The 115,783-nt window shown below is 41.0% G+C and overlaps 5 protein-coding genes across 7 annotated transcripts; 4 read left to right on the top strand and 1 right to left on the bottom strand.

The window, feature by feature from the left end:
- The first annotated feature begins 5,732 nt into the window (after window positions 1-5,732).
- LAPTM4A (lysosomal protein transmembrane 4 alpha) lies at window positions 5,733-19,094 on the top strand. Its single transcript, XM_039569360.1, has 7 exons — window positions 5,733-5,913; window positions 12,564-12,684; window positions 14,802-14,878; window positions 14,979-15,101; window positions 16,245-16,340; window positions 17,705-17,803; window positions 18,320-19,094. Exons 1-7 carry the CDS (start codon window positions 5,815-5,817, stop codon window positions 18,392-18,394), a joined length of 690 nt encoding a protein of 229 aa, XP_039425294.1. The 5' UTR covers window positions 5,733-5,814; the 3' UTR covers window positions 18,395-19,094.
- A 2,099-nt stretch (window positions 19,095-21,193) lies between these two features.
- Window positions 21,194-35,584, top strand: MATN3 (matrilin 3). The gene is made up of 8 exons (XM_039568613.1): window positions 21,194-21,317; window positions 22,950-23,519; window positions 26,329-26,451; window positions 26,882-27,004; window positions 27,536-27,658; window positions 29,547-29,669; window positions 33,166-33,273; window positions 35,070-35,584. The coding sequence occupies exons 1-8, from the start codon at window positions 21,194-21,196 to the stop codon at window positions 35,123-35,125; spliced, it is 1,350 nt and encodes a 449-aa protein (XP_039424547.1). The 3' UTR covers window positions 35,126-35,584.
- Window positions 35,585-40,155: 4,571 nt separating this feature from the next.
- WDR35 (WD repeat domain 35) lies at window positions 40,156-82,760 on the top strand. 2 transcript variants are annotated; one of them, XM_039569280.1, is made up of 28 exons: window positions 40,156-40,258; window positions 40,867-40,984; window positions 41,788-41,859; window positions 43,215-43,307; window positions 44,415-44,543; window positions 44,759-44,892; window positions 46,429-46,594; window positions 46,691-46,836; window positions 48,904-49,029; window positions 51,566-51,751; window positions 52,305-52,337; window positions 55,009-55,069; window positions 63,651-63,795; window positions 65,037-65,106; window positions 65,848-65,901; window positions 67,670-67,779; window positions 69,292-69,502; window positions 70,086-70,166; window positions 70,291-70,427; window positions 72,652-72,855; window positions 74,762-74,908; window positions 76,009-76,141; window positions 76,791-76,901; window positions 78,016-78,180; window positions 79,137-79,277; window positions 80,067-80,223; window positions 80,830-81,070; window positions 82,024-82,760. In XM_039569280.1, exons 1-28 carry the CDS (start codon window positions 40,235-40,237, stop codon window positions 82,172-82,174), a joined length of 3,546 nt encoding a protein of 1,181 aa, XP_039425214.1. In that variant the 5' UTR covers window positions 40,156-40,234; the 3' UTR covers window positions 82,175-82,760. The 2 variants fall into 2 exon arrangements, with proteins under 2 accessions (XP_039425214.1, XP_039425215.1); XM_039569281.1 differs by lacking the exon at window positions 52,305-52,337.
- A 1,109-nt stretch (window positions 82,761-83,869) lies between these two features.
- On the top strand, window positions 83,870-85,493 carry TTC32 (tetratricopeptide repeat domain 32). Its single transcript, XM_039570069.1, has 3 exons — window positions 83,870-83,990; window positions 84,065-84,225; window positions 85,061-85,493. The coding sequence occupies exons 1-3, from the start codon at window positions 83,878-83,880 to the stop codon at window positions 85,186-85,188; spliced, it is 402 nt and encodes a 133-aa protein (XP_039426003.1). The 5' UTR covers window positions 83,870-83,877; the 3' UTR covers window positions 85,189-85,493.
- Window positions 85,494-90,237: 4,744 nt separating this feature from the next.
- Window positions 90,238-108,003, bottom strand: LOC104685499 (zona pellucida sperm-binding protein 2-like). 2 transcript variants are annotated; one of them, XM_039567899.1, is made up of 25 exons: window positions 107,772-108,003; window positions 107,488-107,660; window positions 107,347-107,417; window positions 107,189-107,247; window positions 106,960-107,052; window positions 105,190-105,317; window positions 103,683-103,829; window positions 102,475-102,546; window positions 100,911-101,078; window positions 100,722-100,818; window positions 99,657-99,874; window positions 98,475-98,628; window positions 97,369-97,577; window positions 96,043-96,160; window positions 94,970-95,175; window positions 94,225-94,342; window positions 93,974-94,140; window positions 93,751-93,851; window positions 93,538-93,659; window positions 93,375-93,425; window positions 93,097-93,280; window positions 92,891-93,014; window positions 91,689-91,785; window positions 91,373-91,474; window positions 90,238-90,851 (listed from the first exon to the last, which is right to left on the bottom strand). In XM_039567899.1, the coding sequence occupies exons 3-24, from the start codon at window positions 107,373-107,375 to the stop codon at window positions 91,392-91,394; spliced, it is 2,745 nt and encodes a 914-aa protein (XP_039423833.1). In that variant the 5' UTR covers window positions 107,376-107,417; window positions 107,488-107,660; window positions 107,772-108,003; the 3' UTR covers window positions 90,238-90,851; window positions 91,373-91,391. The 2 variants fall into 2 exon arrangements, with proteins under 2 accessions (XP_039423833.1, XP_039423832.1); XM_039567898.1 differs by having other exon boundaries at window positions 107,347-108,003.
- Between the last annotated feature and the right edge of the window lie 7,780 nt (window positions 108,004-115,783).

Raw genomic sequence — 115,783 nt, 5'->3', positions numbered from 1 at the left:
TATGTGCCATCCCTGACATTCAGCCCTGCAGATGTTCCTGCAAAGGAACGGTCCCCCCGTACTGACTGAACAGACACTGCAATGCACTGATCTCAGAAACAACTCCCTGTGTCTTCTGGGGAAAAGGCCACTGTAGGAGTAATTCACCCTTGTGTCATCCCATCATGAGAATATTACAAATTTGGTAAACTTTATTTTCTATCAAACTTTGATTTCTCTTTGCATGCACAATTTACCTTGGGTGGTGGTTCTGTGCAGTGCACGTTACAGGGACACATGATAAACGGTTTTATCGAGCTCTTCTGGCAGCAACAGCTGCCTGCCAGTGCTCCTCCTGGAAATCTGCTGGCATCCCGAACTGCAGACGCAGTCAAGTAGCCAATGTGTAAAGAAATAACAACCACCAGAACTCCCTGCTTCCCTGAGGAGGTAGTGTTCGTGTCCTCAGGCTCCTCCTCTTCACCCTGCCAAGATTCATGGAGGGGGCAAGTTCGGGCTGAGGGCTGGAAGGGGGAGCCTGCCACTGACTACAGGACATTTTCCATTTCCAGTGCTCACTGTTGTTCATGTGAAAGCACTGAGATATCTGGAATTGCAAGTTCTATTTTAGATCATGTTATTTTTAGACATTTTCATAGCTCCTCAGCTGTGTGGAGGCTGCTATAAACGAACCACAGCTCTTTTAGTTTAGCAGATTTTGACTCTCTAAATGAAGACAAGATTTATTCAGTGTTGAGATTTAGAAAATCTGAGTGTACAGCGAGTAACCCAGAAACACAGTCCTGGGCTTAGAGAAATTTTAAACCATGCTGTCATATTTTAGCTTATTTTCTAACCCTGACTTTCTGATCCATCTGTTAGGAGTTTAAAAGGTTTGGAACTGAGTTAAACTGAGTCATACTGGTAAAAGATAATTCATATTGTTAACAGCAACCAACTAGAACAAATAGTACAGAAGCTTGGAACATTACATTAGGAATCCCAAAGTGAAGTCGATTAATTCAGTAAACGAGTAAAATTCAATAACCACAAAACTCATTGTGATACATTCTTATTACTTTCTTACCCCTTTTACAAGAAACCATTGATCCTCCAAATTAGATTGTTTTCCTGCAAAATTCATCTTGGAAAAAAAGGATGGTAAAATTTGTTAATGCTGACTTCAGTATATTTATGATTTTGCTGTATGAGTCACCAACAGGAAAGTTTCCCCCTGACTAATTTACATGAGGTTTTTTTTCCCTTCATTGATATGTTAATGCTTTGCTTTTACTCCAGCACATTCTTATCTTTTTTAAGGAAGCAAAAAGTCAATCCATGCTTTCAGCCTGGGTATTTTTCACACGTTCTGCACCAGTTCCATGGATTTTTCTAAATTCTGTTAAGGGGACACAGTGTTATATATTGCAGTTTCTATGTAAAGATGTTGAAAAACTGCCGTGTTTTTTAACGTAAAAATGGTTGTTCAGCATGGAAAATAACTGAGTCTGAGAAGCTAACTAACCTTTTCTCTTTTTTTATTTTTTTAAATTTTAGAATGCAGAGTAGCAAGCACATGCATTAAGTTATAGGGAAAAAAATAGTAGTAGCTTGTTCCTGCCCTCATAGTCAAGTGCCTTCTATTTGGGATGGAGGAGCTCCCACATGTCCTGCACTGCAGCTTTTATTGCCTGGCAAAGAAGCCAATGGACAAGAGACTTCCTTGATGTTCCTAGGACTTTGATTGACCTTTAGTGGTGTTGGTCAGATCAGTTCATCTCGCTGTGCCTTAAGTTTCTCAACCCCAATCAGGACAATACTTTCCTTTTAAAGTGATATGAACTCTGCCCAAGGTTACATATGATTATCAGTTCAGGGTCTGTAGGCTTCCCTTCAAATAACAGAGCAAATGCTGAAGCAGAACACCTTATTCTTCAAAATACTGCCATCCTGGCAATAGCTCAGTGTGTGGTTACAGCATTAAACCACCATCTTCTAGTCAAGGACAGACTGAAGAATGGCACAAAAGGAAAAAACTATGGTATTACAAAAATTAGCAGAAAACAGGGCTGCATTGTTTTGACATCTGGCAAGTGTTGGACTTCAAATTTCTGAAGAAGTTGAAGCCTGGTCTCTCATTTACCTGATCCTAGCTGTTTTGCTGTCACCTTATTAAAATATGATTATCCAAAACTAATTTGTGTTTGGTAAAACATTGCCAGGCCCTCTCAAGACAGAACTGCAAATCTCCTGTCTAGACATGGGTTTTGAAAGCCCTGACTAGCTTGGCTAATGAGGAACATCATGATACCAAACCCTCCCTACCTGCTGAGATGGAAGGAGTTAAAATGTCATGCTGGTAAAGGAAGCCCAATCATTCTTTTGCAGCTGCTTCTGACTTGCAAATCCTGTGTAGGGCTTCCTGCTCTTACTGTTGTGGATGCTTTGGTCCTGCATGCCACGGTCTTTTTGCTATTTGTGAGGAAGTTTTTTCACTAGTACTTGCTGTCTCTCTGAGATTTTGCTCTGCCTGTTATGACTGTAAGCTGAGCCCCTCAGAGTTTTTAATACATTTAGCCTCACAAATCCTCTTTGAACTAGCAAAAAGGAGAGAATTAAGGCTCAGCGAGAAGGAAGTGTCTTGCCTGAGGTCATCTGGGCTGCTTATGGCATGGAAGAACTGGAATTTTTCACAGAGAGTAGGACTAAAATCATTAACCTATTATCTCTTCCCTCGAGTACAAGAAACAATCCAGTCATTCTTAAAATACTCTTTAAATCTTTCCTTTTTTTTTTTTTTAAGGGAGGAGAAATCGGAGAGTTTTTTTTATGCAAATTCAATAGTTCCACATCAGCCTATACTGCTGTGGAAAGCTTCTTTGTAATGTTAAATGAGATTCACATTATTCTTCTCCATTATCTTTGTTGTTTGCAGAGTATAACAAGCAGTGAAGCTCAAGGGAATCGCATCAATTTTTATTCTGAGTCTGGCTGACAAAGATATGAACACTTAATTAAGATTTCTTTCATCTCATGAAAATAACCCTGAATATCCGAGCCTGACATGAGAGCTTGATCTTAGTGAAGGCAAAGTGTCCAACTGCAAGATCTTAGTTGGAACACTTGCCCTCACAAATCATTTGAGCTTTGAGCGAGATCTAAGTGTTTCCAAGTAGATGTCCAAACTTTGAGGGAGGGGCTCCTACTTTCATTTCTGACTCATTCTAGTCCTGTAAATTCCTGTTTCACACAGGGACAGACCAACAGGAAGGAGAATCTCTCAGCTCCGCAGAACAATGTAATAAATTCAGGCATGCATGCAGCAGGAATAGTTGGCTTAGACTTCCCAAAGTGCCATCTGTGAAAAAACCGATTTTTTAAATGACTGATTACAACAAAATGCACATTCTTTTTTCTATTTTTTACATAGATGCATGTATATTGATTAAAATTAGTCCTTTCTTGCTACATTGAATCAGTGTTGATAATTAGACAAATGTGCACAGGGCTGAAAACATTAGGAGCACTAAAGAAACAAACAATAGTTTATAATAGGATCATTACAGCCATCTTAGCAGCACTTACAACATGTTTATCCAAAAATGAAATATGCCCTAAGGAAGAAAAACACCAACTATGGAACTCTGGGGATTTAAAATAAAAAGGTCACTTTTAAAGTCCTTAAGTAAATAATTTCAAACAACTCAGCAACAGCTCACATAAAAAATAGACTAAGCAGTTAAAACAATAAAATGTGTTAATTGGGCAATCTGGAACGTATCATACGGACAAGCACAGTCACCCTCATTACCTTCTCATTGTTCAAAGTGAAAAAACTCAGTATTAATACTGACGTACATCTTGGTGTATATATGCACAGCAAATATTTATGGTTCTGTGAGTGTCTCAGATTGTACACTGCTGAGAAGGAAATACTTGCAGCTGCAAGTAGAAGGTTAAAATAAACTGTGTGCATTTCTGCATCAACAGCTCAGGTCTCCAGAAACCATTGGGTCAGGGGAAGTTTACAGGTCCTGCTCCATGTGGGAACAGGAGACTGTGTGTCTAAGTGGTGGTGAAACTTATCACATACACATATGAAGACAGGATTCGGATTTACACATTATTTCTAATTAACGTATTAACCAGTGCAGCACCCGCAGGTTTTGGTGGAACTAACGAAGCATTTGCACTACCCACTCAGCAACAGGTGCTTGAGTGGGGCTTGGAGTCACCAACAAAAGCAATTCTGTGGACTGAATTTCACCTCTTCTGTTTTCCCTCTGATGGCATATCCTCTTAGCATGTAACAAAATCTTAATATTATTCTTTAATCCAAGGAATTAACTCAAAAGAACAGCAAAACAGTTCATGTGAACTAAACCTTCTGCAGCACTGGGTGAATTTCACTGAAAGCTGGGCGATGTTGGCAGCACCTCAAAGCAGGCCTCTTCAGGCTGTATCCCACCTGTCGTGGTCTAGGAATGGTACTCCCCAGTTCAGGAGCCCCACTGAGACTTTCCAAAACCACATGCTGCTGCTCTCTCTCACTCCCCCTTCTCCTCCTCTTTCCCACTTGGAGGCACAACAATATACTGGAAAAATCAATGAGATAGGAAACCTGCTCCCCCTTCCAATACACAATACTAGTTGGCTCCCTCCTCCATGTTTTCTCCATAGGAAGAAACCCCTTTTCCCCCTGCTCCTGGCAATGACCAATGATGTGAGGTGCGATAGAATAACCTCCACATCCTAGCCACGCTCTCTCCTGGTTCCTGCAAAAATTAACCCTGCCCCAGCTGGAATCAGGACATCAGGAGACATTACTTATTCATTACTACTTTAGAATTAAGGGTTGTCCATAATCACAAAATCAATTAAGTCGGAAAAGACCTCTGGGATCATCGAATCCAAACCATAACCTAACACCATGTCAACCAGACCATGGCAGTGAGTGCCATGTCCAGTCTTTCATTAAATACCTCCAGGGATAGTGACTCCTGTTCCCCTGTCTAATCACCCTTTCCAGGAAGAAATTCCTCCTTATGTCCAGACTAAACCTCCCCTAATGCAGCTTGAGGCCACGTCCTCTCATGTTGTCACCAGCTGCCTGGGAGAAGAGGCCGACCCCCACCTGGCTACAACCTCCTTTCAGGGAGTTGTAAAGGGCGGTAAGATTCTCTCTGAGCCTTCTTTTCTCCAGGCAAAACACCTTCAGCCGCTCCTCATCAGACTTCTACTCCACACGCCTCACCAGCTCCGCTGCCCTTCTCTGGACAGTCTCCAGGACCTCAATGTCCCTCCTGAACTGAGAGGCCTAGAACTGGCCGCAGGACTCGAGCCGCCCCTCACCCGCGCCAAGTACAGCGGAACGTCTCTAGACAACGCAGCTTTCCCCATAGGGTTTCGCTGCCTCCCCGGCTGCTAAGTCCCAGCTTTTGAAATCCCCGGCGTGCTGCTCCCCGTACGCCAGGCGAAGAGGGCAGGACGTGTCCCCGCCAGACCCGCCGAACAGCACCGCCTGAGGGCCGGCGGTGGGGGCGGGCGAAGTCCAACATGGCGGCAGGTACACCTCCCCCGCCTCAGCCTCAGGTGCGGCCCTCGCCGCCGCAGGTGAACGCGGGGCGTCAGTCCCAGGGCTGTTGTGATTGGTCTGAAGTGCTGTCAATCATCTGTCACCGCGGCAACACAGGCCCGCCCCGCGACACTCTCTCGGCGGTTGATTGGTCAGCGCGGCGGTGACGCGCGCGCCGGGGGTTTTACGGGCCTCGGTATCGGGAGCTGCTTGGAGAGGGCGGGTGGTGGGTCTGGAGATTGGAGTTGTGTGCTGCCGCCATGACGTTCAAGCGGAGTCGTGACCGCTTCTACAGCACCCGCTGCTGCGGCTGCTGCCATGTGCGCACCGGCACGATCATCCTGGGCACCTGGTACATGGTGAGAGGCGGGGGTGGCCGCGGGCAGCGGCTGGAGGGGCGGCGGTGGGGGCCGTGTTCAGCGCGCGTGCGCGGGGGGCTCGGTGGGGCGGCGGAGCAGCGCCCGCGCGGCCGCTCTGAGGGACCGCAGGCGTCCCGCTCCCCTCGCCCGGGGAGTTGCTCACTTTCCTGGGGGGCCGCGGGGTCCCGCCCCCCTCGCTCGGGAAGTTGTTTCCTTTCCTGAGGCGATCGGGGGAAGCTGCACGAGGGGATTGCCTGGGGTCACCTGGCGGGACTGGGGTCCCTCTTCTTTTCTGGTGTCTCCTTCCGGCTAACCAAGCCCTGTTGTCCCTCGGCTGCCTTCCTTGTGGTTGGAAAAAAAGTGAAGAGAAAGTTTAGAGCGTTTTAATCTGCGTCTCAGAGGGGTTGTGTTACTCTTCCTTTTCTTGGTTTGCAGGGGTTAAGACTTTTATACAGTACTGAGCCTGTCCTTGGTAAGGGAGGAGAGTTGGGGGAGACTGGAATTTGGGGTATTTTATAGGAGAATAAGGTGTGGTACCCGTGAGTGGTATGTAACCTCTGAGAGGAAAATGAGTGTCTCCAAGTGGGCAAGAGCTTTGTGGCAGGGGAAGTTCCTGGTTCTTCCATACTCAGCACAGTGGTTGAAGAGCAATGGAAACAAATTTGGCTCCCAAAACACCTTTTTTTTCCTGACTGGTGAGTGCTTTCTGTCCGAGAAAGAGCTGTGGTAGTGAAGGTAAAATATTAAAGTTCTGAACTAGGGTGAAATGGAAATGTGAGAACAGTACCAACAAGTTAAAGGCCTGGAGCCCTAATTCCCTTGGTTCCCTTAAAGGGGGCTTGAGCTCCCCTTTATCGAAGTCATTTCCTCTTTCCTTCCCCTCACCCTTGTGGGCAGTAAAAATGAGTGGATAGTTTACAAAAGTAGCATCATAGCTGTTTTGTTCTCCTGAAGCTGTAATCAAAGCCTTTATTCTCCTTTACCCTTCTCCAGATTGTAACAAACAAAGAATGCTGAATTTTTGTGTTGATATGAAACAGCCATGCACAGAAACTGCCTTTGGAGGCATGGGGATTTGACTTTGAAGACTTCATGGTTTATTTTCAACAAGTATGGGGAGGTCCTTTATTTTTATGCATCGTGGTCCCTCAATTGGCAAAAAAAAAAAAAAATGTACAGGCAAACAAAGTGGCTGGAGACAGAGGACCTGAGGAAAAGGCAAGCTAGGCAGTTGGAAATGTAACAGAACTTTAGGGAAAGGTTATTTTTTTCAAAAAGAAATTGGGCAAAAGTCTTGGTACTGATAAAGTTTTATTATTAGTTCATTTAAAACGGAAAAGGTCCACTGTAGTATTGAGAATCAAACTTCTTTTGGAAACCTGCAGACCACGCTGTGCTGCTCATGAATGGAGTTCAAGAATATGCTCCTGGTACCTCAAGTAAAAGCACGAATCGTTAACAGTGAACAAGGGAACAAAAGCACCTCGCTGCCTTCTGCACTGTGATTCCTGTTCGCGGGAGTGTCTGTAAACCCAGGAACTTGCTGGGGGCGGAGGACTGGGAGAGATTTCCGTGGCCACAGACCTGGTAGCACTTCCAGCTTCTACCTCCTTTGCTGTGCTTATGTTTCCTCTTGTTGCCTGGATGCAGCACCTCTTTCTTCTTTCTGGATGGGTGCTGGGGACGGTGAAAGCTGCGCCGGGGACCCGTGAGGCTGCTGCTCCAGGGGCAGAGTGCGGCTTTGATCTCGTGTGACCGCAGCGACTCGGTCTGCTAGACGGAAAAGTAGAGTTGAGTTCAAGGTAGCAGGGGGCATGCAAAGGGCTTCATAGGTGCGGTTTTTTATTAAAAACTCCCTGTATATCAAGTGTATCGAAAACTTTGTTAAACTGTGCATTGAATATTTTTATCCAGTTCTCAGCTGTCACCTGGGAAAGGGTGAGAACTTTTAAGTCTGGTAACTGTTGGCTGTTTGAGCTGAAATAAGGTTATAACACAAAGCTTTAGGTGGTCTTGCCTAGTGCTTTAAATCAGAACTCAACTATAAATTGTACTTTTTTGAAGGTAAAATGCAGTTTGGACAGTGAAAGTTAAATTTATTTGTCTGCTGCCAAACTTTAAAAAAAAATGGCCCAGAATATGTCAGGTTGTTTAGATGTGTTAATTAATGCACAATTTAAGTATAGCTCTAACTTAGTCTTTCAGGTTCTTATGAGAAGTATTGCTAAATCAATTAAATAATCTCTCTTGTAAGTTATGATGGGACAAATAGTAATAACTTTCTGTGTAGGATGGTGTTTTCTGCTTTATGGGTTTGGTGGGGTTTTTTTGTTTGTATTTTGTGTGTTTTGGTTTTTTTTTTTTTAAGGATGTAGGGGGGAGAATGTTTAGTTCAAGAATAGCTTTGTGTTACTGAAAATCTTGCTATTTACTGCATAGACGGTGTTCTCGTACAGTGCAGTCCTGAAGGAATTTGATAGCAAACTTAAAATGGAGTCCCATAGCAATCTACTCCAGATGTTTTAGTAAGATAAGACTTCTGTCTACTTAGTACTTGTGTTAATGTAACCATTTCTTTAGGCATTTTCCTATTCCTTGCTTATTTGTATGTTCTTAAATTGTGCATGTAATTAACTTTTCTCCTCACTAAAACAGTTTTATCACTGTCCTTGTTGCATGCTTTTGTGAGTCCAGAGAGAATGAGGACTGTCTTCTAAAATGTCTGCTGCTGATGCTGTGTGATCAAAGTGTGTCTTAAGCATGGTTATGTGTGTGTGCTGCTGATGTTTGTGATCAATGAATAAAAGTGTATTTCCCAAAAGATGAGTTAAGAACACTAATGGCAGAATTGTACTTGTGTTCCAGGACTGACAAAGCTTGGTTAGCTCTGCAACACCCACTGCTGTTCTGTGTAGGAAGGAAAAAGAAACCTCCTGTTCCTCTCTCCATAATTGCAGTCGTGTTGCTTTGAAGTTTGTTTCTTCCTGTAAACTTTCATACTGGGCACTGCGCTTTCCAGAAACCGGAAGCATGAACACTGCACTGGCAAAAATGGGATCAGAGTTCAACAAACAGTCTAAAAGCCAATAGCATTGTTTTGGAGGGAGGGGCTGGTGCGTTCTGGCAGCAAACTCCAGCACTGGAGTCAGTGATGCAATTGCTGCTGGTTAGCAGGAGCATGAGGGAGATCTCTGGACTCATTTGTTCACTGAACAAGATTGACAGAAATGAGCCAGTATAACTGGTCTCAGTCTAATACTGGTAGTGCTAGAGGCTCTGAAGTCCCCTATTTAAAATTACTCTTTTTCAGTTTTTATTAAATCAATATAATGATAAACCAAACCAGAATCTCTGTCTTGTTTGGTTGTTGTTGTTTTGGGGTTTGGTGTTTTTTTTGTTTGGTTGGTTTTTTTTGTTTTTTTCCTTTGGGGAACATGTCTAGGGGAAAAATACTGGAAAAGTGATAGGAAAATGAGTTTAGTAGTGCAAGGCAATTTCCCTCCTTCCCCTCATAAAAGGATATAAGCAAATTATAAGTAGGCATTCTTGAGTTTGCCCAAGCCACTGAGAGTGCTTGGGGAAAACTAGACTTCATGTTCAGGCCTCCAGAGAGATGAAGCACTTACATGATAAGGCGTTAAGTATATGCCGCGCACATAAAACTCACTAATTAAAAAACTAATGCTTGTTCATAGTTCCACAGTCTTTTGCATTCTAATCATGTGGGGAGCTAATATTTCTGTTACCTGTGTGTAATAAATGCTGACTTTCTGCTTGAGAATTTGGAATTTCAGCTATTTGAATTTTGATACAAGCTACACCAAACTGTTAAACTTAGTTATCCCAAATATAAAAATGTAAAATACACTCCTTAAACTACTACAAAACTAAATTAAGGTTCTTTTCATCTTAATGGAATAATTTTTTGAATAAGAATTTGAACATGCATTTTGCAAATTTTTTTTGTTACTAATTTTGATTTCCTAGCAAAAAAGACCAGGATGAGGCCTCTGGGATTTCTGAGGTGTTACCTTAGAGTGCTGCAGTATCCACTGATGGCTGTCTTGTCAGGTTTGGGGGTTTTTTGGGTTTGTTTTTTTTTTAAGGAGGAGGTGGTGATGGGATTACTCCTCATATTACACTGAGGCATACATGAGTTACGGTTTTTCTGACTTGTCCACGTAGATGTTTGTGAACATGCGTTTGATCTGCAGTGAGTATGTACTTAAAAGCTCTAACGATGTTTTGTGATCAGAACTATATTCTTGCTTCCTGTTATGTTGATTATTTTGAAGTGAACCTTGTGATATTGCTGTTATCAAGCTTCTGGGAAAGAATGGAAGTAGTTAAAATAGAGGCTCTGGCTGTGTACCTCTTTATTGAACTCCATATGTTAAATGGGATAAATTGCTCAGTGTTGTGATGGATTTGTAAACAGCAGTAATGGAGTACTGGAAACCCTGAGGTGTTAATTGGCAGGAGTTTGGGTTTATTTGTTATGTTTACATTTGTTTTGGTTTGTCGCTATTTTTATTTGGTCTCATTGATTCTAATAGATTGGATTTTGAATGACTCTTTATTTTCTGTTTTCCTTGCATACCATTTCAGGTTGAGAAAATAAACCTTTAATACTTGGAACTGCAGTCAGTAACTAGTGAAATTACTAAGGACTTTGGTATGCTGAATTAGGACTACAGGATGAAAATTTAAAAAAAGTAACTAATGGGGAATTACAGTCTCAAAATTTGGAGGCATTCAAGTTCATTCATTCAAGTTCATTCTATAGTATTTCAGGTGCTGCTTGTTCTTTATCTTGAGGCAGATAGCCTATCATGGCAGTCAAACTCATGACTGTGTATAAACAATAAATGATTTAGCTGTAATTGAAGTTTGTGCTTTATGAAGTAGAGATCACTGTTTCAACTGCCAGAGACCTGAACCTTGACATGGGCTTTTTGAAACAAGTACAGTGCAGAAAGGTGTTTTCCAGTACTCCCAGTTCACTCACAGAGGGGATGAAATAGAAGGGTTGAAAATGCATTGCGAGCAGAAGGCCAGAGTACAGAAGGATGAATTGGGTGGGAGATGATCATTTTCTATATGAGACCAATGGTGAAGGAAAATAAGATTTAAAGACAAGAGGCAGGTGAGCAACTTGACAGTTTGCCCTGTAGGAAATGTGTCCTGTGAGAGTGAAAATATGTGCATTTTGGGGCTAAAGATATTGGTGGTTGAACAGAGTTCTTTACTGCCAGCTGTTTTGGCTACTATGTTTTATATTCCAAGGCATAAAATGCCTTATAAAAATACAAGTGGCTGAAAGCAGCTGGAAATTTTATCAAGTTTGTGTAATACATGATGAGATTATTGCATTTATACAAAGTGACCACCTTTGATTCCACTAAAGGGCTCTTTTTAGCGGAATGTGCAAACAAATTTATCACCATGTGTCTCTAAACCCCTGGGAAAAAAAGAAAAAGAAGAAAAAACCAATATAAACAGCAGGGGGGGAAAAGTTACGGGAACTGTGCATCTCAAAGTTTTCAAAAGGTTAAAAATGTGGGGGTTTTTTTTTTCACTACTGAAATCTTAAGTAATTGTACATCATTGACTCCTGGAACCAGGCCAGTAGAAGAAGAAATACCTGGCAAATATTCTTAAGTTGTGAGAAACTGCAAACCAGTTATTTTTTTCTTTTGAGGCTAATTGGAAGGGATCCTGCTGGTGGTGGTGGCAGTACTGAATACTGATTGGAAAATGTCTGCAGCTTGAAAATACCATCATGACTTTTTTTTTGTGTTATGCAACCTTTGGCATATGTGTCCGTGTCCAGATATTAGTAACAGAAACTATGTCCCTGTAAATCTTGAATACAATATAAATGCTGTCAAGGCAATTTTACAGAAGCTTAAGCTACTTATGATTCTTTGAGCTCTTACTGAAGACATTTCTGGTGTGTACCAAAATGTGGCCACAGAAGGAGTCTTAAGTAGCAGCGTGAGGGAGGAGAAGGACTGGTGAGCGCACAGCCTTTGCTGAATGCGTACACATTATGGGGGTTGATCTTCGTGTGAAACTTTTTAACTTGCCCTGTGCTTGTGTAGACCTTTCTGATAAGGACTGATGGGGTTTTAATAAATTATCTGGGAAGTAGAGGGAGATGTTCTATCTTCTCAAAGCTGTAACATGGCAGAAACACAGTACTTCATTTGTGTGTTAAATTAACTCAACTTGTTGTAGAAAGCAGAAATTCTTTCCAAATGTTCCTCATTCTATACCTTTACCTTCCTGACCTTTTTAAACTGTTTTCAGTTTTCCAGTTCACAAACCTGTACATTCTACAAGCAGCATCAGCTTAATTATGTAATTTGAATCCCTAGGAACCTTACCATCCCCTCAATTTGCAAAGTTACTTAGTTGTGATTCACTGAACCTAGTAAGTGCTCCATGCTCTTTGGGTTGTTTTGGTAGTGGTTTAACTAAATCAGCTTGAAATTTAACTGTAAGTTGGGCTCTTTTTTTTTTTCCTTCCACATGCAGGCAAAGGGAAGAGTTTATTTTTAACTGAAATAAAGGATTATTAGTGGTCATTAAAAAGATCTTAGCTGTTGCAGTGTAATTAACCTTGAGGTAACTGTGATCTCTCTCAGGTGGTGAACCTGCTGATGGGCATCTTGTTGACAGTAGAAGTGACTCATCCAAATATGGTGCCAACTGTCGATATTCAGTATGAAGTCATTGGAAATTACTATGCTTCCGAGAGAATGGCTGGTAGGTCTAGAACTTCTCTGGCGGATTGGAATATCAAGCATGCAATGTCATGGATTTGCCTTACAATAGGGTGTAATATATGCATACACCTTTTAAAAATGCTTATCTTGTTTTCTGAATTTCCCTTTAATTATACTAGGACCGAATTCCTTTACAATAATAAAAAAAGACTTTATGGACTATTATTTTGACTTCATATTACACTGAAGCATCTTAAGCAATGAGATTTCTTGGCCTTCTAATGCTTCAAGTGTTGAAGTATGTGTGGGACATCTGGTTCACTTTCTCCAAAAAATTAACCATCTTTGCTGTCTCAGTAAAACAAGCAGCAGAAAACAAGTTTAAAGACTTTTTCAGAATTTTTAGTGATCTTCATAGATCAGGAAAGAGCTTAGCACTATTGTGTATGAATTTACTAAGAAGAACACCATGATATCTTTCTAAGAAAAGTGGAAGAATTGGGATGCCAAGTACTTGAGTGAAACCAAAGTGTTTCTCTAAGTTTCACCTGCAGAATAAATGAAATAGAAAGCACCATGAGCAGAATTAAGCCTACTTTTCACTCTGTTATTGAGTGTATGATGTGTGCAAGTGTAATAGGTGTCAAGCTTTTTAGCTATTGTATCTATAAACTTGTGCATATGCTTTGCTTCTCTTGGTTTCAAATGTGCAGAAATGCGTTGTGTGGCAGTTCTAATCTGCCTCAGTCTGTTGTATTACATGAAAATTTGGGGAGGGTCAGATTCAGCAAAGATAAATAGTACAGCCCAAACCTGGGTTTTGAACATTTTGTGTTAATTTTTAATGAATTGAGAATCTGTCAGTTCTGACCTGTGACTGTAACTCAGTTATTAGTAATGAAATAAGAGTGGGAGCAAGGACCAAATTCTTCATAAGGCTAAGATATTAAGTAAAATCACAGCAGATGTCTGTAAAATATCGTATGATCTGTAACAACTGTTGGTGTACTTGGTAGCCTTAAGTTTATATGAGTGAAACATGCTGCTGAAGGTGCTTTCTTCACTCTTTAGTGTGAAACCTCTGTTACATGCTTTTGACTTAAAAATTTATTCCTTGTGTCGGGATCTGGGCTAGAGGGTTTTGTGTGCATGAAAGAATATTACAGATATTATTGTGCTTGTGGATATTGTGATTAATAAATCCTCAGAAGATAACCACAATTATGGGTGATTGCTGAGACTTAGGTCTGATCAACACAGTGCATTTCAGACGCAGGGGGGGCTCTTTCTTGATGCCATCTGTGTATGTAGATATTATTACCTTGTACTGAATGGGATATGTAAGTGCTTCCACAGTGTCTTTTCAAATTAATTGCAGAGTAGAAAGGAGTCTCAGATCATCTCTTTTTCAAGCAGGGGAACCACAAAATTTTGGCTTCAATATTGCTCAAAAACATTAATTTACCACATCTATAGACTCTCAAGCTGGTTTCTTTGTGTTTAAAAAAGAACAAGTGTAATCTTACTTGTGGAAAGCAGCTGTGCTTCTGTCATCAGTAACTGTGATGTACAAGGAGAATGTTTATCATGCAGTTTCCATGAGTGTCCTGGATTTTGCTACAAATTGGTTTCTGTTCAGCTGCCTTTTCTTGTAAATAATGGGATACCTTCCACACAGTGATTTCCTGTTTCCCTTAGTGTTAACTGAAGGAGCAGTACTGCTCCCACTGCCAATGACCAAATTACATAACCAAACCATTTTCAAGTGTAAAGGTTGATACTGTGTTAGCTTCACTTAATATTCTGTCCAGTTGTAGAGTTAATCACTCACATACTTTTAGCACTGACACATATTGCAAATCAGCATCATTATGGTGCATTACTGTCAAACTATGTCAAGCTTCTAATTGGTGTTTCTGGGCTTTAGTCCGGCTTTTGATTAAGGTAGAGGGATTTTTCCAGATAGTTGCAGGTTTTCTTGAACCAGATCTTTTTTTGTTAGGAAGGATCTGAGGTACTCTATTCTGCTGCTGGTAGTTGGCACAGATGAACCAGTTGAGAACAGATCATAGTAATGGACAAAGCTTGGGTACCTGTCAGCTGCAGTGTGACAACTCCAGGAAATGACTGATTCTTACTGTTTTCCTTTTAATGCAGAAAATGCCTGTGTTCTGTTTGCTATCTCCCTCCTCATGTTCACAATCAGTGCAATGATGGTGTATGGTGCCATTGCTGTAAGTATATTTATAATCCATGGCTTTAAAAGTTGCTACTTGATTTTTTTTTTTTAACTAAATAATTTACAAGTGACTCCTTTTTTCTGTTTCTTCTTAGCATCGTGTAGGCTGGCTGATCCCATTTTTCTGTTACCAACTCTTTGACTTTGTGCTCAGTTGTCTGGTTGCCATCAGCTCTCTAACCTACTTGCCCAGAATCAAGGATTACCTGGATCAGTTGGTAAGTATTCAGCTCAAGTTGATATTTTACATTTGAAATTAAAGTTTGTTTTAATTGGATCAGTGACTGAGCTACAGTTCCCTTCCTGTACATAAGAAAAAGGAATTCAGCCTGCAGCAGCCATAGGTGGTTATGGGAATGGTAGCTTGTCAGAGGTGGAAGAGTCAAAAGTGTCATTACTCCCTAAAAAGAAAGCCAGGGAGAATAAGGAAAGAATTGTGATGGGAACTACTGGTTTAGATTGTGTTGGCTACAATTGAACTTGAAACTGTTTGTAACCCTTTAAGCAATGGGGCTCAGTGGCAAATTTGCTGCTGCAGATTAAAGATGTGTTGACCCTTATTTGGTAGGGAAGGGGAAGAGAAGTGTAGGTAAGGATTCCAACAGCATTACACATGGAATCTGAGATTCCAAGGTTTCCCTTTTACATTCTGTGTGTCTCTTCTCAAGTTGCAACAACACTTTCTAACAAAACTGCAGTGGAGTTCTCACTAACACTGCCTATGTTTTAACTGCAAGAAGAGTCAATGGATAGAATACACTGTCAGCAGGGACCACAAGCTCTGTCTGGCTGGTGTTTTGATCTGTTCAAGTAGATGTTTAAAAAAAAGTCCTTTTTTAAAACAGATTAAATGTTAGATTGGTGTTGGAGAGAGGCTTTGTTACTGTTGTCAGGGAAAGAAAAGAGACTGAGCTTTGCAGAAGCTCTATTTTCGCTCTTCCAAGTTTGACGATGACTTCTTATGCTATACATCTGTATGTTATGGGTTGGACTGACAGGATGTAATTAACAGTAAGTCATTAAAGAGTTGTGGAGGACCATAAACACAAATACTGTGCTGCAGCTGTGAAAAGGAATCTTGTGGCCATCTGTATTGGCATGAGACTGATGAAATGACTAGGGACACAGACTGTACTGTAGTGATCTGCTCTTGCAGGACAGAGGCAGGATAAATGCTGTGCTTTGTGGGAAGATAAAGAGGAAACTTGCTAGAAATGGAACTTTTTGTTTCAGGGGAGTAGTTTGTGCAAGGTTTTTTTTATTTGGTGTGGAGTTTGGATGTTTTTCTATCATATTTGACTGTGCAGTGTTCATTCTTATCTCCTCCCTTTCTCTCCCTTCCCCCATTTTTTTTTCACTAGCCGGATTTCCCTTACAAAGAAGATCTCCTTTCTTTGGACTCCAGCTGTCTCTTGTTTATTGTTCTGGTGTTCTTTGTTTTATTTATCATTTTAAAGGTAAGTTAAAACTTAATCATGTATCTGTTGGAAGAACTAATAAATATTAAGATGCTGTCAATCTGAGTTAATTCTCAAGGCTGAGTTGAGAACCCAGCTGCCTTCTTAATGCTGAGGTAAGAAGTTCTTTGAGCACAATTGTTAGGATGTTCAGTTCCAGTATGACTCAAGTCTAATATGTTGTGTACTGGTGACTTCAGCTAATCTGTGTGTTTGCAGTGAGGTGTGCTTATGCAGTTCTGCCCTTCCTGAGTAGGAACGAGGAATGCAAAAAGGCTTCATACCATCTTTTTGTCTATGTGGAGATAATTTTAATATTTGTAATTAAGCTTGTAGTGAAAGAATATTGAGTTAATGCATACAAGTTCCTAAACAAAATGTTTAAAAACTCTCACTGTGCCTAACAAACCAGGATGCAAGCTTTGGAAGGAAGATGATAGAATGAGGAAATGCATAGGTTAATTCAGAGCTGCATCTTCCTCCCTACTGAAGGGTATTACCAGTTATTTTCTTTCTGAAGATCAAAATACAGAAGCATTCATTTGAATTATAAAAACTCTTGTGTAGACAAAGATTATTAGAGAAATGAATTGATAATATACATTGGTTATTATACTATTCCTTTATTGCTAAGAAAAAATGCAATGATGAAAAATAATTTTACTGATCTTCTATACTTTATCACAAGAGGAATGTTTAACTGAGGGGAGTGGAAGCCTAATACAGTAGATAACACTTGTGTGTTGATTGGGAAACTTGGTACCTTTTGTACAACAAAGTGCTAACTTGCCAGTGAGAGATTAATGCTACACTAATTAATAATAAAAAACCCCCTGATCCTCATCATACCATGATAGTGTTTCTTTCTGCAGCAGTCAGTGTTGACTCGAAGTTCAAGGTTCTTGGCTCTACCATCTCCCTGCTGCCTCAGTTGTGTGTTTGAGCCCTCTCCTTCACACTGGCAGTTAGCTGGAGAAATAGTGCTAACTGGGGGATGAGTGGGATTGTACTGCTGGCCTTTCCTCCTCCTCCTGGCAGCTTTGGACTGAGATCCACAGAAGCATAAGCCAGTTGGGGATTAATTTGATTAGCACTGCTGAGGCAGACAGAGATTAATTGAATGGATCTGTGAATTCTTTTGCTAAAACCTGTGCAGTGCATCCTCTCTGAGTCACTGTGACAGCAAAGCTAAATGGAGAGCAACATAGGTATGTGGCCAGGTCTGTGAAATAGCAACTATTCCTCAGATATGTATTGCCTAAGTTGATTTATGCTCCTTTTTATCATAGGAATGTAATCCAGCATCTAATTTCTGAATCTGCCAATGCATATGAGGTGTTTAAAAGAAATATCTCTTCTTTCAGGCATACTTAATTAACTGTGTATGGAACTGCTATAAATACATCAGCAACAGAAATTTGCCAGAGATTGCTGTGTATCCTGCTTTTGAAGCTCCTCCACAGGTAAAACCTCCTTTTGAGATAAAAGGAACCAGTATCATTAATTTTGAAGTAGAAAATCACCACAACCATGTATGTTTCCAAGCCTAGTCCAGCTTTCTAAACAAAGACTGGAAGGATAAAAAAATTTTAAAGCAGCTAATTTTGTGGTGGGTTATTTCTTAGCTAAATTCTGTCAGTACCTAAAAGGAGGGTCTTTAGAGAGAAGTCTTTGACTGTTTTCTTGTAGTAGAGGGAAGCTTTGATTGTACCAGTCCAAACCTTCCCTGCTGTGCAAAGTCAAGAAGCAGTGGGGTATGGAATGAATGACCCAGGGTTAGGCTCAGCAGAGCAGTAAACTGCTCCTGCACCTTCTTTCACTTCCTCATTTGCTTACTAGGAAAGCAGTAAGTTCTTAAAATAACTGCCTGCAACAGAGGATTAAGTTGCTGATGGGGCATGTGTGCTTTTGTTCTGCTTTTTTTTTCTTCTTCATTTGAAGTCTACTGCATTAATCACTTCAAAATGTCTTCTCCTTAGTATGTTCTGCCAACGTATGAAATGGCAGTGAAGATGCCTGAGAAGGAACCTCCACCTCCCTACATACCTGCCTGAAGCAATTTTTATGTTCATTAACATCTGTACCAGCTTCCTGGGGGTTTTGTCTTTTAATCTTGCAAAACTGCTTAAGTAATAGAAATATCCAGGGCTTTAGGAGCAAACTGTTCTGTTTAAAATATATTTGATATAAACTTACTAAGCAAAACACATCTGAGAGTGATTTTGTTTGCTTTAATTTTTGTTCTCCCTAATGCTCTTGAACATTTTATTGCCTTAGGGCCTTACACCTGCAAGAACTTAAGCATGTGACTAACTTGTGGCTTTTAAGAAAACCAATTGAGCCACTCTGATTGAAGTTAGCTACAATTGTGTCTGCAGGATTGTGCCCTTAATTTATATTAATTTTTGTAAGTAGTTCATAAAGACAATCTGATTGTGCAGCAAAATGACAGTTTGCCTTTATCCATTTTTTGGAAGGGGAAGGGTTTGAATGTGGTATATACGTGACTTTTTTACTTTGCACTTTTCTCATATGTTATCTTACCTTTTATTGTGGTTTTTTTGGTTATCCTATGTCTTGAAACATAGTATTTTTGAGGAACAGGTGAGGGTAGCACAGGAGTTCTATTACAACAAGCTGGGAATGCAAGAAAAATAAATAGAAATGTGGAAGATGGTTGCATGCTTCTAATCTTCTATGTATTTTCCTCTTTGTGATAAATGATACTTAAATAAATCTTTTACAAAATGTTTATCAGTAGTGTTGGTTGGTCTGTGTGGTGGTTTAGCAGCACCAAACCGCCACAGTCTGTTTGGTGGCTTTTTTGTTGAAGTGCTTCATTGTGCTGCAGATAGTCCAACATTCTTAGTTTACACATTTAGTGGCTGATCCATTCTTCAGCAGAAGACCTTGAGTGGGTGGAGAACATGGATTCTCTCTAACACACAAGCCTGTGTTTAAAGCCTTCACAGTTCAAGTACTTGATTGTCTTCCACTTGTCTGGTTGGTACTTACACATGAGCTGGGAAAAGGGAATTGTACTGGAGGCTTTGAGCCCTCGGGGAAATCTGATGTCTGGTCAGCTCAGGCATTAAGAGCAGGACAGACACCCAGTAGGACTACAACATTATTTACATTGGAAAGTGTCCACAGTCATTGGAGATATGCCATAACTTCAGTGATGTTCTTCTAAAATCAACAAAAAATCCCAAACCAAAAAACTACCCCCAACTTTCTATTCTTCCTCTTTTGTAGCAAGAGGTGTAAAGAGGTAAAAGATAATTTAGCAATTAGTATGTCTGAAGAAATAAAACATCTTTCTGCTTTGGAAGAGAAAAGGTACCCGGTGTTAAATTCTGGAAAAAGGGATTCAAATTGTTGCAGCTTACAGTTTGTGGGGTTATTACTATATTTTTGGTATGTACCTCTGTACACATTTAGAAATGCTCTGGTAGGGGCCTGCTATCAGCAGTAGTTTCCCTGTTAACTCAGGTGCCACCTGTGAGAGCACTTTGAACTGCAGTGGTCTCAGAGCCTCTCTGCCCCTGTTGTGACAGTGCCCTCCCTCCCTGAGGGGGTACCCAGGCTGTGCCCAGTGCTGGTGGCAGCTGCGCTGTTTCCACATTCTGAGGAACTGCACTGGATCTGGACTCCCAGAGACACTCCAAACCCAGGGCATCTTTAGATGCTGCCACAGCCCGCTTAAGCGTGACTGGAGGAGGGGGGGATATGAAACATCACTCTGGTTTTGTGTGGTCTAAGAACCACAGCTGAAGTTGTTGGGCAGTTGGGTGCTGCTCAAATATGGATTCCAGCCCACTCTGCTCTGGATCCCTCTCCATTGAGGGAGTGTGTGTGTGTCTGACCACGAGTGGGCGAAGAGCTCCTGCCAAGGGCTGGCTATTGAGACTATCTAAGTGGGTGGCGGGCCATGTGGGTGAGCAGTTTTTGGCAGCAACAGGCCCTGCCTGAAATTTGTCTGGGGTGTGTGTGCATGTGCTCCTGCTCAAAAAGCTGTAGTCTCTTCTGGGCGAGAAAAGCCATTGTACTACCCTGGAGCCCTGTCCTGTGGCTTTGTCCTGCTTGGAGGGTGGTGGTCCCTCTTCCCTGCTGTTGTTTGCAGCCTTTGTGAATGTGATGGTGGCCTCTTCTACTCTGCCTTTGCGGTAGAACTTGCTGAAGTGAGTCAGTGCCTGCCTGATACTGTACAGCTGGTGGGTTGGTGGTTCCTCTTCTAAATCAGGGCTTCCTGTTCCCCTGATGGAGGTGATGGGAGAGAAGATGATTCTGCAGTACAACGGGGTACAGATTTGGCAAAGGTGTCTTCTGAAGCCCTGTGCTGGAGATCAGGGTGCCTTTGTGCCCTAAGCTGTGCTTTCCGTTGAAGCTCACTGCAGCTTCCTGCAGGAACTGGCAGGAGTTCCAGTGCCAGGAACCAGACAAAATGCTCTTGGTCAGATTTGGCAACAGAGCAGGCAGTCCCTTGTGCCTCGGTGATCACACTGGGAGCTTTTTCTCCCGTTCTTTTCAAATACTGCCCTGGAGACTGAAATGCAAAATTAGCCTGGACCAAACACTTCTGGTGAAAGAAAAACGGAGTCTCAGTTCCCCCCTGCGCCCAGGTTTGAACCTTGCCCAGGCCCTGCCGCACGTTCCCAACGAGGAGCTCTAATCCTCGCCCCATTCCCTCTCCCGGCGGCTGAGCGCCCGTCGGGGCGGGGGAGCGAGGGCCACCGGCCCGCCCTGGGGAGGAGGCGGCGGGGGCGGCCGATGCCCCGTCGGTGTCCCGTCCCCCTTCCCCGGCCCGGCAGCTTTAAAGGCGGCGCGGCGGGTGCGGGGCCGGCGGTGGCACCATGGGGCGGGCGCTCGGCATCCTCGGCTGCTGCGTGGCGCTGGCGCTGCTGCCGCTGCCCGCGGCCCCGCGGGGCCCCGCGCTCCGCCCGCGCCGGCAGCCGCGCCCGGGCGGCCCCTCCGCAGGTACCGCACCCCGGGGACACCGCGGCCCGCCCGCTCCGCGCTCCGCTCGCTGCTGCCCCGAACCCCGCGTAGCTCTTCCCTGCCTGTGCTCATTGCTCGAAACATTTTTATTTCAGACTCATGGAAGGACCAGGTTGCTGAAAAGCTTTTTGTTCTTCTTACTCTAAAAAAGAGAATTCTTCTACCTACAAACTCTGCATTGGGTCTTTTTACTTTCTCTTCTTTCCTTTTTTTTAGGACAAACATTTTTTTTTTCCCTATGTCTTAAGCTACGGATGCATGCACTAACATTTCTTCATATTTTCTCAGCTTCCCAAAGGCAAAATTGAGTTCCAGGATGCATATAGAATGATATAGAATATACCTGGATGGGATCCTAGATTCATCTGGTCTATTACTCCATCCAAAGGCAAAATCAACTCTGCTGCTGTGCTTCCTGAGGGAATTTGTGCCAGTTCATTTTTTCCCTCTGTTTTCACTTGAATCAGAAAAAAAAGTTTCTAACACCTTGGAAAAAAAAAAAAAACCAAGGTGCTGTTTTCACCTCTACTTTTAAAATACATCTGGAGATTTTTTTTAATTTTCAGCTGGAATGGAATAATAAAAGTGAACTTGATAGTAGCCAGGAGAGGTGTGTCAGGTTCCCAAAACAGCCTTCAAGGTGTGAACTCAAACTGAACACCTCATATTTTGCTATTTAATGCACTGGTGAGCCAGAATGTCTCTTTTATAGAAATACTCTTGTTTTGGGTTGTCCATTTTTCAGCTGCAAATCCAACCTTGATGATAGAAACTAAGTACATGGTACCATCAGTGTCAGGACATGGTATCAGGACTGGGAGGGTGCATTTCGGCTGTCTGCTGTCATTGTCTTAATTGTTTTTTCTCTTCCTAGAAGTGATGCTTGTCTCTGATCTGAGCTATGGCTTTTCTGCTTCTGTCTAGATTTATATGGCAGTGAGGAATTTTGGAAATGTGTGTGTAAATGTTCATTTTTACATGTAAAATTACTTCATAACTAATTTCACTTTTTTCTCTGTTCTACAAGCCTTAAAACAGTAAAAATTTCCAAAGAAGCTTTTTTACAGCATCATTTGTGTCTTTTTCCTGTTGACCTTTATTTTTCTGTTGTGTATTTTGGATTGTTACTTGCAAACAAGAAATAATTCCTAATTAGCAGTTTATATTTTTACTATGCTAAAAAATATTAAGATTTGTTCCCTGTGTGATCTACTCAGATGTTTTGCCATTTTATTTCTTTATCTTATAAAAACTGGAATTCAGGCTTTATGGAAATAAACAGTAAGTACATTTATATATAATTGCTCCATGTCTGTGTTGGCTGTTACATGAAAACTGCAACCCTTTGTTTCAAGGATAATTAGACATTTTGAGGGCTCAAATGTGCACCTATCTATTAATGCTTAGAAAAGTTCAGTTATTTATTAATTATTAAAATTAATATTTAAGAATATCTAATGTGTTGCTCACTATCATTTGAAGCCTCTTCATAAAGAATCAACCAACATTATCTGGTAGGAGCAGTTTGCCATGACAGCACTCACTGCCCTTGGGTGAGAGCTCCTGTCCTGTGTAGGACACGACTGAAGCATTTTCCTTCCTTCTTGGCAGACACTGCCTGTAAGAACCGGCCCCTAGACCTTGTCTTCATCGTAGACAGCTCCCGTAGCGTCCGACCTGAAGAGTTTGAGAAAGTGAAAATCTTCTTGTCAGAAATGATCGATACCCTGGATGTTGGTGAAAGAACAACGCGTGTGGCGGTCATGAACTACGCGAGCACTGTCAAGGTGGAGTTTCCCCTCCGGACCTACTTTGACAAAGCCTCTCTGAAGGAGGCTGTGTCTCGCATTAAGCCCTTGTCTGCTGGCACAATGACTGGCCTTGCCATCCAAACTGCCATGGATGAAGTCTTCACCGAGGAAATGGGCACCCGGCCAGCAACCTTCAACATCCCCAAGGTGGTCATTGTTGTGACAGATGGTCGGCCACAAGACCAGGTTCAAGATGTGGCGGCAAGCGCCCGGACAGCTGGCATCGAGATCTACGCGGTTGGGGTAGACCGGGCGGACATGCAGTCCCTGAGGATAATGGCCAGTGAGCCCTTGGATGAACACGTCTTCTATGTGGAGACCTATGGTGTGATCGAAAAGCTGACATCCAAATTCAGGGAGACTTTCTGTGGTAAGGGGATTGGTCCAAAAGAGTAGTGTAACTTGGCTCCTTTTGACTTCTGCTGTGGTTCCACTCCCTAAGAAAGAAGTTTTTAATGAGTGTTATGTATCGCATCTAAATATTTCCTTTACCATCCATTGGGCAAACAAGCCAACCCTTTTTTTCAGTTGAGGCCACGTAATGGCCTTTCATTTCAAATAGTGACCTTATTGCAGGTAACAGACCTGACTTGAGTGGACCTCCTTGTGCAGTTGGTCAGATTTACTGCAAAAGAAATCACAGCAATTGGATGAGGTTTGACTGCATATATTTACTAAATGACTGAAGAGCTGTGCAGGCTGCTCATTTCTTTTTCCATCTCGCTGGGAAGCAAGGAGGGTGGGAGTGTGGAGCTGAAGGGATTCCTTATGGATCAGAGTAGGAAAATCAGTGTGGCAGGTAAACCACTACACTGGCTTGAGCAATGTGGTGCAGGATTAAGTGCCCAAACACAGTTTTAGGCCATCTCAGGACGGGCTTTCACTCATAGGCTCTGCTGGGTTTTTCCAGTGTGCCAGGCTCACATATCCCTCTGTTTCTCTTCAACTTGATTTAGACAAGGAACTCTGGGACGAGATGAATTAACTTTACTTTTTCAGGGCTGGTCTTGTAAAAATGCTGTATGTATTTGGTTTAGGCTAGAACTTCACTAACAACTCTAGGCCAGAGTGAGCTGATATTGTCATTTACAGGGAAAAAAGGTCATCTGGAGTATTTAGAACTGCCTATAGATAGCTGTGACACAGCCCTAGTCACAAAAATCAAATGACAACTTTTCAACAGTTAAAAAACTTGTGCAAAGCAGTTTTTTCTAGTAAATTTCTAAGAAATTTACTTTAAAATAAGTCTCCAGCAAGTAATAGGTAAAATCAGGCGTAAATAACATTGTAAGAAAATTAAAATAACAGCCACTGTCTTGGGAACTTGGTTGGCAGTGTATTACTTTTTTATTTCAGAGCCTTACTAAAAATTACCACCACACCTTTTGAGTAGGTTTAGAGTGAATAGACCTCTTTCTCTAGGTATGAAATACATGTGTAAGACCATCTGCAGACAGGACACTTTGCCCAATAATTAGCATAGGAAATGCCTTGAGGTTTGGCTTGACACCATGTTGTGCTGCTGATGTGACCAGATCCTCACAAGTGCCCACCTGGCTGGACAGGTATGTGTGCTGTGAACATGGCACTCATTTCCACCTATGTTCTTGCCAAAGCAAGTCCTTTCATAGCAGCAAAGAAAAAAACTCTTCTTCTTAAGAATAAACTTAAGAATTTTTAAAGTAATAATTTATTTTTGTACTTAAGAATAAACTTAAGAGTTTATTGTGCTGAAGCACAGAAATTATGCACCTGCAAGACTGGAGGATAAATCAGAGAGCTCACACATGTACACTTCCAGTGTAACTCTGAGTTGCCTGCATGCCGTTTGCCAGAATCTGTGGGATTAATGAAAAAACCAGGGTGAAGGAAATAGTCTTTAAAAAGACTACTATAAGCCAAATGAATCTAAGAGGGTCTTGTAAGACAGTGTGGTAAACTGGGTCCCTTTCCAGCTCTAGAGTGCTTTTTGGTAAGAAATCTGGACTCACCAGTGACAATTAGGATTTTCTTTGGTTTGACCAAGGCAAATAAATTTGTTTGTAGGGTGAACAGGAAAACTAATGTTCAGGAGAAAAATAGCTGGCCAAGATCTTGATGCATTGAAAGCATTATTCAGCATGAGACCATCTCAGAGATGGAAAATCTTAGCCTTGAATTGCTGTCCAACTCAGGGACATTTGACTTTCCTACCACAAAAATCTGACCACTTGAGTCTGAGCTTCTCACTTATGCTTGAAAATATCACCTAGAGATTTTGTTCATAAATCATGGTGATTAATTCTCTTATTCCCAAGGGTGTAGCACAATGAAAAGGTGCTGTCTTTGTTTCAAATTTGTTTTTACCAAGACAAGACAACTCTATCAGCCTTTTTAGCGGACTTCTAAATCTTACTTGTTTTAGAAAATGGGAAATGTTGCCATTTTGTTGCCACAAAATTGCCTTCTTTTCAGAAATACATGAGAAGGTTCAAGCACTCTTGCTTCTGATTTCTTATCTCACCAGTATTGCTTTGGAGATTGATTTTACCAGTAGTCCATATCCACACTGTAACTACTAATAATCTAAGTAAAATCTCAGGTAAAACCAGATTTGTCTTCCCCTTTCTCTCTCTAATCTTTCTTTCCGTTTTTATTTTTTTGTTTTATTTTATTTTATTTTTAAATTTAATTTAATTTAATTTTGCTTTCTGTTGCATTTCAGTTTATCTGGGAGTTTTTTACAGAGCAGCAGGAATTCATAGATTGGGTTCTGTGCAGGTGAGCTGAAGTTCTTAAGCCAACAGACAGTGATGTATTTTAGCATTATTTTAACTGGCTGTCTGTAATAGAAAGGGACTGGATACAAAGAGCCAGACGGTCCTTTTCATTGCTGAGCTCTCACTTCCAGTGTAATGCTACTAAATGCTTAGAACTCTCCTTGTTGAACCCTTTTCAGGGCATCTCTTCTCCTGCCACCTCAGGTGGTGAGTTATTTCCGTGCGGTTTATGACCTCTCTCTCCTGGCTACAGAGGTGCAAAGGAGGCCTGTAACTTCTTGTGACAGCAACACAGCACTGACATTTACTACCACTAATCCAGCAAACAGTGCAAGATATACTTCTGTAAGCATGAATGATTAATGCCTTTTCCTTTCCTCTGGGATGACTGAAGCACCTCTCTGTCAATGCCCTTTGTAGCTGTGAACGTGTGTGCCCTGGGGACCCACGGCTGCCAGCACGTCTGTGTGAGTAACGGGGCATCCTACCTCTGTGATTGCTATGAAGGATACACCCTGAATCCAGATAAGAGAACCTGCTCAGGTATTATTCCTTTGGAAGATGAGTTCAAATAGAAAAAAAAATAAAAATTTTACACTATAATTGAATTTGAGATGCTACTTGTGTGCTTCTGTTGAAACAGCAAACATCTGTATCTTTTTCAATAATAAAAAATCTAGTAATGAATAATAAATAAAACTCAACTGCAAGTAATGGTGAGATGTCGTTTGATTCTATCACCATCCTTTTTATTGTGCTTACAGATCCATTCATGGGCCAGATGCAAAAACAAAGTCTTCAGATGTAGATACTGTATAGATATTTTCTCCTACCACTTGTTCTAGTTCCTTCAACTACTATTGCCATTTCTGAGCTGATTCCAAACTGAAATATATTAAAAAAAGTGAATGTTCACTCCATTCCAAACTACTTGCTATTAACAATGAATTGTTTCTCTAACATGCCTTACAAGCTGTGGACATGTGTGCACCTGGGAGGCACGAGTGTGACCAGATCTGTGTGAGTAAAAATGGATCCTATGTCTGTGACTGCTATGAAGGCTACACCTTGAATCCAGACAAGAAGACTTGCTCAGGTAAGAAAGGCTACTTGAATATATGAAACCCATGGAGATATGGACATGTTTTCTGTGAGTTACCCTAAAATGAGAACTCAGCTGTAGTCTTTCCCCTTGGTTTCAATAACAATAACATTGCATTTTTCTTTAAATTTGTTGATTAAAAAATGCAGTTTGGCACTTACCTACCATTTTATGGTCTTCACAGAATTCCATAAACATCGCTTAGCTGCTCAGTCTGACATGGGGCAAATTACTGCTTATCTCGTGGGTTTTTAGGTTCATCCTTACTGGGGATGTACAGGACTGCTGGAATTGCTGATGAAAGACAGAACTGCATGAGATGTGATGTAGTCATGTCTTGCAGTATCTACCTCCTCCATTAAATAATTAATAACTGAATTCAGCTGTCTGCAGCATAATATAATAATGTAGTAGGACATTGGTTAAATTGTAATTAAAGTGTAATTACAAATGTTGAGCATTTAAAACAGTGAAGTGTCTGGGAGGGATTAATAGGTTTCTTTTCTAAACCATGGCTCACCACAGCCATGGACATGTGTGCACCTGGAAGGCATGACTGTGCCCATGTCTGCCTGAGTAATGATGGATCCTACAGCTGTGGCTGCTATGAAGGATACACTCTGAATCCAGACAAGAAGACTTGCTCAAGTAAGATCTGATTAAGGAAAAATTGTGTTCCACTGAAAGGAAGTAGCTTTTAAAAAGCCAGCTAATTTATGTTATTTTTCTGATAAATTATCTCAGAGTTTCTGTACAACCCCTGAAAACTCAGGGCAACTTTGTTTTTTCATATGAACAGTAGTAATTTGAGACCCTTGGCTAGGCTACAGTTCTGTGAGGCTTGTATTTGGTAAGATTAATATGCCATTTGGCATTTCCTTGAGGACTTCACAGTATTTTCACACCTATGGAGCATGAACTGCCATATCCAATACATGATGTGTACCATCTCTGTCAGAAAACTCTTCAGTAAAGCAGCATAATGAATGAGGGAGAGCATGGACTGTGCTGGAAGAGAGATTGGAGTCTGTATCATCACGACTGTTACTGCTCTTTCTGGTGGATGTGTTTGGACCTTAAAAAATATTGCAGCCTTAGAGCTCTAGAGGATGGAGGGTAATGTTCCTTCTCAGTGCTGGTCTCTTGTGAAGAGAACAAGAGCATAGATGTAGCTGGTACTCAGGGATGTACACATAAGTATATATTATCTACAGATTAATATCTATTCTATACTGTCTTCACTTGATTATGGTTTGATCTTCACTCTGAATTTCTTTGGATGTCTCACTGGTTATTTATATAGGGAAAATCCTTTTTTTTCTACTTCCACTACAATCCTTTTCCTTACTATATTTTGTGTGACCAAGTGTTGAACTTAGGCTTCCAGTTCCAGGAGGTTCCTAGGCAAATCTCTTCAGTTAAGTCACAGTTCTCACATTGCAAAAAGGTGAAGTCACAGGGCCTGAGTATTCTTCCTGCCTAGGTTAGGAGCTGATTTTGTAAATATGGTGCCTAGGATTAGCTCTTAGCTGGCATTATAGAGAGGCAATAAATATGTGAGGGAATGTAAATTCAATTAGGTCTTCCCTTTGGGACTCCAATCCCAAACCTCATTTCATTGCACCGATTCTCCTCCTGCATACTCAAACTTTAAATTATTTTCTTCACATGCTTGCTTTTTTTTTTTCTTTTGAATCTCATTTTGCAGTATCCTGCTAATGATTTCCCAACCATTCATGTGTTTGTGACAATTACATCACAAAGATGTGCAAAAATGATGCAAAAATAGTCTAGGTCTGGGAGAGGGTATTTTTTCCTTTTCCTTTTTCCTTTTACTTTTCCTTTTTTTTCTTCTCTTCCTTTGCTTCCCTTTCCTTCTTCTTTCTTTCTCTCTTTCTCACTTTCTTTTCTCTCTCTCTTCCTTTCTTTCTCCATCCTTTATTTTTTCTTGTGCCTTACTGGGCCTCCTTACTGCAAAGATATCCAAATACAGGAATTCCTTCTCAGCTTGTCCTTCCAGAATTGACATGTTAAATTTGGCAGAAAACAGCAGCCTCACACATAAAGTGCCCACTTTGTAACTGGCAGTGGGTGTCACATCTTTTTAGCAGCCACATACACCTTTTTGTTTATGGTCTTCTCACTCCATAGAACAGTGTCTTCTCCAACTCAATAAAAGCTGAAGTAGTGCCAAATAGTCTCTTAGAATCAAGGTATTTGATTTCTGAAGTTGTTGGATAATTGTTTTGTAAATGCATCACTTCTAGTTCCATTCCTTTTGCCATCTGTTTGTTACAGCTGCAAAAAAGTGTTGCCAGTATTTCAAAACTTGTACTAATTTTGTGATGTTGATAGCCGGATAAAAACACACTCTCTGCACCCTGCTCTGGTTAATAGCATGCTGACATGCAGTAAAAGCATCCTGGTTTGCATCCAAATGAAGATACATTCACAAATGGGAATCACTACGAGCAGCTCTCAAGGCTGAAGTTTGGACATTGATTAATATTCTTCTCCTCTGAAATGCCTCCCTCAGCTGCTGACATGTGTGCGCCTGGCAGGCACGACTGCGAGCAGGTCTGCGTGAGGGATGACCTGTTCTACACCTGTGACTGCCACCAAGGCTACACCCTCAACCCAGACAGGAAGACATGCTCAAGTAAGAGCAGATTGCTGATCCCTTTCCCCCCATGCCCTCCTCAGCTAAGTGCATGTATTGAAATAACTCTCATTAGCACAGTAATATATTTGTATCTGTTGGAGGAACTTTCATGTGCATCCAGGTGTTAAAAGACAGCTCTGTGTCACTCTGCCTTGCCCATTTTGAGCAAAATTCAGAGACACAAAGGATTTTATATGTAACAATGTTAGTAAGTACTCACCATGCAGTCTTTCTCAACTTATAACTTAAGGCCTTCCCTAATTTATGCAATATTGAGAAAACCCAGAACTGAGGAATTGTTGAAGAGAGAAGGGGTTAGTCACATGCCTTGCAGTATTGTGGAATGTGTGTACCACCATGCAAGACAGTTTGAGGTGATGTCCTCCCCTCCAGGCTGAATTTCATCTTGCTGTTCCTTTCTTTAGCTTCTCAGTGGCTTTGTGCTACAGTAAAAATGTAATAATTTCAGAAGTGTTTCTTTCCTTCCCGGTCTCCTTACTGTAAAGTTTTTGTGTACTGGAAACCTTTCCTAGTGTGCCTTTGGAGCTCATGTGGCATTTCACATCTGGTGGGGTAAGGCACCAGCTGGGTCAGAGTGAGCAAGGTCTCAGGTATCCCTTGTATTAATTAATGTATTAACCCCCAGTAAGACAATTGCTGCTCCAAGGCAAAATCAGTTACACAGCTCAGTAGTTCCTGGTAAGATTCACAGAAGAAGAAGGCTCCCAGCATGGAAAAGCATTGCCACTGGGAAGCATTTAAAAATGTTATCTTGTTTTTGGATAACTGCCTCTCCAAAGCACATCCTGTGTGAACTGATGTATGTGCACCAGAAACCCATGACTGGAAGCAGGTCTGTGTGAGTGGATCATACACCTGTGACTGCTATGAAGGCTTTATCTTAAATTCAGATGACAAAACATGCTCAAGTAATAATTTCATGTTGTGTTTTTTTCTGAATATGCTTATTTATTGAAGCACCTCTTTTTAATGTGTTAAACATTTTTAATGTCTTTGAGAAATGGTCTATCAACTCACAAGCTCCCAGGAAGCACAATCCCTTTTCATTCTTTTATGCCTCTTTCCATGAATATTTTGAGCTAGTTTGGTCCTTCTTGTTTAGTTATAACAATTACTGTATTTAAAATTAGTTTAAGTTTAATGTTGCCTCTTACCTATTGTTACACATTTAAGGACTCACTGTATTTAGAAATATAATCTGTCATAATCTGCATTCCTTATGAAACGGGAATAATTGGCGGTGTTGGCAAGGCAGGATTCTGGGGCACCTGTCTCTGGGAAGTGAGTCTCCATTGCATACCACCATTTGGAGAGTGGCTGTGGGGGTCCAGAGGGGAACAATACTCAGGTTAGAACTACTGCAATGCTAAACCTTTTATTCTTGCCCACTCCTCCAAGATGAGTGGGGCAAGCATGAACTCACCAACTGTTTTCTCTTCAGATGGGCAATACTGGGATCAAATGTTGGCAGAACCGCTCCACAGTTTGATGTAGAATCCTAAGTTAGGCTGGGTTGGAAGGGCCATCAAGAGCTACCTAGCCCAGCCTTTGGTTCAGAGCAGGAATAACCTGGCATCATATCAAGTGGCTGAAGACCCTGTGTAAGAGCACAGTTATAGGTGGATATAGACAAACACCATCTGCAAAAATAGTTTCTGGTTGGTCCGGACTTGAACACAAAGGCAGTGTAAAAACACAGCTTTAGCATGTTTTTTGTGACTTGTTGGGCACCCCAGTGGCAACAGGAATGCCCCAGATTTTGAATATCAAATACTGGAAGACTCTCAAATTCACAGGACTGTGGAAGAATTCAGAGTACTCTTGGACAATTGCCAGAGTTGGTTGGAAAAGTAATTTTGTTACATCAGACAAAATCCAAGGAGGATCTGTATCTGTCACTGGAGAATTTAAATGCAGACATAAAAAGTTAACTGGCAGTTGGTTGGAAACCAACCGTGCTGGTGTGATGTTTTGAACTGGCCTTCCTCCAGCTGACTCTTGAACAGCTCTTCTTTGTACATTGACCATAAAGCCGGTGGAATGTTCCAAAGAGGGGAACTGGACAAATACAACTTCAGTGGAATCAAGGAGACACCAGTTTCAACACTGGCTTTAAGACAAATGAATTTCTTCACTGCCAGAACTGCAGACTCATAGATTTTAGGTTTTGCAGTTTCCCTGCAAGAAAAAAAAGAAGCCAAAACAATCCAGGAAAAAAGGGAAATGTACTTGAATATAATATTTTTATTGTTTTACTGTGACAATGCTCACACACTTTGTTTGGCATTGGTGAGCTACGCATTTATATATCTAGAGAAAAAAAAGATTAATATGCTGTTGCTACCTTTGCAAGCAATGAAAAAACACTTAGGAGGGGGTGGGTATTATATACAGGTAAGAAGGGGTGGGTATTATATACAGGTAATACCTCTTGATAACTTGTTGAAAAAGTATTCATAGGGTGGGTCTCTTTTAGGAAGGCTTTGCCTTTGGAAACTTATTATTCCTGTCTCAGATGTATATGGTAATCTCACTAGCTACCTGTGCTGCAGTAGCTGTTGATACATTTGTTCTCAACCTTCAGCAAGTGGTGCAGCCTTAACTTACTTATTTTATGGAGTAGGTGAGGTTAAATTGCCTTTCATGCAGCTAAGAACTCACAGTCTTCTGCTGATGCTTGACATTAGTATACTACAGTGAAATTGTTGTCTCTCTGAACTCGTTGTCATCATTGCTGGTTTTTTTGTGAATTATGGAGAAAAAGGAATTCTTGAGGACAGCTGAGGCTGGTCCCCTGTAAGTTTGGAAGACTGAGGTCAAGACCTAGGAACAGATTCAATGGAAGCACTGTGGAGTATAGCAGTGCTTGCTTTCTCTTTCTGAAGAGACTGGTGACTTCTCTGTCATACTAACTGGCTCTTCCAGTGATACTGCTGTGACTTTCTGCTAGATTTTAAATTCACTTGGGCCTATTTGAATGATGTCATTCCCCCCATCTATATTCATGTGACATTGGAATGGATTTGTGTCCACCCTCTTGAATCAAGATAGATATTCCCTATGCATGCATATTGCCAATGTTAGAAACCAAGAATACTTGTGGGGTGACACAATTAAAGTTGATGGGGAGGCTGGTTGGTCTCTGCAGCCAGCCCCTTTTTTTTTTTTGCTCAGTAATGGTCTAATTTAAAGAGTGTAGAACATCCAGGTAGGCAGACGATGAAATCACTGCTCTGCCTTCTTCTTGGTTAGTTGAGCTCTCTCTTGCCTGTCCTGGACTATGACACTCAGGTCTCTGGCTACACACAAGCCCCTGTTCATTGCTGTCCCTCCTTCCCAACTGCCCTGGCTTGCAGTGCTTGCTGTAGTCTCACAGCATGGATTCGACTCCTTCCACAGAGTCAAGCATTTTCTTGGGATTTAAATGTTCAATAATTGTAATAAAAATACTAAATGCTGTTTTCTCTCTTAGGAGCCATAACGAGCAGTCTTGTAACAACTGAAGAGTCCTGTAAGTGTGAAGCCATAGTTGCCCTCCAGGACTCAGTGACCTCACGCCTTGAAGCTCTGTCCTCAAAATATATCCTTTTTTTTACATGATCACCTGCATTTAGCACTTTACTGGTATTTTAGAGGTAACTGTTTTGACATAAACCAGGGAAGAAATATCCCTCAAAAGAGAAAGTATTTTCAGGGTGATTTTAGAAATATTATGGAAAAAAATCTTGTTTGCAAACATGACTATATTTTCACACTTCACTGAAGAGCAACATGATACAGATAAAATAAATGCATATACCCACATTCCCTAGATTACTTATACCATGTTGAACATCAAGCACAGGTCTACTCATAATTCTTCTGGATGACTTTTACTGTTACATCAAACACTGAGTTCTGACCCCTCTTATTATGCCCCAAAATTTTAGAGACAACTTCATGTGTGACAACAGTCCCATTAGCTGTGGTATTCCTCTGCATCCCACCTCCACAGGCACTGTCCCAAGTGATTTTCAAGCACCTTCTTTTCTCTGGAAATGTGTGAGCATATTAGTATCCTGGGATACAGGAAAATGGGAGAGCTGCAAGGCAGGGTGCTGAGGCTGGAGCCTCTGGGCAAGTGTTGGGTCCAGAGGAGGTCTGAGGTGCTGGTGGGTGGAATTTGCCAGCTTTGTTTGCTGCAGTGCCGTGTCTGCAGCCGTGAAATGTGGCCAGCCCCCGCATTAGACATTTCACAAACATGTGGGAGAGAAAAAAAACCATCCAACCACCAAGGAGAAAGTGGTGAACTCTGTGTTACCACAGCAAGCCTGCATGCTGGAATAAATGCCCTCAGATGACATGGCAGGAACTAATAACTGGAAATTAAAGCGAGACAAACCGTGGTACATTATAAGGTACAATTTTTAGGAGTGGTTGGTCACTGTTACAATTTACCAAGGACTGTGGCAGATTTTCTTTGCTGAAATTTTTGAGACTTAATGTTTTTTTCTGTTAAAGGTGCTTTAGTTCAAATAGGAATTGATTGAAAGGAGCATTATGTCTGTGGTTATCATCCTGATCCCTGGGGATTCACAATCAAGGAAGAGTGGGATATTTAAGATTAAAAAAAAGGAGAGTAAACTAGTGAGTTTTATACATGAACTCATCATTTACATAGATAAAATAACTTTCCAGTTTGCCAAAGTTTCTGAAAGCCAAATGAAAACTTCTGCCAAGGACACAAGACTTTCCCAGTTTTTCAATAAATTCAAAGTTATTTTTATGAGATCTAACTGCACATCCCTCTTCTTGCAGTGTGCTTGGAGTTCAGTTTATCTGCCTGGGAAAAGTGAGGGGAAGAACTCTGATTTTCCTGGATTATAATATATAATTACAGGGACTCTAAGTAGTTAGAACTGAACACCAAGATATTTAAACCTGTAATGTCATCTCAGTACTAGCACATCCTTCAGAGATCAATCTTTCTGCCCCAAGAGTTCATGTTAAGGAAGAAAATGTTGTGGGTTTAAGTTAGGAATAGACTTTATTATAAAGAACTGAGTCTTTCTTTCAAAGTTATTCTTTGATGGGCCATTTCTATCCCTAGCATCCTTTCAAGACAACCTGGAAAACACAGCAGAGACCATCACCTGCTGATCTTCATCCCTGAATATCACCTGATCCAACTCCTTTTTAAGAAATTAGGGTGGTTGAGATTATTTGGGAAGATGCCAGATCTTGATGGAGCTCTAAAGCATTTGGAAATCTCTATTTCAAGCATGTATTGACCTCATCTAGAAAACAGACTGCTTTTTGAAAATGCAGCAATGAAAAAGACTGTAAATAAAACAAACATTATAGACATCTATTTTATTGCCCTTAACAACTGACCACTAGAGGAAGTGTCTGAGAAGCTGCAGGCATATCAAGACAGACAGCAGATTGTCTAAGCTATCATTCTGGTTGATTTTAAAATAATCTTTCAGAATCAAACCTTTTTATTGTTTTCAGCAAGCTTTATTTCACTGCACAGCTTACAAAACAGAAGTTGGTTTATTATTATTGACAAATGTCAAGAAGACTTCAGGAAGACAATAGTCTTGAAAATACAGTGACCCTGAGATCTTCATATACAGTCACTTTATAGCCACGAAGCTACCCATACCTGCTGTGCTTCAGTCTGTACTGCAGATACTGCTGTTCTGTAGTAACTGCATTTTTTATTCTCTTACTTCAAAGTAAATACAAAAAAAAAAAAAAAAAGAATGGACACAGTATATCACATTATATAAAACTTTGAAATGGCAAGGCAGAACGAAAAAATGTGCCCATGTCTTCTTTCCATTAAACTGGAAAGTAAGTTGGGATCTTGTAACTTATTTTAATAAAATACAATATGATATGCAGATTGATGTTGTAAGTTATTTTGTATTCAACTTAAATGGTGTGTGTTATGAAATAAAGGGTTTAAAAAACACAAGGAAACAACACCTCAAAGATAAAGGAGGCATAAATGGAAGAATTAAACAGAAAACTGCCCCAAGTCACATGTTTGGAAAAAGAAGTATTTTATTTTAAAACCTAGAAGTAATTGAAAATATAAATAAAAGATTTAACAGTAATTTCAAGTATTAATAATGTTTAACATGTAGAAGAATGAAAGATGTCCTCCAATTTAATATTTTTACCCTGCAAGATTTACTTATGTTATTAGACAGTCATTCCTGTTGTCATTACACAAACTTTACTGACACTTCACTTGTTTCAATCAGGCTTTTAGGATAAAACATACAAGCTAACAATTAAAAAAAAAATTAGTCATTAAAGGAATCCATTGATTTTATACATTTGGCATTTATAATCATCCAAATACTTTAGAAATTATATTTAAATTAGGAGCCAAAATGATGGGGATTTTTTAATGGAAAAATCCCACACAGTTTGTAGACCCTTGCAATACAATTCCATAAAATATTATATCTGGTAGCTGGTTTGCCAAGGACATATTAAACAACATCTGTACTTGTTTTGCACCTGGCACATAACACATTCAAGCAAGTTCAGTTATGTTCACTTCACTGCACATGGCAGTGTGACTTCAGGTATGCCTACACAGTAATGTTAAGCTGGAATACAACACTACATAGCACAAGTGAACATGGGACACAGCTTCAGCTGCAAGGGCTAAATACGAGACTATAAACTCTCCAATAACGCTGGATTTGGCTGTGCTTGGTATTTTGTAATGTATCCCCACACTGATATTAATTTGCTGTAGTATAATTAAAGTGAGCGTGGGACATCCTGGCTATGCTACACTTGCTTCCTCAAATTGCTGTGCATGCATATTTTTTTTTTCTATAAGTCATGGAGTTTTATATCCAGCACGTTGCTTACTTTCATGTCCTCTGCATAGACATGGGTATTATACCGGCATTTATAGGGCCAGCAGTATGCCTTGGCCTCTGTTATTGGTGAGAATAAACAAGTCGTAAATCTAATGCAGGACTTTACAACTTCTTGGCAATTGGGAGGGGATGACCTCAGTCCTATTTACACTAAGGCCAGTTGTCAGATGAGATGTAAAACTTTATATGATAGTGGAAAATTGTTCTGGAGGCCAGATGTATCTTGCAAGCTGTCAGCTGGGCAGGCTTTGATTCATGCACTAGTATTCACAACTTCATTTTATACTGCAAATGATAATATTTACATTCAATTCCTCTGAGCAATTACCTGCCTCACTTTGTGAGTACCAGGTAAAATTCCAAGATTATATAAATGCCTTGTTTGAAATAGGACATACTGTTGTTCAGCAAAATTAGATTTATTATCCAGTGTGTTACAAGCCAATAATTACATACTCAAGAGAGACATAATTGTTTATTTCAGAGTTGTGCACCCAGGCCCGGGTGCTCAGTGGTGTTCCAAAAACCAAGCACATTGACTATAAAAACTTTTTAAACTTAGTAAAACACAAAAATATAGTAAAATTTCTCCCTGAATACAATCAAAATGCAGTACAGATTCTATTTCTGTCCACATACAGCTCATGAGTCCTGAGTCAGTTTCAGCTTCAGGCTCCTTCTGTTCAGATCACCACGAAGTTGGAGGAATACCTTTGGTCCGTGTGTAATGAATTCTTGAGTCCAGTGCTTTTAATTTCACGGCTCTGTGTGTGGTTAGCAGTACCTGATAAGGTCCTTTCCACTTCTCAGCTAGTGGAGTATCTTTCCACGTTTTCAGGTAGTCTTGATCTCGATGCTTGAAAGAATGTATTGGTGACTTGATTGGGACCGGTGTTCTAAACAGCAAGCACTTGTGTAATAATCCCAGGATTTTACTTAAAGACAAGAGATGATTGGTTAAAGCTTTCTCGGCTACTACATGAATTCCTGTCAGATTCACATTATGTGGTGTACCATACAGGATTTCAAATTTTTCTGGATTTTTCAGTACAACCTGGCAGACTCCTTCCAATGTATCAAATCAGTGGTTGAAAAAGGAACTTTTACATATACAGGGTTTTGGTGTGCCCAAATTCTACCTACAATTGGACTACATGTGTCACTCCCTCCAGTCTTACCACCAGTACTGTCCTGGTCCCAATTATCACTGTCATGATTCTTTCTCAGAGAAACCAACAACTGTACACCCTCTTCCTCACTATCCACCTTCAGACACCTTTTCCCTCTACTACAAGCAGAGCAGCAGCGATTTCTTTTTCTCTTCCATCATCAACACATTTGAATCAGACATCAATAACCTGCATTTTTTCTTGTTTCATGACCACTTCTCAATGAGAAAAATAAATCTACACATGGGATTTCATCCCATTTATCCAATCTTCTGCAAAACAACAGTTGCAGCATGTTATTATAATTTAATGTTTCCATTTCTGGCCACTTTTCCTCACCATCCAATCATTGAGTACAATATTCCTTTAACTTCCACTTTGTAAGAGGTTCTCCACCAATCTTATTCCAATGATTAAAAATACCTCCTAATGGAGAACAAGGAGAAGGTTTAACCAATTGCCCCATTCCATATCATTACCCAAAAAAGAATGTTTTTTAACCATGACTTCATACACTTGTCACTGTAAAGCATGTATGAGTTTTCTAAAATTCTACTACACAATACCAAGTCCACAATATTATATCAACCCCTCTTTTTACTTTATACAGTTGCTTTTCATATGTTGCATCTTTGAGTCTCTTACCCACTCCTGGATGGGGAGACACTCACAGAGCTCCTGACCATAAGGGCTGTGGGTGCTGGAGTTACATAGTGCTACAAGTTACATAGTTATCTTAATAATTAGCATTCTATCTTCTATTGGTTAATGATTCTGTGAAAAACGAGGTTCACTCTCCTGTGAGAATTTAAAGGGTTTAATATAAAGACAATAAGAGACACAAAATAAAGCAAAGGGATAACTGCCGGGTGCCTTGGCGTTCTGCCAAGAGCACACCTGATGCCCGAGGTGAGTCCTTTTTATACCATTTTTACTGTCTGTTCTCTATTCATATTCAAACTTTTCCTGGAGCTGTTCTGCACGGCCACTCCTTGGTTCTGCCTTTTTAGAGCATGTGTAGTCTTCTGCCTTGTGGTTTTATTTCTTTTGATTCTTGGGGTTGGGCCCGCTAGGTGAGAGTCGATGGTAGGGTGGATCTCTTAATTCTCCAGACAGTCAGGGCTGATTGCAGCTTTGGGCCTCTCTGCCCCTCCGGCAGAGCGGTGATAGCGGCTCTCGGACCCTCCTGGCCGCCCGTTCTCCGGGCAGAGTAGCCTTTGGGCCCTTTTGTTCCCTGGACAAAGTGTTGATTAGCAGCTTCTCGGGCCTCATCCTCTGCTCGCTTGGAGGTTATCTTACTTGCTCACACGTGCTAACATTCTTGCTAAAAAGAGAGAAAACTACATCCACACAGCAAAAAAGCATTTCTAACATTATATAATATCTACCTTTATATTTTGCAAGAAGCCAATATTATAATATATGTTGTAACAATTCTCTTGCTTTTCATGCTAATTAGTCCACATGCTCAGTCTTTCTTTTGGGTTGGTGGGTTTCTTGGGTCTGGTGGTCGCAATCTGCCCTGCTGGAGTTACCCTTTACCCTGTCAGAGCTGATTTCAGCACGGTTGCTGAGTTGACTTTATTAGTTTCTTTCTTATCTTGGGAGTCCTGCCAAACGTGGGCCTTGAGGCCCATAAATTCTGCATTCTTTGTGTCCATTATCAGTGTGACATCCTTCTTCCCAAGCTTTGTTAACCTCCCCCTAGGTCTGAAATCATCAAAACTTGTCCAGCTGTAAATTTTAACACAGCAATATTAGTGACAATTTATCGTTCTAATACCTGAACATCACTTAGAGCTTGTTAGTCGCTCTCTGTCTCATGGATTAAGTCTCCTTTCTTTTTGATTAGGAATGTTTTTAATCTGGAAGAGGGCAGCTGTAGATTATGTATTAGGAAGAAATTCGTTACTGTGAGGGTGGTGAGGCTCTGGCACAGGTTGCCCAGAGCAGCTGTGGGCGTCACATCCCTGGAAGTGTCCAAGGCCCGGTTGGATGGGGTTTTGTGCAGCCTGGCCTAGTGGAAGGTGTCCCTGCCCATGGCAGGGAGGTTGGATCTAGATGCTCTTTAAGGTTTCCAACCCAAACCATTCTATGATTCTATGTTGATATAAGTTACACTGCAAACACCGTGTGCGGACAACCTGGGGTTCACGAACTTTGGGATTTTCCTTCGTGTAAAAGCAAAGTGACCTTTATTAACAAATTCCCAATGCTTTCTAACCAAGCTGAGCACTCCCATTAACGGCTGTGCCGGGCTGGGACCCCCAGCCCGCCTGAGCCGGGGAGCCCCGGCCGGCCCTCACGGCCCATCCCCGGAGGCTCAGGGCCCGCGGCGGGGCGGGCTCAGCCGCTAATGGCGCCCGGCCGCTCCCCCGGAAGCGGCGCCATTTCCGCCGGCCGTTGCCAGGGGGACGCGGTTGCCGGCGCGGCCGCGCTGCCGTGAGAGCCGGCCCGGGTCGGCTCCCCGCGCTCCGCCGGGATGTTCATCTACCTGTGCAAGAAGGTGCCGCTGGGGACACGCGGGACGGCGGAGCGCAGGCTGCTCCCGGGCAGGGGGAGCTGCCCTGGGGAGTCCCGGGGGTCGGGAACCCGCGGGAGCTGAGGGGACCCTCGGGGTCCCCCCGCCGCCTGCGGCCGCTGCGAGGAGGCTGGGCACGGTGCGGCGCTCCCAGAGCGCTGCCCTGCCCTGCCCTGCCCTGCCCTGTCCCGTCCCGCCGGTTCCCTCGGCGTGGCTGGGGTTTCTTTGATCTCCCGCTGCACCAGCAGCTCCGCAGTTTTCCCCCCGGTAGGCTTTGGACGCGGCTTTTCCGCTGCAGACCGGAGCCCTGTGCACTGTGTGACCACGGTCACCTGTTTTGGTTGCTGAGCACACCTTCGAAGGTGTCCTGCTATTATTACTTACTTCATGTGTTCGATTGCTCGAGTGTGGCACAGTTTCATTAGTGATTGTAATTCTGTCTTCTCTCCTTTTTTTTGCATGTACAGATCTGTTAATAGAAATAAATTTATCTCTTGTCCTATTGTAGGTGTCTTTGAGGTGCTCAAATAGACTATGTAAAATAAAACGTGGTTGTTGCAACTGTGTAGAGATGCAAAATACTTCTTTTTCAGATTGCAATTCCAGGTAATGTTCGATTGAAATGTATTTCCTGGAATAAGAATCAAGGTTTTATAGCCTGTGGTGGAGAGGATGGATTACTGAAAGTCCTAAAATTAGAAACACAAACAGGTAAATGCGGGGGGGTGGGGGGGGGCGGGCGTTGTTTGGTTTTTTTTGTTTGTCTGTTTTAATTTTTATTTTAAGAACAACACACTTCAGAAAGCATAACTTTTCCCCTGAGTTCCTTGGCAATATTGCATATGTTTTAAATCTGTACATAGCTAGTTATGTTTTTCCGCTAACAATCACATTTTTTCATTACTGGCTTTTGAATACAGTGTTCCTCCAGCTGGTCTTACTTGGCACACAAGCAATTTGTCTACCTGTTATATTTGCTGAAGTTTTCTTCAGTGCTGCTTTTTTTTTTTTTTTTCAGGGCATATCATTCATTCTTTTTGTGTAGGCTTTTTCTTTATTTTGGAACTTACTTTGTTATTTCTTGATTTTGTTTGAACGTTCTCTACCATCTTAATTATTTTAGGGAGAAAGCTGTGTATTTTCTTTTAAATAAATATGTTCCAAGAAAGGTAAAATCCATTTTCAAAAATTTTTAAACTTTTTTTTTCTGAATGTAACAAAATGTGATAGCCATAGCTGCTGTTGTGGTTTTGTTTTGTTTTGTTTATTTTGTTGGCTTTTTTTCCTGAAAAACTGCTAGACCATAAGGCATATATCAATTTGGATGACAGATGTGAACAGCAAACACATGGAACAGAGGGGGGGAAATTCCATCTCGCAGTTACTATATACTTTCTTTTTAGTGGTTCAGTTTATCTCTGTAAATTGTGATTAGAGCTGCAGTATTCATAGAAACATGGTAATATGTTTGCTTTGTTAGGTTTATTTTCATAGTGAATTTTGTTATTTTTTAGATGAAGCAAAGATAAAGGGACTGGCAGCTCCTAACAACATTTCTGTGACTCAAACTCTTGAAGGCCATAGTGGTAAGTGTATTTGGGCATTTAGTCTACTTTTGGTTAGAGTAAAAAAAACCACAAGATTTTGTGAAGCTGATAGAGTAATTTTGGTGTAACTTTTTATTGTAAGTCTGAAATACAGGTTATGAGTATTTAGCATGGGTATGTAACAGCTTGGTTGTATATTTTTACCATGTTATCCTGGATAAAGCTGTTTGGGGTGTTCATGTCTGTGAGATTTGCTTATATGTTACAGTAGCTTTCCTTTTTTTTCTGAAGAAATGAAAATTATTTCAGTAAACATGATTTCTGTGTTAAACATATAGTAATTTTTCCCTTTATTGACAAATTACAGAATGTGTGTATGCATAGACTGCAGTGTAGTGTAGAGACAAAATTTAGAGAGGTTAGAAAGCAAGCTGGAGAAGGATAATGTGTGAAGGTAAAAACTGAATGCAGCAAAATTAGGGAGGACTTAAATTCTCACATGAGAAATGTTGAATGGTCATCACCCATGGACAATGGGATATGAAGAGGATGCTAAAATCCTTGCAATATTTGAAGAAGTGGACTTTTTTATGAGGATTTGCAGTTGAAATCTGGCAAGAGTCAGGTTATTTTAAGGGCTTAATTAAATAGGATTGGAACAAATGAATTGTGAGGAATTGATTTAGTGGATACTTTGGGTGAATGTGTTCAATTCTGAAACAGATTACTATTACCTTAAAAATCCCTGACATTCAGAATATCTTTGATTGCATCTATTGGTAAAGTTCATGACAGAAACACTGAAAATGGAATTGATACAGAGAGAAGGGGTACCCAGCAGTGAGGGAGGGAAAAAGTGTGATGCAAGTTGATGTACAGTATGGAACTGATAAAAGTTCAAAGATGTTTCAAGTAAAGTCAAATATTTATGAGTGGGATCCTATATGAAACTTGAGGGTCTGAAGCATTTGTATGTAGAATGCTCTTTTGGGTAATTATCAGGGAGATTGTTTTAAAAGTGCAGCAGTAGTGAGGATTGGACTACTGAGAGGAAGAAAAACCCAAAACTTCCTACAACAGTAAAGTTTTGTCAGTCTCCAAGAGTGTCAGAGGTGGTCAGAAACTGCGAAACTATGATTTGGGTTTCGGGTGTGGAATCAATACTCTGAGTAGGATTTGGAGAGGATGTTACTCCAGTGGGTGAATACAGAAGCAAAAGGAGCTCTTGAGCAGAATTTTGAAAGAGGAAATAAGTGGCACAGAAAGAAACCTACAACTAAATCAAAGTCAGCAATGCAAATTTCTGAAAAGCTCCATGCTCATTAGGTTGGATGTGGTATTTTTTATTAACTTACTTAAATAATGCCAATAAAAAGCTTTTTATCACTTTCTAGGCTTTGTGCAGGTTGTGACGTGGAATGAACAGTATCAAAAATTGACTACCAGTGATCAAAATGGCCTCATTATTGTGTGGATGCTGTACAGAGGTATTCTGCGAATAAACTTGAGATGGGATAATATTCTGTGTCGTGAGAAATACTTTTTTCCCCCCTCACCTGCAGTTTTTACAGTTCTTTTCTGGAGTTTTTATTTTGCAGATTGTATAGCTCAAAATAGCTTTAAAACAATTTTCAAGTTTTATTGTAATACTTGTTTATAGTGTAGTCATATGAGACAAGGCATTGGTCCTGCTGAGCCTACTGTAGAAGAAGATACCAGTACTTAGCCATGTGCTTGATAAACTGCTCTAAATTTTTTATCTCTGCTGCTTTATTCCCTTGGAATACTATATGAAAAATATATTGTGCATTGAGCACAAACATATTGGTAGACTAGAAGAACTTATCAACCCTGCTTAAAGCATCAATTAAATAGTCTCATAAAAACAATCTTTAGAAATGTTTAAGGTAGTGAACCAATATGACTAACCAGTGTATGACTGTAATTATCTTTTATTGCTCTTGACCCTTTCACGCACATATATATACTACTGTGGTTCACTGGCATTCATTTGAAAGCCAGCAAACCTCACAGTCAAGGTAACCACTTTCCAACACATATGGGAAAGAAAAAGAAAATAAAGGGCTTTCCTATTCTTTTGGGAATTTTAGTTTAATGAAAAATGGAAACAAATAAAAGCTCTGCTTCTCATTTCAGGAGTAAAGAATAAAACTCAGTCTTTCTGGCTGATTTGTGGTGGCTACTGTCATATAAATAATCTCTTAGTTTTAGAAAATAATCGGTAAATTTCTTACTACCTATTCATAGCAAAGCCAGTTGTTTGCTCTGTTTATGTTTCCTATTGTATTGTCAGTTCTGAAATTACTGAAGCACAGAACTCTTTCTGTAGGGCCCCTCTTGGACTTTGGCTCCCCTTTCCAAGCCCTCATTCATCACCGTTCACTTTGGAAATGAGCAGCTCCCATGTGAGCGCTGGGTTTCACAGTAACTGTGTCTGTGTCTTCTGGGGCACTGTACTGTAGTCTTGTTAGGCTTTTACTGAAAGGGCAATTCAGTGATTAGCATGTCCCTTGAGTCCTCCAGAGGTTTATCAAATCACAAGTGTAACTCAGTTTTTCTCTCATGACAAATAGGTTCTTGGTATGAAGAGATGATTAACAACAGAAATAAATCAGTGGTTCGAAGTATGAGCTGGAATGCTGATGGACAGAAGATTTGTATTGTATATGAAGATGGAGCTGTGATTGTTGGATCAGTGGATGGTAAAGTTTTAAGCCCTACTAATTGCTGTGCTATTACACAAATTTGTTCGTAGTGTTATATACACAGTGGCCCTGTTTCTCTAGGTAAATACAATTAATAGTTAGTTACTAATTGTTGCTTTGACTTTAGCTGCTTTAGTTTTTACACTGGTAACTTGCATCCTGTTTTAAATTTTATGGTGTATTTATTAAGTGCAGTCAATGTTTTGTTCCAGGCAATCGCATTTGGGGAAAAGACTTGAAAGGTACCCACCTGTCCCACGTGGCCTGGTCCTCTGATAGCAGAATTTTACTCTTTGGAATGGCAAATGGAGAGATTCACATTTATGACAATCAGGGAAATTTTATTGTAAGTTCATTGTAGTATAATGAAGGATTATAACTTCAACAGGCATAAAAGCTCACTTCCTCTTAATTTATTTCATGTTTGTTTAGTTGGTGGACTTCAGTACTGAGAACTGTGAGCTCCTGCACAGAGCTTTTATTCAAGAATTCTGCAGCTTTTTATAATAATTTCTTTTCTGGTAGCTAAATGAATATCACATCAACTAATGCCTTTTGGCCTTGCAATAATTACTGAAAATGTAAAAGTAGGAATGGTCATACTAGTGAAATTAAATGAAACTCTTTAGGACATCTGAAAATACTTACTTTCAAAGATGTTTGTGATGATAGGTCAGGTTTAATATTTTTAAGCTGTTGTTTCTTTCCTCTCTTCATTATTTGGAGGAACTAATGCTGGCTTAAAGGATATTGACTTCTTACAGCCTCTGCTTCTTAAAGTATTAGCATGCTTTTAGAAAAAAGCAATAGTTTATTTTCCTATTGCTCCTATTATTCTTTAGAGAAACCTGGTAGTGAGTGGAAAAATAACAGCTATAGTATATTGTTGAAGTCCTACAACCTAGACTTATTTATTTATTTTTATCTACTTACTTGGAGTATTGGAATATGACTATAACAAAATGCTAAGTAAAAACACTGGTTTTAAAGTCTGTGATTTGGGACCATGTTCTTAACTTTTAAGTGCTTAATATGGTGAATTTTCTTCTCCTTTCCATTACCTTCCTAAGAAAGTATCTGCTACCCTTCCCATTTTCTTTTCTTTATCCTCCCACTGTATCTTTCTTCCTTCCCACTGTGTGAGTCATGGTATTTCCAACTGCTGAATTACCGTTAGAGAATTACTGAAATTCTTTAAATAACTTGCTGTCATTTCCCCCACCATATCAACAACGTGTATGGTTGTGCTCTCTTTCCCTCTTCCCTTCTCTCCCATAACTTACCTGGCATTCATCTTTGAAATGATCCAGGAATACTCTTATCTTTCAGAAAAACCCTTACTTGTGTTACCAGGTATTCAGGGCTAATTATTGCAAAAGTGAACTCATCTTGATTGGTGTTCTAATTTGGACACTAGTTTTTTTCCATTGTTTTTATATGTTATTCAGACTTTAGTCAAGAAAAAGCAGACAGAAGGTTTCTTTTTTTTTTTTAAATATTGTGCCCAGGAACGGTTTGAAATAATTTTTATTTTTTTCCATTGCTCCAGGGGGTTTCTTGTGTCTATGCACATGTGTGTGTGCACACTGGGCTTTTTATGTTGTTGGTTTTCTTTGTTTTTAAGTTACTTTTCAAAGAATGAAAATGCCAATATTACGGCACTCCTTTGTAGTTAAAAATGTATGTTTTCCTGTGTCTGATCTGGCTTTGATTATATAAGGAAGTTTTTCAAACCCATAAAATTCTGAGAACTTGAAAATTTTTCTTGGAACAGGAAAACAATTTTGCTTAGACATCTTGTCTTTTGCAAGTGTCAGTAGAGATATAAATTATTCTTTAAATAACTTGTTATATATGACTTTAATTAACTGTTCTTGTGTAGGTGAAAATGAAGCTGAGTTGTTTGGTGAACTCAAGTGGAGCATTCAGTATTGCTGGGATACACTGGTACCACGGTACCCAAGGCTACATTGAACCCAACTGTCCTTGCCTTGCTGTCTGTTATGACAACGGGAGATGTCAGATAATGAGAGATGAGAATGACTACAGTAGGTACAAAATGTGGGGTGTGAGTTACTGACCTGCTCTTGACCCAAAATGTCTACGTGTGTTGATATTCTTAATGTTTATTCCTTAAAAACTAGATCCTATTTTGATTGACACTGGTATCAATGTAGTGTGTATTCAGTGGAACCCCAATGGAAGTGTCCTGGCAGTGGCAGGCTCCCTCAAAGCAGCTTCTCAAGATAAAGATGTCAATGTTGTGCAGTTCTATACTCCCTTTGGTGAGGTAAAAATATTTGATATATAATAGAAATGTTTATTTGTTTGTTTTTAAAATTTTATTATGTTTTGCTGCAGGGTCATTACTGATGGAATTAGAATGCCAAAATGTAGGTGTTTAGTGTGTTTAACATGCTCTCAGTTATCCATCTAGGATATCCACATGGACCTGGAAAGGTGACACAGGACCAAGTACCATTCTAGAACAGCAGGGTAGTGTCCAGCACGAAAATCCAAGTGCATCTCTAATAATCCAAGTGCAACACTAATAATAGGATAAGTGTGGTGTCTAGCTTTGAACACCAGATCCCATGAGACTATAGAGGATGAGCAGTTTTGAACATAGGCACCAGTCAAGATGTCAGCATCTGTGTATAAAATCGAGAAGTACTTTTCTTTCTACACTGGCTAAGAAACTTGGGCATCTCTAGATTAGAAGCTGAAAATAACAGCAGCAAATGCTCCCCTCTTTTTTTATGGAATCAGTGAAACTGGCAAAAAGGCATCCTGTGTCAGTAAAAGCAATGGCTGAGAAACCTCAGAAAAGCTAAATTGTTTCTAAACTTCTTCATTTGGCTGTTGGGGCTATAGTTTTGTAAATGTTTTTTGTCCATCCTGTCTTTTTTATAGTATGTTAAATGTTTAATAGTTGAGAGACAACTGGTCAATACATTTTTTGTTGTGCTATTTTTGCCTTGCCAGGTGATATCCCTTTCTCTCTTAGTAATATATCTGAAAGTTAGTGTAATGTATCAGAGTGTGATGAAGTTTGTCCCTTGTACAAAAGTACCAGCCAGCTCTGAGCTGAACTGTGAAAGGGGTTAAGATCTAACATCATCTGTAGGGGTTTCCCTAGTTGAAAGTATTTAATGGAACCAAAGGTTTTGGCAATAATGTTACACCTCTGGTTGCTAATGTCCTTCAGATTAACTGAAATGGGTGTTCCAGATTTTGTATTTAATGTTCAGAAGTAAATTCTTCAGGTTTTAGAATTGGTTTGTACTAGTTCTGATACTCAGATATGGACTTAACTTTTTGGAAGATGGTATTTTCTGTGAATAATGTGTGACCAGTATTTTGACTTGGTATTTGCTGTTTTTTCACAAAGGCACGAAATAGGTACTGAACTGTGTAAGTTCATTGGTAGCAGTTTCCTTAGGCACAAAGTTATGCCCTCGAAAGGAAAGTTAGATCTGAGCATAAGTATCAGTGTTGTACTCAATAAAATGTATTTTTTAAAGCCTTAGATTATTTAAAAACGTAAATAGTAGATACGTGTATCTTTTATTACATACATCTGTATTATTTGCAACTAAAAAGGTACCCACAAACAAGTGATCTGTGGGACTAAGGTTATAGCTTTTGAAAACATTATTTTTTTTCTAATTGTTTCCTTCATTCAATTTAAAATTCTTCAGCAAAATAAAGATACTTGAAAAAAGAGGGAAAGTGTACCAGCTCCCTTTCTTAGATTCTTTTGGAAAGGGGATAGAGAAGAGGAAAATGTCCATTACCTCACTGAAAATTGTGTACATATGCAGCTAATTCATTGCATGCTCTTGACATAGATTAGGGATATGTTTTTATTTAAGCTATCAGCTGTAGTTAAGGTTTTGTACATGAACTGACTAATACACTTCGAGCATCCGTGAAACTTCTGAGGTGTGTCAGGATCAGTACTATTGCTGTGTTTTAGTTGTGACTGAAATGATAAAGGTGATTCAAATTACGAGCCAAAGGAAATAATGTTTATAACTGTCATTCTCCATCTACTGTTTCTTTCTGTAAGATTGAACTATCACTGAGTCTTGTTTTTAATTTCTCTCTGGAGAAATAAAACACAAACGAAAAAACAACAAACCAAACCTGAGGTGAAAGAACACATTATGGTGTACACCTTAAATATCTCTCTCTTTGCAAATGCATTGCAATTTGAGAATTGTTATGGGGTACTGTAAAGAATATCTATGGGGTTTTTTTTCATCAACTATCAAAACTGTTTGTTGTTTATGTATTTTAGAGTGGCTTTCCTGTGATAAATTCAGAATCTTTTTCTTTCCTTGTTCTAACGAAGCACTTACGTACACTGAAAGTTCCTGGAAAACAGATATCCTCCTTGTCCTGGGAGGGAGGTGGACTGAAAATTGCACTGGCTGTTGATTATTACATATATTTTGCAAACATTCGTCCACATTACAAGGTATGTAGTAATGTGAAACTTAATTGTATTTATAAGTTTCCTATTTATATAGGAAACTCATAACTTCCTATAAGTTATTTATTCTCTTTCTGATTGGGTTGAAAAAGTAGCTTTTTCTAATACACATACGTACATATCTGTGGATGTGTGTATGTATATATATATGAGAAATTAGTATTAGCTTAATTTAGGATTACAGCTTCATCAACACTACCGACTTGACGTTTTAGTGGAATGTGAGGGTCTGTCTTGGTGATGCAGTGACTCAGCCGTTGCCTTTACAATGCATTTGGAGTTTCATTTTCACAATAAGGAAATGTATGCATTGTTAAATTGGGTAGGATTCTAAATTTTGTAGAAATTGAGGATGTCATTAGGTAAGACTGCTGTGTTTTCACTGCTGTTTGGTTAACTAGGTCGAGCTAAGTGATATGATGGGAATTGTTTGAGTCTTACTGGGTTTTTTTTTGGTGGTGAATTATTTATTTGAGCCAGGGAAGTTATGTAGAAACCTGAACAATAGAAATGAATGCAACCTGATAGATGTACTTCCTACTTAAATTTCAATTCCCAATATACTCCTTACAAGCAAGTATTCAGCTAATTCTAAATAATGTTTTATCTTACCCACCACCTGAGTTTTTTTCATTTGGTGGGGTGTGTTTTTAGGAGTTAGGAATATTTCTCTAAAATTTACAGTTTAACAAATAATAGCAATTACTGTCCAGTATACAGTATTGTATACTTTTTTTTCCCAGCACAGGATATGTTCTTTAATCATTAGTGTGTACCCACTGTAATTAAAAAGAGAGTGCAATGTGAGGAACACCCTGCAGCTAGATTGAAATGTATTCTTCCACTTGGTTGTGAAAAATCATTGGTTAGGGAGTTGTAAACACAAATCTGCTAGGAAGCAATTTGAAATAGTTTGTTGTAAATCTTCTGGAAAAGACTTTGGAAGTCTGAGCTGGAAATTAGTCTTTCAGGAAATGCTACCTAATGTTTATTCTGGGAAATGTGTTAACAGCTGGAACACAGGCCTGTTGCTTTTTCTTAAACTCATCAGTATCTAGGAGACCACGAGTATTTCAAGATCTGGCACGGTTTGCAAATTAATAATATTTTGAAACCTTAGTTTTAGAAACTGCATGTGTAAGCTCTTCTTCCCCCCCGACTCCATTTTGTATAGATGAAATGGAAAGCGATGTGTTCAAATTAACTTATTTCTGCAGCAGATAAACTCCTAATATGTTGATAGTGTACTCTATTTCAATGTTAAATATTTTTATGGTGAATGATACATGTTTTCCTTCAATAAATAATACGCATTACTTCTGCTGTGTTCTGATTATATCAGTAACTCCCTTTTAGGAACTAGATATGCTAAAAGTGGCAGTTATTAAATGGGAGTGATTTAAAGCAGTAATTATCTTAGGCTGGACTGGAATTAATGACCTGGAGATGAAGAGTTAATATCACATTACCAATGTACTAAATAATCTATTTTCCTCTATTTTTCAATAAAGTAAAATAAGAGAAAGAGATTTTTAAATTAACATGACAGTAAAAACTATCAGTTGAGCTCGTCTTTTTTTGACCTATTCATAGTTTGCATGGAGTTGTAATACTAATTAAGAGTCTGTAGATCTATTCTAGTTCTTCTGTTTATGCTGTAGTTTATCATCTTGGTTTCATTTCCTGAGGAGTGTGGGAACCTCTCTTGCCAGCACTAATAAGCTTTCTCTTCTCTCTCTCTAGTAGATGCTGATGCAGAGAATTCTATTAGTTTTTCTGCAATTCCATCATCATCTTTAAGTGGTTTGCTTTGTGTCTCGTTTATTTGACAGCTTCACCTCCTTTCTGAGACATTTTCTGATTCTGTTGTATTTTATTGATTTTCATTATTAAATTCTGTACTTTAAATCAGTCGAATGCAATAAAATGCATCCTCTTGTATATTCTGTTTCTTTTGCCTTTTTGCCCTTTCTCTTGTTAGAGGAATAATTATATTCTTCTGGGAGTAAGGGAGGGGTTTTCTCATGGTACTGATGTGGAAGAGGTGATGTGAGTTATTACAGTACTCCTGTATAATTGCTTAATTTGTCTGCTTCTGGAATTGCACTATTTAGGGTATTTATTATATTTCCTCTGGGAAATGAACTTTGGGTTTCCAAATCAGTAGTCACAAAGCAAGCATTTTCATGGCAAAAACCATCATCATGGTGGGTATTTCTGCATACCCACTGAACAAGGAAGAAACAAGGCACAGTGAGATCTTGTCACATTTTGAGGTTGATCTTCCAATTCTGAGGTTGCTTTGCATGATAGAAAGGCTTATTTTGCCTGTTTAATGTTATGCCAATATCTTATTGCCTGAGCTGTGTTCTCATACTTTTAACAGTTTACTTGACAGGTGAAAAATACTGAATACTGATTGTGTAGATGAAATAAACTCTTTCTTTCATGGCTGTGGACAATTCATTATTGAATGCTTATAATTTCTAATTGGTTTTGTCAACATTGTCTTTCTTGGCAGTGGGGTTACTGCTCCAATACTGTTGTTTATGCCTATACCCGACCGGATCGCCCGGAATGCTGTGTCGTCTTTTGGGACACAAAAAACAATGAGAAATATGTGAAATATGTCAAGAGCCTTATTTCCATAACAACTTATGGGGACTTCTGTGTTTTAGCAACCAAAGCAGATGAAAATCAGCCTCAGGTAAAATCTGTCTTTTAATTTTCGCATGAAATGCTCTGTTCCACATGTCAGTTCTTTACAGCCAGAATAAAATGAAATGTAAAAGTCTGAATCTGTCTTAGAGTTGTGTCAGTTGTCATTTGACAGAATAGCACTTGAATGGGCTCAGTGTTTAAAAACAAAGAATCCCAACAAATAACAAAGTAGCTGATAAATTGCATCTACAGATGAAATCCTTGTAGCCATTAGTAACCTAATAAAAACTTCAGCCTTACAGATTAGTGTTTCTTTAGAAATATTTGGAACAGTTCTCCAGAGACAAGCTAAAAGCATCAGAACAGTAATGAATATTTCATCAGTCAGAAATGGAAAAAAAGGGGCAATTTCTTAGGTGATGTAAATTACATGTTACTGCAAACTTCTTTGTTTATTAATTTATTTTATATGTAATCACAAATGATAAATGTATCCTTTGGTTAATGAATGTTTGGTTAGTGTGATACTGTTACACAATTTTTCTTGCTCAATCACTTCAGAATTATTTTTCTGTATCACTTGTATATTGCTTACAAAGGAGGAGCATGAGACAGAGTCATTTGGTGCCATGGTAAAAAACCCCAAACATGCTTTAGTGCCGCTTTGCTTCATTGTGCAATAAATGGTATACTGTCATATGGACTGAAAACATAGGATATGTAGCCATAACCATTTGGTGAAGTTGAGTGCAATAAAATTTTTTTTTTTTGGATTGTAATTTTAAAGGAGGAAACAAACAGTAGAGAGATTTAGTGTAACTTTATTGAGCATAAATGAGAGATTTAATTTTAGCACCTGAAAATTACAGATAGTAAGGACCTTTCATTTGTTTTGAAATGGCTCTAGTGTAGTTATTAACACTGAGTTGCCAGGTTTTAGGAAATGAAGTGCATAGGCTTATGGGTAGAAGTTCATTAGAGTTGTTTTCTGAAAAACTGATTTGGTTTACAAGAGATTTTGGTCATTAGAATTGTGATTTCAAATTGGCAGAATGTACAGCAATAGTTAAAAAAAAGACTTAATTTCAGCAGGACCTGTTTAAAGATACTGCAAGTAGATGTGTCAGTAAGTTAAGAAGGACTTCATGTTGATATCATTAACAAGGCTGGGTAAATCAGACAATGGAAACTGCCTGCCCTGGCACCACCCTGTGTGGGTCATACAGCCAGTCGTGGATACTGCTACTCCATCATCCCTTGACAGGCTCTGATCTACTGACTTGGAGTCACAGAAATTACTAGTAAGGGCATAAAAGAGAAATTTATTGTAGAGTGAATATAGGCATAATTTACCAGAGAAGAATTAATGTAAACATGATGGAAATAAAAAAATAAGAGAGTTAAGAAAACTATGTGTGTTTTCCTACAAAGGCAGAGGCACAACGTATTTTTTTGGATAATAGAAATTTGAGAATGCTGGTGGACAGTTTAACTCATGAACAAAGAAATAAAAATACAATTTTTGTGAGGTACTTATTGGAGGCCAAACCAGAAAAAAAAATTATTTAATGAAAAGAAATCCGTGTTCAGCTCTTTTTCTTTGAAAGAATGAAGTTCACACAGTAGATGAAAAGGTAAATTGAGCTGCTCTCATAGTGCGGCCGGGTTGGGGTCTGTGGCTCGGACCCAGGAAGCCGTGACCGACCCGGGGAGAGCGTCCCGCAAGGGACAGTCCCCCGAGGTCTGCGGCGGTCCCTCGGCCGCCGGGGGTGCCTCTGCAGAAAGGTGCCTGTCTCAGCAGGCTGCCAGCTCTCCAGTGATTCAGCCAGAGTGACTCCAGCTCTTGTTCTGCGGGGCAAACCCCAGGCTGGACCGGGAGGAGAGAGACGAGAGGCTCGTTTAGCAGTCCCGCATGCGGCAGCTTTTTTAGTCCGCACCCCGCGAAGGGGAGGCCAGGGACGAGCTCTCCCAACTCAAAGGGGGAGAAGGGTAGGTGTTACAGGGATACAAGGGTGGGTGTGAGAGGCTAGAAGCCAATGGATTCCAAGGAATCTACACAGGGTCTCCCAGAGGAGCATGGTTCTTGTTTTCTCTCACCCTCACCGAAAGTGCTGCCTTTTCCAAGGGGATTCTGCTGGGAGGTTATGCAATCTCTTTATCTCAGCAGGCCTCCCTCCAGGGCAGGGGCTGGGCATACCCCACACTCTCATGGGATGAATAAGATGTCAATCTATCAGTTTAAAAGGGTAGCTGTACAGTTGCTGTATTCTGCTACTACAATTACATGGATTGTTCAGGAGGTGAAAGAGCCATGAAAAAATAATTATCTTTCATTTCCTGGAGAGTCAGGGTAATGACTCTTGGGCAACTCACATTTTGGTACCAAATGTGAATTATATTATATTTATTTTACATGTATATTATATTTATTTTCTTTTAAGTTTAAAGACTTGGCAGTAAAAGTTGCTGCTTAATTTCCACACTTCTCATTCAAGGCATTTCCCTATGTAATAATCATTAAGCTATTTAATTCTTGATTTAGATCTGAAGAAATAAATACATAACCTACAACAATGAAGAATTGGTGTCTAGCGAATTGTTATATATTTGCATCTTCCTGAATATAACAGCCCAATCTCTGAGGTATCTGTGCTGTCAAAGCCTTCCCCAGTGGGATTACAATAAGGGCAAAACTAAAAAAACCTTTTTTTTGTAGTACCTGGGATACTGCAGGGCACAGGGAGAGACTTATTGACAATTCTCCCCACACTGTTACCCTCTTGGAGGTTCAAGGAGATGGAGATCTGCAAAGGATAGGACAAAGATCCTAACTGCTGAGATTTCATTAGATTGTCTTTTGCATGAGCAGCTGATGAGAGTTGAGCCACTGAGTCAGTGGTGTGTCATGCCTGTAAATACTCACAGTGCAGTGTGTGCCTCACACAGCAGCAGGGGAGACGCTGCCTGTCTTGCCCATGTGTTGTCTGTGGACATGCTGGTGGTACCTCCTACCTGTTGGATTTTTTTGGTAGATTTGCTCCTGTGCATAAAACAGCTGGTTACTTGCCTGTTTTGTGCTTGTTCTTCATTTATAGTGCTAATTGGCAAGTATCTCATTACTCTCATGCTTACGCTGCTTTATATTTGCTGTAGTCATGGTCTCTGTGTTTTCTGTTGCTGATGAGCGTTAGAATGTGTGATGTGAGTTATGAGATGCACCTTCACAGAAAACCTTGTACAGCTTACTAATTTACAAAAAGTGTGGTGGTAATTTATTTCTACCTTGGTTTTATTTCCATACAGTATGTGCTGGTTCTCTGCAATTCTATTGGCACACCCTTGGACCCGAAATATATTGATGTTGGTAAGCAACTTGGTATAGTCTTATTCTGTAACTTATGTTGGAATTGACCTGTTAGTTATCTGTTAATAAAGATAATGGCTTATAAAACCAGTCATATTCCTTGTCAAATTGGCTAAACTTAAACTGAGTTTTCCAGTTAATGCAAACTATGGATAATAGAATTTTTAAAAATTGCTACTTTTCTTTTTTTTCTTTTTAATGAATGGTTTTTGGCAATTCAGATTTTCCTTCACAACAGTCGTAATTCAACTTCTTTTTAAGGAAATGTACTTTGAAAAGTGTCCAGTTGTATCAGAGGAAGTGAAATAATTTGATTTGGACTTTCATTTAAAAATAACTTGTTGCTGCTTCCCAGATATCTTAAACATTAATTTCTTGTGTTTCAGTGTTGATAATGTCTTCCTTATCTTCCTCACAATTGTTTTATCTAAGTAGTTTCAGATTATAAGTTAAAATTCAATTAAAAAAAAATCAGTGGATTATAACAGAAGTATGAAAACACCCCCAAATCCTAAATAGTGCTTAATTCCAGGCTTTCCCTATTTCTTGTTTGCTGCAGGTGTGGTACAGAACATTGCCAAGTAATTGCAAACCACTGTTTTCTGTGAGTTTTGCTTGAGCATAAGGATCATTGATTATTTTCCCTTTAAACAGATGAGGGAATTGCAGACAAACCGACAAATTAATCATTTTTTTGATTAATGAATCCACTTTTATTTGTTCTGGTTTTTGCTTTATTTTTGGTTTGTTACCCAAATAGATATGAATTTGGATTCAGACTAGACACTGTGAATCCTGTTTGCAGTTTTCTTTTTGAAGCTTGATTCTTTGATTAACTCTCCTGTTTTGTTGAAAGGCTAAATAATTTATTTAAATTTATACAAATATTTATTTGCTTTTGAATGAGAGAGAAGACTCTATAATGACAAGAAACCTCATGAAGTTTTTTTGACGTAAATTGCCTTCTAGAGCCATTGTTTTATCCTCTCTGAAAAAAGAGACTACTCTGCCTAAATTAGTCTCAGTAGAGAAGTTAGTTCCAAGCCATAGTGCTAATACTTGGTGTTAATATTAAACAACAAACAGTCCTTTTGTCTGATAAAATTGGTGGGTAAAATGTCTAGCAAAGTTTTGGTAAGATCGAAACGATGAGAAAAGTAAGATGAAGAACTATTAAACAAGGAAGTAACAACAATTCACTGAAGAGTATAGGTAGGAAAAATCAATCAAAGACTAGAAATAATTGAGATCATAAAGATGATTATTTTCCTCAACCAATGCTTCTAAACAGTTTTATTCTTTGTTATATATTAACTAAGTTTGTAAGTATCAATTTCTAATGTTCAATTTTTCAGTGATAGCAGGAGGAAATCATCTGAGTCATACATATTTTGTGAAATTCACGCCCTATATTGTAGATCATAAATAAAATGAAGAGTATGCTCTGATGAATGAGTTTGATTACTTTGTCCTATGAAAAGTGTATTAAATACTATGGTAGTTTTAGTCTTGTGATTTCCATTTATGTCCCTTTGATGTCCTCTTGCCACCTTTTGCAATTGGGGGGGCCATATCAGAATCTATAGGAATAACGCGTCCAGGAAGTTCAATATCAAAAGTTTTACCAAGAATGGATGAAAAAACAGCAAAAAAACAACCAAACAATGCTCCCTCCCCCCCAAAAACCCTAAACCCAAACCAGAATCCCAACAACATAAGCACTGAAGTAAGATGATGTGGTGGGTGATGGTGGTGTAAGTTGGGTGGCTGTTTTGTCCCTCTGTCCTGTCTCTGCTCCTCCTGATCAGATGTCTACACTGTATGTGCCCAGTAGTTTCCTGTTCTTACTTGGCAGGTGGGATTGGGTGGGAGGCAGATTCAGGGATTTAGAGGGAGTAGTTCTTCTCATTTCTGCAGTTGACATCTAAAATAAGTTGAGTGAATCATTCATGAAGGGGGTCTTTTTGCTCTCCATTGGGTACAAAGAAGCCCAGGGCAGCCAGCTCATCTCTGTCAGAGATGTCTAAAATTAGGCGAGATGAATCCCACTCACTGTTAAAATTAGCTTTGCATATACACCTCTAACTCTGCATTTAAACTCTTTGCTTTGCATTTTTCTAGTGTTCTGTTTATGTGAACTTACTGAATGTATCTGTGAGAGTTTTATTTACATTCTAAACAAAGGTTTCTTTGTGATTCTGCCAGTATGACCCATCTCCTACAGCTGCCTGTACACAAGAAAAGAATCCTTTTCAGTAACTGGAAACAGTTAAAAAGAAAGGCTATTTAATTGAAAAAGGCTGTTGTTATTCCAACTGTATTTGAATTGTGCTGAAGAGATTAAACAATTTATTCCTTTAGCATAATGAAGCCTTCTGCAGTCTGCTGCTGTTCCCTCCAATATTGGAGAACCAGTTTAGTGCAGAGATTTGCAATGCTCTTTTCTAAAGTGAGTTCACTTGTGAAAATGCTGGGCATCATAGCCTTCAGCCGCATAGATGGGCAGATAACTGAGGTTAGGAATATTTACATTTCTGAATCCTGAAAAATTTCTGTAGCCTCAGTAGTTAAAACATTACAAGTGAGTCTTTCATTGCTGTATGGTAAACACAGCCAAAGAGTCAACCTTTTTTTAAAAAATATATGCATCCTGTAAGGCTCCTTTAAAGTTTGCTCTCCAAACTTGCAGAAGGGATTGGAGGTAAAAGTGTAAAGCAAATGCCTATAAATGCAACTCCTTTGGAACACATTGTGCTGGTTTCATCATAGTTATTTTCCTCTTTCTGTAACATTTGAAAATGCAACTTTATAGAACAACTTGAAATATTTACAACATAAGGTCACTTTGTGTGAGAGGTTAACAGCTGTACATAGTCAAGGTCCTATTGTACAGTATGTCATGCTGTTTATCACAGTTGGAGCTTCTTGGCAGTAGGAAGTGTAATTGTTCCAGTTTGACAGCATGCTGAACTTAAGCAGCTGTCTGGCCTTGCAGAAATCAATAGAGAGAGAAGACCTTGTAAAACTTTAAGAGCAGAAGACCTTTCTGAAAGTTCTTCTAAGATTCCAGTTGATACATGATTTCTAACAAAATCATTGACCTTTTGTTCTGCTTATAAATGAGGAAAATCAACATTAAATCATTTATCAGGTGAGAGTCATTATTAATAGTTTAAGGTATTAGCAGTTAAAAAGTAAAATTAACTTATCTCTTCCTCAAGATAACTGGAGGGGTGTTACTGACTTACGAAACATACTATTACCTGTTTGTGAAATTCTTTTTTTTCTCTTCTTTCTACCAATACAGTTTTTCAGGTTATTTTCTTTTAGTAAACTGATATATTGTTACATTAAGTTCTGTTCACAGAAAGTTAGATGAGTTTTGTTTTGAACTCTTGTTCTCATTTTGGAGTTCTAAGTGCTGTCTTTCAGAGTGGCTTAAATACACTTAGGTTGTTACTTTATTTGATTTTCATAAACGCTGAGAAAAAATTATTTCTTATGCTGTAGGATGTCCTCAACAGACCACTTGGTATCTGTGTGCTCCTACCTTTTCTTGAGTATGTGCTCTTCACTGCCATGAGTCTAAACTATACTTTTTGACTGGCTGTAACTACTGCAAGTTGAACACACACTATTTTTGGTTTCTAGCAGACTGCCCCTTGTTGAAACAAGAATCACCTGGAGTTCTAGCGAGCATAAAGGGTTTACTCCTCCTTGAGACTCTGGTGCCTTGCAGGCCTCTTGGGCAGAGCCTCTTGGACTTTGTCCAGGTAGAAGATTGATAGTGGAGAAAAAAGACTGCTCATCTAGATATGCTAAATAGCTGCCAGAGTACTTAAATAATGCATCTGCGAATGTGTGTTAAGGCACAATTTGTCTGAATTGTCAATTTATAGTATTTTATAATACTGTTTCAACAAAGCACTATTAATCTCCTAATGACAAAGTAATTGTGACATTATGCAATGTTTGACTCACCCTCAGGAGATGTAAATCTTATGCTGTTGGGCTCTAAGCCAGTAGCTCAAGTAAGGCTCAAGAAAAGAAGTGCTTATCTCCTTTATTCTGTTGAATTTTTAATTATGTCATTAGCTTTCTAATGCTTGTCTCTGTTAATGATGGCAAAAAAGGATTAATCAGTCATTATCTGATGAAGGGCCATCACTTCAGCTTTCTTTAGACATTGATGGGTGGTTACACTTTCAGCTGTTCCTCATACTGCTTTTTATTTTGTCTAAAGGCATTTTGCTTCCTGTGCTTCCTGTGCCTTGTGTTTGAGGTCCTTCACAATAGCTCATGTTTGCTAGCCCATAAATTACTCTTTTCTTCATTGTTTAACATTACTGCATTCCATCCTACTCTGGTACAAAAATTAACCAACACGGTGTCTTCTGTGCTTGTTTTACAGGCTCACAGGCTTTCTGTCAAAGTCCTTTGATGAATAACTAAATATACACTACAGAAGGTTAAATATCTTGTTATATCATATCTTTTTAATGGAAACACAACAGATGGTATCTGCTAAGAAAAGGTCACTCAGGCTGGATTATATCATCTTCTTACATGTGCTTAGGAGCACTGACATAGTGAAGTGTTGAGTTATCTTTCAAGTGTGTGTTAGCACCCAGTGAAATTAATACACCAGCCTGACCAACATACAGGTGGATTAAAGGCAGAGCTGGAGTCATGCCCAGGTGTCTTGCCTCCCTCCTGGATGCCTTAGCAGGGATGACTGAACTACATGTGAAACAGCACTTGAATTGCTGTTGCTTGATCCTTTTAATGTAAATCATAAGGGATTCTGAGCATGTTCTGTAAACTGTGGTTGTTCATGAGTTGTCCCACATGTCCCAACATGTTCAGTTGTCCCTGCTGTTGCCTGACACTTTCTTCCATTTGTGAGCCAACACTTGTAGAGATACTTGAATCAAGCTCTAAAATTAGGTAGATTTATTGATTAGACTAAGTTCATTCCAGTTTCTCAGGAACAGCCTGTAACAGACTTGTATGAAAACAACAGTTTAGTATTGTCTGTCAGTCAGATTGCTTCCTTTCCATCAGATTTAGGTGGGATTTCTTGTCTTTCTTGTTTGTGTATCCTATCTTATAGACTAAAAAGCATCCCAGCCTTTTCATGTGGTGAAGTAATGTAGTCATGCATTGAGTTTTTCTGTCTACTATTTTTACAAGATTAGACATTGAAGCAGGTGTTTTCTAACAGTTTTGAAGTGAGATGGAGTGTGTGTGGATGAAATGCAGACATTGTAGGTTATTTGAGATTCCTGGATATATAGGAAAGAAAGTTTCTTTCCTTCAGGGAGGAGGCTTTATGAAAGAATAGTGAAGAGAAATGAGGTGAAAAGAGAAAGGAGGGCCAGAGAGAATTTAAAGGGCAGTTGTTTCACATGTTGGAGTTGTTTTGATGGGGATGGTTTGTTTAGTCCTTTTCAGTATTTTGCCACTGAAAAGTAAAGCACCTGTTTAAGTGTTTTCCCCACATATTTTCAATGTCTGGAAATGAAGTATTAAGACATTAATACTGAAGTTGGGTATCTGCAAAATCAGCAGGAAGAACTAAACAGTTTCAGAAGTTTACATGTTGAGCATGGAAAGCTGCTGTGCAGGGGGAATGCTGAGCAGAGGAGTGTCCACATCTCTTGCCTCCTTCAGACCTTAGGTGCTTGCATTTCTGTCTGCTTAATAGTCAGAGCACAGGTTCTGTGAAGGGCACTGATGCTCAGGTAAGCAGCACCTGCTGGTAAATCAATGCTGCCATATAAGATGGTATTTCCCTACACTGAAGGAAACGTAGGTAATTAAACCAGCTGCCTGGAAAGGGATTCTAGATCTTCCTCAGCCTGAAGGGATTGAAATGAGCATATTGTCTTTCCTTGGAAATGACAAATCCCATTCCTTCCTTCTCTGCCCCAGCAACAGCTCAAACTTGGAGTGGCTGAGACATCCTTCCCTCATGTTGAATTTATGCTATTATGCAGTCAAGAAGGAAAACATTTTAGGAGCAGAGCATAGCCCCGTGTGGAAGGCTCTGAGGTGAGAAGGTGGGATGGAATACTTTCAGTTGGTGGAGACTGACAAGGATCAGCCAGTCCATGATCACTCTAGGGCTGACCAAAAGCATGTTGCTAAGGGCATTGTCCAAATGCCTCTTAAACACTGAGAGGCTTGGGGCACTGACCGCCTCTCTAGGAAGCTGTTCCAATGTGTGCCTACCCCCTCTGTAAAAAGTGTTTCCTATCTCCAGTCTAGACTTGGATTTCAGTTTCTTTTTCCACAGATTTTTCTGTTTGTGTTTTTTTGTTCAATGATTGACCAATATAAAATGCTAAAGCAATTCTAGAAAAAATGCCATGTGTCCTACTTTTATGCAATTGTTGAAGTTATATAGGCAATTTTGTAAAAGCATCAGTTCCCACATAGAGTTGCTGCTCTTCCAGATGTGGCTTTGAATGGATCTGATGCTGATGATTGTGTCTGTGTGCTGTGCCCTGTGATTTCATGTTTGGCTTAAATCCAGTCATTGCTGTGCCTTCTGTTGCAAAGAAGGGAAGGCCCTGCCCTCCATGCTGGCTGCTCATTCCTGCCTGCTCCAGCATTTGTGATTTTCTCTTTAATCCACCTTAATGTAATCTTTTATTTATTTATTTTTGAGGTCAGTTAGATGAGTGAACTGATCCAACTTACTCTGCTGTCCAGCTGCTGCTAGAGCTGATATGAAAGAAGTGGCAGGAAAATGTGTCAGGGGTTGGTGTGTGTGTGCTTTTTGGCAGTAACAGTCACTTTAGTCTTAGGCATGTTCATATAATGCCTAATTGATTGTTTTCCCCTGGATAAAGCATGGACATTTTGCCATCTTGTTTCTGGATCACAACAAAGCTTGTGTGAACAACCTTTTATCCCAGATTGGGCTATTTCAAGGTGTGCACAAATGAGCAAGTTTAGGCTCTGTGGAAGCTGTAAGTCAAAGGGGGCATCACCTGGTGAGTGTGAGGAATGCCCATGGCTTTCAAATGTGGGTATGGCAATGTGGTTTAACATTGTCTTGGCCCACAAGTACTCAAATGTTGACTAATTTGAGTCCAAATATGAGGCTTAGTACAAAAATATTGTGATTTTTGCAAACCTTATTCCCTCACAAGTCAGGAGATTCTCTTGTTTCATTTTTAAAGAATAAAAGCATTGATTGTTATGGCACATACAGCTGGAAGTTAATAAAAGAACAGAGTAAATACATAGAATGTATTAATGTTTTTGATGAAACAGGAGACTGTATCAGTTTGGATGTGACTAATTATTGAAATGAATGTGTTGTAAGTACATGAAATACACTGAGTTGTATATAATGTAAACAACTGTGCTGCTCACATGTTAAGCATCATCACTAAACCTTCTTACCCAGTATTGACATTTTTACTCAAAAGTGTTCTGCAGCCATCAGGTAGCTTATATAATCCTCTTGGTTTCAAAGAAATGAAATCTGTTCAACCAATCTTCCCCCATCTGTCTCTTGTAGCAGTGCTCTTCTATGTGGCAGGCTTATAGCTCCCTCCAGAGTTCTGTTCTGTGCTAAAATACAGAGCAGAAAAAAACCAAAAGAGATTCACTGTAAAAGAATTGTATTTTGTGCTCACATCATGTTATCTGCGTGACTCAGTGTTCCACTATGAGGCTGGTTTGCACAATTCTTCTGAATTTATCTGGGGGGTTTTTTGGTATCATGATGATTTACTTGTAGAACTTAAAGACACTGGGTGATTTACATACAAGGTTTCTTCATTTTTCTATGCCTTCACTGTTTTGGTTTTGTTGTGGTTTTTTGTTTGTTTTGGTTCTTTTGTATTGGTTTTTTTTTTCCTGAGCATGGACAGCAGAAACGAGATACTCAATTTATGCACATATTCTAACTGGGTTTAGGGCTGAAGTAAAGAAAATACTCTGCATTCCTACACTGTGATTTTTTGGTATAATAAAGTAAGACTTAAGTGTAGAGTCTGCTAAATATTTAATTTGTTGCCATTCAGATAAAGAATTGATATTTGGCCCAGCTGTTAACTAAGGTACAAACAGCATTTCTAGGTCTTGTCTAACTTAAAATTTATGAACTAATTTTAAGAAGAAGAACCTCTTCTAGATTGTCAACTTTTGAATAGCCTTAAATATGTCAGATATAGAAGTATTTAATAGATCTTGTTAATGAGATTCAAGATATTCCTGAACTAACTGGTCATTAAACTGAAAGTTTGTCTATATGTATTTGATGTTTTCTGCATCAGCACATGAAGATTTGCTGAAATAGCAGGGAGAAAAGTGTTAATGGTAAAATCAGAACTTTTAAAGAATTTCACTTTTCTTCTGGACAAGGCCACAAGGCCTCTCTGAAACTTGTTATCAGCTAATGAAAACTGCTGTTAGGTTTTGTGTGGGTGGATTTTTTGGTTGTTGTTTTTTTGCTTTTAATGTATGGGCATATGCTTTCATCCATCTTGGAAAAAATTTACGAATTAGCATCTACTTCAATGCTTGCTGCTCTAATTTTGCAACTCTTTGGGTTTTGTAACAGAGCCATTGTTTGTCACAATGACCAAAACACACGTGATTGCGGCTTCCAGACAAGCGTTTTACGTCTGGCAGTATCGGGTGGCCAAGAAGCTCACAGCCATGGAAATCAATCAGCTGACACGGACCAGGAAAGAGGGCAGGGAAAGGTTTGTCTTCAGGCTTTGGCATTTTTCTTCCTCTGCACTGTTGTTGTTGATAAGGTGGATTCTGCCATGTCTAAAATGCAAACCCTTGTCTTCTCATTTTTAAATCAGGTTTGTTGACTTGCAGGCCTGTAAGATGAAATACTAGTTTCTTATAACAACTGTGTGTTATCCAAATCCCTTAGACGTTTTTGAATGTTCCTGTTCAGTGTCTCCATTAGCTTGCTGCATGCTTTCCTTACGGAGCTGTGTCTTGTTGCCTTTTTGCCCCTCTCCTGTTTCTCCTCCATGCTCTTAGTTTCCAAGCAGCTCTGTTCCCTGTGATAACTTTAACTGCTTGTCGTCTGTCACTGCCTGTAAGAATACAGTCCGTCCAGCTGGCTCTTCTCTAATACACTCGTGTCTGATTGTGGCTTTGACGACTAATCCTGTATGGACTTTTATCCTCTCAAACTAAACAAGCCAAAGTCAACATTGTTTTGCTTCCAAAATATTTCCTTCCCAGGTGCTCATTTGTGGCATTAATTTTTCTGTCACCTCCACAAGCTTGCAACTTTGTCATGGTTTTCTCATGTGTTATCTTATGTGTTCTTCCATAGAGACACTGTATCATCTTTCTGTAAATCTACCATCTCTTGTCACCATATATCCCTAATAATGAGTAATTATTTGTACATGGTGTAATAACTTACATTGTTGTAGGACCTAGATGTTCTAGCCTTGGACAAAATTATAAATTGATAAAAATACTGAAAAATGTATATAGTCATAATTCAGCATTAATGATGATTTTAGCATTCTAAAATCTTTCCTAATGCTACTTTTTAAGGCAAAAGAGAAGTTATGAGTAAGTATTGAATAATGCAGTAATATATAACCTTTTGTGGATGTGAAGGTGAAACTCTTCATAGTTATGGAGAAGAGCCTGGGGAAATATGGAAGTGTATGTTTGAAAAGAGACAACTGGGTGGTTGATGGTTTGCAGGAACTTAGTGTTACGGGATGAAAGCTTACAGATCATAGGGAATAGACCATCAGGGCTGTGAAAGTGAAAGCAGTTGCCATATCTTTATATCAATACAAAGCAGGTTTATCAAAGGGGATGCTTTGGAACATAAGAACAAGCACAGCTTTTATTGTCTTCTCCAATTACAATGGTTTCTCCTCCAAGGACATACCTATATAATACCAAAGATGATCCTTTCTTTGGACTCACTTTTTCTTCTAACTTTCCTTCTCTACAGGATCTATCATATTGATGACACCTCTTCAGGGTCTGGAGATGGACACCTTGATTACAGCAGAGCTTTTGAAGTGCGTGATGTTCTGAACTAGTTCATTGTGGTGTCACTGGTAGCTTGAAAGAGCAGTAGTTCATGTTGATTTATTTATTTTCAGCGATTTTCATTAGTAGAAGTGGTTGTACTTAAAATTTCTTTTACTTCTACCTTTTGTACATAAGTGTTATGTTTCTTCCCTCTGGTTGGTGCTGTTACTATGTCATGTGTTGCTGGAAATTTACAGCAAACGATAGGGAACATGGAAAAAGTATATTCTGGGGTACAGTATGTAGACACCTGCTGTCTTCTTGGTCAGAGGCAGCTCCCCTTACTTCAACAAAATATAACCTTGTTAAAACTCAATATCCTTTGTGATATTTTCTAATATTTTCAGCTGTTTTCACTTCAGGTGTCCTTAGTAATATACCTGTCCTTAGTAATATACCTGAAATTATTAATTTAGAAGCCTCACAAGTCTGGGATTGTTACTTTCTTGTGTTTTCTGTTAAACACCTGTTACATTTTGGGTTTCTTATATTTCTGGAGGGATGGGCAGGACAAGAAAGGAAGGTGTTAATATTATTGTCATGGTTCCCATAGCAAAGGCTACTAATACCATAAACCATCCATATAGTGTATGCTGACAATGTTTGATAGCCCCTTTTCATGTGGATACTTAGCAACATTCTTGTTTATTTAAATAAACCTTCTTTCTTTAACAGGGCATTCTTAATTTGCAGTAAAACTGATACTGATATCACTTGTATACTTTCAGGGAACAATAGATCCAATTTGTGCAATAACAGCATCTGATAAGATACTACTTGTGGTAAGCTACACAATTAACACAACTTCTAATTGCCTCTTGTGCTTGTTAGGCGTAAGATTCTTCTGCTCTGTGTTCATAAGCAGTCATAATTTCAAAGCATTTCTGAAGTTAGAACTTACACAAAATCTCTTTCTAAACTTCTTTGAAGATAACTTTAACAGTTTCTTCTGTTAACCTGGATTCTTTCCTTAGGAGGGCTAATACACTAAGTACTTACAATTTAATTACAGACTAGTTGCCTGAGTTAATACTTACACATAGGATTTTATAAAGTCTAAGTCAAGACTTAATTCTGTAATCTGAGTCCTGGGAAGTCTCTTTGACTGTATGTTCTAGGCACAAAGATTTACAAAGTTTGTCTGTTTACATATTAATGGTATAATGTATGGTACTGTACTATATATGGATTCATACACTTATGGATCATACAGATGTGTGAGGTATTGAATCATGCCAAAGAGCCGGTGCATTTTTTTGTTCTGATCTGGAAAGTGATCTCATTAGATGAACAAACTTACATGTTGGCTTTAAAGCAAACTAACTGAACAGGACAAAGAGAGAGAAAGAACACTATTTCCTCCTGTTACCCACCTTCCAAGAAAGATTTTGTTGTTTTCTCATGTTCTTATTCCAGTGTGGATTTTTGTTTTTTGTTATATCCTTGGACTGGATTTTACAAAATCAGAGGGTCATGGGAGAAAGCATGAACAAGAAAAGTGCAGTGGTTAATAGGTGACTATAGGATTATTGCCACTTGAAGAATAAGAAAATGAACTTCAGACAATGATTAATCTGTGACTCTCGTTAAAAGGAAAGGAATGTGAGGAAATGCCTTTGAGACCAGATCTGGATAAATGTGCTGAAGCTGAATGCATATTACAGTGGTTCAATTTTCTAACACTTCTGAACTAATGTGCTTCTTAGTCTATAGAATATACACATGTGAAAAAGTCTAAGCTGGTGATTTATGCTGAGGATCTTAGGGAAGGCTTTGGGGGAGGAAAAAAAGAAAAAGAAGGAATAAAATTTGCACTCCTTTAATGTTGACTCATTTCCAGCATAAGAGTTGAACAGCAGGCAAACCAAGCTGGATATGTTGTTCACTTTACAGAAGCACCATGAGAAAATGGGGGCAGTCATCATTTCAGTCCAGGGATGTCAGACTACCTTTCAGCCTGTTGGCCTGATGGTGTCTTGACACAGGGAATGGGTGTTACATTCAGCAAAATAAAGAGAAACCACATTGGTACTTAGATTTGTTTCCTGTTACTCAAACCTGTGCATAACCAGTGTATTTTATAGCATTTCTTTTTAAATCTAGCTCTGGTGTTGCAGTAACTGGTGAGACTTGTTGGCATGCAGACAGCCCCACATGAGCAGAGCTGTCCTGCTTTCAGACCTGGGCTGGAGCTGTCATATGGTGCTCTCTGAGGGGATTTACCAGCGTGGGACAAGGGCACCTCTCCTTTCTTCTTTTGTGACCATGTCTGGAAATTCATGGCTCCTGAAATTCTGTGGGCTGTATGTGGACTGTAACTGTTTGTTTTTACAGCCCGATTTAAGCAGATCTGTCAATTGTAGCATCTTAAAGTATTTTGTTTAAATACCAGAATTCAGAACTTTTAGGCTGATGACATTCCCTCTTTCCACTCATGCTCTGTCACTTATCCCAAAGCTCTTTTGTCTAAAACAGCATATAAAGAAGACCATTTTAAAGGATTTACTGATGGACAAATTCTCTCACTAAGGCAGCATTGCTCTCCTCTAGGGCAGAGAATCTGGCACTATTCAGAGGTACAGCCTCCCTAGTGTGGCTGTGGTGCAGAGCTATACCCTGGGCTGTCGTGCCTATCAGCTGTGTTTGAACTGCAATTCCAGGTAAGTTACAGATCTGCTTCTAATACAGGTATCCAATTTCAAAATGCAGCGCTAAAATTTGTGAAAATACTAATTCTATGAAATCCACAATTCTATAATAATTATGTACTAGTTTTCATTTAATATAAACAATTTATTTATTTTAGTTGTTCTTAATAGTTGCTTAACCATTTATTTATTACTAATTAATTCCATCTGGACAGTCATTGCTCTGAGAGACTGTTAGTAAAGGTCTCCTATGTTTTCTACCCTATATACATGAAAATACCTTTGTTTTATTAGATGAACCAAACATAACCTTCCTTTGATTGCAACATGAATTGATAAAATTATGTCATAACCTGAAACTTTATATCTCTATGACTTCTTTCTGTTTCTGTATCCTTCTAATGCCTGGAAACTTTGTTCATGCCATTTAATTTTCCATTGTTACAGGCTGTAATTAGTGGTGATGGTTCTAGTAAGTCTGGTTCTCTTGAGCTTTAGCTGTGCCAATACTGAAGTTGCTTCCTCTTTAACAGCTATTTTTTTTGCAAGAGAGTGCATGAGAGTGTTGGCAAAAAAGGCAAAAATACACAAGAATTTGCAAGGCAATTTTAATCACTTCAAAATAACTTTATAATTTCAAACAAAATTCATAATGCATGTGTAGATCTCTTGCTTCTTCAGGTATAGCCCAAAAATAGATTGCTTCACTTAAAAGGCAATGTGATCTACTCAGAGCCATATTCAATTTGTTCTGAACCCAAGTTGTTTTCTTCCTAAATGACTTTGGTCTAGGGAAATAAGTTCAGATCCATAGGTATTTTGAGGTTAATTTTCTAAATTGCTTTTGATATTTTAATAGGGATTAAGGGTGTCTACCTATCAATATTTAGAAGTGCTTTTAAAATAGCCTCGTAGTAAATACAGGTTACTGTGAGTCACTGAAGACCTACACAACTGTAAATTTTCAAATGTAGCCTTTTTGAAATTGTATTTTCCCCGTATTTTAAATTACTTCAAAGATTAATTGGATTATACTTCATATTGCTTTGAAAAACAGTGAAGAATACCCTTTGTAGAAACACAAGAAATCCCGTTTTAGGGATTAACAATCTGCATCACCACACTGATTTTTTAATTTAATAATCTGCTTCATTGCCTCCTAGTAAATAAATAAGGAAAACCAGTTCTGTTCAGTTGTTCATTTTAGTCTTTGTCAAGAAAAGTTTGGCGAAGGACAGAACCTGTAATTTATTCAACTTGGTATACAATATAAAAATGGGCATGTTTCAGAATCTTTTCAGGGCCAGATCCTGTGTGAGCAGATGAAGAACATCTTTCCATGTGTCTGGTCTCTGCTATGCAGAAAAATGAAAATCACATGGATCTGTGCTGGTTCTGGCACACGAGAGCATCTCATGGAATCTATAGAATTATACTGTGCTGGGTTAGAGAACACTTTCAGATTTACAGCCTTGAGTAGTGTTATTTGGCTGCCTTATTTTTTCTCTGTTTGTTTTGCTGTAGTCGTCTTGCCATCATAGATCTTTCAGGGGTTCTGACTTTCCTTGACCTGGACATGCGGGCTGCAGACAGCACAGGGCAGCAAGAGGCAGGTGAGCAGCTGAAACTGGAACGCAGAGACGTCTGGGATATGAAATGGGCCAAGGACAACCCAGATTTGTTTGCAATGATGGAGAAAACAAGAATGTATGTTTTCAGAAACTTGGATCCGGAGGTAAATATCAACATACATAAACTACTCATTTTAAAAAATTCACTCATAAGTTAATGGCTCTTTCTTGAACAGTATTATTTTTGTGCTTACCGTTCAGTTCTGCAATGTTTGTTTATATAAACTTGCTTCAGAAAACCTCAAAATCTATCAACTCCTATGTGGGAACGTTGTTTTGGACCAAACAGGTAAAACGAGTGGTCAGTCCTAGAAACATAAAAAATGCTGTCATATTTTCTTAAATGTATGAGATTTTCAGGAGCATATGTTTTTGTACGCTTTGGAAAACATAAATGCAATTTTAGTTGAGATACCTGTAAAACAGTTCAGTTGAATCTAGATATTGGCAGGTGTTGCTTTATCTTTTTCTCATAATTTAATTACAGAAAACATGAGGAGTTTTAATGATGTCTGTGTTTACAGAATTGTCAATAATGTTAATGATTGTAGTATTTGTTTCCTGTTGGAAGTGCAATTCTGTCCTAGTTTGGAGAAGAATGAATCTATATGTACACTTAACAGGTTTGATTAGGATTTAGTCAGAGAGAATACAAGTTCATTCCGATGTAACTTATTTAACTTTAAGGAACCTATACAAACATCTGGATATATATGCAACTTTGAAGATTTAGAAATCAAGTCTGTTCTTCTGGATGAAATATTAAAGGTCAGTATAATTAATTTTATTTTGTAGGAAAAGTCGGTGTCTATCTAATGATAGATACCTGTTTTGTTGGGTGAAAATAAAGGTCACCAGGAATAAAAGTATGTTTCTTTATCCATTGTGTTAGAATCCTGAACATCCTAACAAAGATTACATCATCAATTTCGAGATTCGGTCATTACGAGACAGTCGAGCACTGATTGAAAAAGTTGGCATTGAGGAATCTTTCCAGTTCATAGAAGACAATCCACATCCCAGACTTTGGTAAAATCTCCTATAAGCCAACTTTTGTTTAAATTTGTGTTCTTTTCTATTCTTTTCCTGACAGACAGATCAAGTATGAAAGTACAAAACCTCAAATTAAAACCAGCTAAAGCAGTATACATCCTACACAGAATCATTTAAGATTTAATGAATGTTGGTGTACCTAGGTATGTGCTGTGCCATGGTAGTGGGTATAGGGTGCAGGCTCAGGACACCTTTTTGCTCTGTGCTGTATGGGCCCCAAAACACAGTGCTCCTTGTGTTTTGCAGGGAAGTTAAAGGAAATTAAAAACTGACAGAAAGCTAACCAAGTTGGTTAAATTAAAATTAAAATGTATATATTTGATATTGAACGTTAATGACCTTAAAACCCAGTAAAGGGAACACATCAGAATGGTAATAGGATAAGAGTAGTGTGAGTAACCTTGTAGCATTTGGACAGCTGTAAAGGACAGAAATGAGAAGAGCTGGGTGTGCTGTGTTCCCATGCAGCATCTCAGAAGTAATCTGAGAAATGGAGATATTGGCATGCTTAAACTAAACATGGCTCAGCTTTTAAACTAAAGTTGAAAAGCCTGCACAGCAAACATGTGAGAGTAAACCTGTGAAAACAGGAGTTCTGGAAATCTGTTTAATATCCCAACTTGTAAGGGCTGAAAGAGTAAAGGCTTTAGTAAGTAATTTAATGAAAAGTCAGTGCAGAACCTAAAACTTCATTGACAGGTTTCTTGATGAATGGCATCAATTCTCTTTAACTCCATGGGGATTGTTTACTTGTCTGTACCTTTCTTTAGTAATTTTGGCTCTGTCTTGAAGCTAAATGATCTCTTTCAGCATTGAATGTTTAGCTTGCATCAAGGGGGTTAAAGAGTTCACTGTTAATTATGATGGTTCAAGAGGAATTTAGAGTTGCTGAAAGACTGGCCAAGACACCTTGCTTTAAAAGTTTGTCCCAAAAACCATTCCTTTCTATCTAGTTGTGCCCTTTTCTCCACAATGTTCATTTTGAGAAACAGGATTTGCTAGTTACATATTGAAAGTTTCTGTAATAATCCTGTAATTTTATTAGCTTGAATGTGTAGGGTAAAATGTTAGAATTTTGAGTCTTCAGTTTTGCTAAGGTCTTGAACTAGCTGAAGATTTTTGAACTTTGAAATCTTTCATGCTTTTTTTGCTAGTACCATCTGTTCACTTAATATAAAATGACTTGGTTTTGCAAGTCTGTGTCTCAGTAAAAGTTTTATATTGTAAAATCACAAAATATATGTAAAATTCTGTTCACCTTGCTCCAGAATTGCCATGAATTTTATTTTTATTATGAGAGAAAACGTGTCACATATTTATGAAGAAGAGATGGATTAGAAGTACTGGATATAAAGCCAGTATATTCCAGATCAGAACAAAACAGTGGCCTTACTTCTAGAATGCAACAAACAGGGTGATGTGTAGCAGATCAATTGGTTTATTTGATGTCAGTGATGAGCACTTGAGTTTAAGTGATACCAATCTTCTCAAATTGATGCAAAAATACAGAGTTGATACTGCCTAAGCATGGCTTGGGTCACTGAATACAGCAATAATTAGTGGTTTTGTCAGTGCCTTACAATGTCAATCAGCCAGCCTAAATTTTAAATGGCCTTATTTTTGCAGAAATTTCTAGAGCTCATTCAAGCACCTGATGCACATAGGTTGGCCTGAATTCCCTCTTTGCAGAACTAACCAATGTGGCAGCACCTGTTACAAGGTTCTCCAAAGGTTTTCCCTGCTCTCCCAGACTGCTGTCCTAACAGGACAAGGAACATCCAGATGGATCAGAAGCATAATTTATTTGTCGTGGCCAGTGTAGTTGGAGGCATTTAGGCTGAGGCTGCCGTCAAGGCTTAAAGTTTCAACAAATGCATAGGGAGAAATAAATAAATGGAACTGCACTGAGATCAGCAACACACTTCACAGAAGTGTAACACTCAAATCTTGCCCATTCCTCCCAAGCCAGTGTCCATCTGAACAGCTGAACAAAAGAATATTAGCAATTATTTGAACATCTCTCCCATACCAAGTACCGGACAGATCACAGAATGTATTAGGAATAAACACATGACTGTATTAAGATCAGCTAATAAACAATAAATTGCAACAACTTGTATGTCTTCTTTAAATAATTACTAGTTAAATGTATAATTTACTCTAGCTGCTTTTCTATCTGCTACGTTTGTTTTTCACACAGGCGTCTCCTGGCTGAAGCTGCTCTTCAGAAGCTGGATCTGCAGATGGCTGAACAAGCTTTTGTGCGTTGCAAAGATTACCAAGGCATTAAGTTTGTGAAGCGCCTGGGCAATCTGCAGAGCGAGTCCATGAAACAAGCAGAAGTGGCAGCCTATTTTAGCAGATTTGAAGAGGCTGAAAGAATGTATCTGGATATGGACAGAAGGTAATTGCATGTAAACATCTCAGCAGCAAAGCAAAAAAAGTCCGGGAAAAGAAAAAGCATTCCTTAATCAGGAATGGCTGTTTTCTCTGGAGAGTCTTTACCAGTTTCTGCAAAGACATAAAAGGATCAGATGGAGAGAATTTTGGTTTATCCACAGATAACCAGTTCTATATGTAAACTAGTGCATTCCAAACTGTTTACAAAACCTTGGCTGCTCTAGGTAGTGCTGTGTTTCATAGATTTTTTTTCACAAGTATTTTGTCGGTATTTCAACTGGGATTCCAAAAATACAAACAATCTTAAATAATGTTTAATTTATGTGGTGTTGCTCTTCGTTAGTAGCCAAGTACACATTCTTCTCAATTACATATACAAACAACAGAGTTTGTAATGAACTGTAATCTTTGGAGAGACAAGAGGACTATGGATGAAACTGAAACATTGAAACCAATCAGCGTAATTTTTGCTCAGGAATGAAAACAAACAAAGCAAAATTTTAGTATTGCTGGGAATATAAATTAACACTAAGTAATTAGCTAGAGCACTGTCTCTATTGAAAAAGGATAATGAGAAATCATCAGCAGCAGTTGTGCAGTGTAGCCTGTAGATGGTAGTCAAACATGGAGAAACATGAATCCCTTACGCACACGTGAAATTTTTAAGCTTTGATTAATGGAGCCATGAAAAACAGTAGGGAATTATGGAGGAAAAAATTAGTGACTATTTCATTCTGTAAGAATGAAAGTAAGGGGGACAGGGTGGCAGGCCAGAGGGAGAAGGCAGGAGTTGGGGAGAGTTGCCCAATAGAGCCTGGTAACAAAAACTTCCTTGCATGTCGTTAATTAGTTGATGGCAGTTTGCTGGTCTGGGGATGTGGGCTGCCTCCTGAGCACTTCAGTCACACTGCAACACCCAGTTTTAGATATGGCATATTCCCTTTCACATGGCTGAAGAGAAATTTGGACATAGAATTGCAGAAGTCAAAAACCTGCTTTTTGTTTACTGGTTTCTTCAACAGTAAAGCATCTTATTCTCCAGCTACAAGAATATGGAAATTCTGTATGACCTTATGTGTCTCCTAGAAAACACAACTTGCACAACTAGAAAACTCCTGTAAGGATCTACCATAAATCACAATGAAATAATTATATTTTTCAAATACAATTTTAATGTTTTTAGATAGATGCTCTTATTTATTTGACTTCACTGACTTGCTAGTGCCTTCCTTAATTTACTTGTAAGTTGAGGGTATTTTTAAAAGAAGTGCATAGGTCTCTCCCATTTTTCCATATTTTCTATGCACCTGCAGAATTACTTTTATATGAGGTAATATAGAATTATTCTATTTGGTGGAAAAAACATGCCAGACAGACACACAGTGAGTCATATGTATGCATGAATAATAAAAAGGAAAAACTACTGCTGAGTCCTTTCTCCTTTATCCAAAATCACCCTGAATCTGGAAGAGAAGTCTCTGAAATCCATTTTATTACATCTCAGCTTTAGCCTCCATTATTCATATTCCTTGCTTCTTGGCCTTTCCCCTCATCTTTCTTCTGCTTTTAGCCTTTTGCAGCTGCTGCCATCTCTTGTAGTGGTCAGCAGTGAAAGATACAGAACTGAGTAAGAGGGAACCTGAAGTAATATCAGCCCAACTGTCTCACGCATTTAACCCCTCACACAGGAGTGTGGCTGATAAGAAAGTGCATATGTATGATATAACCTGTGAGTTCTCTTGAGTATTTGCTTAAATAGAACAGTGTGTTTGAATTGTAAACAAGTTATCTGGGATCCCTCTGATACCTGCAATGCAGGTTAAGAACACAAAAATACTTTTGGATACTTTTCTCGAGATTTTTGTTACCTATTTTGTGTGTTCGACATTTCCCTGCTGTTTTCTGTGAAGAGACCTTGCCATTGGGCTGCGGATCAAACTGGGTGATTGGTTCCGGGTGCTGCAGCTGTTGAAAACAGGCTCGGGGGACTCGGACGACGCCCTCCTGGAACAGGCACACAACGCTATTGGAGACTACTTTGCAGACCGGCAGAAATGGTACATTCTGTAGAGGAACCAGCAGTAAGGAATTGACAAAGGAAATTATTAAATTGATGACAAAACTTAATTTATGAGGAGGGACAGATGTCAGGAAAGTCAGGATGCAATACATTGGATAATTTAGGCGTGATGAGATTTAGTTCAGACCTTTATGGTTCCATGGTATGATAAACAGAGAGCTGTTGATCAGCTACTTAAAAGGTGAAGATAAAAAAAAATCTCTGCTTTGCAGAAGTCTGTCTGCTTCAAAAGAGGGGAAGAAAAGAGAAATACCTATACAGTTGTGATATAGAAAGTATTAACAAAAACAAAGTAGGGTTAAAAGTAGGACGGAATTACTTACCATCAGTGAATTTTCTAACAGCTTCAACCCACAAATATTTGAGAAGGTCCAGAATTCTCTATGACCTGGATCTGTCTCCAGCTGCTGCCTAAACTGGGCACCCAAGGAAGATTTTAAGGGCAATGCACACTTGTAATGATATTTCTCCAAAACACATTTTGCAGTCAGCTGCTTACTGAGCCAGAGGCAATGTCTTCATCGCTAATAACTTGAAGGGATTTTTTTAAATGAACTTGTTGCTTTCTAAGCCCATGCCACAGAGTTCCACAGCTGCACTATGTATTGCCATTATCCAAACTATTGTCACAATGCTGAAAACTTGTGATTAGATTTTAAAAGTTGAGTTTTAGGTGCCTTAGGTAATTTTGGAGAATTGCCTTGGAGGTCTTGGTGCTTGTTATAAAATATGGAAGCACAACAGTAAAGCCCTTTCCTGAAAGTTTAGTTGTAAGTTGTCCATTATCTGCTGTGATCTCTGCAGATGTAGGAATATAGCTTTAAGAATTCCTTGACCTCCTAATCTTATGCTAGTCAGAGAATCAATATTGCTACACTCTGAATATAATGATCTGTAAAAATTAAAATTTGTAGTGCATTTTGGAAAAACAGTGAAATTCTAGCTACATGAGCTTTTCCAAGAAAAGTTACCTATTTAAAATGTGATTTTAAATTCACAAATGCAAAAGGCTTACAGAGTTAAAAACATCTCTTGTGTTTATACATCAGAAGCCACCACATTTTTTTGTCTTATTAGGTTAAATGCTGTACAGTACTATGTCCAAGGACAAAACCAGGAACGTTTAGCTGAATGTTACTACATGCTAGAGGATTACCGAGGACTGGAGAACCTGGCTAACTCACTTCCAGAGAATCATAAATTGCTCCCTGTAAGCAAAAAACACCTTTATTTTTCATTGTCTTATACCCAACTATTTCTTTAAAATTTCCCATCTTGGGAGGGTTAAAAATGAGAGAAAGAATGCAGCGTATGACCTATTCACTTAAGTGCAATGGTGTTACTGTGGTATTGATCTCTGGTATTACTGCTGTTTTCATACTCCATCACTCTCCCTTTCCCTTATTGTCCCAGTTCCCCAGAAAGACCTGTCTGACAATACTCTAAAAGCAGGGGAAATAGGTGGGATAGGGTGTGTAGGGTATATAGGTGTACAGGGTATAGGTGTGTATATGTAGCAGGAAATTACCTTCTAAATAATAGCTAATTTAAAACTATGCCATGGTTGATGTAATCCAAAATGCTTGAAAAATGCAAGACATGCTCCTTTAATGCCTTTTTCAGTAAACTAAGACATAGCATTTTCTTTTAACCTCATTGTAATAGCCTTCTTGAATTTAGAAGCAGTAGAGTGTAGCACACTGTTCTAAAGATGCATGGTGCCTTCACAGGATCCATGAAGCAAACAACCCATTCCCCACCCTCTTCGACTAAATTAACCAAATAGGAGTATTGCTGTTGCTGCACAATGTACTAAAAATGTGAAAGTGAATTTAACACAGTGCTGATGCTTTTTGCAGGATATAGCTTACATGTTTGTGAGAGTGGGGATGTGTGAACAAGCTGTGTCAGCCTTTCTGAAATGTAATCAACCAAAGGATGCTGTGGATACCTGTGTGCATCTCAACCAGGTAAAATAAAAGGAGATAATCTGCTTTAGCAATACCAGTTTAACAGTGAGATTTCTATCCTGATGACCAGTTAAATACAAATCCTTGTTAAGTGTCAGATGTTTTGTCATAGTTTCTGGAAAATTCATACTTCGGTGCTTAAGCCAGTTCTCTGAGGTTGAGATTAGACCACTGGAGGGGCAGTGCAAAGCTACATGCAGGGTGTGTGGGCAGCATGCTCAGCATACAGACATCTGTAGCCTCTGGGAAGCTGGGCTGTGCTACCTCCTGATGGAATGGGAGAAGACAGGAGAAGAGATAGATGTTTGTTCTGGATATTTTCCACATCCTCCTCCTCCTTTGTATAGATGCAAATGGATTTGTGACTACATGAGGACGTAGCTGGAAAAAGCTGAGCTGGAAATTGATCTGCATGTTTGTAACTAGAGCTGTTTCCTGCTATGACTTAACCTGTGCAAATGTCTGTGTCAACACAAATAAGAGAAAAACTGAGCATGGCTATGAGGAACTTGATGGATGGGAGTGGCAGGACTAGCTAAGGCTGGCTTTATGTGAACAATTTCTTAGTTTATGGATCTGAAGAGCTATTAGGTGTGAGATTCAGTTAAGATTCTCAGTCTTGCCAAACTTTTCATCTGGAGCAAACACAGTAGCCAAACCACTGAAGATCAGGAAAATTCACAGACAAAATGAGGTATATAGAAGGATAAGTGAAGTGTTACTGTGTGCTTTAAGCTTCTGGGTTGAGGTCCTCTTTCAGACATGCTTTTGAGAGTCTGGGTTAAGTAATATCAGAAGTGTTGAAATCCACATGTCCAGCTATGAGCTGCAGTGAAATGATTTTGCAAAGCTTTTATGAAAGCAGAAGCAACTGTTTTATATATGGTTTTGGACAGAAGTCCAGCATTTTTTTCACAAGCCTGCTGCATCACATGATTGGCAATGATGTAAGAATTTGTATTCTCTTGCTTTCTATGTTAATTTTATAGAAGTCTGGTTCAAAATGGTGATGAAATATTGCACACAAATGTTGCAGTCTGTTCATGGATAACCGGTTTGTTCAGAGAGTGTATTTGAAAAAATGAGTTTAATAATTATCTCCTTTCATTTCTAGTGGAATAAAGCGGTGGAGCTTGCTAAAAATCACAATATGAAAGAGATTGGATCATTGCTAGCCAGATATGCAAGTCATTTACTGGAAAAGAATAAAATCCTTGATGCTATAGAACTCTACCGCAAAGCCAATTATTTCTTTGAAGCTGCTAAGCTCATGTTCAAGGTATCGCAGGTTTTATTTTTACGTCAAATAACTGGGTTTTTTGGACTAGCTCTTACTTTTCCATGCTTCTTTTATTCTCTTGGGGTTATTTTAGTTTTAACAATGTCTAGGCTTTAAGCAGATGCCATCATACAGGAGACTGCAAAGATGAACCCAACTCCCAGAGTTCAGGTATCTCTATGTGTAATAGTTACCCTGGGGGTGCTCTGTAGCTAGTGGAAAGGACACTTTGGGGACACAAGGCATCTATTTATTTGGAGACGTTCGCTTCAGTGTGCGATGAACTGCACCTCAGAAAAGGTCCTGATGCCCTGCATTGCCTAGTAAAGGAGTATGGTAGATGGGTCTGGAGTGCAATGTCCATATTAGTTTAGATGTCATGGGAGTTATTTTTATCTCCTTTATTAAAAAAATAGCAATGTCAATAAGTAGAAGTTAAATTTTGGTATTTCTTCAATTAGTTGCTTCAATTAGAAATGGCTGTGGTGTGCTTTTAACATAAAGATGTTGCTTAGATTTGGTTTGGCTGCAGAGATTTCTCTTTATAGCTTAAAGTCTGTAGGAGTGATATGTAATTTTTACAGCAAATATTTATAGCAGTATATATATGTTACTTTCAAAAGCCATTCTTCTTTTCTGGGAAAACCACCAGACCTTATTGAAAGCTATGTATGTGTTTAAAAATTGCTATTTTTTAGTTTATTTTTATACTAGGTCAATAGACTTATACATGGTTACACTGATATATCCTTCCTGAGAATCTGGCTTTATATACATGTTAGCTAAATAAATATAGAATAATGTGCATACTTCACTTTGACATTTTCATTTATAGTTCTGTTTGCAGTCTAAATTATTACATTTAAAGGCAGAATCATTTTTTGGCATGGTTTCCTAGGTTTGTACAAGCATGCAATTGTCCAAGAGAATTAAATCCCTTTGTTGTGTTTTTTAAGATTGCAGATGAAGAGTCAAAGAAAAGAACGAAGCCTTTGCGAGTTAAAAAGCTTTATGTGCTATCAGCCTTACTTATGGAACAGTGTCATGAACAAATGCAAAATGCACAAAGGGGAAAAGTTAAAGAGAAAAGTTCAGAGGTAGTGTCTTTTTTTTTTTCCCCTTTCTGAATTCTGGTATCTGATAGCTAATCAGAATAAAGCAAGCCATCTTCATGGGAGCCTATAATGTTTTTTTAATAACCCTTTTCCCTCCTAAGAACAAAGCTTTCCTTAAAGCAAGTCCCCCATGAAAACATATTGTTTTAAGTATTATTTTAAAACATTTAAATCATATGTATTAACAGATAGTTTTCTTCCTAAGTTTAATGTGTTTTTCTTAATGTTTTCACTATAACAATGAAAACCATACTAAGAAACTCTGGACTTTTTTCTTCCTGCAAGACTCTCATGTCATTTAGGAGTAAGTATTGATCCCACAGGGTGATCTGTGATTAGATTAAGCTATGTTGCCTGTAATTCAGCAGAGAGATGGCTCCAGATATGGGGGAAGCAAATGGAAGAATTTTTTTTCTCTGCTCACACGTTCATCTTCATATGCACAAATGAAATAGTTTAAACAAAGTTTTAAGAGCTCTGGTGTTGAAATGCAGTATTAATCCAAACTATGAACCAGTCTGCAGATGTGCACAAAATATATTTGTACACACACGTATATGATATTTATCTTTGAAAATCTGCACCATATGTTGTGCCTGTGCTCTGTACAGAATGCCTGACAATGTTCACTGTAGGTCCATTTGTAGTTCTCCTACTTAACACAGACAGTGGTGTAATCACCAAGTATAGAAAAGCTCTTTTTGTATATCCCCATTTCCTGCTGTATCTGTTTCATATAAAAAATTACTTGTGATACTGGTTTGTTTTCAGAGTGCTTCAGCTTTGGCTGGTTTGCTGGAAGAAGATGTTCTTTCTTCAACGAATCGCTTTGCAGACAATGCTTGGCGAGGAGCTGAGGCTTACCACTTTTTCATACTTGCACAAAAACAGCTCTACAAAGGTTCTGTAGATGCAGCACTTAAAACAGGTAAGAATTAATTTTCAACCCTGTAAAGACAGCACGTAACTTCATGTATAGCTGCCACACTTTTCAGTTCTTAATAAATCCATGTAGTTTAAACCAAAACCATATAATGAATTGAATATGGCTGCAGTCACAATACCTGGAAAGGACTTTGCTGAAGAAAATGAAAATCTTTCCAAATATTACCTGGTAAATTGGTCAGTCTCTGCAGATGTTCTGCTGACTGTTTTGTTTCTTTCCTTAAATTATAAGGCATACCTGAATTTACATCAGACCTCCTTCATAAAAAATCTGTGGGAATTAGAGAAACAAATAGTGCCTTGTACTTTGTCCAAATAGTGAAGATTTCAAATCTTTGTAATATTTTTAAAGCAAACCAACCAACCAACTAAAATAAAGTGTTTCAAGACGACACTTCAATTTCCCAGTCAAATCTCCTTAATGTTTTTTTAGAGCAATGTTTCATAGTAATGTCAATAAAAAACTGTGGTTCATTTTGTCCAATTTCTAGGATTAGTGCTGTCTACTAGTAGCAACTATTTCATACAGATGTTTGCACTTCTCAGATATGTAAAAATTTCCTTGGATTTATTTTTTTCATTATTTTAGCTCTTCATCTGCGAGATTATGAAGACATTATCCCTGCAGTTGAAATCTATTCCCTTTTGGCACTCTGTGCATGTGCAAACAGAGAATTTGATACTTGTTCAAAAGCCTTTGTTAAACTAGAATCCTTGGAAACTCTTAAGCCAGAGCAGAGGCAACAGTATGAAGACCTTGCTCTAGAGATATTCACAAGATATAGTCCAAAGTGTAACAAAAAACCTGATCTGGATGCTGTTCTTGAGAGGTGGGTTTATTTTACATGATACTAAAATAATACTCTCATTTTTTTCTGCTGTTCTCTGTATTTTAGGTTTTATCAGGTTTTGTGTATGACTAAATTAAGTAAGTGCTTTGCTGCTTAAACCAACTATCAGGCAAGAAGAAGGTGTTAGCCAGTTTGGAGGAAGGTAATACAGCACTATGTTGTTTGGGAAAATAGACACTGACTGCATTTGAGGAACTGGGCATAGAGATGTAACTTCATCCTAATTTGAAATGCAGGTAGACAAAGCACAGGAGTTTTAGGGCTTTGGTACTGTGTCATGTGACATAAAAGTAAGAATGTTAGTGTTTGCATCACCATGGTGGTGTGATGCAAGTATCAACAAGGGAATGTTTAACCATTATTAACTAACAGGTCTCCAGTGTTTTGTGAATTACCTAAATCTACTTGGTGTGAAAAGGTCAGTATGTGAAGTGGAAAAATTAGTACGAAGGGCACATTTAAGGGTAAGTCCTTGGAGTGGCTGTACCCACAATAGTGTCTTTGACATGTTTCCTACTACGAGCATGGAGCTTGTAAATATGGAAATCAATTGTGAATCAATTTTCTTTCAGCAAACAGGATTTTAACCTGTCTTGATTGATCCTACTGTGCAGCTGTACAGAATCTCACTAGCAGCTGTCAAGTTTACCCTTCAGACTTCAGAGGAAGGAGTATAATAGCAGGGCAGGTGTCTAATCACACTTCACCTTTATATGGCCTTCACTGCTTCTTTTCACCCCACCTCTTGGATCTGCTGCTCCTGATTTGTTGACTGTATGGTTCTGGGGGTGGGCATTCTCTGGTGCGAGGATTTACATGGTTAAGTGAACAGTGAAATGTTACATGAGCTAATAACTTCTAATCAACAATTGGTGCACCACATTTTTATTCTTTCAGCTTTATTTACTCTTTTTTTTTTCTGTTTTTAATAGTGGAGACGGTAAAATTCCTGTATGTGTTGCAACAGGAGCCCCTATCCTGGAGTATCAATTCTGGATGTGCAGTGTGTGTAAGCACTGCATGAAAACCAAAGAAGCAGAACATTATAAAGCCTGTCCTCTGTGCCACAGCACAGGAATCTGAGGAAAAAGACTGTGTAGCCGCATTTATGACTGCTAAAAACAGCCTGTAAAATGTTACTATGTTTTGAAATACAGCTCAGGTACTGTATTGTAGCAGTTAGTGCTGCTATTAGAGCAACATTAAAAAAAAAACCAAACCAAAACCAAGACAGAAAACCACAAGAGAAACCTTTAGTGGTTCCATTTGTCTGAAAATATTACCATGCAAATAGACTTCATTTTTTGCTACACTTTAAAAAAAAGATTTAAGGTAAAAGCATTCTTTTTGTAGATTGAGCCTAGTTTCAAAACTTTGTGAGCTGAATATGGGTTCATATCAATCAATATGTTTTACTCTGAGCAGGCTCCATTTTTTTGTCTCTCTAGTTCCATTGGAAATTACTGGGTTTTCTCAGAATTCAGTTTTTTGAAAGAAGTGATTCCTGAGTTGAAATAATGTCACAATAATTTTGATAATATTACCATGTATGTTTTTGTACTACTGTTTAAGGTTACTAGAGTGATGATACTAGTGTACTGGTTTCTTTTTCTCCAGCCAAGAGTATTGAAACCCACCATAGCAATAAAGGGCTTGAAAACACTCAGCAGTCAGTGTGTCAGTCTGGTTCCTGAGCTTGGGTGATACCATCTTCAACAGGTTAAGGAAACCTCCATGAACCTGCAAACTGGAACCTGGCATTTTTCATGTAGCTTGAGAGAGCAGCCTGCATCTGTTGAGCTTAAGTGTCACCCTTGTTACACACAAAGGTCCAAGGAACGATGTCTCACTGTCCTACCGTACTGCTGGTTAAGCCTCTGCTCTGGCAGTGCTGCAGGGCCTTGATGCACAGGATGAGCTCTCCCCAGGACCAGCCAGCACTCGGCTGCCTGGCAAGAGCCATGAGCTGTGACGCTCCCATTGTGCATTGGCACGTTTCCGAGAGGAGAGTCTGAGACCTCTTCTGTGCTCTCACCTTAACTTAAGCCAGGTGAAGATATAATCACAGAGTACTACAACGGCCTGGGTTGGAAGGGACCTTAAAGACCATCTTGTTTTGAGCCCTCTGCCCTGGCCTGGGACACCTTCCACTAGACCAGGTAGCTCAAAGCCCATCTGACCTGTTCTTGAACACTTCCAGGGATGGGGCAGCCACAGCTTTTGGGGGCAACCTGTTACCACCCTCACACAAAACAATTTCTTCCATATGTTTAATCTGAACCTTCCCTCCTTCAGCTTAAAGCCATTCTCCCTTGTCCTATCCCTTTATGCCCTTGTAAACAGTCCTTCTCCAGTTCTCTTAGAGCCCCTTTAGGTACTGGGAGGTGCTCTAAGGTCTCCACAGAGCCTTCTCCAGGCTGAGCAACCCCACCTCTCCCAGCCTTTCTCCCGAGGAGCGGTGCTCCAGCTCCCTGATCCTCTTGGCCTGCTCTGGCCTTGCTGCACCACGTCCTTGTCGTGCCTGTGCTGCGGCCCCAGAGCTGGACGCTGCATGGCAGGCGGGGCTCTCACGAGAGGAGAGGAGCAGGCACCTCCCTGGCCCCGCTGGTTATCACTGAGAGCACCAGCACGTTTCTGTGTTGGCCGTGCGCGCGTCCCCCCGTGCGCGCGTCCCGCCGTGCGCGCAGCTCCCTCCGCCCCAGCCCCGTCCCTCACGAGGCCGCGCGCCTCCCGCGCCGCCGTGCCCGTGACGTCAGGGCGCGCCCGCCCCGCGTGACGTCAGCGCGATGGCGGGCGAGGCGGCGGCGCTGCTGGCGGCGGCGCGGGCGGAGCTGCGGGCGCGGCGGCTCTCGGCGGCCGAGGAGCTCTTGAGCCGCTTCATCGCCCGCAGCCCCCCGGGGTAACGCCGGGGCCGGGGAGCGGGGCGGGCGCGCCGGGCGGGCCCCCGCTAACGCCGCTCTTCCGTCCCCGCAGCGCCCGCAGCGACCTCGCCACGGCGCTCAACGAGCGCGGGCAGGCGCGGTACTTGCGCGTGGAGTTCGCCGCCGCCGTGCAGGACTTCACGGCCGCCATCGAGTGCCAGCCCGGCTTCGAGGTGCCCTACTACAACCGCGGGCTGGTGCGCTACCGGCTGGGTACGAGCCGGGGCGGGGCGGGACGGCGCGAGCCGGGCGGCCCCGGGCCGCGGGCAGGGACACCCGCCTGGCACTGGCGGGACAGGGGCGGGCATCGCTCCGGGACACGCGGGACACGCGTTCCCAGCAGCGACAGCACCTCTAGCTGCTGCCTGCCCCGTGTGTGCAGTTACACCCCCCTGTTCCTAGGTGTGCTGCTGAGTCTCTCGAAACGATGCTATTCCGTGGAAAATGGGAGGAAAGGTGCAGTTTGACTTGTGGGAAAATTTGCACTGGGGTAAATAAAGCCAGTTCCAAACACCACCATTAAACCTGAGATAAATCATCTCCCAAGCAGCTGTAGCTGCAGTGAGTGTGGCCTTCTCAACTTCCAGTGGGCTGCCGGCGACTCTGGGGAATTCCCTGCCCTGTATTTGATGATGCTGTAAGAAAGTGACAGCCCTGTGCCTTTTGTTGGAGCTTGGCCGTTGTAGAGGTTGAGGGACTGGAGAACGGAGCCAGACCATGGGGCACCAGCTGGAAGCTCTCTGCCTGTGTGCCAGCTTTAAGGCAGCCTCATTATTGGTGTGGGCCTTTTGTCTCCTTCTCTTGGAATAAACTGGCTGAATTGAGCCTTAAGTCCGTTTGAGGTTCAAAAATACATATTCTGATTCTCAGTGTGAAACGCTTTGACTCCCACTTGGGCCTGTAGGGAATCCAAATGTAGTGGGTCCAGTAAGTAGCTGCTACTTTTTGTTGGTGAAACTATTTGGAGGTGTTCTTGAGTTGTGGTTTGTGAGTGTGAGCAGTTACAGAAAGATAATTTTACTTTTTTTTCTTTTTTTTTTTGGGACAGGAGACTTTGATGAGGCCATGAAAGATTTCAGAAAAGTATTAGAGTTAAACCCCCAGTTTGAAGATGCTGCATTGAGTCTAAAACAGGCTATTCTTGATAAAGAAGAAAAACAGAAGCGGGGTTATTGAAAATTCAGGTAGTGATGTGATGTGAAAGTGTTCCACTAAACGTGATGTTTGTCATTGATGGATGAAACACAAGATCATCTGTTATGACCTGTTGAAGAACTTCATTCTTGGGTAAATAAGTTAAAAATTGATTATGATTGCAAAATAAACTGGGTTTTGGATATTTTTAGTCTTGAGGGAAAGTATAATGTTGATCTCTGTGAGACGCATGTACAGATTTTGTACAGAAATAGTTCGTAGTTCTGTAAAAAATGTATTGGCCAGATTAATTGAAAATAAAAGATGAACATGTACTTTTTATCTCATGATTGTCTGCAAATAGTTTACTGTAGAGAATATTCACAGGAGGAATTGTCGTTTTCTCTTTCTTATTGAAGAGATCAATTCCCTGAAAAATACTGTGTGAAATCCATCTGATGGAACTGGCTGGGAATACCCAGGCAGCTTCATTTCTCACATGGTAGGAGGGACCATTACTGAAACCTGTGAATCTTCAGGCAGAAACTCCCTTGCATGTTCATACTCTCAGATTGCCTACATGAGCATTAGGATTTTGTTTTCTAAATAAAATTATACAAGTGACATTTCTGCTTCTTACGGTGAGTTCCTCCATGGATGATCCCAGAGCCTGCACAAGCACAGGGCTCACTGAAGATGGTGGGACCCTTTGGGTGAGTCATGAGAGCAGACTGGAGCCTTTGGGTATCCTTCCCAGCAGCCTCACCGAGATCACTTTCAGCTTTGGGATGAAACTGCAACAGCCACAATGAGCAAATTTGAAACAGGGCTGAGGAAATGCTGCATTTACCTCTCATGCTCCTGACACTTGACTGCAGCCATTTGAAGTTACAGAAATAAGATGCATGATACCAGGATGTGACCATTGACAGTTTGGGAAATAAGCAATGACCATTTTTTTTCCCCCTCAGAAGTCTTAATTTTGGACTTGATATATTAAGCACATGCTTTGCTACCATTTATCTTGCTCTTCTGTCTCCAAAACAACACAGATAATGCAATGACTTGACACACTTCATGCCACCTCAGTCTTAAAAATTGAGAAATCCTACCAGCTTCTGGTTGATGGTGAGAAGGTGAGCTAGAACTAAACATGTTCCTGACTGACCATGCCAAGGCAATTAAAAAACCAGTAATGAATAGTTGAATGTGACTTACGAACTTTTACTGTGAGAAGAGAGATCACAGATGTGGTTCTGCACAGAACACTTTAAATGACAGGCTATAGATCAAAATATTAACAGTCAGTAAGTATTTTAGAAAACAAAGATGCTAGAGATAATATTCCAGCTTGTGTTGTTTTGTGAATGTTGCTTAATTACTTCTCCTGCAGTTGTTGGCACAGAAATACTACACTGGGCTGGGAGTAATTGCCAGTTCTCCACAGTATTTCCTTGTCTCTCCTGTGAAAGGATGAACTGTCATCATGTATTTCAGCATAATCTGGAATTCTTTCAAGGTAATTTTGGCCAGTAGGGCTTTCACATTTTCCCCTTTCACATGCACACGAGTCACTCACTTAGTTCTCTGGCTTTCAGGTTTTCAGCTTGAAGTTATTAAATAGCTCTGCTGGTTTCAGCTGGGGTAGAGTTAGTTTTCTTCACAGTGGCTGGTATGGAGCTGTGTTTTGGGTTTGTGCCAAACATAGACCTGATAATATGGAGATGTTTTTGTTATTCCTGAGCCGGGCTTACACAGAGCCAAGACCTTTTCTGATTTTTGTACTGCCATCCTGGTGAGGAAGTTGGAGATGCCTGCGAGGCTGGGAGGAGACACAGCGGGGACAGGTGACCCAAACTGACCAAAGGGGTATTCCACACCATAGGGCATCATTCTCAGTATATAAAGTATACAAAAAAACCCCAAAACTCAGAGAGGAGGATGTATTTAGTAACTCCCCTTATCCTGCAAAGTCTCCTCTTTGTAAAAGTTTAAGAATTAAAAGCTTAATGGAGAATAATAAAATCCTTTTATGTAATGTTTTGTGAAATTCAGGCAACCTCTCAGCCTGTAAAAGGAGCAGGGTTGTGTGCTTTGGATGCTTTGCAGTGTGAGGTGCTGTAGCTTTATACAGGGCTTTAGGGGTTGTCTTTGCGCAAGAATTCCACACCTCTGTGGAGCTCCTGGGTCAGTCCCGCCCATTCTACTGCCCTTGTCAAAGTCATGGGGCTGTACCGAAAGTCCAACAGGTGGTTGCTGCTAATGCACTGTGACTCTCTTTACTCTGGCCAGAAATGTTTCAGATGTAATAATTCTCAGCTGCTTTGCCAAGGTTTCCTACCTATAAAGCTACTCTCCCAAACCCTTGACTTTCCTTCCACAGCTGTCACTGGCAGCCCCTCTGTTTGGCTTATTCCCCATAGCCAGGGTTAATTTGGCAGTGAGTAACTGTTCTCACCTGATGATTTACTTTTAAACTTACAAAAACCCCTGTGAGTTCCATAATACGTTACAAAGAATAACATCCCTACCTTACAGAGCAAGGCAAAGAGTAACATCATCACCCTGCGTTTTCCCTAGGACTCTATTTGTCCTACTGAAATATGGGAGGAGGAGTTGTCACACAACTCTCAGTGTTGCAAGGCCTTTCCCTTGCTTTTGCAGAAAGGTGGGAAAACCTGACAACGCCAAGGTGAGCAGGGCACCGAGCAATGTTGGAAGGCTTTTGTGCACGTTTGGTGTGAGTGCAGCATGGGGAACAAGGAGAGCCTTTCCCAATGGAAAAGCTGTGGCACACTGAAGGCAAAGGGTTTGGTTGTCAAGTACCCAGAATATGTCCGTCTTCCACATGTCTGCCTTCCGAGTGAGCTACAGAGGTTAAGTCAGCATGAAAAGCCTGAAACTCTTGGCCTGTTACAAGTGAGGGCTGCACTGTGCACTTCTCATCTAGGAGGTAACCTTGTTAAAAAGTGACTGAGGAGAGAAAGGTGCACTATCCCAGTTTTGTGGGGATTGAACACCTCTACCTCAGTCAAGCTCAGCTATGCAGGTCATGCTCTCTGTTGCCTGTCAGGAGGGGAAGGATTCAGAAAAGCAAAAGCAATGTTCAAAATTGAAGATTGCTAGTGGAAGGATAATATCCACTATTCTTTTATGTCAGCAGATTACTGTTCATTTGCCTCATCCTTTTAACAGAGGCAGGAGCCGGATCAGTGGAACAGATTTGACCCCAGCCAATGGCTTTCATGCAGAATGAAACGTCTGATTGCTTTTTATGAAAAACGTTTGCTGAGAGATCTGGTCAAGTTGGAGGCCCCACTTCCAGCATGTTGGGACTGTTTGAGCTGAACACTGGTCTGTTTCCGAAGATTATTTCCAAGACTCTCCTCGTAGGATCCCTTTAGTGCATGAGCAGGGATTGGATGCAGTCCAGAGCATCGCTTCCTACAGCTCGTGATGATCACGTTTTTCATCACTCATGTCTGTGTTGTACAATGAGCATGTGAAATGGGCTTGAAGGATATCCTTGTCTCCCAGCAAGGAACAGCTGCTCCAGCTGTGTCCCAGGCTTCACAACAGTAGTTTCAACCTGACTCCTGTTGCTACAGAAGGCTGATGAGTGCTTTCCAGGCTGGGGACTCCCCACCACGGGGACTCTGGTGTGCCTCTCTCTGTGCATTTAAAATAACTTTCCAGTTCCTTTTCTCCACATTGGCTGAATAATGAAGGCTTGTTCAACTACAGTGGTATGACCAGAGTGGTTCCTGAAAGCTAATTCAAGGAACCACTTAAGCCCATGGGCCTGAAAACAGCAATCTAGGACAGGAGTTAGGTGCTGGAAGTTCCACCTGCAACACCTGAGAAGTAGGAATAATCCCAGGAGAGTGTAGGTGCAGAGCAATACACCCGTGCAATAGCGTGGCTGAACCACACCTTGGGAAAGACCCTCAGATGTGAACAGGGAATGCTTAACTCTAACACACTGTGAGATTCAGTGTCAAAATCATCATCCACACCATGAACAGCAACCAAGGTAGGAGAAAGACACCAAGTATGTGGAATTGCTCTGGCTTGTCTATGGGAAGGTGGAAACCTGAAATGGCTGTTGAAATGGGGAAGCAAGTCTGTCTCCCCTTCTCCATCTCCCTTCCAACATATGTGGAAGAGAAAGGTCTCCTCATCTGTCAGGGTATGGAATGCTGCTGGACCCATTCCTGGTTTTCCAGGGAAAAAGGGGGGAATCTGGGATATCCCACTTGCTGCAGACAAGTTCATCTGAATATACTCTGCAAGGCTGGAAAACAAGTGAACCTTGTGACACCAGACCCGATGCTCACCTGTGTGGCTTGAGAGTGCATGAGAAAAGAAGAGCTAGCATTTAGTCATTATTATTTTCCCTTCATCCCCATTGCTAATTTCTAGAGGATCTCTTTTTAGATTAACAGAAAGTTAACCTAAACTTAGGAGTTTGTTGCTGTTGTTAAAAATAGGGAATATACTCTCCTGGCAAAGGTGTGGGAGCAGTAACTTCCTGGGCTCTGCAGTGTAGGCTGTGGACAGCAGAGTGCACTACTCGTGCAGCAGAGGAAGGCAGCACCCAGGCAGCTGCTGGGGGGTCCTGGGGTCCCAGCACCCTCCCATTCCTTTTTACAGATCTTACTCCTTCATCAGGTACAGCTTTAAGAGGGCATTTATTCAGCAATCATCTCAGGCATGACAGCAGCTTTTGGAAAGCAGGCCACGTGTGTGCACTGACCAGCAGGCCTGGGAAGGCAGGGCCTGCCGGAGCTGGGAAACCCTCTGGAGACTGCACACGAGTGTGCTGTCAACACAAGTGTGCCATCTGCCCCCTCTGCAGTGCTGTTGAACACCCTATATGTGCTGCAGCCACACCTGCAGTTACACTGTAGGCACATCCTGAGAGTGATTACAGGTGGCCGTGTGTCAGGTTTGTACTTGATCTCTAAAATAAAATAATAATAAACAAAAGCTTTCTGTGTGCACAGAAACTAAAAATACCAGGTGTAATTTTCACTCCTACTAGAGCATCCATCTACTCACATTTTGTAGAGTCAGTCTTTTCCATACAGGGGCAGGTGAGAGGAAAATGAGGAACTAACAAGTTTCCAAGAATGTCAGGTTGATGTAATGATACAGACAAAACTCTGCATTAGTGGGAAGAAGCATGTGCCCTTGTGTTGCATGTGGAAGGGATGCTGGCAGCGGTTGCTTGGCTCTTTGAAGCCAGTGTTGGTACACCAGATGGTTGCTGTTGCACATTAGCAAGATGTTCTGTGCTTACATTGCTCTGATGTATTTTTATTTGACTTTTCAGATTTGCACTTTACATTCAGATGGGACAATTGGCAGTCATTTTATGAAATATTACAAGAAGCAGCCATAATCAGGGCTGGAATAATTTTAGTGAGCTGCAAGTCCCATATTTCAGCAGCTGGAAGAAATAAGAAGTGTTATTTCACAGCCTTGGGTCATTTTCTGGTAAGTTTTCTTTTGTAGCCACTTCAGAGAGGCAACAGGTTGCAAGATTTACTGATCCTGTTAGCAGACTCTAGAACTTTCCAGTGCTGTCCCACCATCTGGTCTTTAAACTTCATGCAAATAGTTCTGGTGGTTCCTGGAAGAAGTAGCTCCTGTGTCCAGTGGCACTGTTTGGAAAGCAGCCAGCACAGCAGAGCCTTCAGGTGCTGTTGGAGACACACAGAGGCTGAAGTGAGGAGTGATGCTGGAGCAGACAGCTCAGCAGCTCTGGTTCTCCAAGGGCAGATGAAGCTATAGGATAAACCCTACTGTTTGGAGGATTTGAACCATTCAAAAGCACTTGGAATATGGCAGTGACTTGTGCCTTAGTGTTTGTTTCTAAAATTTTGGATCTGTTTTCTCTCAGACTGGGGGCAGTCCCGTTGAAAACCTGTTGAAATAATACCTGGCTCCAAAACTGCCTGCTATGGCCCAACGCCAACATGCCCTGCTCTGCTGCTGGCATCTGCTCCAGAGCCACGCCACCTGTGTTTGGCTTGGCAGGGAGCTCTCCTTCTTCCCCTCTCATGGGCTCAAGCTGAGACCATGGGACTGCAAACCATGTCCATTCCCTAGTTCTTGTCCCTCAACTTTTATTTTTCAGGTCCTCAAGAACAGGCTCTGCATTGCCTGTGTCACAAAGCATGGTGACCTCTCAGGCTGAGTACACAGGGCCTGGTGTTCTTACCAAATTCAGTTTATGTGTGTCATCTTAGATCTGGAGCAACAATTCGTACTGGTCCAGCAAGTACATAGCCCTGGAGACTGTCAGAACGGTGACCTGGAAAGGCTGAGAACGACACACAGCGTGTTTGTGCAGTTTTTAAAGAATACATGCATGCTGCACGTTAAGTGCTTGTGTATTAAGCATGAACTAAAGGTGACATCAGTGTTCACAGTCCATGCTTGAGGCATTTCAGATGCCAAAGTCAGAGCCCCTAAATCTCTGAGAAACATAAGGTCTGGGGTGCATTGCAATGGCTCTTTTTCTCCTCCACACCTACCCTTCCTCTCCCTGCTTGAGCGGCACTGTCCTCTGCAGGGGCTGCCAGGTTGTGTGTTGGTAGGAGAGCATGCTGCCACTGAACAGTGCACATACACCTGAAAAGAAGAAGAAAAAGTGCCACTTGGTCCACATCAAATCCCAATTTCCAGAGCATTGTTTTATCTTTTGTTGTCCTTTTGCAGAAACTACATCTGATTAGACTTAGGCTTCTCTGAACACTTCCACGTGGCACCTTCTAGCTGAACCTGCCTTGAATTTTAAAGTTGGTGTCAAGGAAGCCCTCAGGCAGTTTGGTAACTGAGAGGCTGAGATAGGAGAAATCACACCTCACGTGCTGCAGTGTATCAAACCTAGACAGAAACTCAATCTGGTGTCTGCTGCAGCTGCACACTTAAGGAAGCAGCACAAGCCACAATTGCATCATGTTCATTTCTAGCAAGTTCAAGAGCTGAGGTGCCTGTGAAAGGCAGAGTAAATAATAATGCAGTTACTTGAGCTGCCCAGGCAGGGTGAACACACCATGGCTGGTATCAGTACATGTCAGGACAGGCAGTTCGCTCAGCTGGTGCACAAGGAGAAAAGTATCCTCAGGTGACTGTCCTAGGTATTTTGCTCTACTTAGTCCTTAGAGGAGAACAGGATCTCAAACTTTAAGACCAAACCCACATCTCTGCTTCTCTGCCCATTGGGCTGACACTCAAGGAGATGGATGAGTGGCTAGGACAGATGGGAGACAACAGAGCTGAACTTCACATGGATATTGGGACATATAAGTTGATTTTTTGCTCTAGACATTTTGAGTTGAAGTGCTATGAATCTGATCCTACACAAAGCCAGAACCACCATATAAAAATTATATTTACATACCAAATTATTTTGTTTACTCCAACCAGTCCAGTCTCAAGTCAATTGGGTGGCAGAGGAGATTTAAGAAGAGAACTAAATTAAAGCTGTGCACCAGTCAGGGTAGTTGAGTTGAATGCTGGCTAGGGTTTAAGTCTGTGAGGTGCCTAAATCAACTATTTTTCAAAGCATAGAGTCATAGAATCTCTCAGGTTAGAAGGGACCCATATGGATCATCAAGTCCAGCATCCTGGTCCTCGCAGAACTGCCTGCAACTTAACCATATAACTAAGAGCATCATCCAGACTTCCAGGATAGGGTCCATGAGAGGGATGTGAGCCCTTCACTCGATCCTACCTGTTCCAGTTGCTGTGCCAGGGTCCTTACTGCCAGCCTTTTAAAGTGAGAAGGGTGTCTCACCCTGGAGCTAACAGGTACCGGGCAGAACTCTGCAGCAAACTCACTGCCACTGATCTCACACCTATTTGAGAGGAAAGACCAACAGATCTAAGCAGAAATTGGGGCTTTGCTGTTGAGTGCATTGGACATTTAATACTACTTGCCCATCTGCAGTGATGTTCCATCTTGGGGTGCTGTTGAAGTCTGGAGATCTGGCCACCCAGCAGTTTTCCAGGTATAACTCGACACTGGGGCTCTCGTCTTTCAGCTCCACCTCAAGAAACACAGGCTCTACAGGTTGTTTGAGTATTGCTATGCTGGGCTCATAGAATTCCGTGAAGGATTCATCTCGAGAAAATGTCAGGGCATTTTGTTGTTGTTTAATTTTATTTAAACTAAAACGTGTTTGGAAATTCTCTGATTTCCATAGAAGGAGATTTACCTTTGGACACTCTTGAAACTACATTCAGAGCTTGTCTTACCCTTCTGTAAGCTGCAGAAAAGGAAATGTTGGTGAGGTTCTTTAGCTGAAAGCAAGGCATGTGTTAACAAGGGAATTTAGGACTGAAAGAGAGGTTTGAAAATGAGGGAAGAGAATTGCACACCTGCAGTATTTGATTGTGGAACCATCGTCCCAGAGCCAAAGGGAGAGGATGTGGCTGGGTCACTGGAGAAGGCACCGAGCACTAGGGTCTCTTTTGCTTGGTAGTAGCACAAGACTGTTAGTCTAGAATAGAAGAAACAGCAATTTTTGTGTTCACATCTGCTTCCCAGCAGCTGGACGAAAGTGAGCAGTGTCAGCGAGCAGCAGCTCCTACCTGTAGTCTGGATCTCTTGTGATTGTTGGTATGCTCTGTCCTGGAAGAGTCTCCTTCTCATAAGAGATTTCATTCTCATAAATGATGTGATCACCTTCAAACTGTGCATATGGGAAGCTCATTATAAATTGGCTCTTCTCAGGAGCTGGGGCAGGGGAACAAACGAGAATGCAGGAGAGGCAGAGACTTCCAGCAGGTGTATCTGCTCTGGCCATGGGCTTACCCTTACTGAAGTGCCACAGGTAGTGACATGGAACTTGAAGAAAGCATGGGCTTCATTATACTCTCTAGGCTTGCAGGAGCTGTCCCTTAGCTTGGTTTTACTCATGTCAATGGCAGGAACGGTCTTCATCTGGGCAGATATCATTATGGTACCGTCTGGGTGGCAAACTGAGAAAGTCAGAGTTGATTATGAGTGAGTATTCAAGGAAGTAATCACACATCTTTTTATTGATTGATCAGTTGATAACTTACTTATAAATACTGATGAATTAAAACTGCAGCTAACAGAGAACATCTGTAAGGTCTCCATAGTTCTCACTTTCCTTAGGGCAACATCAAACCTTGCTTTGATTTTCTGAAAGGACACTTCCTGCAAAGGAGGAGATGGAAGAAATCTCCTGTTACCGTACATCATCCATATATACAAAGTTCTGCTCCTTAGCTTGTGCCACTTGAATGCTAACAAGTCACAAGAGTTAAGTCAGTGTGAAGACTCGAGCCTGATGCAACATGGAGGCAGAAGGTTTCTTGTATGAATTAATCAGTCACTGTCATGGAGATAAATTTTGGCTGATTATTGTAGAATAGTTCAAATGTTTATTACAGCATCAATTTTCCCCTGCCATGCCTTAACATTTCTACAAAAAAGTTCATTTAAAAGAGCTTCTTTCATAAAAGCTGTATTGAAATATTGTTTCTGGCTCAGAGCAGATGGGACATTTTGCCTCATCTTACTAAAACACTGAGGAGTTTGTTTTTGAAGACTTGGTGCATATCGTTTAGAAACAAGTGGGGACTGCAGGTTGCATAATACATGGCATTACCAGAAGGGTCCACGTCCGATGCCTCTTGTCCTACTTGCTCTGGCTTAGTCCTTCCCTCTGGAGGTTTTCCAATATGTGTAACACCACAGCACTACAGACTGTGACTGTAGGACTCTGTGAGAGCAAACAGTCCCATGTGCGTTAAAAAAGGCATTGCTAAACAGCTCCTGTACCTTATAGATGACTCCCCCAGCAAACAGAGGTATTTGCAAGGTCAGGTGTGTGGAGTTGGTAGCTGCAAGATACCCATTGGTGAGGGCAAGGTGCCTGTTCAGGAGCTTGTTACCAAGGTACAGGTCCCAGTACTGGTGCAAGCCAAAAGTGGGCAGGGTTAGATACAGGTTTTCTTCATCACAGCCACCAACTGCTTCTGGTATTTCTGCAGGAAGAAGGTGGGGTGAAGAGTTAGCAATGAAGGAAGGTTTGAGGGTGATATTTGGCCCAGGCAGGGATTTCTGTCACAGGTGAAAAACCCAGCAGCCTGTTATGTATGTGCATGCTGGCATTGTCTGCAGGGCTTGGCTGTGTAGTGGGTATAGCAGCTCACATCTGGTGGGATGGGGAGTCCTCCTGCTTTAGCAGTGGCCTGCCAGCTTGCATCCAGGACTGATCCCTATTTCAGTAGGGCAAGCTGAGCTATGTATGTAAATATATTTTTTGATCAGCCTTCTTTGACCTGAACCAAGAGCTACTTCAAAGATAAAACAGGACAGTGAGGAGACTGTCATGTTTGTGGCATGCAAAAAGCTAAAAAATTTGAGAAAATACCAAACAGACCTCCTGCCCATTTCAGTAACCTGCTAAGTACAGCTCTTTGTAGATGATTTCTCCTTACAGAAATGCTGTCTTTGGAGATCAGAGCAATTTATTTGAGTCAGTTAAATTCTGCCCTGGATGCAGAGGCAAAATTGTGTTTGAGGACAAACTGAAACTTGTAGCAATGTCTGAAAGTTTTGCCAGTAGATGTATGTTCATGTTCTGAGGCATCTTGTTCACTGAGTTTGCAAGCCAACTTCTTTTACACACTTGCTTTATTGCTCTCAGTGTCTCGAGGGCAGACTGTCTTGCCAGTATGCAGAGGAGCTGCCATCAGTAGAGCAGCAACTTGGCTGTTACCAACAATGAGCTGTGGAGGGGTGGGGTTTTCCCCAAAGCTCTCACCCTCACTCTAATGTTCTCACTGAATTCAGTGACAGCCTGATCCATGCTGTTGATGCAAACCAGTTTATGTCAGGGGAAAGCTTACCAATATCAGCAATCACACACTCCACCTCTGCTGAATGATAATAGAGTGTCATCTCTGGACCCACGCTAAGGGTGTAGTTAACCAGGAGGGTGTATTTTGTTTCATTTCTATTCACATACTGAAAGAGAGAGAAGTGTAAGGCTGTAGCAGCTTTCAGAATAGGCAGGCATGTATATGCTGAACAACACTAATTATTCCAACACCCTCCTCTCCCCTGCAAATAGCTCAGTCTCCAAAAGCATCGCTTCAGCTGGCCTAAAACTATTCAGAAATCTGGCCTGGATTCAACAGCTCTTTCAGCCAAGCATAAATGTGGAGAATGTTTTGCCTTTTCAGAAAATAAAGACAAGTGAACATAGTGGTGGTTCCTCTGTAGCCCAGTGGTGAAAGAGCTCGTAGAGGGAGATCCAGGTCTAAATCCTTACTCTTCTTTACTCAGTGTGGGCTGAACCCAGGACAGTAAGTAATCGGTTGAATGGAAGGTATGAGGAGATGCTGTGAGAGATCCCTCTCAATATCCTCTTTGACTTCACTGAAAGTGCTCCCAAAGCAAAACCTGGTGTTCAACCTGAAAGAAATACTTCTGAATTTTTTTTGCTTGCTTTGATCCTTAATGCCATTTGCCTGTGGTTTGACTGCAGCCTGAAAACTATTTGCACAAACCCTGTGCGTTCACAATGTTATTCCATGTAACAGCATCACAGCTCTGTGTGGTTTGGTTGAAAGAGTGGTAGAGGACTTGCAGTTATACATCCTCCCACTGAAATGAGAGGCTGAAACCCCTCTGTGAGTATATACTTTTTACAAATATTTAGATTACAAATGGTCTGAAGCTTAACAAAATTACATTTAGAGTACCCTGACCCTGCCTGTAACATGCTTGCACGGGGCATGGCCTGTGCCAGCAGTCAAATGGCTCTGCACAAACAGTGGGTTCAGGAGTTACTGGATTTTGGAAACTGGTGTTTGCCAGCATTGCAATAATTGATTTATTTTTCCTAGACACTCCTGTTTCAAGGGGCAGTGTCTAACACAGATTTGGCAAACCTCTTCCTGTTGGGTGTGCACTCGGACATTAGTCATGCTGACAGGCACTTAAGAAAGTAACATTTCATCCTATCTAATTACACTTGATACTGATCTCCTAGACATCTATGGAGAGCAAGGGGGGGGCAAAAGCTTCTAATCTTAACTCAGATGAGCTCAGACTCATTGACACCTTTATGATCAAGGAACTGTTGTTGGTTAATAAAAGCTGGACCATGTTCTGCAAAGGGACTGCCCACTTCCTCCACTCTGCTGCTGAAGTGACCTGCTGTATCCTACCTCTTTTAGAACATATGGATCATCAAAAGAGACTTCCAGGATAAATTCTTTTGTTCCATTAGAAAAGGGAGTTTCATAAATGCTGAAGCCGTGGTGTTGTGCTTCCCTCAGGGTAAATGGCACATTTCCTATTGCGATTGCCACCAGAGAGACATCAGGAAGAAAGTGTCCAAATGCAACATTAAATAGCCGTTCCTCTGGCACAGTATCTGCAGGGAGAGAACATCAAATTACTGCTGATGTGGATCGAATAACGAAGACAGTTAGGGTGGCCTCCCATTCAAATTCCAGGAAACTTAGCCAGCAGCCATCTCTTTAATGGCTCTGATTAATGAGTGTTTGTGTTCTAGTCAGATCTGAAATACTCTGAGCACATGAGAATTGCTTCAAGCTGCAGGGGATTAACAACAAATACATACAACTTTATAGGAAGTGGGTTCAGTGACTTTCTAGACGTGCACTATGATGTGAAATACCTTTGCTATAAAGAAATCTAGAATCTAGTTCAGCCACATAAAATATGAAAAAAAATCATAATGTATGATAAGAGGCTCCTTTTTCTTTCTATATCACTTATCCAGAAAGCTCCAAATATGTTTAGTGCCTTAATGCATTGGAAAATATAATTTAAAAACCATGACTGCAGCACTGGGTGGCACAATGATTTCAGTACGCTCCCAAGGTGTCAAATGCAGGCAGTTTGGGGGAGAAAATACCATCAAAGAATGCTGTCCTCAGATAGTTCTTCTTCCCAGTGTGATAACTGCACATCACAACATCTTTATTCTAGGGTCCCAGCGGCTACTGGAAAAATCCGGGTGTTAACATTAAAGGAATGTTTACATTTTTATCAGCAACTTGTAAGTTAAGGCTAAAGGGTTTTTATTGGTGGTTTGTTTTGTTTATATGTTTGTTCATTGTTTTCTTGTGTGTATTTTCTGTTTTGTTTTGTTTTGTAATATGATACTTGAATCTTGACTTTGCCTAGCAAATTGGAAGTGGGAGTTGAGGACATTCTGGTGAATGTAGATTTGTGGCACAGGTCAGGTGGAGCTATGTATAGCACAGCAAAAGGTTGGTAAAAGTCAGTGAGAGGAATGACTTACTGTTGATAACAGTTGGTATTTGTGGCATGAAAGGTGTGGTGATGGATTTGATGACCGTATACTTCGTGGTCTGCCAACCTGCATCTGTCCACGTGTGCTCCAGACACAGGTCAATACTGTAAAAGACTCCATATACACCACCAGATATGGAGCTCTAGGAGGTAAAAAGTGTGATTAAGTCTTAATTCTCAGTAGCTTAATAAAGAGATGACTGAAAATGGTTACAGTTCTTACACTAGAAAGAGAAAATGGTATTCTAGTATAGCTTGGAATGGATTTTGCTAAGGGAGCTTGTTTGGTAGTTTGGCCCATTTGTCTGGTCCATGTGTGGCTCAGATACTGCTGAGATCCTTAATAATGAAGTACCAGGTTTTCAAGGGTGTCCTCATTAAGTGTAGCATGTCACCACATTTGTGGGTTTTTTTACAATCCGTGGATTACCAGTCATGTCTTTTGTTCTGTCTGATACACAAAAAGGGAACTCCTGAAGGAGATAAGTCAAAATCACACCAATGTAATTTTGAAGAAATATTGCCAACTCCTTTCTAGATATTCAAGGTCAAGCTGGTTGGACTTTTGAGCAAAATGATCTATTGAAAGATGCCCATGGCAGGGGAGTCTGGAGTAGATGATCTTTAAAGGTGCCTTTCAGCCCAAACTATTCTATTCTGTTCTACTGAACATTTTTTTTTGACATTACCTCTCTATCTGTAAATTATATATTGATGAGGAACAAACTATATTCAAAGCAGGTGACTGCACACCAACCACATGCAGGGAACCTGTCCCATGCTAAATCATGCTGTCTTTCTATGTCTGGAAATTGGCAGGGAAATTACTCCTGGAGCCAGGCCAGAATTAACCAGGACTAGTTTCATTATTTAACAACATAGACAATTGAATTCCAGTTTCCAGGAATACTTTTGCCCTTGATTTATTAGTATGTCTTATAGATTACTAACAAAAGGCCGTCTCTTGCTTCTATCATGATTTGTCATCATAAATTCTTAGTTTCTGAGTAGGTACTTTGAAAACACAGGGAAGTGGCATCTAGTTCTTCAAATATTTATTGTATCTACAAATTTTAAGCAGTAATCAATCACTTTTTGAAATTATCATGATTTGGAAACATCTGTAGAATCAGCCCTCAAATGTATTTGTGTGTGATAGGTTCGTACTAACCTCTAGCTTGCCTCCTTCTGCTCCAATAGGGATGGTTATTCTGATATGTGTCTCGTTGTGCTCCAGTGAGTAGTTCGTCTCCTCTGGATTTACTATGACTTGATCATCCACTCCCATTACAATGCTTTTAGACAGAAAGGTGGATTCCTGAACCACTAGTGTGGGGATAACTCTTGGCACAGTCCACGTTAGCGTAGTATCGGTGAAGCTGATGCCATCTGTGGAGTTAGATAGACAGTCCCAGAGGAGGAGTTACCAGTCAGTCATGTCTCTGCCTTTCCCTGATTCCCCTCACCAGGCTATCTCTACAGCTTTCACTGATGCAACACCTTGTAGGACATCAGTCAAATGATGGCTATTTTGTCACAGAGACCCTGGCACTCAAAGCAGACCTGAATCACCAGTTTCAGGTGAATCATTAATTTATTCAGAAGAACTGGCAGCCATACTCCAGATACCTGCTCTGTTGTCCTTCTGGTCCCAGGGATTACTGGAAAGAAGAATAGGGCACAGAGCAACCTGTTTGGACCTTCTTGAAATACTGGCTTCAAGGTCACGACAACTTAAAACCTTGTGCTTCCTCATCACTTGTTCACATTAATACCCTTCTGTGAGAGCCAGGTGCAGCCACCACTTCTCTGCAAAAAGCCAGGCTAGTCCTGCCTCTCCAAAGAAAAGGACTAGGTGAGTCACAAGGATGCAGAGCTGCATGCCTTGCGTAGACTTGTATGAAAGAGGAAAGCCAAGGCTGTGGGATTTTAGTCCAGGGGAGGCTGCCTTGCTCTTCTGTAGCAGTTTTCCTTGTTTCCAGTTCCCTGCATCTAATGGGGGGGTTTTGAGAAACCAGAGAAGGCATGACACTGCACTGGGAACACAAGTAATGTAGTGTCACAGCAGGGACCGTGTTTATCCGGGACCAAAGCCACAGACTCTTAGCTCATGTTGCTCTGAGGGAAGCTTGTAAACCTCTTCTCTTAGAGAGAATAGGAGGACTGTGTTTTCTACTAACTCCTTAGGTGGTTATTTTTATCCTTAGGTGGTGTTGAAGAAGGAAGAGATCCTTACCAACAGGACAGGAGACAGTTGTGTCAATCAGCAAGAGCAGCCATCGCTGCCTGTACATGGAAGTGGAAGTGACCATGTTCATATTTACACCACTGACCTGTTTGAGCCCAGACAGAAAAAGAGAGCTGATGTTCTGGAGGGGCAGTGGGAACAGCAGAGCTTTGTTTCTGGCTGGGATCAACAACTCACCACGCTGACATCAGACTCGTTGCTGTGGTAAGGCGCTCGCAGGTACACTCGGGACAGGGTGTTATTGAAGCTGTAGCCCAGTTTTACTGCATCACTTACTGTTATTCTCTTTCTCCCTGATGGAGAAACAAACACCAGTTGCCATTGCTGGTATGCAACATTTTGAGTCTGCAAGAGAAAGGTGAGCTACATCAGTTCTAGGTCTACCAATGACTCTTAGAAAGCTATGATATTGTAGCACCTATTTTCCTGTTAGAAATGAGAGTAACTGGAATGATACTGGACACTACTAGTTCATCTCAGGCAAGAAATACCCTTGAGATATATATATATATATATATGTATATGTATGTATATGTATATATATATGTATGTGTAAAGATAAGGAATTCTAGAGCTCTTTAAGGCATCTTTAGAGATAGTCTTCTAGCAGCCCTGGAAGAAATGTAGACAGGTGGCCTTGAACAAATGCACTGTGGACAAAATACCTGTTCTGTTAAGAAACTGATTGTCTTCATGTCTGTTGATTGCTGGAGCAGCCCAGAGGCCAAATGACAGACTACCTTTTATAGTGTGTAGCCATACTGTGTCAAAAGATGAGAGCAATGACTGTACTGGCCTTGAACAGAGTCCCCTGAAACGATGGCCATATGGGAGCACAGTCAAAAGGAAAATAGGCATAAGGAGCAAGTAAGACATGAAAAAAATGGGACAAGCATATATATTTCACAGAATCACAGAATGGTTAAAGCTGGAAGGAACCACTGGAGGCCATCTAGTCCAACCTCCCTGATTGAGCAGGGTCCCCATGAGCATGTTACTCAGGATTGTGTCCAGGCAGCTTTTGAATATCTTCAGAGGAGACTCCACACCTTCTCTGGGCGATCTGTTCAATTCTTCCTCATGTTCAGGTGGAACTTCCAGTGGATCAGTTTCTGTCTGCTGTCTCTTGTCCTACTGCTGGGCACCACTGAGGAGAACCTGGCTTCATCCTCTTGACACCCCTCCTTCAGATGCTTGTGTACATTGGTAAGATCCTCTCCTAGTCTTCCCCAGACTAAACAGGCCCAACTCCCTCAGCTTTTCCTCATAAGAGAGATGCTCCAGTCACCATTTCCCACTCATTCTTTCCAGCCTCAAATATTTTTCATCTCAGTGACTCCTGAGCTGTCTGTAGCTTCTTTGTATTTTGTATGTCTTATTGGGCTTACTCTCTTCAGTCAACTTTTCCAGACTCTCCTTGGGATCAAGTAAGATTTTAGCAGCCATAACATCTTTTGGTGATGAGTTTGACAGTTTCACTACCCATTGTGTGAAGAACCACCTACCTTTGTTTGTCTTGAACTCAGTTTCTACTAATGGAACAAGCATATGACTCTGTTCTCCCACCTAAATGTCTTTTTGCAGTCTAGAGGTCTAAAAATACTTGAGAGGTTTTCAGTACTTGATGGCAAATTTGTCATCTCCGTTTTTTTTCAGAGCTGGAGCTATGCCCCAAGAATGACTCATAAGAGTAGAGAGAAGAGGCAGGCTAGGAACTGTTAGGAAAGACTCCCCTTCATACCTCTGGCAGTGCTGACATCCATGCTACGGTGTAGTCATTTGAAACAGCCGGGACATCAGTCTTCACTGACACCTGGGGACACAGGAGATTCTTTGGGAGCAATGGGAGCAAAGAGATCGTCAGTATTATTACAGGCATGGGGAGCAGTGTCTGTCAGGATTTAGCAGTTTGCATTCCCTGGAGGTAATTAATGTTTCCATGGAGGTTCTTGATGGCAGTAATTTATGTGGCCTTAAAATGAAAGTTAAAACCATGGCATTTATAGTGGTGGGAATACTTTGTGTATAACCAGGTAAACCTAAAGTCCTGCTTCATATCTGGTAAGCTGTAAACTAGATTCTGCTCCGGAGACTTTCAGGGACATCTGGGTCTCTCCAGTGGAGATACTGGAAAGCAGGTTATTGGCACTAACAGGACTGGTTCCCTCTTCCCATGCAGGCTGAACACCTGAAAATGCAGGATCCCTAAGTACCTAAGGTAGGTGCCGTGGTGTAAATCTTGCCCACATGTGCTGCAGAGTGAGGCAAGGACAGAGGACATAGTCAGAGGACACCGAGTTTGGAGTGAATGTTTGCCTCAGACATCTGTACCATGGTTTAAGTGTGTTACAACACCCAGACGTGACTGCACAGCCTCGAGTTCTAACAGGAGAAGTATGTTTTCTTTGTCCTGCTTCTTGTAGGCGTGCACAGCAAGCAATGAAGTTTGGTTTGTTCACTGCCTCATTTCTACACTGGTGTGTAGGTGATGGCAGCAGGCTGGACCTGTACCACTTGGCAGGAGGCAGGTCCTGTCTCACAGTCATGTCCTGTGAGTTGTGTGATGCAGCAAAGATGCAGCTCTTCAAACTCTAGGTTTTATTATGTCAGGTATGAAGATGACATTCTCACAGATGCTGCAGGACTTTATGACAAAAAGGTACTCTCATGAGCTTAAGAGCTTGGCCTTAAGCCTCTCTGTTGATTTGCTTGCAGAGTCTTGCCTTACTTCATCTGTACAGTTAACCAAGTTTCACTGCATCCAAAATATCTATGGCATGTAAATGTGTTACTAATCAGATCTGCAGTTACACACTCTGCTAAATATCAGCAAGTTGCTTTTATGCCTGGTACATGGGGTACAATCAACTTCTGAAAGGAATTTGGGGAGGTTGTTGTGCCTGGCAGGGAGCTTGGATGTAGCCTCAGCTTTAGTGGGAAAGTTTTTACCTCCATATAATTTTCTTCGCACACAATTTCTCTTGAAGCCCAGGAAGTGTAGGAGCAGTACATAGGGTAGGTGTAGGTGACAGCTGCCCTCATGCTTGAAAATGAGGAGACCTTGATGTTCACAGTCAGTGAAAACAGCTCATCTGCCTGGGAAGAAAAACAGGCAATTCAGCAGATGGTGTGGAAGGTTCCAGGAGTGGCTGCATGGGACCATCCAGCCCAGTGTCCTGTTTCTGACAGTTTTATAATGATGAGAACAGGTTGAGAGTTGTAGTGACAGGTCCTCCAACAAACCACTCTGTCTTAAATGGTTTATGTGCAGGGTCTTTTGGAGCCAAGGGCACTGCCTCAGCACTCACAGCCTTTGCCTCAGACCCCATCTCAGCACTATTTTTGCCACGCTATAAAGGAACAGCTGGTCAAGGGAAGATCTGACCTACCTTACTATGAGGATCATGTCTCTCCCATTTGTGACTCTGTGTGTCTCCACATGGAGAGAAAGTACTGGAACTTTTGTTTTGGTGTAAGTAGTTCAGATCCATCCTACAAATGCTGTTTAGTGTCTAACACTAGACTAACTCCGGTAAAAAATCCTTTTGGTTCTTCAGCTCCCCAGGAGCCACACACAAAGCCATGGACTGTCCTTCTATCTGACATATATGTGTATTTTTCTACAGAAGAAGGCAAAACCTTTACAGAGAAATTTCCAGCCTGGAAATCCAAGTCATTGCACAGGACACTGTACACCCCCATTCTTGTTAGCTAACCTCTGCCTATAAAGTTTTACCGTATTTTTTCTGTGGGGCTTCCAGGACCAAGCAGACTAAACATGGACAAGCAATGAAGTTTCTGCTCTGATTTTTTCTGGTTTTGAGTACATTTCATCTCAACTAACATTTAGAAATTGGAAATCCAGGCTACACTTTTACATGTATTTTTGGAAGGGGTGAATCACCTTCCGGAGATGCCTGCTTCTCTCCACTGACTATTGTGGAAGAGCAAACAACTAGTTTAGACTAGACATTATCTTTTAGATGGCTAAAGTTACGTGAGGCAAATCTGGGTCTAATAGACATGTGTGATCTACGTTCCTAGGCATGTGTTAACAGGCATATTACCATACAAATTAAGCCAGGAAATGATCTGCCAGAATCACACTGCAAACATTGCTTTTTCAAGCAGATGCCTACTTCTTTCCAGAGAGGCTTTCAAGAAACTCTCTGGCAAATCAGCAGCTACAAGGATATGCTTGAGAACTGGCAGCTACTCAGCAGCATTAGGATAAGTGTCATTCCATGGAGAGAGGAAATCCCATGTCAGTCACACTGAACAAACCTCAGAGCAGAGAGCCATTACCTATTCATTTCTACACTACGCTACCAACACTAGTTCCTTGAGTTGAGTATTCTCAAAACATGCCATTAGAATGCCATATACTATCTCAGTCTTGTATTTCTGGAGAAGATGTACTGCCTGAGCTGTTTCCAACCCCGTGTCTGGGCCTTACCTCGTTGGCCACGTGACAGCCGAGCACTGAAGCGCGGAAGACGGGATTGCCCCACACGTCTTCTGACAGGACATAGCCACAGCGAGATGCTAGGTCCTCATCCAGCAGAACAGGGCCAGAATAAGGATCTACAGAAAAAGGGAAAGATATGTGGGGGTGTAAAGCTCAAGGCAAGTCCTGGGGCAGAGTGGTGCTGAGGCCCTCTCACACAGCTCTTCTCCATGTGGGCTGGGTGCTCTCCAGCGACATGTGCTGTTAAGGAGCTGGTGACACTGTGCTGGCATGTGTAGGAGTGCATGAGACAATCTGGCATGACTCAAGCTCCCACACATAATGTGCACTTCAGTGCCTGTTTCCTTGCATCCAGAAACTTGTGCCATTGCCACTTTGAAGTGCTGTTATGGAGAGTTTCTCTGAAGTGTCACCTACATTTCTCCCTCCCTGATTTTTTTCTCTAGAAAAGAGTTATGGGCTATTAAGCCCATCAGTTTCTAAAAATCATCAAGTTGTGATAATCTGCTGCTCACTCTGCTCAAAGGATGTGGTCACAGACCTGTTTTGGGTGGGCACTTCCACATATTGATCAGGTTTGCTGCTCCTCTCTGCGGGCTGTGAAGCCTATGGAGGTGCCAAGTAAGAGGCATGATGGGCTGGCTGTGCTCAGCTCTTGATGATGGTAAGTTAATAACATCATATTTTGTTAATTATCTGCCCTCTGATTAAGGAACTATTTTAGTCTTGGGTAAGACACAAGAATCTGTACAAATAGATAGGGTTTAACTAGCTGCCACTGCAATTTCTAGATTTGTCTGTCATGTCTGTATGTCAGACAGTTCTAGAACTGCTGTTTCAGTATATGTATGGCTGCAGCCAGGATAGGCTCAGAAGATAAGTGGGAACGATTTTGGAAGAAGAAGGAAAAGCTTTTATGAGACCAACTGATAGAGCTGGAAGAAACAAACAGCATTTTGTGCCTGAAGGCTGGTCTGTTTTTTCCAGCAGTATCGGTTACTCTCATAAATGCTATCCCTTCTGCCCACACCCTTTCCGTACTTGATTTTTTCAGTTCTGCCTCCAAATAAAATGAAAAAAACCATAACCCAGAAAAAAAGTGCACTGATCTCAAGAGAAATTAATTAGATTTGGGGTGAAATCACATTCTTTTTACAATCTCATGTGAACATTTTCTGGTTTTCATTTTGGTTCCGAAGATTTTTGTTTTCCTCACAAAATGGAACCCCTTTGTCCAATCTGAATTACGGTATTTAAATGCCATTGTGGTGTTAAATAAAAAGGAAATTTAAAAAACCTCCAAAGTCCTTTGACTGCTGCAGCACTCACTCAGCACTCACTGAGAGTGTGTTTTCTGGGTATTACCCAGCCTACACTGCTGTTGTCATTATGCTGTTCAGGACACATCCAATCTGCAATGTCGCCTTTGTTTTCCTTGCTAGACACGTGTAAGGGCTCAGCAGAGGAAAGAATGAAAGGCAAACATCAACCCTCCCTCCTCAGACCATCCTTTCTCCTCTCCCAGCACTGTAGTTGCATGGGGCATGTGGCTATAGTCACCAGCTTTACTCCTCTGTAAGGTAGTGGCCAAACTGAGGTGGGAGAGGCTGGCTCATGGTGACAAGGATGTCCTGCAGGTTCCTTGGGGTAAGTTACCAATTATCAATAGATGGCAGCAGCATCCAGATCACAGACTCTGTGATCACTTAGGTGATTCCCCAGCCTTCATGTTATTCGAGGCTGCCACTTGTAACTCACCATAAATTTCCAGCTGGAAGAACTTTCCCTGGAGCAAGAGTTTATTCAGTTTCATCCAAAAAATTCTGGAGCGGCAGCTGCTCTCTACAAAACCTGGTAGGAGCACATACAGAGCTTTTGAGTCAGTGGGACTGGAGGGCAGAGAAGAGACACATTGTGTTATGAGCAAAATAACCGAGTTGTCATCCCTGCCTCTCTCCCCACTCTGCTTTTATCGTGTTTCACCAACCTGGGGGAGCCATCCGCCTCCCTTGTCCCAGCCAGAACAGCAAGAAAAACAGCCAGATCCTGCAGTATAAGCACATGAACTAATAATAGGGAGAACAGAGAGAAAAAATAAAAGATCAAAATGGAAAATTAAGGAGGTGGAAACCAAAGCATTGTTACCTGCACAGCAAGTGACCCACAGCCTCCATCCGTCCCCAGAGACCTGTGCATGGGCAGCAAAGTCCTCCTCCCTGTGAAGTAAAGCAGACCCAGGTGTGCAGATGGAACTTGCTCAGACCCAGGAGGAGGAGTACAGGTTACCTTTTACAGATTGTGCTGTCTTCTCCAAACCTTGTGTGTGGACCAGGAGAGGCCAGTGGCTTCTGTTGTGGAAGGACACCTGGGCGGAATCCTGCAGTGCCCTCCAAGGTTATCAGAGCTCGCTCGCAGCAGTGGGAGGCAGTTCCCTTTCTCTGGGAGGGCACAGCACCCTCCTGCCAGATATTTGCAAGGTCAGAGGCTGCTGCTGAGCCTAATTGTAATGAGTACAGCAGAGGGTGCTTGGTGCTTTCCATCAACCCCTGGGAAGTACCCTCATTCCTTACCCAGTTGGGTAGCTCTGGCTTCAGGTCCTTAGAACACATGAAACATTTCCCCAGAGGTATTTTAATTGGGTCTACACAGGAAATACATTTTTGTTTCTGTGAAATGTCCCAGTGACCCAGCCATGCCAGAGATAACAGCAGTACTTTGGCAGCTGCACGTTTTACTTTTGTGGATCCAGTTAGGTTGCCCTTTGATTTATTTGATTATCAGAGAGTGTTTTGCTGAAAACATCTTGTTTTCAGAAGTGCTGCGATATCTCTGTGTCAGTCAGACCATGTGCAGGTCTGTAAATGGCCAAGCATATTTCCTGGGAAAGTCTTTGCTCCTGACAGGAGTTGTTTCTCTGGGACTGCAAGTGACCCAGGAAAGAAAGGCTGAGAGGTTTGGTGAGGTAAAAATACAGCTTGTGTGGCATGGATGAGCCACGGCCCGGTAAGGAGTACAGGAGACTTAGGTTGACATTTTAGCCATTTCAACTCAGGGGTCAATTTCCTTTTTGTCCCCATTTTGGGCCATTGCCCAAACGTTCTTGCCTTACTTTCATTCACAGGCATGAGCAGAGCTGTGCTGTAGAACTGAGATTGCATTTGCAGCTCACTTCACACCATTGTAGGATAAACAAAAGCCAGCAGACACATGCCCTCCCAGGACACAGTGCAATCAGTGTGATTTCTTCCCCTCTCAGAGGACCTGTGTAGTAACAGCAGACCCCCTACCACTGCCCGGCCAGACATGCTCACTTTGCACAGCAGGGAACAGTGGCACACATTGTGTGAGTGCTCTGGAGCGAAGCCCCGGGGCTTTAGCAATCTCCTAATTAATGTCCTTTGGCCACAAGACCCTTTCTCATTCAGTGGGAACTGAAGTCCAGCTTCTGCAACAACTTCTCATGAGCCCACGCAGGACTCGCTGCATGATCCTGGCCGGTGTTAACTCTGCGTCCGAGTGACTCTTCATTGAATCCAGCTGGGGCTGGAATTCTGCTGGAAATGGCCATACTCAGATACCACAATGATGAGTGTGGTGTAACAATGAGATTTTGAATTTTGAGTGAGAACTTCAGTGTATTTGGACAGCAAACAGTTCCAATTTTGATAAGGCACTTCCAAGAGTCATGTAGCATCTCCCCAAGATACTGTGAGTCAAGGTCTGAGGGAGCCATGTTTGAGAGAACGTGATCGCAATTTATTAATTAGCAGTCAACTGTCAGGGCAGGTACACAGCTGCAATTAGCTGCCACGAGCACTGAGAAAATTTCTGCATCTTTGGACAACTCAGACCATTGTGATTACAGTGTTTCTGGCATTAATTGTGGTTCTAAATGTGACAGAAGTGACCTTGGATGTGACATAGAAATTGTGGTCACTGTGCGATAGCCAGTTCTTGGCCTCACTGTCAACAAAGCAAAGCAAAGCATGTCCAGGTCAAACGCTTTTGGCTTCCAAGGATGGCTTAAGTGCTGTGGAAAGCATTGTTAGCACTGGGCGTCTGGAAGCATCAGCTGCTTGTGGTCCCTAAAGTTCCTCTGGTACTCATTATAAAGGTAGGGAGAATAAGCCTGTGTGTTCCAGGTTATTATATTTGTCTACTCGGTTTTCCTCGCTGTTTTGGCTGCAAAAGAGCACCCATCTTAATGTTCTTGCAGGGTAATAAACAGCTGCTGCATTTCAGCGTTGAGGTGATGGCATTCTGCGGTGGATGATTCATGGCTTGGGTTCTTTTGAGCTGAAAGGTACTGTTTGAATGTAATGTTTTGGTTTCTCTTTTTTTCCTGCATGGGTCTGGACCTGGGCTTTGTATTATATAACGTGATTGAAGATTTAAAACCGGCCACTTGGAGCAGCACCTCTCCCAGTGAGGCTTGCTTTCAGTGGTGGAAAAAGGCTCCAGCCCTTTGAGTCATGGTGTTTGTGCTGTTGTTCTGTGGCACTGAAATCCCCAGGTTAGCTGAATACTACAGAAAAAGATTTTTGAATTTCTTTGTCCCAGGTCTTTTAATGATAACTTTATTTCTACAACTGGTTAAAGTCCAAAGATATTTTTGGTGGGTTTTTTTCCTCTGGGTCCTGCGTGTTGATCTGAAGTAAGCCTCATAGTTTGATACTTAGTCTGAGTGTGGGATAGAGTAATATGACACCGATTATTGGACAAAAAAATAACTAGTGAGCAATGGGAGAGGGAACGGGGCAAAGTCTTGTTTTAATGTATCAGAAGCAGATTCAGAGAATCATAAAATCACAGAATGGTTTGGGTTGGAAGTAACCTTAAAGATCATCTTGTTCCAACCCCCCTGCCATGGGCAGGGACACCTTTCCCTGGATAAAGTTGCTCAGGGCTCCATCCAACTTGGCCTTGAACAATTCCAGGGATGGGGCATCCACAGCTTCTCTGAGCAACAGTCTTTGCTTATATAGAATCTTTGCTTATACCTATGGGTTGGGAAAAGCCAATATAATAAGGTATCTCTGCCCTCCTTGTCCTCTTGCAACTGCAAGACTGGCAAACCTGAAATGGAGGTAGAAATATTGTTATGTCAGTGTTTCTAAATCTAGAAGTAGCTGCCCAAGAAGGTGAGTTAAGATGTGGCTTCAACTAGAGACAGCCTCTAGAAAGTCTTTGAGGAGATGCTAGAAGAGATGCTTCCCCATGGGAAGAGATATGTCTTGCAATAAGCTGAGAATTAGATAACCAGGTTGTGGGTTCAGAAGGTGAGAAACGGGAGTGGTGTTAAGCTTTATCTCTGAGAAGTGTTTTCTCAGGGCGTCTGTGAGACAGGTGCAAGTGGCCTCCACCTGCAGGGTAACATTGTTGTTCTGGAATGAGCTTGGTCACCTTGGCACAGTTGTAAGCTTGAGCTCTGCTCCCATCCACATGCACCAGGAGCCTGTAAATGCATTCAAAAGGCTCTTGAATTCCCAGGGTAAAATACCATCTAAAGATAGTTCTGGTTGAACTTCATACCATGGCACAAGATAACCTCACTGATGCCACTGGTCTGTCTGTCTTCATATGCACATGTCATGTTTCAGAGGGTTGAGGCCTTACTGTTCTGTGCAGATGGTGCAGGGGAAAATATACCTGTAAGGAACAACTACAGAAAAATCAGCTCAAAGAGGCAATTTCTTCCTATCCCCATGAGCAAGTAGTTGGCTTATGCTCTGGACTGTGAGAGTTTACATTCCTCATCTGTTATTATTAAAATATCATAATTATTATTATTATTATTGTCTGTATAATGTGTGTTTAGAAATTGTCTTTGTGTTTATGCCATTTTTATCTTTAAAACATGCCACACTCAAATGCATGTGAATTCCAAAAAGCAACAGTTGCTATCACTGCATGCCACTAAATCATTAAAGTGGTGGAAAAAGCACAAATAAGCAGACCTGTACCTTGATGGGCTTTTAATTTTTTTTTAAACATGCAATTGGTGTTAATTTCTCAGTGTCTGTAATGTTTGTGTTCACTATAACTGAACAATAGAACTTTGTTTTTGTTCTTTGTGTAAATTAAAAACATCTGTTCCCTTTATACGAAAAGTTGTTTTTTAAAAGAAACTGGTCTGATCTAACTAAATACCAATGCTGTGTCCACAATGAGTTACTATTAATATTTGGGAAAGGCAACCATCCAAAGCAAGTGTAATGTCAAATCACTGGCGGGAGTGCATATTTATTGCTCGAAGTGACAGATAAAAATGCAGAGGTTACAAAAACAAAATTCTTACAGATGACTAATGATGCATATATATGCCCCCAGTGCCCCATCACCACATTTACAATTGGCAGGGTGTTCTCCACTGCCTCCTGCTCCCCAGGATTAATCATCAAGAGACTGGTAGCTTGGCACCCTCCGTGGAGGAGCGACGCTGCTCCCACCTTCCCTCCAGCAGACCCTGCATGGAGTGACCTTTGGGGCATACTGGAATCTGATCCATCTATTTAATTTGTCTGACTTTTCCCCCACCTCTCTCTGGTATTTGACTGCATGGGTTTATTTTCTGCTGAAGGCACACGACTTTTTTCTGTGCAGGTGGAGGAGGTGGACCATGCACTGCATGTTTCTGTAGTGCCTGTGACACCAGCACCGTGGTGGTCTTCAGAGCTGTCTGTTAAGTCCTGGTATGAAGGAGTTGGAATCCCAAGACTGGACTGTCATCTTTCTCATGAGGAGCAGTCCTGCATTTAGCAGGACTGAAGTAGCTATTTAGGAGGTTATTTAAAAAACAAAACAAAACAAACCAAACCACTATTTGTCATGATCTGCAGTAGCAGAACTGGGATCTGAGAGGTTCAGCACTTGCCTGCCCAGGTGACTGTGGAGCCCTGTTACTAATGTATTTGAACATCTCAGAGATGATCAAGTTGTCCTCACAGGCAGGTATCTTCAGAAGGAAATACATCTAATTAACATTTCTTGACGAAGGGCCTGATTCAAGAAAACATCTCTATTGAGTGCAGTAGTTAAGCCCTTGCTTAAATCTCATTTATTTCAGTAAGATTTAAACACAAATAAATCTTTCCCAGACCCTGGGCATGCCAAGCTCAGACCTGTGTCTCCCCTTGCTGCTACCTCTGGTGTCCTGTGCTAAGGATGACATGCCTTTCACTGTCAGGAACCAAGAAAAAAGGTTGATTATATTAAAGAATTAGATATTTTGTTGATATGCTTATTGCAGTCAGTTCCACAACAGGTATTGACCTATTATCAGCATAATTTCCTGGCTACCCCTCAAGGGGACATATATATGTCCTTCCCCTCTCCTCTTCTCCTGTAGAGGAGCCCTGTGCTCCTTTCCTTCTCTTACCCTTTTCCCTGACTACCCCTAATACCTGTACTATTAATCTCCATCTCTTTCTACAGCATCTCTGCTCTCTCTGCCACGCACTGTGGCATCCCCCATCCTGCTCCCCACATGTACCTGCACCAGTGGGCAGCCCTCTCCCATGGAGCTGTCATCAGCCTGTTGGAGGTATTTCACCTCCCTAGACACCCACAGCTGCCTCCAGGATCCAGCTGAGCACAGAACTTGCTGAGTCACATTTTCACCACAAAGCCACTCATGTGCTTCCCCAGACTCACACAGTTATAGGCATAGCCTGGCCAGAGAGGAGCAGACAGATTTCACCCTGAAGCACATTCAGGAATGCTGGCAAGAAGTTGCTTTTATTTCCTATCTCGGGTTACCACAACGTGGGTTAGGACTACAGAAGCTTGAAATCACTGGCAAGCTAATGCTGTGCATCTGTCTAAGATGATGGCCAGCATGGACAACCATGGGCTTCAGCCCATGACCAGTGTGAAGCACTTTGTTCCTTGCTGAGCAGCTGTCATTAACAGTGATCTGTGAGGTTTCTTCCTGATTTCACTCAGTGGCTTGCATGGCTGCTCTCTTCTGTGTGAGTTCTCCACGCTTGCCTATGTGGCTGTGGAGGTAATCTACTGCCTGGCCTCACCGGATAATTCTTCTTGTCATGTTGCTGTCAGGGGGGGTGAATGCTGTTTCCATCAGTTTGATGAGCTGCAGCCCCCCTCATCCCCTTGGGGATGTAAAACCTGTAACATGGGAACAGTACTTGCTGCCAGGGACCCTTGTAAGGGATTAGTAGGGAATCCTACTAATTAGTTGCTGGGTAACTCGAGAGTATCTATAACTCACCGGCTCAGCCTCCCTGTGAGTAGAGGTCTATTTGGGAAGATGATCTATGAGGTCACTGCTTCATATCACTGGTACCTTATGGCTCTTTCTACTGTCAGAAACCGATGAATTAAATTAGTGCTGCACTACAGGAACTGAGTCTTTGTGTTCTGTGGGACCTGTCAGACTTCCCCACCTCTCAGTAGGTGCTCATGGCCCACAGTGAAGGGGAGAGCAAGGTGCAGTGTCCTTTTGTTCTCTTGAGGGAAACAATTTTGATGCCGATGTAGTGCACGATGCTGCTATCACCTGCAGACATAATATTTTTTTGGTGTGGGGGTGGAACAACAGCCTACCCGTCTGGATGTCTTTGCAGAAGCAGTGTTCAGAGCGGTAGTCGCCCAGCCGCTCCCAAAGCCCTACACGTCGCTGGCCCCGCGGCTTTTAGCGCCGGTTCCCATTAGGTGTCTCCCTTCCCCTCCGCACGGAGAGCGCGGTCCGTGCGGGCGGCAGCGGGGATCGTCCCCCCAGCGCCGCTCCGGGACGGCGCACCGGGATCGGGCACCGCAGCCCGCCGCGGTCAGCTTCTGGCTCAGAGCACATGGATGGATGTTGTGCCGGGATGTTTGCCCAGGAAATTTCCTTGGCAAGGGAAGGGAGCTGGATCCTGCCACCGGCACCGCTGTCAGAGCAGTGTGTCCCCCTTTTCCAGCCTCCCAGGGGCTGCACAATGATCCTTGGGGCTCCTATTCCCTGCCTGCTCGGGGCAGACAGCATCCCTGCTCGGGATAGGTGTGTCTGCAGGCAGGGACAAACAGCGCTGAGTGTCACAGAATCACAGAATGGTTTGGGTTGGAAGGGATCTTTAAGATCATCCTGTTCCAAGCCCCTGCCATGGGCCAGGACACCTTCCACTAGACCAGGTTGCCCAAAGCCCCATCTAATCTTGAACACCTCCAGGGTTGGGGCATCCACAGCTCCTCTGCACAACCTGTTCCAGTGCCTTACCACCCTCACAATAAAGAATTTCTTCCTAATATCTAATCTAAATCTCTCCTCTTTCAGTTTAAAACCATTCTGTCTTGCCCTATCACTATCTGCCAGTGGAAAAAGTTGCTTTCCCTCTTTTTATAAGTAGTTCAAGTTTCCCCTTTAGGTACTGGAAGGCTACTAGGAGGTCTCTTTCTGTTTGGAGACATTCCTGCTTAGAGGCCTCCCCCGAGCCTTCTCTGCTCCAGGTCTCTTAGCCTGTCTCCACAGGAGAGGTACTCTAGCTCTCTCATCACCTTTGTGGCCCCCTCTGGACCCTCTCTAACACATGCACATCCTTCTTGTGCTGGGGACCCCAGAGCTGGATGCAGCACTGCAGGTGAGGTCTCATGAGACCAGAATCATGGGGCAGAATCCCTTCCCTCAACCTGGAGCCCACAATGCTTTGGATGCAGCCCAGGACATGATTTGCTTTCTGGGCTGCAAGGGCACTCTTGTGTCATGTCCATCTTTTTGTCCAGCAGAAGCCCCACAGACACAGAGCTGTATCTATGTTGTATCCATACAACTTACTTTGTGGCTTCATTCAACACACCTACATGGAGTTTCAGGCTGAACCCAGAGTTCCTGGTGTCAGGAAAGCAGGCCAGTAAGGTGGAGGGAGGCTTAGAGAAGGGCTGTTGCCTAGTCACAGGTGCTATGTGCTGTCCCTGTTTGGGATGTTCCCCTGTGTTACCAATGTGTGAAGAAAACACATGCAAAGAAGGATGCATGATAGCAAGCCATGCACAAATGTGCCTGGCCCCCTCCCTGAATCCTAATGTGAAATGATGGCAATGATCCGGAGACTTTATGTGGTGAGAAAAAGTCCCTTTTTGGCAATGGGGTGGCTGGGAGGCTTTTGCCTCTCTTTCTGCAGATGATTCCTGATCCTACCTCTGCTTTAATCAGTTTGGCTCCTGTGTAGCCTGTGTGTCATCCCAGGGAGCTGTCTAAAATTATTCAAGTTTTGTGCATCTTGACACTGGACGTGAATTTCTGCTGATCCAATATTATTTGGTGCTCAAAATACAGCAGGTTGTGAATATACCTGCATGCTGCAGCCTTCACAGAGATCATCCAGTCACTACCATGGCTTGCTCCTCATCTGAAATCACCTTGCAAGGGGATTTTTGCGGCACTAAAAGTTTTATAGCTGATTGCATATTTTATTCTTAATTCACATGCAACACTGAAGTGGCACCACTGGCACACTTGCAGCATACGAGTTTAGGTTATCTTGTCACCATTTTGTAGAAAGAAGGACTTAAGCTTGAGCCTAAAACATTATGCCAAGATTTAGATGCCGGAGAGGAATGTCTTTACAGAAGTATTATTTAAAAT

Source organism: Corvus cornix, chromosome 3, assembly GCF_000738735.6.
Source record: "Corvus cornix cornix isolate S_Up_H32 chromosome 3, ASM73873v5, whole genome shotgun sequence".
Classification (NCBI taxonomy): Eukaryota; Metazoa; Chordata; class Aves; order Passeriformes; family Corvidae; genus Corvus; species Corvus cornix.
The sequence above is the reverse complement of the archived record's forward strand: the minus strand, read 5'-3'. Positions and strand labels throughout refer to the sequence as shown.

What these genes read in the sequence shown, in the direction of transcription:
- LAPTM4A (XM_039569360.1), top strand. Translation starts at nt 5,815, where the DNA reads ATGACGTTCAAGCGGAGTCGTGACCGCTTCTACAGCACCCGCTGCTGC. An exon ending in TGCTTCCGAGAGAATGGCTG is followed by an intron (nt 12,685 to 14,801) that starts GTAGGTCTAGAA and finishes CTTTTAATGCAG; the next exon opens with AAAATGCCTGTGTTCTGTTT. An exon ending in CTTTTGAAGCTCCTCCACAG is followed by an intron (nt 17,804 to 18,319) that starts GTAAAACCTCCT and finishes TCTTCTCCTTAG; the next exon opens with TATGTTCTGCCAACGTATGA.
- MATN3 (XM_039568613.1), top strand. Translation starts at nt 21,194, where the DNA reads ATGGGGCGGGCGCTCGGCATCCTCGGCTGCTGCGTGGCGCTGGCGCTG. An exon ending in AGATAAGAGAACCTGCTCAG is followed by an intron (nt 26,452 to 26,881) that starts GTATTATTCCTT and finishes ATGCCTTACAAG; the next exon opens with CTGTGGACATGTGTGCACCT. An exon ending in TGAAGCTCTGTCCTCAAAAT is followed by an intron (nt 33,274 to 35,069) that starts ATATCCTTTTTT and finishes ACAACTGACCAC; the next exon opens with TAGAGGAAGTGTCTGAGAAG.
- WDR35 (XM_039569280.1), top strand. Translation starts at nt 40,235, where the DNA reads ATGTTCATCTACCTGTGCAAGAAG. An exon ending in TCATCTACCTGTGCAAGAAG is followed by an intron (nt 40,259 to 40,866) that starts GTGCCGCTGGGG and finishes CTTCTTTTTCAG; the next exon opens with ATTGCAATTCCAGGTAATGT. An exon ending in TTAAAGAGAAAAGTTCAGAG is followed by an intron (nt 79,278 to 80,066) that starts GTAGTGTCTTTT and finishes GTTTGTTTTCAG; the next exon opens with AGTGCTTCAGCTTTGGCTGG.
- TTC32 (XM_039570069.1), top strand. Translation starts at nt 83,878, where the DNA reads ATGGCGGGCGAGGCGGCGGCGCTGCTGGCGGCGGCGCGGGCGGAGCTG. An exon ending in ATCGCCCGCAGCCCCCCGGG is followed by an intron (nt 83,991 to 84,064) that starts GTAACGCCGGGG and finishes CCGTCCCCGCAG; the next exon opens with CGCCCGCAGCGACCTCGCCA. An exon ending in GCTGGTGCGCTACCGGCTGG is followed by an intron (nt 84,226 to 85,060) that starts GTACGAGCCGGG and finishes TTTTTGGGACAG; the next exon opens with GAGACTTTGATGAGGCCATG.
- LOC104685499 (XM_039567898.1), bottom strand. Translation starts at nt 107,375, where the DNA reads ATGGAGGCTGTGGGTCACTTGCTGTGCAG. An exon ending in GTGGGTCACTTGCTGTGCAG is followed by an intron (nt 107,248 to 107,346) that starts GTAACAATGCTT and finishes CTTATACTGCAG; the next exon opens with GATCTGGCTGTTTTTCTTGC. An exon ending in GTGTGTGATTGCTGATATTG is followed by an intron (nt 95,176 to 96,042) that starts GTAAGCTTTCCC and finishes TTCTTCCTGCAG; the next exon opens with AAATACCAGAAGCAGTTGGT.